The sequence below is a fragment of the Cupressus sempervirens genome, chromosome 7, assembly GCF_028749045.1.
Source record: "Cupressus sempervirens isolate cs-2001-9-10 chromosome 7, ASM2874904v1, whole genome shotgun sequence".
In the NCBI taxonomy this organism is placed as follows: domain Eukaryota; kingdom Viridiplantae; phylum Streptophyta; class Pinopsida; order Cupressales; family Cupressaceae; genus Cupressus; species Cupressus sempervirens.
The window spans coordinates 905,870,631-906,014,809 of NC_143124.1; positions in this window are offsets into that span (position 1 = coordinate 905,870,631).

Genomic DNA, 144,179 nt, shown 5'->3' on the forward strand with positions numbered 1-144,179 from the left:
TTCAAACAATTTTTTTACAAAGAACAAAAAAGGACAACCCATTGCACCACATACCTTTCTCAATAACTTCCATTTGCTCCTCTCTTTGGCTCTCAACTATTAGCTCCCCAACCTATGAAGTAGTGCACATAAGCTTAACTTCTAACCAAAATATGTTGATTGTAATCAAAAGATTAGACATATGTAGTCTAAAGACAAAAGAGATAAAAATTCCTAATTAATGGAAATGGTTAACAAGCACTAGAAGTAGAGGTTTTTTCTCTCCTATTATTCAATTTTGCATAGCCTGCTAACATAATGACCTTATTCATGAGTTCTTGAATTGCAAACATACATCGTAGATGTTCATGATATCTAAATTAATGATACACAACCTATATTTTGTGACACCTAAATAGGAGTGATAGATCCTAATTTAACACGCATTATGTCTATGAGAACTAAAAATATAATTAGCAATACAAAATCTTAGAAGAATATTTCTTGTGTTGCACCACTATTGTCAATCCATGTAATGTATAGATCTAATACTATCTTTGCAACACCTTCCTAGTGAAGGTGTACTTCAAATGGATATTATTAATTCATATATTCAATATTGAAAAATATATATCAAAACTTATTATATGCTCGCCAGTAATTAAAGATCAACATCTTTTGAACTCTAGAAGAATTTGCAGATACATAGCCTCAAATCCCTAGCCACTACTTCCCCTAAAATAAATAGAAAATCCCAAATGTATTTCAAAGAATGATTAAATTAGTGTAAAGAGAGAATTTAAAATGTAGTATCGATATTCATAGATGTGTATTGTATTGTATTCATAAATTTTTATTGAAATTTAATAGTTGATTCTAAAACTTATGTTGATGTACTATATTCATAGATGCCTAAAGCCAAGTATAAATGTCAGTGAAAATGGTGAGCATCAAAGAAAGTTAGTATACATATGAATTAAAGTATAGAAATGTAGTTAACACACAATTACAAAAATGTACTTGATCAAGGTTGATTGTTGTTATAGTTCTTGATAGGGGAGACATAACATGATCTAGATAAGCAACAAGACTAAGCATTGCAACTTTCTTTACAAGGCTTGCAAGATTGCTATTTGTGAATCCAACAAAACCTGTCATGGCTCCCTGCATTATTCAAATAGAAAATTTATCTAGCTATATGAAATTATTTTTTGTATATGTATATGTTTATGTATAAATTAAATGGAAGGGGAGTTCAAAGGTTTCTAATTGCAAGGAGATTTAATAGCAGTTACAATAGTCATCATGGAAGAAAATATGGATGCAAGGTGCATTCAAAAGTCATCCATATTCAGGATATTGGCCTAGTTTTCACATTTTTAAAATTTTGCAAAATTATAGTGAAAAATCTAGTTATCCATTTGAAATTAGGGATTATGTGTCATTTTTTTGGTTATTGCCTAGAAAAAATCCTCAAAATTTTGTTACCCTCATGACTTTTTTACCTAGATTCATAAAAGTGGGTCTACATTGTTTGCATTTTTAAGGATGCACGAGAGTTTTCCTACTTAATTTTTTAAGTCCTAACTTGTTGTTAACCCTTGTGATGATGAAATGGGGACCTCATATGTGCATGGGCCACTAAGACACATGTCAAAAGCTCATATTCCTATATTGGCTAAACTTTGTGCATCTTCAGAAAGTGTGAATATGCCAACCATTGATCTAACAAGATCTGATGGTTAGGAAAATCATGGGCCCACTGAGATTTTCTTAAGGAATAACTTGACCTAAAACCATGTGATGTATGGTTAGTCGTAACTTTGTGACTTGAAACTAGATGCTATCCTTTTAAGCTGCAAAGCTACATGTTGCCCCACTTTTCACCATATACAAATTTTGCAAAGTGGAAAGTGAACTAATGTCATGTTTTGTCAAAGTCTGGTCAATAGTTCTTTCCTCTTTAGATGCTGGGTTTCTACATTGGGTTTCCATCTTTTCCCTTCTCCCGTGTCACATATAGCCCAGGTGGGTATTTCTTGATTATCATGAGTCTTAGGGGTAATTTAGAGCCATACTCGATGGAGATTCTCAAATTGTGCTACATCATTTTAATTTATTGCAGCTGATTTAGTTTGGAGATAGAGAAAATTGAATCGACAAAAAATTAGGTTCCGACTTCTCCTTAGTAGGTTTTTGCACCCCGAAGGTGAATTTTTGCAAAGGCTGGCAAATGCTATTTGTAAGCTTTATTGAAGTAAAGTGAATCATGTTATGAAAATATCGTTCAACTGATGTCATGATTTCATAGCAAGAATCATTTTAAAGTCCAAAAAAAATTGGAATAGTGATTGACGAAAAATCAGGAAAGAGCTTCTCCGTGGCAAATTTCAAATTCAGAAATCAATTTTTTTAAAGAGCTGTATGTAAAGGAATTAAGAGAGCTAATGGGTCCCATCTCTCACTTGCAAAGTTAGTTTTGTGTTTTTCAGAGGTTTAAAGTAAAGTAAATAGGGCAGAAGAAGTAAAACAATGGGCATTGGCGGAAAAAAAAGTTTCTTTTTCTCCATAGTGGGTTTTCGCACCCAGAAGGTGAAACTCCGTGGAAATCCATAAATGCTATCTGTAGGCTGAAACTAGGAAAGGTAAGCCATATTATGGTCAAAACATTCAAAATTATCATGTTTTCATAGTGAAAATTACTTAGAACTCATTAAGGTGATTAGGATAAGTATCATCAAAAAACTCAGAAGTAGTTGCTCCTTTGGTGGACTTCGAACCAAGAGGTAAATTTTCCACAAAGGCCTAAATAGAAAGGTAAAGTTACTAGCGGGCACCATTTTTCACTCGCAAAGCATCTTTTATGTTTCCCGAAGGTTTTTAGTAAAGTGCTTAGGGTAGAAAGGTAAAAGCAGAAGCTTAAGAGGAAAATAAAAAATCTGCTTCTCCGCTGTAGGTTTTCTACCCTCAAAGGCCATTTTTTGCATTTTAGGAAAAATCATTTCTGCAAGCATGAATTGAGTTAAGTAGATTTTTCCCAAGGAAGTACTCCATTCTTATTTTTTTGAAAGATGGGTGAAAATGGAAACTAAACTAGTAATTAATGAAAGTCACCGTTGAGCCAATGGAAATAGTGAAAAGATAAAGATAAATCTATTAGAACCTTTACTTTCACCAATCCAATGGATTAACCCTTAATTCCTCTTGTGTAGTGTGATTTATGAAATTCAATGAGAAAATCTAGGGTTATTCTATAAAGAGGGAAGTAATATATTTTCAAACTACCGTTTAATGTTATACTATTGTATCAGATAACACTTTTAAGTAATTTTCAAAGTTACAGAGTTTGCTTCTTGTGTCAGTTGCAACTGTTTGAGTTTTTACTATCATACATCAAATAAAATGGCAACAAGATTCATGGGTTTCGATGGATTGGGTGGAATTAAGTTGGCATGGTCGACTATCATAGATACTTCACTCCATTTCTATGATATGTAAGATTTTCAAAGGAGATTAAGAGCAGAGCCAGTTCATCCCATAATGGAGAAACTTTAGGGAAGTGGATTAGTGGAAGCAGCTGGGTTCACTATAGCAGTACAAGCCCCAGAGTTGATTTTGGAATGCATCAATCATTACAACTCAGATACAAGGCAGATTGTATTGCCTAACCAAACAATGTTGATTTCAATTGATTGACAAGCAATGGTGAATTGCTTGCAAATTCTAGAATGGGAGGAGTTCTCTGATTTAATGATGAGTGGAGCTATGTCTGAGTTCTCCTTGAAGAAGATGGTTTGGAGGAAGGAGATCATGTAGTCTTGGTTTCAAAAGCTAAGGGGAGCTAAGAGTAAAGTCCCTAAAACCCTTTTCGACACAGACCTCAAACCAAAAATTGTTGACATTTTTGTTCTGTTGCATCAACTCAAAGGTGAAGTAGAAGCTTTTAATTTTGTTGAGTAGTACTTCTTTTTGGTGCAAGTTATTTGCTTAGACACACAATATATTTACTGGGCATATGAGGTCAGTGAGCATCTTTCTAGGGCTCTCAGTGCGGCTAAGTTTTATAATTCATTTTATATATCCTCTTTCTTGATATACATGTTGGCTTCTCTTCAATTGTGGCTGGGACTCCCTAGAATTGAGAATTTTCCTTATAATGTAAAAAGTTATGAGTTTTATCCATGCTTGCAAATACAAAATAGTTATGTAGAATACATCTGGGTAAATGATGCATTCACCATGAGGATTTGTAGGGAGCTCCAAGGGTGTCTAGAGTAGAGATTCAGTCCAAAAGGGATGGCAATTATCAGCCAATTTGGCAGTTATTTCATTCAGTTCTCATCATTTTCTTATTTGTGTCTTGCAACACTTGATGGATTCCCACTGAAGCTGCCTAGGTACCCAGATGATATGGTCGTGCTTGTGGAGATCGTGAGGCAAGCAATAGAAGTGAATGTTTTGAGTGCTAGCTTGAGGAAGAAAGGGTATGAATTCCCTATAAAAGTCAGAGCATACAATTGTGAGACTAGATCAGATGTAAAGAATATACTCAAAGAATTTGAGAGTAAATACAAATTGGAAGAATATGAGGTAGTAAGGCCCATGTTTGATCCAAATGGATATGCCAGAGATGTGCTTCAAATTGGAAGCATAATCAAACATGTGACAACCATGGAGGATTATTGGGAAAACTATAAAAATGAACTAGAGAGTCGAGATTGTGTCTTTGCTAGATTTACAATTGATCAAGTAAAGACATATGGTATAAATTTAAATGTGAAGGGTTGGAAGACCATGGTCAAAATATGTACAATAATACATATTTGACAAAATTGAGGAATACTCCCATTAGCTCTGAACCATATGTTGACATAGAAGAATATTTTGATGTCATGATGGCAAGAATTATCAAAAGGACTAGGAAGTGGGTTGAGTGGACGGCTAAGAAAGGCCGAAGCAAGAGAAAAACTACTCAAGCTTCTCCAACTGCAGCTACTCCTACTTCATCTCAAAGTACCACATCCAGTGCTACTACTACACCTGCTCAAGGTCTAGCTCAATCTGTAAGAGGAGGTGATCAACCCTCAAAGAAGAATGTTCCAATAACCCCAACCTATCAAGGTGGATCACTACTAGTCATTGAAGCTCAAGCCAAAGCTGAAAAAGAAATAGAAGAACAAAAAGATGGATCTCCTACCCCAGTCTCACCTCCACATGCCACTCTACCCCCATCACCTTAAGCATCTCCAGTCTCATCTCCTCATGTTGCCCCTATCTTATCCCCTCATCATAACCCTACACCATCTGTAAGTGCTCATTTTCTAAAGCCCACTGATTCTCCTATTCAAATAGTAGAGATTGGAGATGGTAAAAGTAGTAGTAGTGAATACACTGAGTCTAATGAAGTTGCAAAGAAAACTCAAGAAAAAGAGAAAGCTCCAAGTTCATCTAGGCTTCTTTCTTAAGATCTAGAGACCCCCTTTTCTGCAACTACAATGACAACAACTCCAATGAAGAAGAAAATGTTTAGCATTGAATCACTTGGAACAGCCTCCAAAGTGATTAATATAGAGTCTTGGCTTGAGGATACTTTGGAGAAGAAGTGAAAAAGAAAAGATGAAAGTGTTCTTTCAAAAGATGTTGTATCTCAAGCAGTTCACTCAGGATCTACCATAGTAAAAGCTAAAAAGCAGAAGACCTTGTCAATATTGGGACAAGATTCAGAAACAGGGCACTTAACTATGGAGGTAGCAAACCAAACAAGGTAGGGAGAATTGAAGATATGAAACTAGAGGACTTCATTCTACATTCAATTGATCTGGGAGAGGTGAGACATGATACAAAGGTAGGCCTATGGAAATCAAGTAATGAGGTGATAGAAGAGCAACTGGAGAACCTCAAGTCATTGAAGATCAAAATGAAAGCTGAAATAGAAGAGTTAAGAAGGTTCTTCAAGCAATTAGTTGTTCCATTGGCAACTATTATTGGTGTACCTGCCACTGAAAATCCTTCAGCAGAAGAGGTAGAAGCCTTCATATCATAGCTCCAAAAAGATAGGCATTTTGGTCAGATTGGAAAGGAATGGATTAAGAAACTCAATGTAGATGGAGTTTCCCTAATCGATCAAATTGGGAATATTATCCTCCAACTAGAAATTGAAAAGGATAATATTACCTTGGACAATAATACCTTGGCTGGAGAAAGAGTGAGGTGTATAGAATGTATTCCTCTCCTGATGATGGTTATTCAAATGAAAGCAAAGGATGCAATTAAAGCAAAGATTCTTAAGAAGGGAAATGAACCTTTGAATGAATGGCTCTAGAGTATGCAGTTCAAGTTGGAAATGATTCAAGAGGCTGAGAAAGGACTTAGAGAAATAAGGGACAAAGTGAAGAAGACCCAGGACAGAGCATTTGAGCTTATGTGAGGATTGCACACTGAGTCCCAAACCAGTGGACAAGGGAAATCCTTTATCAATAAGAACTGATGAAGAATAATTTCTCTACATATTCAAGTAACCTATCCAAGATAGCTTCAAGCAGTCAAAACAAGGTAATAGAACTACAAACACTTGGTAGATGCATGCATGTGGCTGTTGAAGAAGTGGCAAGTCAGCTGAATGAAGTAAAAGAACTAGCCCTAGAGCATTCAAGGTGGTTTTTGAGATTCACCAACATGCAAGTACCCAATCATGAAGAGTTGATTCTCATCATGGTGGCTGCTAAAACATATAGGATGAAAATTGAAAAGGGGAAGAAGTCCAAGTGATTCAGATTACCCCCTTTTCATTTTTTGTTGTAATTTTTGAAATCTTTGTTAATATTTTGATATGATAAATTGGCATCTTCCCATTTGTCATCAAGAGAAGATGAATCGATTAATATTCCCATTGTAATGGTCATCTCTCAAATCCTATATGTATGAAATTCAATGATTAATCAAAGGTCAACAAAATTTTGGTGTGAAGTACTGTTTTGTTGCAAAGAGAATTGAATGGTATTTTGTTTCAATGATTTTCCATTCTAGTAGATTTTGTGATTAGTGAGTATTTCCTTTCTGTTGGCACTCAAAATTGCATTCCCATTTTGAGCATCCATTTGAAATTTTGAGAAATTTAAGCCCTATGAATGCCCATAATTGAATGTGCACTCGGCTGTCCTTTTAAGATGCTTAAGATCCTAAATCTGCTTCCTACCACATTTAATATGCAGAACTCTATCAAGAACCTATTACAGTATACAAATCCACCACATCCTTTAAAATCCTTTAGCCCTTTCTCATTTTCTTGCTCAGGGCATGCCTTTTAAGCCTTAGGCAAATTTGAAATAATGTTTAGATTAAATCTACTTTAAGTTTAAGGTAATCAGGGTTTACACCTTTTTTAAATCCAAAAGGTTGTTGTTCAAACTTACCATGCAAGTCTCGGTGATCATAGATCTTGTTCAGATTGATGGACCATGCATTCTTGCATTTTCAAAATGTGAGGAACTTACAAAATGCGGACAAGCGCATAAGCGATGTCTGTCCCTTATGAAGACGCAAGGAGATTTCGTATGAGCAAAGAGGACAAGTTATGAACATCTTCGATCTATGTGAGATCGACGAATGAGGCATACCCACATTTTCAAGATGAGAGGCAGATAAATATTGTGGGCATGCCACTTTGTGACACATGGCACAGTGGGACCAAAGTGCGAAGAAGTAATGATCTCATGGGTGCCGAAGTTTTGAGTGCTGCAATCAATTTTGCCAGAACATGTGCAATAAAAGGTATTTTCTCATTGGTCAGGATCATTGTGATGGGCTGCCTATTATTGAAATTTTGAATCACTGTTGATCTAAGCCAGCATCAATGGCTAGCATTTTCCCGCATTGTTTTATTTCTGTATGATTTTATAATGCGGGTGAAAGGATTGTGGACCGTATCGCATTTAACCAAATCATGCCACTTTTGAAATGTCACGTGTTTTGTGATAAAGAAATAGCACAATGGTTGTTCAGGATTTTCTTCATCAACCGTTCATCTTCTTTAGATCAACAAAGGGCGATGGCCCGCATTTTCAAAATGTGAGGAGCTTACAAAATGTAGGCAAGCACATAAGTGACATGTGGGGCAGACTTAGGTCATTGATTTAATTCAGATCTGCGGTTCTCGCGCGAAGTGCCCACTAAAAGATAAATTGCACACATGGCTAATTTTGATTGGGTTTTTCTAGACCAGCTTGCATAGTGGATTTCGAAGCCATCATGCTCACAGTATCAACTAATACGATTTTCAAGATCGACGGTGCATATTTTACTATTGAAGGTGGTATTATCATGCATATTAATGAGACGTAAAAACCTTCATGTGTGAAAGTAAAGAACAGGGTGTAACAAGTGAGATTTTCCCAATATCAACTTGTGCAAGTAGAAATTCATGAGTCATCTTTGAACGAAAAAAGTTACTACTGAGATTGAGGTAGATTTGGCACGAGTGTCAAGTAGTTGGCTCAAGGATAAAATGCAAAAGTTACAGAGATAAAAGGAAAGGCTTCAGGTAAAATTGTATACCATAGTCTCTACATTTCTCAGTCCTGTTGTTTGTTTTTCAAAAGATGTTTCTAAAGAGTTCACTAAGTCTGAGGGTATGGATAGTGGAAGGATTGTTCATTGGGAGTAGTTGGTTTTGGGACACTGATAATTTGACAAATGAATTATTTATTTTTAGAGGATGGTTCAGAAAAGGAAAATGGTTAGCTTCATATGCCTGTGTATGGTTTTTTGATAGAGGAAAGCCAGTAATCAGGTGTCGTAGTCAAGACACCAAGGTGGTAAGAAGAAAAAGGAATAGACTTTGTAAGCTAACAACCTTTTCAGTATAAACATCATCTTTTAAACAAATTTTCAAAGTATCTTAGTTTGATGCCAGGGTAGCAGAAATATTTGGGACCCTGTGCATATTTTTGGAAGAGGGTGAGGAAGATTTTATACCTTTGGGTATAGTCTTCTTCAATTTTTGTGTGTGTTCCCTCTTTTTGTGTCAGTGGATGGTAGATTTTTGCAAGAAGTTGGTTAGGGAAAAGACGTGGCTAGGGATCAGAGCATCCCTATTTTGTTATTTTTTATAACCACATTGTTTTCCAGCTTCTGTACTGCATGCTAAGCAATGATTCTATTATTTTTGAAGCCTAGCATGATCAGTAAAGAGTGGGAAGTAAAGATGATTCTCATTCAGTAGTCATCTTGACAAAACCCACAGGCCTAGGTTGGTGCATATTCTTCAAAGTTGATTTTGTCATTAATAGGGTGGTCTTAGCATTTGTGCATACAACAAACCAGTGGTAAAGCCAAATTAGCAAAAGGTGGTAACATAAAAGGAGCTTACAAGAGAATATTTGATCTACATAATGTTCTGTTAATCATTTTTTCTTCTTTCTGCTGTTACAAACTTTAGATATCTTTTGTAAGGGACACTTGTTAGTTCTCTAGGCCTGAAGCTTTTTGCATCTCACAGTATTTTAGTGAGATCCCAAGGCTAAAAAAAGGAGGAGGGGGGTTATTGGTTGGCTTTCCAAAAAAATTTAGCTCTTGGAGCTCTGCTTAGGCTGTGAAAACCACGTCCCTAGCATGTCTTGTATGAACAACTTATGGATTTCATAGATAGTTCTGATACACTAGTGTGATCTTGTATCTTGTTTTATGGATTCCTAATGTACTTATTTCAAGGAGATAAATAAAATGTGCAGAAGTTCTTTTGAATTTCAATATAATTCTATTTCCTTTCTTATTGAGTTTGTAATGTTATATGTTCAAGAACAAAGATCTTGAATCTATTTGCAATTGCCCGATTGTATGTTTGACGTTTGCTTGCCTTTGACTCAAGGAGTCATATAAGTGCTTGTGATTTCAGACAAGGTTGCAGATTCAATTAAAAAAAAAGTGAGAAAGTATGGGTTATATTGGATATTGTTGTCTAATTCATAAGGTGAATAGACTGAACATGAATGTCTTAACATATGTTATATGTTGATTGATGTTCAAGGATGCATAATTCTGGAGTATAGGGTTACCCTAATGGATAAGGCACTGGTCTCTTGTAGGATCATTAAAGTTTTGCTACATATTGAACATGCTGTCTTTCCTCAATAATCCAATCAATTTTCCCTTTTATGTTGAAAGATATTCAAAGTATAGCCCACACTTAGCTTTCCAATTTCATTAGTCATGTCCTTAGCTATTTCATGCTTGTGATCTCCTGGTTAAGCATAGAAGAATTAGGGGTTTCATCTGCTTTTATAGATCCTAAATATGGTTATTACACTGGTCAATGGTCAGATCTAAAGAGGTTCACCCGCCTAGGTTTTGCAAAGCCTGAAGAAGAAGAAGGGTCATGCCTTATAGTTGGCCTAGTGTCTGAATGGATGTGTTGACAATGGGAGTTAGCTACCCCTAGATTTATCTTGTTCTCATCAGGGTAATTGGAAATGGGTAACATTTTCAAACACCAACACTTTCTATATTCCAGAGAACTAAGGAAGAACAAAGTTTCATATCCCCTATTTTCCATAATACAAATGAATGTAATAAGTATTATTATAATTCATTTGATGAAAGGATTCCTTTAGTCTTCTCAATTTATCAATCATAGTTTAGATTTGAATTTCAAATTATTGTAGTCATATGCGAATAGATTTATGGATTCATAAGAAGTGTGGATACATGAATCTGTTTCAGTATTTAGAAGTCTTTCATGCTTGAATTAAGTTCTAGTTAGGCTTAATTTGGTTTGTCTCTTATGCTCTCAGGTTAAGAGCATACCCCATATTAGCTTTAGGAATAAAACACAATTCCTTGAACATCATTCACAAAGGGATCTATACCTACCAATTCAGAGAGAAGCCAGTAATCAAAGAATGGCTTTTCAACTATTGTAAATAGATATTGTTCATTATTTAGGCATTAAGAGTCGTATCTTCATAAGAAACACGAGAGAAATTTTTTTTTTACCAACACTACACTAACTATTATGATGACTATGTCATGCCTTCATGACCCCTCTTATAATTAAGTAATGAATTGGGGTAACAAAGTGAAAAGAGGTAATCACATCATCACAACTTCAAAATATTCATTCAATGTGTAGGAAATAAAGGAGTTAAGGATATAAGTAATAAATAAGGTTTATATGTTTCCCTGTCAAGTTTGCATGGCAATAAATGAATAGCCCAAAGGATGTAGAGATGGCTATCACCCTTGATTTCATGAGACTGGATGTAGAAGACAAGACTTGGTCTAAGGGTTAGCTACTCCCTATATTCAACTAAATTCTCTTCAGATCTAGACCAACTTCCATAGAATCATAGGGACTCTCTACACTTTAGGCTTTGTAGGCCCAAGGTGGGTGCACCTTAGGGATGAGAATGACTGGATATTTTCTAATCTTCTTTTTCATAGTTCATTCATTCACACTCTTCTTTCTAGATCTATCCCCTATACTAGATAATGGTCACAATTCTTCTAAGATTTTTAATAACTCCTTGATTACAGTAGCTACCTATAATTTAGAGAAATATTATTACAAATAAGAGAAGAACAATAGTTTGATTATTCATTACAAAAAAGTAAAATTGATTTGATTTATATGTACTTTGTGTAACCAAATAGTTGCATCAATTTTCATCACAGCTTATGATTAGTACCTTATCCACTTGTTGTATAAAGTCACACTAGTAAATACTTGACCTATATAATTGCCTTGCAATTAAAATTATCAGTTGTTAACCTAAAATATTTTTTTATGATATCCCTCTCAAATGCTTTGAAACCCTATCAATTTATGGAAGCAATTACTTAATTCCTTGAATTAAAAGATACTATAAATTGACATACAACCTATCTAAGCTGCATTAAATTGCATGAACTTTTCTCACTCAATCCCAAAGTAACAAGCATATGAAAATGGTGATATAATATAGAGACATAGATATTTATAACTCCCTCCTTGTATTAATAATCTTTGAAACTAATACATTATTGGTATAGACTCAATAACAACTCTAGATATGACAGACTTATTATTCAATATTCTTATACTTGCAAAAATGAATATCTCATTAAATTAACACAAAGAAAATTAGACATACTATAGATAATAGCAGAAACACTAAAAGTTATATAGACTTTGAACCATCCTCTAGCCTTGGGAACTCACTCATATAGTGTGAGATGCAACAAGCTACAAGAACAAAGGGAAAAGGAAAAATTTTGTTGTTCTCACAAAAAGACAAAATTTGGTGCTCGCTTGTAACTTTACAAAAAAAATGTCTTTATAATTGTTCTTCTTATGGTGGGACTAATTTTGTTGTAGCAGCTACTTGTTGATCCCCTACATCTAGTGATTGGCTTTGTTGCATCTATTGCTCTTCCAACTATGGAACCACTTGGCTTATACTTGATGTATCAGATTCAGTGATCTAGATATTTATCAAAATTGGTTGATCCTATACCATATCATCAATTTGAATTGCCATGTCCATAGTTGCAATTGGTTTTTCTTCATCTAATCTCTCTATTTTCACTGTTACATCAATTAACTACACCTTTTCTATAACAATATACTTGTCCATGTTTTCTCCTTCTACTAACTCTTTCAATAACCATGTTAATGTTGGAGCATAATCAATTACCTACTTGTCAAAGAGTGTATCATCGGGCCAGTTGAAAATCAATATTTCGTGTTCCTTTCTCAAGACATTTCTTCTAATTCTCATTATTTCTTCAAAATATTGTTTAAAAGATTCAAAAAATAATTGTACTTATACCACTTCCTCTAGTTTTGGCAAACCAAATATGCTTTTTATCATTTATAACTATATTAAGCTTGATTCTCATTAATTCATTCAATTATTTAGCCCATTCCTCCTTTTTTCTTATTTGGCCTATAGCTTTAAGTACATGTGGAAAAAGATCAAAATTTTCACTGAGGTATTTCAGGAAATAATTATTTATTTTTCTCTATAAAAAATTTCTCTTACTATCAAAATCTACGAGATCAATAGCCTAGTCAAAACTTCTTTTAACTCATTCATTAGAAAAATCAATCACAACAAAGGGTTGTAATGATATCATCCCTACTAATCCATTTGTCCAAAATTATCCTTAAATTTGCCTCATTATTAATTAACTCATTCCATATCTCTACTAATGTTAAAAATTCTAAATAAAATGAAGGCCAACAAACTTTGTCCACTAGATACAAACCTATATCTTTGATTCTATCTTCATGCTTGATGCCCAATTCCACATGTAATGAGTATATTTTTGCCTTCTCCTGATAAAGCTCCTCTTTTGTATACATTTCTAGTTTCTTGAATACTAGGATTCTCTACAATTGGGATGGTATTAAAAGGTGGTACTAGAGGAGGAGGATAATCAATCCTAAGCTAACCAAATTGTGTACCTACCTTTATTTTCCCAAACTATTTATCCATATGTGCAATCATGCTTTCTAGTTGGTTGATCTCCTTTCCTATTTCTTCATAGGTATACAAGACCTTTTCAAATTTATCATTTAACTCCAAGAATTTGTTATCTTTAGCAGCAACCACAACTCCAAAATCAACCATTTTTTAGTCATTCGGGCCACTTTGTCACTATCTAACTCTTATGCCCTATAAACCATGAAACTACCTTGCCTCTCTTTAGAATAGAGCATATGACCAAGGCTTGATGGTCATCACTATATTTCAATCCTTTATGGTCTCGCAAGACTTCCTCCTCAATTTAAACTGGGTTTCTTTTTCCTTTCTAAATGCATCAAAGATCATTGCATCAACAATGTCTCATTTAGGAAGTATAACAATCCCTGAGTCCTTTAGCATTTTCCTCCCCACCTCAGGGTTTACTATCTTAAAATCTTCTATGAGGATAGATTTGAACTCTTCTTCAATTTCAAAGTCCTACCTATCAAGTTATCTTGTTTTAATTTTCTTGCACTTTGCCTCAAAAATTTCTAATATTCCTCCACAAAAATTGAGTAAATGTTGTAGACTTTACAAAGCTTTCATTATTTGAAAACTTCTTAGATGCCTATTCCACCATAGGGTCAATTTCTCTACCTTGAAAATATCTGATAGTAAGAGCTAATGATGGCATGGGAGGCTCTTTAGGCTCTCCTTCCTGTATCTCTATTGTAGTTATAACAATATTCCTTTCATCTCCCATCTATTTCAATTTCTCCCTTAAGATGTCTTCATCATATATTCAAATAGGAGTTTGTGAAGGAGAATATGCTTTGATCTTAGAAGAGGAACCCTATTCTAACTTTTTCTTCTTTGTAGTAGGTACAAGGGGTAGACTCTCTGAGAGTTATCTCTTATAAAGAGGCACAAGCTGAATATTTCTTGCCACAACATAACCAACTCTAGTTTGCAATGTGTACTTGCCCAAGTTTATGACTGCTCTACTAGCCAACCTATTTTCTACCTTAATGGCCTTGTCTAGATAAGTTTGAGTCAAAATTTCTTTCTTTTTTATTTGAGCTTTTCATAAACCTAGCAAAATTTTTCATAAGCTTATCTATTTTGGCACCCCAATATTTCTTATCAGCAAGGGGATTATACTCTGGCTCAATGGTATTAACAAATTCAAGAACCTTACTGTACACTTTCCATTTTTCTTTTCTAACCTCTTGCTCTTGTAGTAAAAAAATATTTCTAATTATATTTGTAGGAAAATAAACAATGTGTGCATGTTATTTAGCTCTTGTTCTCTCCTTAAAAAAAAATAGAAACCTTTAGGATCTATAAAATGAGAATGGTATTGGGCCATCTGGTATTTGTCTAAAATAAATTCTAATTGCCTCCAACCCTTCTTGAAAATTTTTTTTTGTGGACAATAGTAATATGATGGAAGAAAATACCTTTATATTTTCCTAATAGTTCCTTTTCTTCTAGCCCTCCTACTTGCCATACAGTTTTTACAATCCCCACCTTCAAAGGTACTTGATATGGCAACACATGTGGTTTCCCTAGGAAACCAAATATGGGATAATGTCTCCCCAATTATGGCTCACCTTTAGTCCTTTTGCATGATCCTTTGGTCTACTAAATTCTAGCAAGGATAAAGGTATTTAAGTGTTATCCCTAGTCAATAAAATTCTTAGGTTAGAAGAAAATACCTATCAAATGTGACAAAACTAGTATCAATCACCTCCTAGCTCATATCAATGCTCTATAGCTAGACTAGTAATTTCTCTCCATCCTTCTCTTGCTCTAGCTTCATCTCTTTGGAGAAAAAGGTAACACCCTTGTATAAACATATATACATCAACTTTGAGTACCAACAAAATGGTTTTACAACTTTAGCCTTATTTATGCATATTAATTGCTCATGGATTTCTTTTGCTAACTACATAGTGGAATAAAAAATTGAGCTCATGCCATATTGTAATGTCTAAGAAATATTAAAAATAATGGATCCTTGGATGTGATCATAGTCATCCATTCCAAGTATTTTGTAGAGAGAAAGATATAGTTCTTGAGCCCTAGGATTGAAATATTTCCTTAACAATGGCTCTAGGCTATTGGCAATCACCAATGGTAATTGACCTATTTTAACAAAGTGTCCTTGTAGTGGCCTTCTCCTTGGGTACACCCTTTGTGCATCATATCTTGCTTGAAAATCCTCCATGTCAATTTTCTCATGTACTACATGATTAGAGTTTAACCTAAAATTTTCCCTTATCGGCTCTAGTGAAACCCTAAAGAGATTATCTCAACTATGATTCTTGACCATCCTTGACACTAGGTCAATATCTCTTTGCTATCATGGCCAATAAATCATCATCAAAGAAAACACCTGGGACAACTAGCTTACCAATGTCAAACTCCCATACATTTTTAGAGGAGTATCAACTATTCTCTCTGAAAACCATTTGTAAAAAAGCTCTAAACCCCCAAAAAATGTTTAGGCATCTGTTAACCAATTGGCCTTGTCAAGGAAACTTTCACTAACAAATAATCTAGGGTTTTTAGGCACTAGTTCTTTTCCTTTAGAAGACTCATTAGTTGATTGTGGTAATAGTTCCAGAAAATCATCATGAACAACCCTTGACTGGTAATCTAACTTTCCTGAAAAATCCATTCCTAGAGGCATTTTATCTATATTATCTCATTTTCAATTATAAATTCTCTACTAACCAAATATTTTTAGTACTCATGTAGACAAACTTGTTTACTCCACTAAGAATTTTGTTTATGATAATTCATGGCTTCAAGGAAACATAATTTGAAATTATGATATTTATGCACTCTAAAAATTCTTTGTTTCTTGGTACACATCAATAATGAGAGCAATCATAAATTTTATGGCAATTAGCTTCACACGAGCTTGCATTGATCAGAATTAATGTTGTAATAGTCATATTTTAAGCTGTGACACAAAATTTCAAATGTAACCATCAATTTACACCAAATCAAATGATTTCTCTTAAAAATTTAAAAAGTTGCATTACCTTTTTTAGAAGTTGGACATGTGTTAATACATCACTTCCCTACTTTGGTTAAAGTTAGATCATCTTCAAAATCTGGAGAAGTGACAATCATCGATTATCATTTGTTCGATGATCCTGAGTGATTTCAACTATTACTATGTTAACTTCAAAGACATCAAGCCAATTAATCCAACTCAACATCCACCTTTTCTTACACATTATACCTTTGGCAAACCAAAACAAAACATTTGGCATATTATCCAACTCAGTTTTGTCGGGTAACTCATGACACATCTCACCCCACCAAGTCTAGGTGTCACAAACTTGCTTCCCCACTTTGGTTAAATTGTGTGCACTTTCAAAATATGGGGAAGTGACAGCAGTCAATTATCATTTCATTGATGGTTTCACAAAATTGATACTCCATTGTCCTAGTCAACAACCTTCACCAATAGGAAGATATCAATTTGCCACTTTCTTTGATAGTTTTCCTTTGTAGCCCACATACTAAACCTAGTCCCACATTGTCCACATGGAAAATTTGTGTTTCACTGCTTTCATTAAACTCCACACATCTTCAGAATTAAGATCATTTGAAACAATCAAGAACTTGCATGATATACACTACTTTAAAACTAAGGAAAAGTGACTTGTAAATCCATGTGTGACAATCTCATAACCTTGCTTTGCTTAAACCTTGTGAAACTTCAAAATGTGGGGATATGCCCATTATTGATCTTAACATGATCAATGGTCAATGAAATAAACTCTCCAAGTGTTAGGAGTTTTGATCTAATGTCATTAAGGTTTTAAGTGTGTTTCCTAATGATCAAATTAATTGCACAGTCAAATCTTATCAAATAATAGTAGCTTGTTATAGTGAAATCTAGTGAAGCAATGAAGTTTCCTTGGTCACTAAGTCACATCAATTAAACACTCAATTGTATTTTAGCCTGTGACTAAGAAAAATAGTTATTAAAGCCTCAATTACATGGTCACTTCAATGAGAGAAGTATAATGAACCTTTATAATGACTGGGAAAACTATTGTGTTCACATGGTTGGGTCCTCAGAAGACAAATACTAAAAGATTATCATGATTGGGTGAAACTAGCTAGAAGCACATAAACAAATTTATTTGCATAGTTGCAAGGCTGATCGGATCGTTAGGAGATTTGACTACAAAGAAGAGACCAAGTTAAAGCACTTGAAATCATTTTCAATCATACGATCATGGTAGGAAAGTCAGGATATGGAAAATAAACTATGACTTGGTGAAGATAGTTTGGAAGTTCAAAAAGATATGGGTTCACATGGTGTCACATGGTGTCACAAGGGGAAGATTGCACACCATCCCAATCTCCCCTACATGTAGAAAAAGAACAACTCACTAGAGAGAAAATTGAGTAGCTTAGATCTAAGGGTGAAGTGTTCATCACTACTACAGAATTAGAAGAAAGAAATCCAATAGAACCTCCCATGCCTAGCCTAGAATTGACTATGGCTGATTTCAAAGGAAAAGAGATAGATCTTTTAATATAATAAACTAGCCATGAATTCTTATCTTATGTTAGTTTTATAAAGTCGAGGACCTTTTACCAATTTGCATGGAGAATATTCCTTATTGTATCAATTGTTACTAGAAGATGTTGAAGAAATGGATGTGGACTAGGATGAGGTACAAATAATTGATGCACCAATTTGAACAAAAGAAAGAAAAAGGGAGCAAACAACTATAATTTCTAGTATTATGCTATTTTTGTAGTCGGTCCAATTAGTCTTTGTGTCAATTTTGTGATGTTTTCAATTGTGAAATTTTGAGAATACAAATGGATCTTGAATGAATATTTTATCATATCTTGAGTTATTCCTGAGTTTATATCAATAATGTATTATTTTCAAATAATATTAATACAAGGAGGAAATTTTGTAATATATGTGTCTCTAAATTCTACAATATGAGTGAATGTTTAGATTTTGTCTCTAACTAAAATGATTATCTAGGACTCATTTGTCATTTTCTCCTATCTTATTACTACCACTATTTATCACTCCTATACCTTGGACTTCTTGTTAATGTAGATCCTTTTTTCCTTTTGGTAGCATTATGGGTTGGCAATTTACTCATGATATAATGATATTCAGTTCGACAACTTTATATCACTATTCAAGGTAGTTTTCCCCTCACTTTTGGGTCTTAGAGGGCATTCTCTCTATAATTTTCTTGTAATGGACATGACAATTAAACTTTGTAGCAAATATAGGCTCATGGCCTTTGAAAAACCTATCAAGGTAGACAAAATAAACATAATAAAAGTAACAAGGTGGTTATCAAGGTAGTGAAGAGAGTCTTAGGAGATCAATATATTAGATACCCAAATAGGTGGAGATCCAATTGTGATATAGTAGAAATTTTTGCAGCCATAGCCTATCATGTTTATAGTGACAATGATATGATAGTAGAGCTTTGTTCTAAAATTTTCCATCCTGACATTTAACTTGGTTTAGAAGAAGCCACATGGAAAATCAGGGGTGACCTAACAATTCCATCAGTTTCCAACTATGGAATTGTTTATTTCAGAGGGGAAGAAGTTCCAACATATCAAATCATTTTCATAGAAGATAAGGAAGTTTTTTTTGGAAACAAGGCCCATCTTTGTGAGAAATTTGACTTTCTTGGCACATTATCATGGAGTGCTTGATCCAACATATTTCAACTAGCTAGAAGATTACATTATAGAGGATGGGGTACTGGAAGATGTAAGAATGGAGGAAGCAATGCAAGAACTCAAAGAGGAGTCTGATGATTACTCAAAGTAACGTAAGTAGTATTAGATCTTTGTATAGGACTACATTTGGCTAGTCTCTATTTTTAATTTCTTATCTTTTCCTTGGCTACATTGTCCTCCCATTTTGTCTTAGGGAGAAGGCAGCATGTTTTTGTTTTTACAACTCATTTAAACTCATTTTCAAGATTTTAGTAGTAATACATAAACATCAAGATATATTGGTTTCTATTTGAGGGTTGTGGTGGCCTTTTGTTGTCTCCTTTATCCTATGATAGGTTTGATACTAGGATATGCCCAATAGCTTAGAAGTTTAAACTGGTAGCTCTAACCATCTGTTAGATTTGGTAATCATTAATCTAGTTTGGTAAGATCTAATCTATTTATGTAGCAAAGGAGTGGTTCAATCACTATAGGGCATTGATGGGTTAAAACTCTTCATTTATCCTCCTACTCCTTTTATTCTTTACTATTGACACTTTTAGTTCAATTTCCTCAATAAATTCACATATTTAATATGAAATCTATCTATTTTTTATATTACATCAAAGGAAGACCATGATGTTATTTGATATCTAACTTGCTCGAGTAAGAAATCAAAAATTACTGCTTATAGGAGACTAATAGGTTTTTTTTTGTTTTTCCTTTTATCCCCACCTCTCACTTACAAATTTCTCAAGAGTAAGTTGCTCAATTTTTTTTTATCCCTACTATGAATTCTTCACTTTGTAATACCAAAAGAGGAAGGTTGTAATATGTGAAATATAACTAAACAAAATTAAATAGTTTTAAAGCTATGATTTTGTAAACTAGGGTATGCCCCTTTTATTTTTGTAATAATACAAGACTTCAGTCCCAAGCAAGACTAGAGGTTTTCTTCTCTATTCTTTCCTACTAGGTCTTATTTGAATGGAGGATGACTGGGAAATGATCAATAATGGTTTTAAATGATGTAATAAAGCTAGTAAAGCCTCTAAGTAGTGTTAAAGGCACTAAGAGTGCAATAAGTTGTAAAATGCCTATATTGGTCATATGAGCCTTAAAAGGCTTAATTAGAGTAAGTAGGGGTTAGTAGTAAGGGTTTTTGAGTTATTTTGGTTTTAAAGGTTGTCCTTAAACCTTTTAGAATTTTTTTAGATGGCTTGGAAATGTTGTCCCTCTATGCCTGAAGCTTGTTGCAATCATGCTATATAAGTGAGTTCCCAAGGCTAGAGGAAGGTTTAAAGTCTATATAATTTCTAGTGTTATGCTATTTTTGCAGTTGGTCCAGTTAGTCTTTGTCAATTTTGTGATATTTTCAATTGTGCAATTTTATGAATACAAATGGATCTTGAATGACAATTCTATCATATCTTGACTTATTTCTGAGTTTATATTTGTAATGTATTAGGTTTAAAGAATATTAATACAAGAAAGAAATTCTAGAATATTCGTGTCCCTAAATTTTGTCTCCATTTTTCATATGTTGGTTATTTTGGGAATAAATGATCAAGGTTCATGCAATTTAATACAACTAGGATAGGTTGTATATATCAATTTACTACTATTTTTAATTCAAGGAATTAAGTAAATGTCTCAGTAGATTGGTAGGGTTTATAGTGATATGAAAGGGATATCATAAGAATGGAGTTCATGGTTAACTGTTGATATTTTAATTGCAAGGTGATTAAATAGGTCAAGTTTTACTTGTGAGACTCTGTGTAGCAATAGATAAGGAATTAATCATCAATTTAGATGCAAATTGAAAGGTTCATGTCGTTGCACAAAGGACATTTAAAATCAAATCAATTTTACTTTTCTAATGAAGAACCAACAACTGGTCATTACTTATTTATAGTATTTTCCCTCTAATTTATAGATAGCTACTATAACCAAGGAGTCATTACAAATCTAAGAATAATTATTGACCATTTTCTACTATAGGGGATAGATTTGAAGAAAATAGTGTGAGTGAAGGAATTCTAAAGTATAATATAAAAAAACTAGTCATTTCCATTCCTAAGGTGTGATAGCCCTCATTTTGACATTGCTAAATGTCTAAAAAATTTAAGGTGACAATGCCTTGGTTTTTGTTATGTAGTTAGGGTTTGTTATACAATTGTTGTCCTTTTTCCAAAAAAACCCTAGCTTGATATTTTATTTTTAAATTTTCCTAGGAAGCCCTTGGGTTTTAAACCCATGACCTTTTGATTTTAAGAGAAAGTCAAGTGTTTCTTTTATATTTTGGCCCATTTTGCATTTTTAATGCAATCTCTCAAAGTTTTAAGTTTGCAACCTAGTGAAGATAGTTTAAATATGCTTGTTTGCATAGTCACATGGTTAAGATGAGTAAGAAAACTTTTAACCACAACCATGTGAATAGCTAGATTACAAGAAGAATATAGTGAGTCACATAGTTGTGAGGTCAAGATATTAGAAGATTGGAAGAGCTACAACTTTGTGAAGTCCTAAGTAGTTTGTAAAGAAGTGGTAATTGTAGGGTCATAGCAAGAAAAGTTTAGAAGAGAGAAATGTCTATGAAGTCATATCTTCAAGAAGGTTAAAGGTAGTTTCATGGTGGTAGGAAGTAAGTGCTAATGTTAAGAAGAAGTGGAAACCACACGATTACATTTATAAAAGGCTTAAGTTCCTTTGAGCACTCAATCACATAGCTAAGCATCCAAACTACAAAGTAAGTGGTAAATTAGTGATAGAAGGTCCAAAGTTGTGATCACTAGGTCATTGGTTTTAAAGGCCAAGGAAAGAAACTAACCATGAAATGACAATAAAAAGGGGCCGTTGGGTTACAAGCATGTGTTTTAAAGTAGAAAATGATTGTTAAGAGTCTCCTCATGATTGAAAAGTAATATCGTGTCAAAAGGTGCTTTAAAATATTTGAAGAGCTGGTAGTGCAAGTCATTTGACACTTTTACAATTCTTTAGAATTTTTAAATGCATTGACATAAAGCTTGATAAATCCTTCTTTTCTGCTTATTATCTATTTAATGAGTTGATATAACTATTTTCTAGGTCATAGGTATTTGCATAGTCTAGAGATAAGAGTTTAAGTGCTAAGAATTTTTAGAGTTTGCAGAGAGATTTAGTTTTCTCAAAGCTATTATCAATAGTGATTAGTTTGGAGAATTGATTATAGAATCATGGCATAGGAAGAAGTGAAAATAATAGCCCAGGTTGACATGGAAGGGTCTTCATAGGATGGTGGACAAGGAAAACTGAAGTTGGCAAGTTTGTATGCAAAGCAGTACATGTATTTCCTTCCAGGGTCTTCCCATGCTCAAACTATGAATGCCCATATCTTCAAGGATGTATACTCCTTCTATAGAGATGCCAATGTACTTGATACTAATGAAAATGAGTTTTTCTGGTATTTTTATTAGAATAGGTTTGAAAAATCACCAATTTGCAAACTATAGATCAAGAACATGGAAAAATAGATAATGCCAAAAGTAATAATAGATATTGATCTAATGAAGACATTGATCAAATTCTATAATCCTAAAACTAAAGCTTTCCATAAGAAGGATATGAATATCCTATGCAGACTGGATAGGGAGAATTTCATTTAGGTCTTTTACCAAGGAGGACCTATGATGAAGGTAATTGAGAGGGAGGAGATGAATGAAACATTCAAAAGTTCTAAAATTCTCTTTAGTGGAAGAGTCATGAAGTAGCACATTCCCAAATCAAAACCAGAAAATAGTGAAATGCCAAAGAAGATAGGAGACCTTATGCCACTTGATTTCTTCTGCAAGTATTTTAGGTATACCATTTTTGGGATAAAAAAGGTGGTAGGAGTTTATGGCACCATGAATACCCCAAGGTACATATATATCATGGATTTGGACATACAAGATCTAAATAATAATTTTGGATATGATTTTGTAGAATATATCATCAATAGGATACATGATGAAATCATGGCAGCTTAGAATGGAGAATTGGAAAACTTTAGGTTTTTCTGTTATTCACTATTAATGCATATTATTCTTTTATGAATATAGGTAATATTAGTCTAGACCTCAATGAGGCCACTAAGGAGAATGGAGAAACCCTACATGTGTAGATGTGGACTCACTTCTGGAAAAGGTTTTATTCCTATGCTAGTGTCATTACTTTTTAAAATTATTATTTTTTCCTATTACAAACATGTTAGAAAACATAACCAAAAGAGTACCTAGAGGGGTAAGAATTATAACAAGACCATGTACTTTCCTAAATGGGGCTAGGGTACTTAGCCATGATTGGGCTAGTTTGTTTCTTTTTGAAAAAAATTCAATTATAAGGGTATTTGGGTTTCCACAACCCTCTCATGTGTTACCAAAATATATCCATCAAAGGTTAGGCCAATAAAAGTTCTTCTAGCACTACTTATGATGAATAAAGAATGCCTAGGTACTACTATCAAGAAAGCCATAGAAGAGATAGATAAATGCATGGGTGAGTTCAAGTTCCCCTTGGCCCTTGCTAGGACCTATGATCCAAATGATTTGGTTAGGCATGCTCTCAAGAAGATGATAAATTTTACCCCTCCTAACATCAAGCCAAATTGGGAAGAATATTGTATAATGAACCATTTAGATACAAAGGTTTGTAGGGGTAGAACCCTAAAATGGAATAAGATAGTGCAAATAGAAGAATCCATGAAGGCATTTGATCCATCATTCTAGGGTTTCTATTATGAATCAACATACCTAGATAGATATAGTAGGTGCCTTCACAATTTTGATCAAATAAAGGCATGAGTGCCTATTGAAATCAGAGACAAAGTAGAGCTTCAATCCCCTCTACAAGAGGATGTCATAACTATAGAAGTCGATGATGATTAGCTAGAAAGATCTTCATGGGCTCAAGGGAGGAAAAGAAAAAAGATGACTGACATCCCTTATAAATTCAAAAGGAAAGGAACTACAAATTTTTCCTAGGTAGTCCCAATTCTTTGGTACATTAAGATAGAACTTTTTGATAAAATAGGCTAGGAAAATGAGAAAATCTCAAAGAAAAATAAATTGAAGATTTAGATGTTGGATGAGAGAATAATCTAGGTTGAGGAGTTCTTGAAGGATGATCAATTCATAAAACTAGATGAATTCAAGTCATTTCTATACAGGTCAAGCAAAATGAGCTTACTTTACATTTGTAACTAGGAGACTCCCCAAAGAAGACTATTGAACTAGTGCAAAGGTTACAAGAGTATGATCCAAATAGTAAGAGTCTCACTATAGAAGAAGCTAGGGCACTAGTGATGAGAAGTGGGATGTTGCTTTTCCCTAGTTGGGAACTCAATTTAGCTTTTATGTTTGATCAAAAAAGAAGACAAGAAAAGTTAGTCTCTTTTGAAGAGACAAATATTACTAGTGAGCTGCAGGGATCTAGTTTCAACATTGATAGTAAAACAATGGAAATATAGAGCATGAGTCTTAAGTAAAATAAGCCAACCTTAATGGAAATAAAGGAATCCCCCCAAGGAAATATTATATTATGGAATCTCACTATTGTGTCAAATGATCTGATAAATAACCTAGTGAACACAACATTACTCATGGGGAAGAGTAAGATGGATACATTGGAGGAGCAATCATATCAAACATACAACATAACAATTGATGCTATGAAGAAATATAAAAATGAATTAAATAGAACTTATGTTCTAGAACAAAGAGTGGCCACTTTGGATGAGGAAGTAAGAAGCCTAAGGAATGTGACCAGGCCCATTACAATGGTAAAAGATTGAGAAGCCCAAATAGATGCTGATTTAGAAAATATGTGAGAAACTCAAAAAATGGATATTGATGAGTGGGATGGTTCCAAGGAGATTTAAATTAGAGCTATCAAAAATTTGCTGACCCACAAGGTAAATGCACTGAAACTTGTTTCACAAAATGTGTAGAAGCAACATCTTGGTTTTGTAAGGGGAAGAATGTAATGCCCCACCTAGAGATCCTTGGAAACAAGGATGAAATATAAGAAAGATTAAAAGAAATTTAAACCAAGTGTAAGTGCACATGACAACAACATACACAGATCACGAAGATCACAACGAAAGATTGAAAATCATCCAAACACCAACGGATCTCCAAATGCCACTACTAACTAAAACATAAACAAGAAAACATAATAAATCCACCAAGCTGAAAGACAAAAGCCAGCTCTTGAAAATTGGCTAAGTCTAAAATCTCGAAGCCTTGTGTAATGGACACCCCAGAATGGCCAAAAGTTGAACCAAGGCTGAAATTATATTAATGCTGAAAATGCTGCAATCAATTACAAAGAGATGTATTCCAAAGGCCAAACTCTAAGGGAATGACATCTAGAATGTTACAATAGAGAATGAACATCCTCTATTGCCAAAAGAAGGGAGTGTGATTCACACATCGAAGCTCTTATCAAATGCAAGTCATAATCATCCAATGATCAGCAATAAAACTTTCAGCCCTATTTATCCTTTTCTTCATCCTTCTAGAAGGAACTAAACATTAATTAATTGCAAGAGCTAGAAGCTTCCTACTTCTAATAATTAATGCGTACCCTAGAAATTCCTCCCTAGCAATAGTTAATTAAATCATGAGAGGCTTCCATCCTTCCAATAATTAATACATGCTCTAGAAGCTACTCCCTTGTAATATTAAATTAATTAAATACAAAGTCACCTTTTAATCTTTAATTGAATGACTTTATAAGAAATTAATTTGATTTCTTCTTATCCTCCACTTAGACTTTGGAGAACATGAAGGCCAAAAGATGGGATCATTACACCTTGAAATTTGGCTAAGTCTAAATTTTTGAAGCCTTGAAATTTCCTAGAATCTTTATCTTAACCTGTAGAGGTCTGGAACCTATCTCAAATGAATCGTCGCATATATTAAAATATATCTACATCAAATTATACTTAAAAAATATATTTTAAACCCCTTACAAAAATAATTTTGAACTAGGAAGGTGTAAAACCAAAAAGGGTACCCAAAACCAATTTCTAAACTTTTTTTTGACAAGCCTAGATAGCCCCTATTTTTCATGTGAAGTAGAAGAATACCAAATTCTTGTGCAAAGAAGTCCATTTTTGCATGAAAAAGTACATTTCCAATAGTATAAATTGGTTTTGGTTTTCATGTGAAGAAGTGAATTTTTGTGCAAAGAAACCCAACATGCAGCATGAAGACTGGCATGCTTGTGTGAGAAAGTGCAATCTCGCACGACAACTTAAATCAGCACACAAACACAAAAAGCAATAAAAAGCTAAGGAAACTATGAAACAAAGTTCCTCCATACTGGGGAGTACCAGATCCACATTTTGAGGCATGAACACTCAAACTATATTTGAATAGTTGAAAGACAAAAAGCTGGTATCTAACCATCTAACAAATAGTGAAAGAAAATTACAAAAATGAAACATCACAGTGTACTAGAAGCAACATTGCATTTAAACATAATTAACATTGCAAAGAGAAAAATAACCAACTAAGTACATGGTTCCTCCCAACCATCAATGGCATCATAAGACCATTGTGGGCCCTAGCCATCCCCCATGTGTAACATCCCAAGCCATCGATCAAATCATTGGTACTATCATAATAGGGACATCACTACTAAAACATGCTACAACATAAGCATAAGGAAATCTAACATGCTAGTAGTAAAAGATAAGATAGATAGTCCTACAAAGTAGGTAAAATCACCTATTACATTCTAATCATCATAATAAGGAATGTGTCAAGACTAACATCATCCAAACATGATAAAAAAGCATCCCAATGAAAGCATAAATCATAAGAAAGCATACTCTAGAACCCAAAGTACCAAGTGTCAACACCCACCAACGGTCATGCTAGAACAAAAGACCATCTCTATACACCAGTCCCTAGTAGTGGTGTAGGTAGCTACACCTCCCAACCACATGGAACCTGTAGGTCCACACCCACCATGCTGATGGAGATAAAGATCCAACCACAAACACATGAAAAAAAAACATCCATGGCTAACACACACATCAAGTAGTATGATGATTGAATCCAAGACATAGACAATGCATAACTATAGGTTCTAGTTAAACATCTCAAAAGGTCTACTAAGTAGGGGCTAACATCATGGAGAGTCACTTGGAATCAAGAAGCCCAAGCTCGGATCATGCATTTCAACTCCTTAATGGAGGGCCCTACACACACATTTTATTATTTTAAGTTTTATTACCACCTAATGTATTATTTAGTTATCACTTATTTAAAACTTCCTTTGCCAACCCTATGTGACAAGGTCACCAGGTTACAAGGTAGAAGCCCCCTCCATATGCTACCCTACCCTACCCATGCTCATCCAATGATGAGTGCCTGTAGGCATGCGAATTCTCAAACCATCCCAAATGATCACAACTTCTAAAAGTACCACAAAAGATCGAGCCCCATAGGTCACCTGATAGATTGACTCATGTATGTCACACCACCATCACAAAGATCATAACAAAAGGACTAGATGAGAACACAAAATAGAAATTCAATCAATCAAAAACATAATCAGGATGGTGGATGCTACATGCATCCCAATGCAAAACTAAAATGTAATAAAGGTCCAAATGACATTCAAATAGATTTTCCAAGTTTGCGACCTAACTCATGCCAAAAAAACTTGAGAAAATTGCGTGGCACACAAAATGAGGTAAAAACTCCAAATTTTAGAAAAAAATTTAAATTAAAACCCATTTAACCTTTGGGTGCAAAAACACCAAAAAAATAAAAATAAAAGAGTTCAGATGCCATATGCAAAAATGACCAACATAATGGCTCAAAACCCCAAACCCCCATCCCAAAAATAGGGAAAATGTTCTTACTTGACCAATTGGGTAGAACTAGCATATAGAAATGAAGGGGAACACTAGTTCTCAACCTCCTAACATACTATTACAAGAAACAAAAGTTGAAATGGAGCAAAAGTAATAAAACAAAAAGTCCCTACCTGATAAAAAAAGGGCAGAATCTTTAAATAGCCTGATAAAATAAATAGACCCCTGAAACTACTAAAAATGGCAGCAAAGCAAGGTCTCCCCAAGCCAGATCCAACAAGACTAACCTCGCAAAAGTCCCAAGCTCACAGCTCCCAGAACAAACAGAAAACAAATCCTTTGGAAGAGGTTTTCCAAAATAGCTCTCAAATTTCTATTTCTAAAAAGTGAGAAGTGAATAATGAATTCAATTTTCCAATACTTATTCACTTTTTGAGTGAATAGTCAATTATGGAAAATAGCCTGCTAGAGTAGCTAAACTCTGAATCAACCCAAAAAAAAAAAGGTTATTATCCATAATGGAAATTCACCTAAGGCAAAGCTACCAGAAATTAAATTTGAAAATATTTAAAGCCTAAAAACCCAAAAACAAAAAAAATCACTTAACACTTTCATAATAGAGTGAACCTCTAAATGCACGGACATGCTCACAGGTCTAATCACATAATGCAGATGAGTTCGGATTTACTAATCACCAAAAGGTTTTAATTTTAAAAAACTAAATAAGGGTACATCAACCATATGGGGATTCCATTGGTAAAATATGAATGGATAAATCACTTACTCCATAGGCCATTGCTAGGGATATAATTCATGCACACTAAAACACATGATCAAGTGCAATTGCATATAATATAATAGCTGAAGCAATTAATGAATTAAATAACTAATTAATCCATTTACACCACTCACATTTACAGAAAGTGTAAAGATACATGAATGAAGTAGATGACCATAGCATAAAATCCATCACATAACATAATCAACAAATATGTCCAATAAACCATAGAACCAGATATCATCATAGATCTACTATCATCTTAAAATAACATCAACATGTAAATATGATAAACTAAATAGCGTAGTAGTATAGCATCAATGGTCCTGCATCAAAGTATAACATTCAACCCTCAAGTCATCTCAAAGTACAAATAACAATATGAGTAACAGGTATCTCTTGAATCAAAATAGATAAGGTACATATTGCAAATATGAGAGGCACTACATAGAATACAAATGTTTTGAGGTAGTTTTTGTGGTGTCCCCATTTTTTTACCATTTGGGGTCCTTACACCTAGTTCTTTGATAACCTTGTACCTCTTCTTCCACAAAAGAAGGATTTACCAAAGGTAGTGATTATTAATACCAAGAAAATGGTAAATAAGGTAAGAGATCTAAATGCTTTCTTTGCTAGCAAGTTGCAATTAATCCAAAACAAAATGAAAGCAATTGCCATATGAACACCCAATTTCGTGCCCACCATTATAGATAATGACAGAGGAGTTAAGGACTAGATATAATGTTCATCTTCTTTTGTCAACATTTTGAACCATTCTAGATTTCTTGCATACTGCAATGATGAGGCAAGTGTGGTTATAGTTTATGATTGAATTGATATGATATACAAGTTAGAAGCTAGAATATCAAAGATAACTATTGAGGTTAAAGCTATAACTAATGCCAAGTGGAACAAGTGTCTCAAGGAATTAAATGTAGTTAGGGATGCAACCTAGCCTTATGTACACACATATATTGCTATCTGGGAAGTTATAGTAGACATGAAGGCTATACCATCTAGGCAAGATGATTAGAAAGAAGTGACAAAAGGGTTCCAACCCTCTATATAAGGATTACTAGGATTTGGAGTGAGAGTCTAGAGTCTATATAATTTAGTGCTTTTGCTATTCACAGTTGGTCCAAATTTTGTTAATCATATGTTGTATTCGTCTTTGTAAATATAAGAATATAGAAAACATTGCATGATTTAGTTACAGACCCTTATTGGGGGAACCTCTAAATTGAATTTGAGTCTAGATGTACTTCATTTATGCTAATTACTAGTTATAGTCCTACATTCTAAGTATTAGGAATCATGGAACAAATTTTTCAATACAACCCTACTTTTCTCAATGGTTATTTTCTTCTAATAGTTAATTTTTAATAGGAAGATATGGATGCTTACGTAAGGGATATAAAAAGGATTGAGAAATCTTCTTTAGAGAAAATAATCAGAATTATTACAAAGAAACAACAAAACTACTATATTTTTACTTATTTTATGTAGATCTTGTATTTGTACCAACTATAAATAAAAATAAAAAATTGAACAAAGTAAAATTCATACTAATCTTCTCATCAAAACTTAATGTAGTAGTTGAACAATACTATATTTGTACTTTTGATATGGATCTTGTATTTACACCAACTATAAATAAAATGAAATCCTATCAAAACAATCAAACATAGTAAAATCTATACTAATCTACTTACTACTATTATCATTTGATTACTACAAACAACCAAATCTTCCATGTAAAACTATTGTTTTAGTGTCAACCCTAGATCTAGTTGCAAGACCCAAAATGATGCAAGTGGTAAAGTTGTTGAATGAAATTGATTAATTAATGAAGGTATGTTAGTTTGAGCTTAACTTGGTTTCAAGAATTCTTAATATTCTTTATTTAACAAGGCCAACCACATGAAGGTGGAAGCTCATTTGGCATCAACCCCCTCCCCCTAACATCAATTTAAATTCCTTATTATCATCTAATTACATACTTCATTTATTCATTCATCCATTTATGAACAATAACATCCAATCAATACAATCACATAACATTCATTGATATGATATATAATTCATTAATACTTAATACTAATCAAGACTTCATTAACACATAACAATATTCATTAACATCACATAAAAATTAATATTAATATGCAACATTCATGGATTGTACTTTCATTATCCAAAAATTTTTATCAAACAAGGTTTATCAAAGAGCATATTTTAAAAATCATTTCTTCCTTTTATTTTTGTTAACTTTCTTATGGTAAAGGTTGATAGGAGCATCAATATCTTCCTTATTCTCCTCCTCTTGTGGTGCATGTAATGTCAAATTATGATGCCTCCTCCTATTTTGAGGAGAGGAAGGCTGTTGCACTAAAGGAGGCTCTATTGTAATAACAAGTAACTGGGTTCAATTGGCATACTCTTTTTTTTTTCTTAATTGCTACAAGTATTTAATTAACTAGAAGAACATAACATGCACTTTTCTTACCTAACAATAATACATCATGTACAATAACATTTTGATCTACTGCTACCTTGACATGCTGAACACTTGGAACATGCTCCACTCCTTCACCATGATGTTCTACATGCTCTAAAATATTCAAAGAAAGGTTACACATCAAATTACAATTAAAGATGTTAAATTGTATTTGTAATTACATAATTAATTTCTAATAGCAAATTAATACCTCCACCACTATGATGCACATTATGGCCTTCATCATGTGCAAGTTATGTGATAGGATATGAAGGCTCAAGTGAAATGTTATGCACATTGTTATGTAGTCAATTTATGTTCAAAACTAACACCAAAAAAGAAATTTCTCAACTATTCAATTTTACTTACTTTTCATTTGGCCAATTTACCCGTGTCTCATTTGGTGCACTAGATTTTGGTATGGCTTTTAGATTCTTGGCATAGGTGTGCAACCATAACTTTATAGCCTTCCTTCAAGAAAATTTTTTTATCTTCATCTGTGGGATCTACATATAATTTTGTGTCTTGTATTTTTTGCTTTATATTGTCAATTTTGCATTTATGATTTGACTAAACAAATATATATATATATATATATATGAAATTCCAGTGCTTCTACTTACAAGTCGAGACTAAGATTCATATAGCCACAAAAGCCAAGTTTGTGTTGGCCACCCCTTTATAGTCTCACTTTTGTAGCCTACAATCTATGAAAATTTTGAAACATGTTAGATTATATATTTACAAAGATAACTAATTAGTGCATGATTACAATCTACTTAATACTATTATGGCATACCTTCTTTTTCCCTTTTCTAGTTTATTTACTTTATCATGTGGCCATATCTCTTTTGCATCTTCTATTATTTCATTCCACTCCATTGGTCGAATCATAGGAGGATGGTCATACTTTGGTTCATCTCTTAGACCCCTTCTATATTAGTCCCTCACAATCTTTATATGTTTGGATGATCTTTTGAGAAGTAGGGTAGTGTCAAAAATGTTTTTTTTCTTTTTCAAAAATGTCCTCAAAAGATGTAATGAGATGATTTTTTAATTCAGGACCCTATTCATTCCACCTTTGAAAAATAAAATGTTAGATAAATAACTTTAATATAATACAATATATGAAAGAAAATAAAATATTGTAGTAATGATATGAAACTATGTACCTTTTATGTATGGTGGATCCAAATAGCTTCAATGTCATATTAAAAAGATAATCAAAGAATACATCATTTCCTACAAAAATATCATGGGATTATCAACACAAAATGAGTTATATATAAGTAAACTAAAATTACACTATAAATAATAACAATTTAAAGCACTTATAAGATTTTGTAATTCTAACAAAAACATAGTTTTCTTGTTTAGCAGTAATGTCCTTGCAAATGAGCCAATACTAGTCACACATGCTACTTTGGGAAATGGTTCAGCTTTAGTATTATTGTTCTTTATTATTCTATCAACTAAAGGTCTATCTATTAGTGTACCAAATATTTCCATGAGTATAAATCAACCCAAAAAAAAATACATAATTACCACATTAAAAAATATAGCAAAACAAGGTTTTACTAGTTGTACTTGATATAGTCGAAAATGTTTGCAAGCTCCTTGTTGCTAACAATGTACTTGGCAATATCAAATCAACAACCAAAGGAAGCCTCCACACTTCATCATAAGTTGAAGAGTGCATTGTTAGCAAAGATATTTGAAATAGATAAAGATCAAATGATATACTAGCTAGAAGCATTGAAAAATAAAAGTTAAGTGTTATAATGTTGATGAGAGAAAATAATGTTGCACTAGTAGGGCCATAATCTCCTATTATTGCTCATACTATTTCATAATGTGTACAATTTTTTCATTCTTTCTTCTCATAGGAATATGAGAAATTATTAATTAAAGAGAAAGTGTAATAATACTATAATTTTTAACAATTTTGAATACATGTGTACACATAATATTCGCATATTCATGAAACCTTGACGTAGAGGGCAGATAAAATGACAACAAACTAGACTAAATCCAAGAAATCATTGTCAAAATGAAAACTCTACAAACATCCCATGTTTCCCTAACTAAAACCACTAAGAATTCTCTCAAACTAGCATCTCAATGATAATTCTAGAATGAGAAGTATACTTAAAATGCAGATCAACTAGTATGTATGCAAGATCTAAGATGGAAATGCAGATTACATGCGAGTAACAACTCTTAAAATACTATCAAAATAGATATGCAATGAACTAAAGATGTGTTAAGATGATACTAAATAGCATGAAAACAAAGGTAAAATGCTATCAAAATGATATAAATTTTCTAGAATAACAATGCTAATATTCTCAATATGACAACTCTGAATATTCCTATAATGCAGATGCCTAAAACTTGGGTCCTCTTTGCTCTTAAATTCTCCTTCTATTTATAGGATTTTAGAAGGGGCTAGGGTAACAATTTGTGTTTTACTATTAACAGGTGGATAGAGAAGAAATTGAAAATGTCTCATAAGAGGCAAGAGGAGGAGCCTAAAAGTCTTGATTTTGAGGATAAATGTGGATTTCTTTTCAACTAAAATGTCTCATAAGAGACAAGAGTAGGAGTCCAAAAGTCTTGATTTCAGGATAAATGTGAATTTTAATCAAATCTTTATAATATAAAAGGAGGATTCTTATTTTTTGAGGATAAATGGATTTATTGATTTAATAAAAGTTCCATATATTTTCAAAAGTTTATCTTTTTCCCTCTCCCTTTTGATTTTCATTTTTTGAATTGTTTTTCTCCTCTTTTGAAGTTGATTTAGGTCTTATTAATTTGATAGATGATTTAATCAATTAATGACCTAATGTAATCCTTAACTTCAAAGTTTGTTATTTTCCTCTGATTTCCTTCTTATTTTGTGTTGATTGATCAAAATTGCATAATTGAGGTCATTGCCAATTTTTGGTGTCTACAAATGCCCCTCTTTGAGCTAATATTAAAAGCATATTAGTTCAAAGATTGTCTAGTTTTCTAGTTTTAGGTCCAATTATGATAACTGAATGTCTGGTTAATGATGTTTGATTGATTTGTGGTTGATATGATATTAGATTTTTTATGATGATTTAATGTTGCAATGTTTTAAAATCCCTTGTTTAGGGTAACTTGGTAGAATTCCCTAATTTTTTTTTATGTTTAAAATTTTTGGCTAGAGTAGAATGTTTTTAATTTTTCAAAAAATTGTGACACCCCAATTTGGATGCCCTAGTGTGATATGGATATACTTGGAGTAGAACATTTTTTATTTCTCAAAAAATTGTGGTGCCTCAGTTTGGATGCCCCAGTGTGATATGTATATACTGCCCCCTTAGAAATGAAATTGGAAAATAAATGAAAGTGCAAAAATTAAGGAGGTTCCAATTTGGTTTCTAAAATGTTGGATAATTGATAGATAAAGAGGATCAAGTTGCTATAATACAATACCCAATTCATCAAAATGAGCAAAAAGATTACAATGTGGGGTAAATAGAGTAAAAAAGTGGTATAAATGTCCCTAAGGAGGGTTAAATAGGTCAATAGGTCAGTCACTTTGTCATTTTCACACTCTCATTTGATATTTTGCATTTTGGAGCTCTAATCTAATGAGGATGGTGGTCCCTTTACAAGAGCACAGATTTGAGAGGGGTCATAGGTACACGCATCTAGCAGACTATGGTACCCTGATAAGTCATCAAGATCCTCCCTTGTTTTGATTTTTCATGTGCACTTAAGTTTTTTTGGAATTGTGTGTGAATTTTGTGAAAAATGTGATAGTTTAGGTATTGTAGTGCATTTAGGTTTTCTTTTAGTGCATATGCATTATGTTTTAGTGATTTTGGGTATAATAGTGTTTATGTAATGTGAAATAGCACATATGAACATTTTTATAGTGCTTACATGTGGTATAGTGCATCTAATCTAGGAAAAAGTGCATTCCAATGTTATGATACATCATATGAATTTCTTAGTGCATTTGATGGATCTTATAATGCATATGTCCTAGGAAATAGTGCAAATGAATTGCGAAGGGTGGAAATAGATTGCAAAGTCATAATTGATTGTAAGATAATACAAAATCAATTAGGGATGCATCATAGTGAGTAAAAAATAGCAATCATGTAGTCATGAAGTGATGTCTTAGGATCAATTTGATAATAGATAGAAAAATGCCCCAGCTCAAGATACAACATAGGGAAAATAAATAGGTCCAGCTCAAGATAGAGAATGACAAGTAATTGATCCAAGATTAAACCTATAGCTGACTAGCTGGATGTAGATAGTAGACTGATGTATGACGATCACTTGGGATGAAAACTAACTTTGGTACAAGCTCATGGTGCAAGGATTGTATCCATGGCCTCTAGATGCAATAGGTAGATTGTCAATGGAGGAGTGGTAGGTGATTGAAAGATGTGGATTTACTTATTTACTACAAATGCCTCAATTTTGAATGAACAAGAGGCTATTGATAGCTATGTTCAAGTGATGGCACTCAGACCACAACACCTTTCATTTTTTGATGGTAAGATGATAGTGAGGCTAGAGGATGAATATCGAATATTGTAGATCTCAATACTAGGGGATCTAGTGTACTCTAATCAAACTATAGATGACACTACTTTTAAAGATTTGTTCAAAGGTGATAGCATTGGGGATGATAGTGTATAATGGTTCTAGATGCTACAATATGATTCATTGACAACAGTTTTGGCTAGATTGATAGGAGGATTTTTGTTGCTAGACTAACAAGGGTGAGGATGTCTAGTGGGATGGGGTTAGTTAATATAGGATATGATATATATTAGTCATGAATATTTGCATGGGGCAGTTGTATATTGGCCCACTTGTATCGTGATTTACATCAAGTTGTATATTCAGGAGCCTTGTCACTATCAATAGGAGTGATTTTGTTGTAGCTATGGACATGGGACCATTTACCCACTATGCATCTAGTACATGTGTCATAGTGGTCTCAAGGCATGCTATACATGTATACTTACTTTGATGTGATCATGTAGCCCCATTTAGGAAAGATATAGTCCTAGCAACATATGTTGGATGATATTGATGAGGTTGTGTGGAGACCATACAAGCTCACAGAGTCATGGGTTGAGGATGATGATGAGATGGTATATTTCTTTGGTCTGAGATATTTGATTGGTCGAGTATCCACAGTGATAGAGTGATTTTTTTTCTAGTGGGTGGTGAGACAGTTTGGGTGGTAGCAAGGCATGCCACAAGGGTCAACACATTCTGCTTAGGTGTAGTTAGACAGGGTAGTGTGGGGGCTGACCTTGGAGTATGAGGATTGTCTAGAGGCCTTTTTATAGATGATAGACACACCACAGCCATAGGCTTTAGGGGATGGAAAGGAAGATGTAGGGATAGAGAGGGACTATGCATGATGATTTTTGGAGCATGCCTTTTCAAGATAAATGGATATGGAAGAGCCTATTATGGGGGTTGATGAGTTGTTAAGTGGGGGGAAGGATGAGGATGATGAGGGTGGTCTAGGAAGAGGGAGAGTGAGAGGTGTGGTTAGAGAAAATGAGAGATATAGAGGGTTAGGCCAAGTAGCCATGGTATTACTATAGAGCTTTATGGCATGAGGTCCAGTGTAGAGATTAGTAGGTGTTGGGAGAGTTGGAGGGATCTAGGGTTGTGGAGGTGTGAGGGTGAGAGGGGGGATGGGTAGTGGATTGGGAGTTGGTTAGTGAGATAGAGGTGTTGAGTAGGGTAGGGTAGAGTAGGTGAGGACCAAGTTGCCTAATGATATTCAGTTTATTTGGTGATGGAAGCCATGGGTATAAGCTATGATCAAAGATCCACTAGATGTATAGCCACAGGGATAGTAGTAGGTGCCACTAGATGCACATCCACCATTAGAGAGGCTAGGGGGATCTACTAATTTGGAGGCTTAGATGAGTGTTATGGAGGCTTGGATGGGTGAGTTGATGAGTACACTATAGGCATTTATAGCTACGATGACACTGAGGCCACCACTGCCACTGAGGATAGATGGGGCATTGATTAGTTAGATAGTTGTAGCTAGATAGGTCACACTAATGACAGATGCAACTAAGAAGGTTCCACAAGAGAATACGAGTGCCCCTAGCAAGTAGGGACCATTAGGTTAGCTGTCTATGAAGGGATGAGTGTACATTATGTGTTATGGTATCACTAATCATTATGTATGATTATTCTTTTGATGTTTAGTTGATACTCATGTTGATGTACATGGTGATATTTGGATGTTCGTGTGGATAGACATTGTGATCTATTGAGGTTTATGTTATTTGATCATTTTTCATCTATCTTATATTCATGTTGATTCTATCCTTTTGATTTATTGTGCAATCTTTTTCTTTATGAGATATCTAAGCTTGTTGATTTTCATATGTGTATTCTTTTTATATCATGGACTCATGCATACATATGATGGTTTGATTTGATATATACAATAGTAGTAGATAATGATATGGAAATGAATGATTAATGTAGCAGGAAATGTGAATAATGATTGAAATAATTAAATGGCAATAATAATGTGATGAATGAAAATGTGATGGGATGGTATAAATTTAATGAAATGTAATTAAATGTGGTAAAATGAAATGTGATCTAATGCAATTTGATGTAATAGAATACAATGAATTGTGAAATGTGATGTATTAAAATGTAATGAAATAAGCATGAATGAAATGTAAATGTGGTAATATGAAATTTGATGTAATGTGATGTAATGAGATGAATTGTGATGAATGGACTATGATAATTTGGGACGTAATGAAATGAATTTAAATAAAAATGGAGTGAAAGGAATCATATGAAAATGTGATAAAATGTAATGCAATGAAATGAAATGTAGTGCAACATAATGGGATGATATGAAATGTACTGAAATAGATTAAATGTAATGAAATGAAATTGAGAATGTGATGTAATAAAATGAGATTGGATGTAATGGAATGTAATAAATGAAATGTGATAAAGGAAGTATGATAAATGAAAATTAAATGAGATGTGATGCAACATAATGGGATGATATGAAATGTACTAAAACAAGTAAAATGTAATAAAAATGAAATTTAGAATGTGATTTAAGGAAACAAGATTTGATGTAATGGAATGTAATAAATGAAATGTGATAAATGAAAATGAAATGAGATGTGATGTGATGTGATGTAGTGAAATGAAATGAATGTATAAAATAAAAGATAAAAGAATGTAAATGAATGGAAGTGTGACAAAGTATCATGGAATGGACTGTGATAAAATGAGAATGAAATGAAATAAATGTGAAAATGGGAAGTAATGGTATGAAATAATCAATGAAAATGTGAGAAAATGTAATATGATGATAGGTAATGAGAATGTAATGTAATAAAAAATGGTATGAAATGTAACAAATGGAAAGTGAATGAAAGTGAAAAATGGAAGGAAATGACATTGTTTGAGATTTGAAAGACATGGGATGGGATGGGATGCCAACCTTTGAGATAAAAAAGCCACAAAATAAAGAGATGAAATGCATGAACTAAAGGTAATGTGATGAAGAAAATGAAATGTACTTCACAAATGTAGTGAAAGAGGGAAAGATAATAAAATGAAACGAACTGTGATATGCAAGGAAATGAAATGGGAGGTAATGAAATGTAATGTAGTGAATTGTGATAAATGAAAAGGAAATGAAATGGGATGTGATGAAATGAAATTGAAATGAAGTGATCAAATGGAAAGAAATGAAATGAAATGATGATAATAAAAATGGAATGAAATAGGGGAAATGAAATATAATGAAATGAAATGCACTATGGGGTGCAATGAAATGAAATTGAATGTAATGAATTGTGATAAACAAAAGAAAAGGGGAGGAAATGAAATGTAATGAAATGAAATTATTTGAGATTTAAAAGCCATGTAATGTGGTAAATGATGTGGTGTAATGAGGAATGAAATTGTATAAAAGGGAATAGCGAGAATTGTTTGAGATTCAAAAAGCCACATAATGCAATAGGTAGAATAGAAGATAGGTGAGAATGGAGTGTGATGCAAGGTGGCAGTGTTGTGATGAGACTAAGTCCACAATAGTAGAGTGTTAACCATGCACTAGTATGTGGGGTAGTGACTTGTTGTTCAATAACCATACTCATTGATTGTAGCCTTGTTGTTAAGCACTATTGATGAGATCCATGTGTGTGTTATCCTGATTTATGTGCCAACCATGTGTTCACAAGAGACCCAAGACAAAAATGCAAACTAAATGAATGCAACTAACTATCACTTTTATTGTAAAGAGATGCAAATTAATTTTTATCATAGAGCATTTAATAAAAAGTGACCAACTACAACTACCACTAGCTCAGCTATAGTGATATGAATATTGTGTCATGCCATGAAGTACCACTAGTCATAGATAACATACATGAAAAGAATGACAATTTATTGAAAATAAATGTTATAGTCATAGTAAATAAAAATAGGTACACAAACAATCAAATGTCAAATAAATTCTTCACCTAAGATATCATACAAAATTGGCTGAGGTACACATGGCTTTCCAAACAAGAGGAGGTGCCTACAAGTGGACACCAATAATGCATGAAATTAGAGGATCATTGGAATTGAATAGTGAAAGATCAAAGGAAAATAAAGTATCATGAATTCATCCTAGTACCTCTAGTCAAGTACATCATTGAGGTACTAGAAGTGTATAACAATAGAAAAACTAGTAATTGTAGACTAGTAGTGCTGATAGTTTGTGTAGTAGTGTAAAATTTATTCAAACAATGGATAAAGTGGTTTTAATGGTTGGGCAAAAAATTGTGAGATGTGTCAGTTGAAATCAGTAGCAGAATGCATGGAGTGTGTGTTGGCAAAAAAAAATTGGTGGTAATTATGGCACTAGAATGGTAGAAGTGTACCTAGTACAGGTGTGGCAGGAAGCAAACATGTGACAAGGTCAATAAAGAGTGAGTCTAGGCCAGTGATGGTCATAAATAGGTGGATAGCATGGGAATATTAGTGTGGAGATGTAGGAGATATTAGTGTGGGTGAGGGGATAAGTGGAGTAGGTCAGTTGATTAGCCTCAAAAATTCTAGGACAAGGATCAACAAAAGGGGAAGCGAGTAGTGTAAATATGGAGGAATCATGGCTAGAGGTAAGGGGTGGAGATCAATCATCAAGTGACATGGAAGAATTACAAAGAATGTTGGCTATAGAGAGAGTCTAAGTAGAGAACACCAAATAGGAAGTCATGTTTTTACTAGGATTGATAGAGAAGGCACGAGAAGATGGAGCAAAAATGGAAGTAAGACTAGAAGTGGAATTGCATGTGGAGCAATTGCGTGTAGAAGGCAATGATGCAGGAATGTGGGCAAAGTGGTCACAAGTGCAAAGATTGTAGGAATCCCTAAAGATGGAGAAAATGGGATTGGAAAGCACACAAAATGAGCTAGTGTTGTTGCAGTCATAGTTTGAGTCATTTGGGAAGGTAATTGCAAAATCAAACTCCCTGTCATTGAAACTATAGGAGCAGTTAGCATTGAGTGAGTCGAAGGTGAGACACTTGTAGCAATAGTTGGGTGAGACAAAAGTAGACATGGAGCATTGGAAAATGGTGATAGATTAAATGTAGCAGGGGCAAGATGTGATCCAATGAGAAATCATTGTACTAGGAATAAATAAGCTAGTGGAGAATATGTTTGTGGACATGTAATGGATGATGAAGGCACATGGGGAAGTTGCCTATTATATGGGACTTTATCACCAGGGATTCTCAAATGAGAACCAATAGGAGACACAATTTGTGGATAGGGAATTTGTTCAACTATTAAATGCACAATTGCACGATGGTAGATTTCTAATTCCTATGGATGTGGTGTGGATATGTAGAGGATTGATGCCAAGGGCTCCCTTGTCAGGAGCTAGGTCTAAAGAAATGCCATTGATTGGATACCCTGTCTTGCCACCTCCACTAGGGAGGCTAGAATAAATGATCTGCTAGAGGATATTTGAATGTAATGTTGTCATTGTCATCATAATAGAATAAAATTTGTATTTGTTTTTGTGGCAAGCAAAAGGACAACTAGTGGTAATGTTAATGTGTCAGATGAACATTGTTTCTATTCTTTTTGATATTTTTGGAATGAATTTGGATGTTTTTAGAATTTTTAGGAATATTCAAATGTTTTTGGAATTTTTTAGAAATATTCAAATGTTTTTAGAATTTTTAGGAATATCAATTTTTTTTCGGAATGTTCAAATGTTTTTAGAATTTTTGTAAGAAAATGTTAATCTTCAAAAAAGTGGAGACAATATGATCTGTAGGGGAATACAAAACCATCATTTGTATGTGGGGAATTGGATGTCTATGTGGACTTCCAAGGAAAGATGAGTTCAAATTTTTGTAACGGTTGAAGAGTCATGGCATTTAATGGTGGAAAAAGTAGGAAGTACTAAACAACAAATTGTGAGGCACAAAACTGTATATATTGATAGCCTTTACAGACACACATAAGGCTAGGGTTAGTATTTTCGCTAGGTGTGCACTGAGATGGATGCTTACAAGGCCTCTGAAAAGGTGTTGGGACCTATGAGAGGCTTTGATGGCCAAAAGAGGCCAAGAAGGGCCTTGAAAAAGGTACTTAGGTCTCTGTGAAAGGCATTTGGGCCTAAAAAGGCACTTCAATGGCCTAAAAAAGGTGTTTGGGCCTAAAAAGGTATTTTGAGGGTTGAAAAGGCCAAAATAGGGCCTTGAAAAAGACATTTGGGCCTAAAGGGGCACTTTGGGGGCCTGAAAAAGTCATTTCGACTAAAAAAAGCATCTTGGGGGCCTGAAAAAGGCATTTAGGCTTAAAAAGGCATCTTGGGGGCCTCAAAAAGGCTAACAAGGCCTTGAAAAAGGCATTTGGGCCTAAAACGGCGAGAAGACCCCTACAGTCTCTCAAACGTAAATTTACTTATTTTATGACCCTTGTTAGGGGATGATAAAAGAATCTGATGGACATCTGGGCCTTTTGGGATAACATTGATATATTTGTTGGAAGGATCTAGATCAATCATGGCCATTGCAACATAAATAAGACTAAGAATCTATTGGGAATTATTGTTCTTGGCTGGAGGAAAGATAAGGGACTCTACCGAATCCTCTTTCGCTATTCATGTTGTGCTAGATTTTCCAAAGCTTGGCAAGATGTTTCAAGACAACTACTCCACGTCTTAATGTTTTTGAGGCACTTTTTTGTTTTTACTGGTTTCTTCCTAAGGTAATGGAGCCATAAAAATTGCCACAAAATATTTAAATATTTTTCAATATAGTGGGCGTCACCATTGATTTCATATAAAATTGATCGAAGTATGCATACCTGTCTCGAACGAGCAAGAATTATAGATAGACATAGTTTGACATGAAATCAACGGATCATTGGGTTGAAAAATACATCAATAATTTATATATAGTTGAATAGCTCATTTGAGTTGAAATGAGTTGTGTCTAACTAAAATTTTGGGCTGTTGTTAATTTTTTGGATAATTAAACTATTTTTGGCAATTATTGCCCAGTTTAGAATGTTTTTGGCAATTTTAGACAATTTTTGAATTTTTTGATATTTTTTGAAGTTTTTTTGATAATTTTTGGCAATTTTTGAATATTTTTTTGGTAACTTTTGACAATTTTTGAATTTTTTTGATAACTTTTTCCCAATTTTTGAATTTTTTTGAAAATTTTTGGCAATTTTTGAATTTTTTGATAATTTTTGACAATATTTGATTTTTTTGATAACTTCTGGTAATTTTTGAGTTTTTTGATAACTTTTGAAAATTTTTGATGATTTTTGACAATTTTTTATTTTTTTGATAACTTTAAACAATTTTTGAATTTTTTTGATAACTTTTGACAATTTTAAAAATTTTTTGATAACTTTTGACAATTTTTGAATTTTTTGATAATTTTTAGCAATTTTTGAATTTTTTTGCTAACTTTTGACAATTTCTGAATTTTTTTGATAATTTTTGACTATGTTTTTTTAAAAAAATTTTGTTTTGGCAATTTTCTAAGATGTGGGGTGAAGCGAGGATGTGAATGAGATTTGTTGGATTGTGGAGATAGCCAGGACCGTGTGGAGATGCCGAAAGAGTCAAGGAGACCAAAGTGGCCGAAAGGGCTAAGAGTGGGCTTAAGGAGCTCTATTAGAGATGATGAAGGCAAAAAGAATCTTGGGAACAACAAAAGGATCGAATAAAAGGTTAAAACAAATATTGAGAATTATTGACCATGACGGATAGCTAAGAAGTATGGATTCTCCTACAACTCATGTCCATGGCATTGCAATACATAATCATACTCCATGTTTCTCCTAATCAATTGTGCTTCCCTTTGGTATACTAATTGTCTCTGCTACTATAAGCTATGTTTGATGCCAAGAAACCAATGAATTAGAACCCACAAATGTTTCTCAATTGGGTCTGTGTGAAATTAACTCAATTGTGCTAGGTAAGCCACAAAGAAGCAAAAGTTGTCTCTATAGAAGTTTCTTGAGTTCTATCTTGAGTGTCTTTCAGCATTGAAGAACTTCTGTTATTTAGGGAAGTCCAAATGTGCTATCTCTCATGCCTTTTGAAACCAAAATTGGCATTTCTCACCATTTTTTTAAAAAATATTTTTTTATTTTTTTTCATTTTTTTGATATTTTCAGTGATAATATGTCTCCTCAAAGTCTTAGACATAGAATCTTTTGAGATGGATGTTGTTGATGGGTTCTGCTAGGTTTGCACCATCACAATCTGCAAGTCTATAAGTACTAGTCCCAAAAGACTCTATGATAATGTAAGGACCAATCCAATTGACCTCCCATTTTTCTTTCTTTTCCCTAGCAACTTGGTTTTTAGGGTTTTCTTGGAGCACTAGGTCACCAACCTAAAAGACATGAGGTTTGACCTTTTTGTTTTAATGTCTTGATAATCTTTCTGATACACTTTGAGGTGTTCATGTGCTATGCGTTGATGTTCTTCTAATATATTCGACTGTTCTAGATGGGCCACTCTATAGTCATCATCTGATAGGATATCATGAAGAGTAACTCTCAAGGATGGAATCTCAACCTCTAAAGGAAGAATGACTTCACAAACATAAACCAAAGAGAAGGGTGTTGCACCTGTGGGTGTCTGAACACTCATCCTATAGGCTTAGAGGGTGGGATTTAGCTGTAAATGCCAATCTCTACCACTATCATTGACGGTTCTCTTGAGAATGTTGATAATGGTCTTGTTGGTGGCCTTTTTCTTGGCCATTGCCTTGGGGATAAAAAATTAATGAGTGGTGTATAATGTGAAATTTTTCACATAATTTTTCAATTATTTGATTTTAAAGTACAAGGCATTGTCAGTGAGAATGGCATGAGGTATTCCAAACCAACAGACGATAAGGTTTAGGATGAAGGAAGAGATTTTTTTTCCCATAAAGTTAGCAACTAGTGTTGCTTCAATCTAGTTGGTGAAGTATTATATGGTGGTAATAATCCATTTATGTCTACTAGAGAAAGGTAGGTAGATGGCTCCAATTATATCAAAACCCCCCTAATAAAAAAGCCATGGTGTGGTGAAAGGGTTGAGTTCTTGGGCTAGCATATGAACAAATTTACCATGGCTTTAACATTTTTTTCAAGTCTTAACATAGTCGATAGAATCCTTTTCCATGGTTGGCCAAAAATAACTCATCTTAAGAATTATCTTTGTTAAGGTAAAACCACTATAGTGTGACCCACAAATCCCTACATGGACTTCTTGCAAAGAAACTCTCAATTTTTCCTTCTCAAGACATCTAAATGAAGTGTTGTCAAGACCCTTCCTATGTAGCATATTAGCCACCAAAGCATAATGTGAGGTCTATTGAATGAAATTATACTTTTGGTTGTGTGAAAGGTTAGAGGGGATGGTGTTATCATGGAGGTAAGTGATGATGGGGTTATACCAAATGGAATCAAGCACATCTAAATGACAAATGATAAGGGAATCAGGTTGAGTAAACACAAGTTGAACCACCTCTTCTACTAAGAACTTGTACCACTCATGTTGCTCCAATAATTGAAGCAAGGAGGCCATGGTGTCTACTACTCTATTCTCATCTCTAGGAATTTGTTCAAAATTAATATGAACAAAACATGCCTTAAGTGTGTCAACCATATGTTTGTAAGGAAATAACTTTTCATCCTTGGTCTGACATGTGTCAATGACTTGATTGATGATCAACTAGGAATCTCAATAAACCTCTCATGCTATTAGTTTCCATTCTAAAGCTAGCTTGAGGACTAAGACCAAGGCTTCATAATCCTCCATGTTATTGGTGTAGGGGAAAAGTAGTTTGTAGGATTTGGGGATGGTAACACCTAGTGGCATGATGAACAAAATACTAGCACCTAAACCATAGTTTGTGTAAGAACCATCAAAATAGAACTTCTAAGCTATTTGCTCTATTTGAAGAATGTGCATATCTAAAAATTCAGCTAAGATAGGATCTAAGCTCTCTATAGGCACATCTACCAATTGGTTGGTGATGGCCTATCCTTTTATGGCTTTCCTATCGACATACTTGATATCAAATTCGCTTAGGATCTTCACCCACTTGGCATATCTACCTATTAATGATGTTTTGCCAAGAAGATATTTGAGGGGATCAAAATTGGAAATGAGCTTGAGATTATGTGTCAAAAGATAATGGTGTAGCTTTTGGGAAGCAAAAACTATGACTAAACATGCCTTTTCAATAAAAGAGTAATTTAGCTCATAGTTGACTAGGGTGCAACTAATGTAATAAATGACCCTTTCCTTTCCTTGGTCATTTTCTTGTGCTAAGAGGGCTCCAATTGATTTTTTGGTTAGGGAAACATATAGCAGTAATGGTTTGTGTGACATTGGAGGCATCAACACTAGTGGATTCACCAAGTAGGTTTTGAGTAAATCAAAAGCTTTCTGACACTGATTATCCCATTTCAAAATTATGTCTTTATGTAATAAGTGGGTGAAAGGAACACACTTCTCTACTAACTAGGAAATGAAAAAATAGATTAATTGAAGCCTTCCTTGGAGAGAATCTACCTAACTCAGGTTCTTCAGCAATTGCATGGTAACTATGGCCTGTACCTTTTCAGGATCAACTTCTATCCCTTTGCTCCAGATAATGTATCCTAGAAGCTTGCTAGATTTGATGCCAAAAGCAAATTTCTTTGGATTTATACTAACTTTGAATTCTTCTAAGTAGGTAAATATCTTGTCCAAGATGGGGATATTTTCTTCTTGAGTATGGGATTTGGAAAGTATATCATCTACATAGTTTTCCATAAAGATGTGCATCATGTTATGATAGATAGTGGTCATGGCCTGTTGATAGGTGGTCCCTATGTTCTTCAACCCAAAGGGCATCACATTCCAAAAAAACATGCCCCATGCAAAAGTAAAGGCAATTTTCTCTTGGTCTTTTGGAGCTATCTTGATCTAATTATACCCTAAAAATCCATCCATAAGTGAAAACATGGAATGGCCCACTATCAAATCTACAATCATGTCAATGTTGGGAAGGGGAAAATCATCTTTAGGACATGCTTTGTTAACATCCTGAAAATCAATGTAGATGTGTATACGACCATTCTTCTTTGATATAGGCACAATTTTTGGTATCCATGACACATATGCTAGGGGTCGGATGATGTTGGTACTAGTCAATTTCTCCAATTCTACTTTCACTAGTAGAGCTACATGGACATGCATTTTCTTGAGTTTTTTTTTTGACCAACTTGACCTTTAGAGATATGTTGATGTGATGGAGGATTAAAGTTGGGTCTAATCTTAGCATGTCTATGTAAGACCATGCAAATTTTATTTTCCTCTCTTTAAAGAAGTGAATGAATGTTGTTCTTTTCTCTGTGCTTAAAGACTATGCGAGATAAATAATCCTTGGTTCTTACTCTGTACAGATGTTGACTTTTTTGATTTGTTCAATTAAAATGGACAATATTTCCTTGGAGTGCATAGGTAAGGTATCAATCATCTCATCCATGGGTGCCATATTTGGGTTTTCACCATTGGATGCATCACTTCTATTTTTGTCTTAAGATTAACTACAACTTGGTAGTGATCCTTAAGGCTATGAGTTGCTTGGCCTATACTAGTATGACTAAGATGATTGATACCAGGCACAACTATGTTTATTTCTTCAGTTCTTTTGGGACAATATGATTCAACCACACTAAGGTAGATGAAATAATCGTAGTCAGTGTCAAAATGGGGAATATGGTGAGGCTCATATGTATTCTAGCTAATGAGTTTGAGATGGACTAGGGACAGTGATTCATAATATGGAAAGGGTTTTGTAGGGTTCAAAGACATGATCTCATTAGATGGATTATATGCTATATTAGTTAGGTCTATGACACGTGCTTCTTCTAAGGTGTCAGGAAAAGTAGAGCTTGCAAGTGGCTTGTAGTAGTTATCTTTGACTTCTAGTGGAAAGAAGTTAGGAAATAGAGTTTAAAATTAGAACCCATCAATATGTTCATCACCCTCATATGATGCGGTGTGATGTGTGTTAGATTGTGGTGACTGATAAGGAAAGTACTGTACATACTTCATAATTAGTGGGGTTTGGGCCAATTTTTTTTTTTCATACTATTCACTAATTGTTTTGGTACTATTCGCCATTCGTAGATTCACCACTAAAGTTATGGCTAATTATGGCCAACATGTTATAGCCCTAAAGCGGTTTAATACTTGTATAAAAGGGTTTAGGGTTGGGTATTTTTCATTATGTTGTGATGTCAAATTGGTCCTTGTGGTGGTATTGAGCTGTAAGGGATTACAGATTGTAATCAGGTTGTAATCACTGGATTGTAATAAGATCAAACTTGCTATTTGGTGGAATAGCCTAGGGATTGGGTGAACCACATTAAATCTTGGTGCCTTGTGTTCATTTTTGTGTGATCTATTATTTTCTATTATTGGTTATATTTGCATGTAGTTTTTATTTTTGTCCATGGTTTATCCTAACAATGTGTTTGTTCTGTAGTAGCCCCTAAGTTGTTCTATTGTATTTTCACTCTTCATATAGTAAGATCCAAATGAGAGGTTGATCCTTGTGTAGTTAAATCATTGGATATAACAACATAAAATTATTTTTCATGGATGGACTCTTTGGATAATGATTCAAACTCCCACTTAGTGGAGTCATCATCATTTTCATTATTGGAGGTATCAATGAGTGGTTCTCTTATGTGGTGTGAACCAAGGAGAGATAGATTTACATTTATTATATTAGTTGCCTTCTTTCTATTACCACCTCTTTCTTTTAGTACCCATGCTAGAGTAGAAAAGGAAAAATCACTATGCTTGGGAAGAACCTCAGAGGTGCTCTGTGCCTTACCTTGTTCACTATACCCTACCCCTATTTTGGATTTGTTAGATGGGAATTGCACTACAACAGGTTCTACAATGCCTTTCCCTTTCCCTAAGGGACCATCTCTCATATATCCCATCTTTCTCATTAGATCAAAACCTTTTCTATGTAGATGGGAGCAGATATCAATATTTTGTTTATTGATTTCATCTACTATGCTTGGGTGTACTCCACTTGCCTTAAAAAAATGTGCATGATACGGTCTAGTGGGGGATGATGGTTTGCCATGAGATCTTGGAGAGAGTAGGGGATCAAATAAGGAGACTAAGTAGTCACCTACCCCTCTGCGTTGCAATTTACACTTCTTATCAAACTCCTTCATCAACCTATCCATTTCTTCATAATGCATTTCTTAGGGTCCTTTGATGATGATGATGAAGAAGGGGAAGAACTTGAACAACCAAATTTCTCTTTACTCTTAGTCGATGTAGATGAATGGTTGTTATTTTGGCTAGTACAACATGAAGTGACTATCTATGTGGATAGGTTGATGTCATCTATCATGGTGCTAGTGTCTTCTTTGTTATTAGGAATAAGGGAATTACAATGTTGTGCAAAATTTTGGTCCCCCAATATGGTCACCTCTTGACCCATGTATGGAAATTTAAGACATTGATGGTAAGTGGAGGGAATAACTTGTATGTCATTAATCCATGGTCCTCCTAACAGGATGTTATAAGTTAACTAAAAGTCTAAGACTTGGCAAATGGTTTCTTTCATAGCTAGTCCAACCCTAATTGGTAGAATAACCATGTATTTGGAGGATTGCTTCTCGTCATCATAAGCTTTGATGGTGATTTTCTTCCTTGGGTCAACAACATCTTCTATATATCCTAAGGCTTTCACTAAATTTAGTGTACAAATGTTGAGACTTGCCCCACCATCAACCAATGCTCTCTTAACTCTATTTCTATAGATAAAGACTTCAATATGTAGAGGGGAATTTTATGGCTGGATGACAAATATATCATCTTGGGCTAAAAAGGAGATGCAATGAGGAGCTACAAGATTACTGACCATGTTTTGAAACCTACTCACATCAAGGTCATTTGACACTAAGGCTTTCGTGAGGATTTCTTTATGCTCTAGTGAGATTTGCAATAGCTCAAAAATAGAGATATGAGTGGGAGTCTTAAGTAACTAGTTGACTAGATTGTATTTAGGCAAGGAGGAACTTGTAGTTACATGATCAAAAATTGCCACAAGTCCCAGTAAAATGACTTTAGAGGTCTAACCTTAGGTAACAACATTTTATTATTGTTTCTTATTTTTATGCTTAATTACAATGATATTTATGATGTCATCAAATCTAGAGACCATGGCAATGGTGTTATCATATTGATGTGTGTAATTAACCTTATCATGAGGAGGTACCTTCTTATTAGCTCCAGAGCATTCACCCTTTTCATGACTCATGAAAGGGTTCTTGAAGGTCATATGGTCTTCATTGTTTCTTAAAGTTATTTTTACTTTGATAGTTCCATCATTGATTAATATTTTTATGGCCCCTTAAGGGTGAAATAATTGTTTGTTAAGTGCCCCCTATTTTAGTGGTAGGCACAAATGTGCTTGTCATTGCACCACTTTGGTTTGACTTAGGGTTCATAGGGTTTGACCTCGAGTAGCACAATGAGTTCATTGGCTAAGAGAGTTTGTAAAGCACTCTCATAAGACACTCTAATAGGTGTATACTCCTTGGGTATATCAAAAGACTGATATCTTCATGGGGAAGGAGCTTGATTATAAGAAACTTGTTGATTAGACATAGAGGGAGTTGTCATGTTACATTGGTAAAATGGATGAGTATTATCTTGTCAGAGTGTATTTAGATTAGTGTTCTTGATAATATGACCTAGTTGATTTAGAGGAGGTTGAGTTTGAGGTTTGACATGGTTGGCTTTAGCCACCCCATAATTGGCAGTATTTTTTTACTGTTTCTCTACCATAATTTTTGTTTGTCAGTGGAAGAATTAGAGGAATTGTGATTCTATGTGGAATTGTTAGAGAAACACTTACCATCTTTAGATAATTTAATAATGTCATTATTTATCAAAGTTTTTTCTACCTTAGTGGCATTTTCTAAGGTAGTCTTAAAAATTTTAGGCCCTTGGAGTTGGAGCCAATAATTAATAGGTTTTGGGAGACTATTAATGAAGATGTTTGTCTTCTCTTTATCTAGTATGTCTCTATGATACTTAGCAAATGTGTGCCTCCACTATTGTAGGAAGACCTTGAATAATTCATCAAGAAGTTGTTTTGTGTTACAAAAATTGATTATTGTAACTTCCATTTCGATGTTATAGGAATATTGGGTGATAAATGGAAGCTAATTGGTCAAAAATTTTAATGTTGGAGGGTAGCTTGGAGAACCACTCCATGGCTTGCCCCTTGAGGCTCCTTGTAAACAAATGCATTAGGTAAGTTGTGTCATGGACAAGCTCCATATTTAGCACATAGAATTGTTTAAGGTGATCTTGTGGATCTAATGTACCAGAATATTTATCATATTTTGGTATCTATACATTTTTAGGGAAAGGTGTGAAGGTAATGCTTTTATCAAATGGTAAAGGACACACCTTTTCAAGGCTAAACTCTGTGGGTTGTATTTTCCTTTGCTTCATTCTTTCCATTTTTGACTATAAGTCTTGTAATTTTTATGTGACAATATCTAAAGGTCACTCTTCTTCATCTCATTTAAAATTGGTCACATCAAAGTCAGACAACAATTTTGCACCTTGTTGTGTGAATGCTAGTATGTAGTGTTTTTTGTGTTTTTTGTGTTTTTCAAGTATCTTGTCTATGATATCAACAAGTTTGGGATTTTGCTAAAAAAATAATAATTTTAGTTTCAATGCTCTTTTCATCCCATATGTTAGATGAGCCCATTTTGGCAAAGGGTTCTAAACCTTGGTTGAATAGGGGTTACTTGTGAGTAACTGCATTTGGTGAATGACCTTTTGAGGTAATATGCTCCAAAGATTTATGCATTTGATGGTTCTACTAGCATTTTTAGCACTCATCCATATAGGTAATCATTTTGGCTTCATAGTAACACTAGTGTTGCACAGTGGCATGAGAAGTGAATAGGATTCCTTTAACTCTAATACATTTTCACAATACAAGAATTTCTGTTGACCATGATTCATTAGGAGTAACAAGCACAGATAGACAAGGTGTTTTGGAAATGTTGATAGGATAAGTTCACTCTCATGAAGTTAGGTAGGGAATAGATGTGTTTCTCTAGATGTTTCTAACTTGATATGTGAAATGAAGTAATGAGGGCTATTGGATTAATTAGCTTAGCTTGTTTTAAAAATATTTTTGGTTGATTTCAAGATCTCCTAGTTTAGAGAATATCAATGGGAAAAAGGGTATCTAAATCTGTCATTCATTTGCAAATGTTGAGCACGCAGATAGCCTCTATTTTAGGTTCTTTCTTAGATGCATCACATGATTTATCAAATGTGCTATTTTATTGATCATATGCACTATTTAAATTATCAAATATGCTATTTTATCTATCATATGCATTTTTTAAATGTTCAAATGTGTTATTTAAAGCTTAGATGCACTATTTTGTAGTTATATGCATTATAACTAAGTTTAAAAGTGTCACAAGATTATCCAAATGCATTGTTTGGAGTGGTAGATATGCTACTTTAGAGTCTTTCTTTGATGTTGTAGTTTTGAACTTGGTTTCTTGTTATCAATTTATAGTCACATCTTTCAAAAGAACTATGATTCAAACTAGAGTTTGCTATTAAATTTTTAAAACATGTCAAATCATAATACTAGAGGCCACAATAAAATATAAAAATTGTACACACCTAGAAAATAGAAGAAAAATGATTCCTAACAAGGTTGTCTAGAGCTGATGACTAGTGGGTTTTAGTTTTTAACCATCAATGTTTAGATTTACCTCTCCTATAATGAAGAGCTTCCCACCAACACTAAGGAGGTTTGGTGCAATCTCTTACTGGACTACTAGAGGAAGGCTATGTTCCAAACATAGGTGTCTTGCATTTGATTGGGAATACAAGATTGGGAGGTGTTCCCTCTCATCATACCTGCTAAGGCAACTTGGGAGGTGGCCTTTCTGTGGCTGAGTAATCCTACATTGTAAAAAGCAAGAAAATGAAAATCATAAATAGGTCTGGGAATTTGATCACTCTAGGAGAGTGAGAGAATATCCCTACTTTTTTAACCTTCCAAACACAACAAACAAGTTTTGTTCAATTCCAAGCCTTTAACTATAGTAGGAAAAGGGGCTCCTAGTTAAACTATGTGCTTGTTCTTTCTTGTTTTGACTGTTACTAACCCTCACAAAAGGTTTGGAATTTTGATCAACTCTCATGAGTTGAGAGCATAGGAGTACTTCTAATTAGATTAGTGAGGTCAAACATACTACTTAGAGTAGGTTATGGACTTAAAAGGAAATGTCGCAATCTAATTCATGAGGGTTTTGATCTACTTACCTATTTCAGAGCTAGCAAAGGCTAGGCACATTTTTTAGGGTCTTCATTATTGTCATGTATTTCTAGCAGCTTGAGAGTTCTTGTTAGCTTAGATGAGGTCTATAAACAATCAAAATTTTGATTTGAACATTAGATATGAACATTAATAGCTTAGATCAAATGTATAATAGAAAACAACATATGCATCATAGAAAGTGGTATATGCGCTATAAGAATCTTCAAATGTACTATAAAAATGAGGAAATGCACTATAACAATGAGAAAGTGCACTATAAAAATGATCAAATGTATTATAAGAATGATGAAATACATTATAAGAATGATCAAATGTGCTATAAAAATGATCAAATGCATAGCAGAAATAGTCAAATGCATTAAAAGACTGGGCAAAAGTGTTGAAACAATGTGTAAAAGTGTTGTTGCATCAGGGGAGTGGTAGATCTAATCTTTGTGAGCTTGGAAAAATCTTTGAAAGTTTTCTAATCTTGTTATAAAACTTCTCACATGCTATAAAACCTCCAAAAGATAAGATCTACACCAAAAATTAGAGAAAAAATAGATCTAAAAGGAAAAGAAAAACAAATCTAAAAGAAAAATATAAAAAATTAGCAAGAAAACTTGAAGAACAAAGATGCTTTAATACACAGTCCCATGGTGGATGCAATTTTGTACATGAAATATTTTTGTATTCATAGAACCTTAATGCAGAGGGTAGATAAAATGACAACAAACTATACTTAACTCAAGAAATCATTGTCAAAATGAAAACTCTACAAATGTCCCATGTTTCCCTCACTACAACCATTAAGAATGCTCTTACACAAGTATCTCAATGATAATTATAGAATGAGAAGTATGCTTAAAATGTAGGTCAACTAGTATGTATGCAAGATCTAAGATGGAAATGCAAATTATATGCGAGTAACAACTCTTAGAATACTATCAAAATAGACATGAAATGAACTAAACATGTGTTAAGATGATACTAAATAACATGAAAACAAAGCTAAAATGCTATCAAAATGATATAAACTCGCTAGAATAACAATACTAATATTTTTAATGACAAATCTGAATATGCCTATAATGCAGATGTCTAAAACTTGGGTCCCTTTTGCTCTTAAATTCTCCTTCTATTTATAGGATTTTAGAAGAGGCATGGGTAAGAAACTGGGTTTTACCTTTAACTGGTGGATAGAGGTGAAATTGAAAATGTCATGTCCCCTTTTCAAATAATTAAAAAATAATAATCTTTGCTAAGGCAGGCAGGCCCAAGAAAGTGAAGTTTCGAAAAAAGGGGGTTAATCTTTGGAAACCGTTGGACTAATAAATGAAAATTATTAAAATATGTTTCATTAACCTCTTTTGGATGTTAGTTATAGTTATACCCTCTTTTAAGGGGTTTGGAGGCATTTTGGCCAGATTCCAGAACTTGATTTTTACTCATTCTTTGTTATTCTTCAGAGGCTGCCAAACCTGTGGAGAAGGAGACCCAAGAATGGGAGTTTGCAGGTTTCCAGGGAGACCCAAGAATAGGAGTTTGAAGGTTTCCAAGAAGACTAAGGATGGGAGTTTGAATCCATTCCATGTGCATGCTCATACAGAGTTTGCCTTTGTGCTGAACAGTGCAGATTTGTGGGTTTTCGGGTGTGTTTTTTGTATGAGTTTGGTGTTTTCAGTTGAGTATTTCACATCAGTTTGGGTTGCTGCTGTATTTTAGAATTTAAGGTGTTAAAATAGAGCTGAATATATGTATTGGGATGTGATTAAACTTCTAAGATATATTATTAGTGTTTTTGTGGTGTTTCTGGGCATTTTTGTGTTAATTTCGGGAGCCCGATGAGCATAGTTTTTGTCCTACATTTGTGATCTATTGTGTAAAGGCTATACGGATCTAGAAATGTCATTTTTTAGGCTTTTATGCTTCTAAAATTTCTATAAAAATGTCCATTTTCAGATTTATTAATAATTTTTGAAGTTGTGAAGCTTTTGGCACTATTTTTAGCATAACCGATTTGGGGTTTCTTGAGAAATTTGGTGGATCTTTGTGATATTAGTTGTTTGATCTTGAAAATATGACTAGAGGTTGGAAATATCATACAAAATCAGAAAAGGGACATTTCATTGGTATCAAAGCCATGATCTTGCTAGCTTGAGGGTTTGTAGAAGTTGCATGTCAGTTTTGACAACTACTCAGATCTTGGATTTCAGTTTTTAGAACTACCCAAATCTTGCATGTCATAATTTATGGTTGCATGTTGCTTCTAATCAGCTACATGTCAAAATTTATGGTTGCATGCTACTTCTAATCACTTTCATGTTAGTTCTTGGTGAATTTGGTGGTTGTAGAAGTTTGCATGTCAATTTTGACAACTACCCAGATCTTGCATGTCAGTTTTGACAACTACCCAGATCTTACATTTTTGACAACTACCCAGATCTTGCATGTCATAATTGATGATTTAATGTTGCTTCTAATTAGCTACATGAAAAAATTTATGGTTGCATGCTACTTCTAATCATTTGCATGTTAGTTCTTGGTGAATTTGGTGGTTGCATGTTGCTTCTAATCAGTTGCATGTCAAAATCTATGGTTGCATGCTACTTCTAATCATTTGCATGTTAGTTCTTGGTGTTTGAAAAAGTTATATCCTATTGGGGTTACACTCTACTTTATCCAGAATGGACAGGTATAGTAAAGAGTCTCAAAGGACACGATCTTGGACAATTGATATCCAGAGTCAAAACAGTAGAAAAGATGGTTATTTAGACATTCGAGATAAACTTATGAAAATAAGCCATGACATGTCTGAAAAATTGGTTGAGCACCACCGTATAATGAATGACATGTTGTTCGACCCAGCTAAGGTGGATAAGTTGACTGAATTTCTATTTGGCAGATTTTCTCACAAGACAGATGACACAATTCCCAAGAACTTGCATGAGGAGTTTGAGAAACTAGCTGATAGCCAGGTAGAGGTCTCAGATTCTACTCTGCCACAGGAGGTGGTGGGAAAGGATATTACACAGATTGATAGTAATAGTCAACTTGATACTCAAATTGAGACAATTGTTTACAGGTCATCAAAGGGTGATGCCACAGGTATTTAGGATGGTATAGTTACAACAGGCAGTGACTACAGTGTAGTGGGTTCAGATGATGATTATGAGGATGTTGTTGTGCAGGATGGTGAGATACCTGGTAGAGATGAGTAGACATTGAGCATTCATGACTTTACTAAGAAAGAGTACCAAGCACGGTTAGATGGTTCATCACATAAGGTTGAGGCTAGTAGTACTTCACATGATTTGTCCAGCCAACTGAATGTGAACAAAGATAGTATTGTGACTTCATTATCTCATCATGACAGGTATGTGGAGTTAGTTGGTATTGGTCATATTACTCAGGTGAGGAGTTTCCTTGAGTTACCAGTTGATTCTAGTTTACGGATATCCACTCGAGATTGTTATATTGGCATTTGGGATTTAGTTGACTGGAGATCTTTAACACTTTTTGGTAGCAGTGATTGTTTGGGTGCTATCATGGATTTGATTAGCAAATTGTACGGTGTTGTCTTTTCTTGTGCCAAGAGCTTAGCCAATGTTGGTATTAGTTTTTATACACCGGTGTTGGGCTTTGTTCATATATCCAATCGACCATACTTGCTGGAATGTGTTGATGATATTTCATATTTGGTAGTGTGTACAGATGAGTCCCAAGATCATATTGGCATTGATGACATCCAGGAGGATGTAGTGGGTAGTTTTGAAGACTTAGTTTCCTTGGGTACAGAGGAGTTGGACAGCAGTGCTAATGTTTTTGATACTCCGTATGTTGATATGAGCTTTAGATTTGATTCATAGGATATGGATGGTAATACTCTAGAGACTAGTAACTTTGAGGATACTCTGTTAGATAGTGCATCAGAGGAGGTTTGTAGGAGACAGTCAAGCCAGTGCCATCATGTGTTTAATTAGTTGAGAGTTAGTGACCGAGACATTGCTGTCACTTGCTAGCATTTCGATGATGCTCGTCAGTTGTTAATAGTTTATGGATGGGGTTCTCCTACTAGTGATGAGCAAGACGAGAGTTATCTTTCCTTGATAGAGATCCACTCTTTATGGGAGGCTATTCGGATTTTGAGACAGAATTATATGCAGTTGGTAGCTGATAGAGATTATCTTATGGAGTGGGGCAATACAACATATGATGCATTGTTGGCCAAGGAAGATGAGGTGAGTGAGCTTACTGAGTAGCTTGAGGTGACTTCTGAGATTCTTGAGAGTACATAGTTGGCTTTCAAGGAGTCACAGTTTCATTTGGCTAAGGTGACCATGGAATTAGAGCAGCTACAGTCTTTACCTAATTCTATACAGTCACAAGCTGTGGTGTTTAGTGATCCGAGGATGTCCATGGCCGAGATTGTCAAAGGTAGTGGAGATGGGGATGCATCCATCCTTGATACTAACATTGGCATATCAGGTTCATTCCCACTAGAGTCAGGTTCAGTTGAGTTGGGTGTTGTAGCAAATTGTTGTATGCTTGACATGGTGGTGGCCTCTAGTACTGATGGCATAGAGACTAGAGATGTATCAAAGATCATGTGTGATGTTGGTGAGTCGACAGTTGGCATGGTTCTTGCTAGTAATACTACTCCCTTGGTGATATCTTTGGAGGTAGTAGTCAGTTCCAACATGGTTAATGATCAATTGCAGTTAGTTTCATCTGGATTACAGTCTGAGCCACTGACTGAGATTGGCGCATTCTATCGGCATTACACTATGAGGTATGCTCGTCAATTTACCTTTGATGACCATGTTGATGAGATTATGATACAGAGATGTACTTTGGTTCCTAGTGCTTATCATTAGTTATGGAATAGTTTGATGCCTTGGGATGAGAGTTGTGATGGGCATGAGATGGTGATAGGTCCTGCAGTTGATAGCTTGATAATACATGACTTAGAGCAAGAGTTTTGGAGTGATGCTTCAGCAGGTGTTGTTATTGATTCTACTCCTTTGGCTATGACATCTCCTGACTTAGCTAGTGATCAGTCATAGTGGGTTATATCACTTGTTCATGGTGAGTTGTTGACTAAGGTTGGTTTTTTTAATCAACATTATATTGCAGGGTATGTACATCAGTTAGCAGTTGATCCTTGTGTTGAGGAGTTGATGGCAGGAAAATTTGGTTTGGGTTCCATTTCTTGTTGTTTATCTTGTGATGGCTTTTCACCATTAGGAGTGCATGGGAGTTATGGTTATGAGATAGTGGCCGATGATCTACAGAGTTCTATTGACTATAGGAGTTGTACAGTGTGTGGATTCTCCATACTTGGTATAGTTTCATTTGAGAGCATTCACCATTGTTGCAGAGTTGGATTGTACATTCCATATAGGCCAGTGGAATGCATTGATGGTATTTACTATGTTGGTAGTCCACTTTACTTGGGTTTTGATATTCTAAGAGTTTGTGTCTCATGGGTTTCTAACTGTGGAAGTTGTGATTTTGGAGTTTGGTTGAGCTATAATTGTCAGTTTGATTATGGATTCCTCTTGGTCATATTGCAGAGGATATTGCAGGAGCCTGTGTTAATTGGTAGTAGTATAGTTCATGACTACATTTGTGATCCAGGTGGATTGATTGGTTTATTGTTCAGCCATTGCTTGAGGACAAGCAATTTTTGGGAGGGGAGGACTTGTCATGTCCCCTTTTCAAATAATTAAAAAATAATAATCTTTGCTAAGGCAGGCAGGCCCAAGAAAGTGAAGTTTCGAAAAAAGGGGGTTAATATTTGGAAACCGTTGGACTAATAAATGAAAATTATTATTAAAATATGTTTCATTAACCTCTTTTGGACATGAGTTACAGTTATGCCCTCTTTTAAGGGGTTTGGAGGCATTTTGGCCAGATTCCAGAACTTGATTTTTGCTCATTCTTTGTTATTCTTCAGAGGCTACAAAACCTGTGGAGAAGGAGACCCAAGAACGGGAGTTTGCAGGTTTCTAGGGAGACCCAAGAATGGGAGTTTGTAGGTTTCCAAGAAGGCTAAGGATGGGAGTTTGAATCCATTCCATGTGCATGCTCATACAGAGTTTGCCTTCGTGCTGAACAGTGCAGATTTGTGAGTTTTCGAGTGTGTTTTTTGTATGAGTTTGGTGTTTTCAGTTGAGTATTTCATATCAGTTTAGGTTGCTACTATATTTCAGAATTTAAGGTGTTAAAATAGAGCCGAATATATGTATTGGGATGTGATTAAACTTTTGAGATAGATTATTAGTGTGTTTGTGGTGTTTTCGGGCATTTTTGTGTTAATTTTGGGAGCCCGATGAGCATAGTTTTTGTCTTACATTTGTGACCTATTGTGTAAAGGCTATACGGATCTGGAAATTTCATTTTGTAGGCTGTTATGCTGCTGAAATTTCTGTAAAAATGTCCATTTTCAGATTTATTAATGATTTGTGAAGTTGTGAAGCTTTTGGCACTATTTTCAGCATAACCGATTTGGGGTTTCTTGAGAAATTTGGTAGATCTTTGTGATATTAGTTGTTTGATCTTGAAAATCTGATTAGAGGTTGGAAATATCATACAAAATTAGAAAAGGGACATTTCAGAAAATGTCTCATAAGAGACAAAAGGAAGAGCCCAAAAGTTTCGATTTTGATGATAAATGTGGATTTCTTTTCAACTAAAATGTTTCATAAGAGACAAGAGGAGTCCAAAAGTCTTGATTTTGAGAATGAATGTGGATTTTATTTCAACTAAATTTCTCATAAGAGATAAGAGGAGTCCAAAAGTCTTGATTTGAGGATAAATGTGGATTTTTATTAATTTTTTATAATATAAAAGGAGCATTTTCATTTTATGAGGATAAATGGATTTACTGATTTAATAAAAGTTCCATTTATTTTCAAAAATTTGTCTTTTTCCCTCTCCCTTTAGAATTTCATTTTTTGAATTATTTTTCTCCTCTTTTGAAGTTGATTTAATTCTTATTAATTTGATAGATGATTTAATTAATTAATGACCTGATGTAATCCTTAATTTGAAAGTTTTTTATTTTTCTCTAATTTCCTCCTTAGTTTGTGTTAATTTATTGAAATTGCATAATTTAGGTCTTTGCCATTTTTGGGTGTCTACACTATGCATTAAATATATATACCGAGTTGGCATATATATGACTGGTTCAAACAAAAACCCAAGTATTGAATAACACTCAATTAGAACTAAATCTACCATAAATAAACTCAATGGTGTAATAATACTATAATTTTCAGTAATGTTGTAAAGAGATAGCGTTACTTACATGAAGGTTGTGTGCTACAACCCTCACCATGTTGACCACATGGTCTAGCAAATGTCACAAAATATTATAGAAGAACACATAATATTTTAGATCATGATTCATAAGATACTATAAAATATAAACATATATTGAGCTTCTATTATTTCTTAATATTAATTGTTTCTTACCTCCAAAGGATTGAATCTAAGTATCAATTCTTCTTTCAATGGCTCTGTCTCCTTCGTTATGTTTCTCTCAAGGATAATGTTAAGAATTTCATCACTATATTTTTGTATGAGTTGATGGGCTATGAAAATGGGGTCAGAAATACGGGTGATGTTGTCAAGAAATGATGCCTATTTTTCAAATCATATTTGATCTATTGTCCTTTTTACTTTTCTCTATCAATAAGTATCAAGATATGACACCAATATTAGTAAAATTACATCAAAATAACTCCCAATTCTTAAAGAAAAAAACACAATAATGTGACATTTGTTTCTATATAATTTGTAGAATTACAATAATTAAGGTTTACCTTCTTTGAAAATGGTGTGTGAATTGGTACATCCCCTCCTATGCATTGTGGTGTATCCATGTGAACCTATGAAAAAGGTCAGTAATTCTTAGCAATTAGTAGTTAAATGAAAGTAATAGACTTACCAAAAAAATTATTAATAAAATAATAGTTAGTATATTGAAGTCAATATTAATTGGAGGCAATTAGTTTAAATGTTATATGTACTAGGACCCCATGATAGTGAATTTTTTTTGTATCTGCACAATTCAAATTGTAATCTATTAGAAGCTCTTCCCCTGCAGTTATTGATTTTATCAAACATACAAAAAAATGATTTCCCTTGCATGCCTCAAATGTACAATTTAACTATTTATTAGTTGATACAGGTCAAAAAATATTTATAAATCTTGCAATATTCCCTATTGCTTTTGCCCTTCCATCAATATACTATAAATTACATAGAAGACAAAAATTACATGATGCATTCATCAATATCATTATATATTTTTTAATTACTTACCTCTACTTTATGCATGGTAGCTATGTAATATCATTGTATATACTCCATGATAGTAGAGTTCAACACATAATAAATTAATAATTAAAACATACAAGTGACACAAATTTCTATAAATAAATCATGACCCCATCATACTTGACATTGATCATATGTGTATAGATGTGTCATTGATCATCATCTTCATCCATGTCATCATCACCACCACCATCATCATACTTGTGACTTTGATCATTGTTGTCACCACCACCATATTCATCACCATCATCATCATCATTTTCATCACTATTATCATGGCCATCATCTTATTGATCATCACTATCTTCATTAGCATAATCATGATCATGATCATGATCATGATCACCATCATTGTCAGCATCACAAGAACCATCTTCATCATCATTGTGTAATAGTCATTCATGATCATCATTTACTTCATCTCCTAATTCTTCAGTATTTTCTTCTTCCATCATATTATACTTTACCAGCCTTCCTCTTGGATCATGTCTAGCAACAAATGACCAACTTGGTCTATGTGAAATTCTAAAGTAAAACACTTGCACACATTATCTTGGAAGAACATAGGGCTCATCTCCAATTGGCTCAAATAACCTTGCATTAATCATTGTAAATCTACTATCATGTTCAATAATAGTCCTATTAGGATCATTTTGATTTAGTCATAGCCTATACCATTTGATGAAAGATAGAACTAATTTGAATGAATTAAATTTTCATTTAAGTATATCATCCAAAATGTTATAGTATCAATTCTTAAATTGTCGAGGATGTATTTCATTTATAGACAAGATATTTGTGACCTCAAAAAATACACTTATCCCAAAATCACCAGTTTTCTTCATTTTTTCTAACTTTTTAATGCAAAATTTATAGTCATGGTAGTACATATCTTTGTGGTGTTTGATTTACGATTATTCAAATATGTTAAGATTGTTTGCATCGATCACTAAGTTGATATTAAACTTATGGGTCATGATTAGTAATCTTTTTCATACCTTTCTATCTCTTACATTATATGTTATATCAAGTACCATTCGTGTAACATTGGGATCTCCATTATGATGAGCTTCTTTAACCAATGATGCAACACCATCCTATGTTAATAAGAAACCATTTTTTTGAGACTATTGAATCCATACCATCATCCAATCAAGATTGTTTGTAATATACAAAATGTAGTGCATCTCACTCATGACCAACTATAAATAAAAAAAGTAGATTGGTTAAAAATAACTTATATTGATGATGGATAAGAATTAATTAACTAAAATAACATCTTATAATTACCTCTCACTCTCCTTAATCTACCTTTTCTCGTTACGTACTCCTCTTCAAATTTTTTAATAGAGTTGGGATCCTAAATGTGATCTACATGAATATTTCTTACAAACTTTAGAAAATATTCACTAATGTACACCATGGTCTAGTATATTATATATCCCTCTAGGATAGAACCCTTAGGATGTGCTCTTTGTCAAACCAAATCCTTCATAAATTTCAAGTTCCTCTCAACCCTCCATGATGACCTAGTTTTTATAGGTCTACACAATTCAATCTCGTCAACTTGATGTATGAGTTAGTGTTCTTGAGCATTGAAAAAAGTTGAAGGTGGACACTTTTGTATTTCACACATAAGTTGTGGAATTTTTATATTCTAATATTTTATATCTTTTTTATCAATTTCTTTAGATGATAACAACCTAAAAGAGATTTAACATGCAAGAACATATAAATGAGATTTCAGATAAAAATATACAATAGATTACATAAAAAGTAAACAAAATCTTAAATATAATATATGTCCAACAAATCTAAGAAATAACACTTCTAACTTTATGTATTTTTCAAGATCATATGTAACTTTTTTAATACTATTGTATAGCTAGTGTGGGAGGGATAGAGGTAGGATGTATTGTAATCATTAAAAAATAATCTTTTTAATATTTTATAAAATAATACAATAGGTAGTACATGGAATTTTATAAATATATTGTAAATAGAGAACATAACTTACCTTGACGAAGGTATGTCAATCATGTATTTTTAACCCTAACCCAAAATCACTTTTCTTTGACACAAGACTTCTTATATTTATAGAAAATCTTATGAAATTTTTTGTTTTTTATATGACTTATTTTAATGTATCAATTTGCTGCTCCATTAATAACCATGGAAGGACACTTGTATTTATGTAGTCTCCATTGCTATTTGATTCAATAAAATCTTTTAGTGCATGATTGGATTCATGAATGTTATTACAAATTTTGGAGATTTTTTCTCTATCATGTCTTCCATCCAATATTTTCTAGAGTGTCTCTATTGTATTCTTTTCAATATGTATAACATCAAATAAATACATGATTAGGAGATCCTTGTAGTATAGTAACCTACTAAATTGAGTAGGATAACTTTTTATTCCTCTAGGAAGTTGGTCATTGATGCCTCAATGATCTTAATGAGCATCAATTATATCATTACTAAATAAAAGACAATATCAAAATATAAATTTCAAACTTTGGACCACAAACTAGACATTACCTTGGCAATTTTGTCGATCGCATTCCAACTTTCATAGATGAAGTGTCATTCTTTGTGGCTTTGATGTTGTCTCTTCTTTCCCATTTAAAATATATTTTTTCCTAATTCAATAATTATACTTATTATGGAGAAAATGCCTAAACTCACAAACACCTACTTTTCTAAAGTTCTTGAATGATGAGATTTCATCTTTAGACCACAAGCTAGACATTCAAATTTTCCCTTTGTCTAAAGATAAAAAAGATCATGTACAATTATCATGCACAACTTAACCATAAAAAAATAATGTGTAAGCACAATAATAGATAAAAAAAATTGTGACCTTAACAATATGACATACTGCAAAAATGAGTTAGCCCAAGTGCATCATGTATTGTGCATAAAAGCATTGCATGGAATTGAAATTATCTTTGTCCTATTGGTCTAGAGGTGTCATACATAGTGACCCCATTCCATAACTTCAACAAGTAGTCAATAAGGGGCTCAATATACATGTTCATATCTTTAACTTAGTACTTACCTAGTAATTGAATGAACATAAACATTACATAATTATTATGACCATTTTGATGTACTATTTATAAATTAACTTAGATAACTATCAGATAAAAAAAATACTTGGTATAATCATTCACAGCATTTTGTGCTCCCTCTTTATGGACATCCAAGGAGGAATGTTAATGTTAATAACAAAAATAGTTCACATTGAGTATATAAATCTCATATCTCCAAATGGATTGACATCATCTGTTGCCAATATAGGCTTGAGATTATGATGTTCTTCTTTAAAGTGTGGTCATGTTTCTTCTATCTCTTTAAATGTAGAACCATTCATATCTATTCACATAATGTCATATTGGCTTCTATTGCATGCATGGTAATCCACAAATTGTGTCATGCTAGTGCATCAGAATAATCATTTAAGACATAGAGTAATGGAAATATACCAAAGAACCTTGTGAGGCACCTTGCACCTTTTTCGTTATTCGATCTGACCAATATCTACTAATATAAAAATTAGGGCATTTTGTTGAAAATTCATGGTGTTTATGATATAGATTATGATCATTGGAAAATGCATGTATTATTTGATACATCATTCTAATTTGATTCGTAATAGTAGATAATTCGTAGTACAAATGAAGTAGAATATTTGATGGTGGTAATAAAAACTCACCTATCAACCTACAACAACAAATATGAATTGTTAATCTAATGAATAGTAATTGTATGCTAATATTGAAGATGACAAAAATGGCATAGCTTAGCATACATAACATTGCAAGTTTAAATAAACTATTCATAACCTTCAAGTTCACCAATAACACTATATAAGAGAGAAGAGTTTTTTGAGAGCCTTGGTATGGGGGCTCATGTGCCTTCTCAAGTATAGTTATATCAAGACCATCTTCATCATCATTATCAGATGTGCTAGTATCATCATTGTGAGCATCTTCATCAGCTATGCTAATACCATCTTCTTCCATGGGAGTGTTATCCTTAACTTGGATATTCACACCTCCATGTTCATCCAGTTGGAAATCCACATCCACAAATTGAAAAAAGCTGTGGCCCCCTTTAATGTGACCATGTTGCTTATAATGACTCTAGGATATTATGATTATAATTCTTTGATTCTTTAAGCCCTTATACTTTTTGCAAGGACGATTACATTTATCAACTTTTCTTCAGAACTAAGATCACAATCTAGCAATTGTCTCATTATTTTGTTCTAGGTTCATATTGCCAAGCGTGATCTTTCTCATAGGAAAATATATCTACAAAATTATTGGACATGTTTTATTTAATATTTATATCTACACATATGGTTTGAAAGAAAAAATTGGTCACCTCACTCAAATTCACCCATATTATAATTAATGAAAAGTTGTTCACTTACATAAAATTTTATTATTTATGGTTAAATATTTATTATTAAAGAAATTGGAAAGGAAGAAAGGACAAAAGTATAACAAGTATCACTTTAAAAAATCCAATCACACAAATAAAAAGAAAGAATTTGTAGAAATGCAAGATGGAGAAACAGAAGAGTTGGACAAGCTTTCAATAAACTCAAAATTATTAAATCTTCCAAAAAATTAGAATTATTATATGTTTGATGTACAAAAAGCCAAAGTGGGGTAGTGGTTCAGGGGCTCAAGGTTCTAAAAAAGATGGTCAAACATCAAATTTGTATAGATTAGGTGATTAATAAGTGTCCAATTTGACACATGGTAATAATTCAATCTCAAGCATCCTAGAAAATATTTTAGGCAAATTTGTTACATGTAATAAGGTCTATGGGAAAGTTGTAGGTTAGTCAACATTGCTCAATGCTATGAGTGTTGGAATTACAATAGGAAAGGTAAACTTCTATGGGGGGAGGGGTGAATCATTAGTTTAAACTTGGACCCATAAAAATTTCACCACACATGTGTCTCATACATTCAATGACTAAACTAAAATAATATGTAAAGCATGTACATCTAAATCATGTAAATATATAAGCATTCACACACATATAACACCAGATATGACTACCCAAAAACCCTTCAATGAGAAGGTAAAACTAGGGTGGGGATGATACCCACCAATCTTTACTACTATAGTGATAAAGTGTATCCAATTAAGGTTATAGTGTTTTGACCATAAAACATGATCTACCTTGTAAAAGGTCTACCCTATTAAAGGCTTACAAAGACTGTTAGGTCTCACCTTGTTAGAGGATTTCAACATCCTATTAAAAGTGTGCCTAGTTAAATGATTTTAACTTAAAATTAAGTAAGCACCCTATTAAAGGATTTCATATAGCTTGTTAGGACTACTCTATTAAGATATTTTAATTGAAATCACTTATTAGAATGTCTCAACTTTGATGTTGCGGTTAGCACTTAATTTCTTGATAGTAGATCACCTATAAACTAATGTCTTCTTGATCCTCCCTAACCAAATGACTATTTGTTGTATCCTTTTCCTTTCCTTTGTTTAGATCTAATTGGTTTTGCAATGTAATTTCACTTTATAACTCGTTAACCACTATGAATGCACTATTTTCACATGCAAACTTCTCTCTTAGCTCCTTCAATACCTTACTCACTCACTAGAAAGTTTAGGGTTTGTCCTCCTTAAGAAGACTTAGGTGACTTAGGGTTAGGTATGAATCTATGACTGAGATTCATCAATTTTTCTACTTAATCTTCCTTTTTTTATTAGTTACATGTAATTACATAGGGAATCCAACTCAAGATTCTTTCTTTTCTCCAAAATATAAAATATTCAATATCAAGTTAGCTCAAAAAGTAGTTTACATAGATGTTTGTGCCTTTACAAAAAAATATTTTAAAACTATTTCACTTGGCATTTGAAGTTTCTAATGCTCAATATATACTATTCTCTATGCTATGACTTGACATCTATATTACTTGACATGCACTACTTACTTAGATCCTATGTCACTTGGCATATACTATTTGCACAACACCTGTGTGACTCAACACTCATTGTGACTTGACATGCTCTATGATATACATATTGTGCTCACCATGTATTACTTGTTTGACATGAACTAAGTAAATAACTTAAGTGTGTTAACACTCACTTGTCAAAATCAATCTAGGATCAACAATCTCCCCCTTTCACATGAGTGTCAAAAATACTTGAGTATACATTAACATCCTTAATCTCATGAGCATAACACATCTGTAACTCAATTTATATACATAACTTCAAAATTTTGGAATAGCCTAGATACCTCATAATTTGATATCTCCCCCTAACATGATATGTTTTTTTTGTATCCAAAATTTTGTACTCCTATAATCTAATATCTCTCTTTTTTATATCATTTCTTTTATCTTTTGCTCTCCTCTCAAAATATTTTATCTCCCCAAGAATATTCTCCTTTTTTGGACACTTATGTCAAAGGGAAATACACTTATTGTGTGTTTGTCCAAAAAGGATATATGGACATCTAATATTATCTTGAGAGCTATATCCTAGTTTTACATGACACATCCAAAGACTTTATTTGGATATCTAGCTTAGCAACAAGGTGAACTAGACCATCTAAGGTTGAAATATTTGGGTCTTTCTTCATTAGGATTTCAAAATAGCCTAGCTCCTTGTGCAAAATTTACATATGAGGGGTCAAAGTGTCCTAGATGCTAGTTAGTTTGGCCCTTATATTGGCCTCATATGCTGATAATGTAGTTAACTGACTCTGGGTTTGAAGCAATGTCCTAAAATGCTTCTCACTCTGAGATGGATTCATAGGTAGTTGGGTACCTGATGAACTTATTTGAATTTACAAGCTCAAGATGTGAATTTTGGTTTCTTGGGTGAAGATTTTTGTATTACAAAATTTAGTATATAATGATAAGTTATTCTCAAGTACCTTATTCTCATACTTAACCTTAGTTGCCAATGCAACTTGTGTTAATGCTATGTCACCTAATATCTTCTCATTGACTTTTCTTTGAAACTTCTTTTCTAACTATTCTAATAATTTGGCATTTGTGTCTAGGTCAGCATCATTCACTTTATCTACTATTATTTTTAGTTGTTATATTGGTGTCTTGGTCTCATTTGGAGTCAATAGACTTAATGCATCTAAAAAGATGTCTTTGATGTCCTATAGTGCCTACTTCTACATGTGCTCCCTTTTAAGAATTTCTTGATGCTTTTTCCTTGCTAGGGCTTGTTGCAATATGCCCATTTGTTTTATAGTTATTTTATCATAGTCATAATTAGGTAGAACAATTTCTTCATTAAGGATCACATCTCCATATTGGATCACCTCTTCTACCTTTGATGAACTTGAGCTTTGCACTGAGATCTATAAAGGGGTTGCATCTATGGTAAGCTTCTAAAGAGTTTGAGTGCAAGGAATGCTAGATGGTGGTAAGGTTACCAATGCTTGGATGGCTATTTTCTCCTTTAATTGAGGTGCCATCTCACTCTCTTCAAGCTTTCCCTATTCTACCACAATGAACTTACTTGCACCTTGATCTTGTGTTGTAGGTGTAGATAAGATTACCTGTCCTATTCCACTCTATTCTTTTGTAGTGTCTTATGTTTCCATTTATTCTTCTCACTTGTATCAATCTTATCTAAGGAAGCTTTAGAATCTTTGACCAAAGGTTGTATGGTAGTGACTTGATGGATGATAGAAGGTGGTTCTTGTGGATTCACCTTTTCCCTTTTCATATTAGTCACTTAGTTTTACAATTCATCTATACCGACCAAAACAAGATTCTCACAAAGTTTGGCCTACAGTGTAGATTGATCTAATATCTTATTCAAATCACCTTCTATAAGGGGATTTATGTTCTGAGATAATAGGTCTGAAACATCCTTAACAATTATTGTTTTAGCAGTCTCACTTGTGACATGTTGATGAGTAACACTCAATTATTATGTGTCTTCACACTCTACTCTTGCTCAACTCTTGGCTTGTCATATATTTGCATTGGTGTTCCTTCCTTAATAGTATTATCTTTGTCATCATCCTTTACTTCAATGGGTTCTTATTCTCATTCCTTTATTGTAGTCAACCCATAAGTAAGTTTCCACATCTATGTGGACTTTTTCACTACATCCTCAATGTTGTTTTGTAATATGCTAAAGGCTCTATATTTAGGTGTGAACCTAATTGCATATTTCTTCATAGCCTTACCAATTTTTTCCTTAGTTAGTTTAGGCATCATCTGTGCTAGTGAGGTCTCCCCAATTTGTCTCTTTAGGTTCAAACAATAGTGTCATTTCTACTCAACTCGATAATATAAACTTTTGGGAATATAGTTGGCAATCTCTAATGGAGTAATCTTAATTTTTTCCGTCATGGCATATATGGCCTCCTCTATTGGATACAATTGTTCATTTGTGTGTTTTCTTTCATGTTACACAAATTTCATATCAGTTATCAGACAGAGTCTACCAAGTGTTTCTAAAAGTTGCCCTATGAAGATAGTCTCTACTAAGATCACTCAGGTGCTAAAGGCTTCTGTGACAAAAAATAATTTCTACCTAGCTAGCAAGGTCATCAAAAGGAAATTAGTTTCTACTGAGTTAGCAAGGTTAGCAAAGGAAAATCAGTTCTTACCAAGTTCACTCAGTCTCCAAAGGATTTTGTAGAGTATTTAGTGTTTACTGAGCTTCACTTAGTTAACACTGGAAATCATTTCTAGAGCAATGTTTATCAAGCAAGGTTGGCCAATAAAGGATTTCATTATTTTGGGAAATAAAATTTAATTGTTTCATGTAATGTTTGTAGCTGACTAATGTATTATTTATTGGTAAAAGTTACTTGTAAATGAGCTGAGTTGACAATTTGTAATGTATAAATAAGAGGTCAAGTTGTGAATTCAAATGGATGGATGAATGAGAGAATATGCAAGTAAGTTTATTGTGTGAAGAGGAAGGTGTGAGAAAATTTTGAAGAAAGATCTAATATCCTTGAGGAGCAGTAGAGTTGTATCTGATTAGTGAGGATCTATTAAAGTAGAACAAAGATCTGTAATAGAAAATTTCAATTGCATCTCATTCAGGTCACTTCATTGTTACCTTTTTTTATCATTATAGTAGTGATTTGTAAATCTATTAACAGAGTTGGTTTAACAACCATTTTGTAAATCCTTTAACAACGTGGATAGTTCTACTGAATTGTTCTAAAGTCCTCTAGAAAGGCCACTCCTAGTAGGGTGATGAAATTCTCTAACAAGGTCACACCTAACAGTGTGTTTGGTGACTTTTAATAGGGTTGGCTCCTAACAGGGCTCGCTTCAAAAGAGTAAAAATTGGTAGCTAGTTACTTGGTGGTTTTTCCCATATTGAGTTTCCACATTAAATCTGGTGTCTCTTGTAGTCATTTTATTTCCTTTTGCATGCATGTTAATAATTGTGAATTCTTAAAGATTAGTAATAAGTTAATACATAGTTTATCTACTGAGTTACAACATTTTTTTATATGGCTACCGAGTGACAGTAGTAATAGTTATTTACTATATTTCCAACAATTGGTATCAGAGCTTTTGGTGCTTGCAAGAAGGATTTCAAGGATCTAAGCCAAAGATTAGGATGTATTACAAGAGGGAAATTCCAAGGTTTAACAGGGATACCTTTTTAGCATGGCAAGGTCTCATGAGACTCCATCTGGCTTTCATTGGAGTCATAGGATTGCAATATCTTGATGAAGCATATGTAACTCCTTCTGGAACATTATCTACTAATGACATTGTTGAGAAGAAGACTCATAACACCATGATGATAGATATTGCATCTACCCTAAGCTATGAAGAATTTGATGATGTCAAGGACTGCAAAACTACTTTTGAAATGTGGAACAAGCTAAAAGATATCTATGGAGGAGATGATAATGTGAGAAGATCCAAAGCAGCAAGTCTAAGAGAAAAATTTAATTAGATGAGGATGAGAAAGGATGAAAAAATTGCCAAATATGTTGAAAGAGTCAAAGTAGTTGTTAGTGCAATCAAAGCTTCTAGAGGAGACATTGAGGAGGAAATAGTTGTAAGTAAGCTCTTAGAAAATTACTTCCCATTTATGCAATTAGAGTTTCTACAATTCAAGAAAGAAGATGTGAAGCAAATCATAAGATAAATTTAGAGGTCATAGTAGGAAGATTGATTGTATTTGAGATAGATAACTATGATAACTATGTTCTAGCTTCCAAGAACGTTGAATCAGCATTTGAAGCCAAGCTTTAACTCAAAGAAAATGGCAAGAAGATAAAGGATTCTCAATCAGAAAGTGAAGAAGAATTAGGAAAAAGTTCTGATAGTGATCTTGAGGTGGTTGAAGCTCTACTAGCTAGGAAATATTCTAGAGGTAGAGGAAGGTAAGCTTCCTCTAATCTATTTTTCTTGTGAGGAAATTGGTCATATTGCTGCTAGGTGTCCAAATAAGAAAAATAAGGATAAAAAGAAAGATCACAAGTGAAATGGCAAGAAAAAATTCAAATCATTAAAGTATAAAAGTAAGAAAACATGTTTCATGGCTAAAGATTTTAACGATTCTGATGATGAAGAATATGAGATTGTTTGCATTGTTGTGAAAGATGAATCTGATAATGATGAGGAAATGGCACTTATCTCTCATGTGAGAAAAAATGATACAGGATCATAGACAGTGGTTTCTCTCATCATATGACTAGTGATAAAACAAAGTTTTAGTAATTTGAAGACTATGATGGTGGTACTGTAAGATTTGGTAATAATGAAACTTGTTGTATAAAAGGAAGAGGAAGAATCTCTCTAACCAAAGAGCTTGTATGTGATAATGCATATTGGGTAGAAGGACTAAAACACAATTTTTTGAGTGTGGCACATCTACTCAATATTGGATTCAAAGTGGAATTCATACATGGAAAAGCAAGACTACTGGATGACAAAAGAAATCTGATTGGATCAGGCATATAGATAAAAAATAACTTGTTCTATCTTGAACTTGGTGAATATTCATGGTTTATTGCTCAAGTTGAAGAAAGTTGGTTATGGCATAGAAGATTGTGTCATGTGAACTTTGATAACTTGGTGAAAATAAGAAAATTTAGGAAAGTAAGAGGCATTCCTAGTATAAAGAAACCTGAGGTTGGTCTATGCAAGAATTGTCAGATTGGTAAGATGGGAAAGACTAGCTTCAAAAGTAAGAACTATCAATTTGAAGAAGTCTTAGAAATTGTGCATACTAATTTGTGTGGACCCATTGGAATTGAAAGCTATACTAGAGAAAAGTTTTTCATTCTTTTTGTTGATGACTACTCAATAATGATGACTATCATGTATTTGAGAGAGAAATTAGAAGCTTTTGAGAAATTCAAATGGTATTTGGCTAGAGTAGAGAAGGAAATAGGAAAAAGACTTAAATGTTTGAGGTTAGATAGAGGTGGTAAATTCATCTCCCATGAGTTTAATAACTTCTATATTGAAAGGGGAATTAAAAGATAGGTATCAGCTCTTGGAACTCTCATGCAAAATGGAATAGTTGAAAGGAGTAACATATCTATCATGGACTATACAAGAACCTTAATGATTGAAAAGAACATTGCTATCAAATACTAGAAGGAAGCTATCAGCACTATAGTTCATACCTTGAACTAAGTATAGCTGAAGAAGGACTCATTCAAAATCCCCTATGAGTTATGGTATGGCTATAAACCCAATGTAAGTTACCTAAAAGTATTTGGAAGAAAATGTTACATTTTGAAAGAATCTAGAAAAAGTAAATTTGATGTGAAGGGTGATGAAGGAATATTTTTGGGATATTCTTGCAAGAGTAAAGCATATAGATGTTTGAATTTTTCTACTCACAAAGTCATAGAAAGTGCACATGTGAAAGTTGACGAGTTTGCAGAAAGGACTGAAGAAGAAAGGAAAAAGGAACCAGAAGACTACAGAAGATTTGGCTTCATAGAACCTGATATAGTGCCAAACACATCTATCAATCAGAAATCTTTTACTCTCGAGTCTTTATTAACTGAGTTACAAGAAGTTCAAACTGAGCTACAAGAACTTGAGTCACATTCTGATGCTACCAAGCCAATGTCTATCGAGTTTGAAGAACTCGAGCAATAGAGAAAATAGCCAAAACCTAAAGTTGAAGTGCAAGAGGATGAGAATGCAATTCATTTAAAAAGAAAGGAATTTGTATTAGCCAAGTATGTCAAGAGACATCATGCACTAGATCAAATCATTGGAGACATATCTGAAGGCATTATGACAAGAAGTAAGTTGAAAGGTACTTGTTTACTTGCTTATTTTGAACCTAGAAATTTCAAAGATGCATTAGAAAATGAAAGTTGGGTTGAGGCTATGAATTAAGAGATAGAGTAGATAAAGAAGAAAAAAACATGGACTCTTATACCAGGCTTAGAGATAAAAATGTGATTAGAACTAAGTGGGTATTCAGAAATAAGTTGAATGAAGATGGTAAGGTGTCAAGGAACAAAGCTAGACTAGTATGCAAAGGATAGTCTCAAGAAGAAGGAATAGATTATGAAGAGACTTTTGCTCCTATTGCAAGATTGGAAGGTGTCAGGACCCTACTTGCATATATTGCATACAAAGGATTTAAGATTTATCAGATGGATGTCAAGTCAGCATTTCTCAATGGTATACTGGATGAAGAAGTTTACATTGAATAGCCTGAAGGTTTTGTTGTTCTAGACAAGAAGGACATGGTCTGCAAATTACACAAAGCATTGTATGGTCTAAAACAAGCCCCTAGAGCATGGTATGAATGGTTGTATAACTATCTTATTCAAATTGATTTTCAAAGAACTAATGATAACAATAGCCTATATATCAAGGAAGGACTAGATAATAAGATTGTTTTGGTAGAAATATTTTTGGATGATACCTTGTTTACTGGAAATGATGATCTTTGCAAAGAATTTTTAGAGAAAATGAACAAGGAATTTGAGATGTCAATGTTTGGAGAGATCAAATTCTTTATTGGTCTTCAAATTCAGCAAAGTAGGATTGGCATCTACATCACTCAGTCTAAATACATCAAGGAGATATTGAAAATTTTTGGTATGGAAGACTGTAAACTAGTTGGGACTCCTATGTGTACTGGACTAAAGCTTACCAAGGATGATGAATCAAAGGAGGCAGATTATGATGTAGAGCCACACCTTGGAAAACTCAGGAGGAATTAGTCACTCAATTGAGTTGCTTCAAGGGGCATCTACAACCTCCAGGATCACACATTAAAATCAGATTCAATAAACAAAACTTTGAAAGTAAAATCTCCCAAAATATCTTCTTGCTGCCTTCGAATAGACCCACACTCAGACATGAATAACTTTTGAATCAGAAAAGATTTACTCAATCCAACCATTGATATTTTTTGTAACTAAGTTTCAAACAACATATAAAAATTTGAGAGAAATCCAATGGTTCAAACCTGAGATATTGACCCCGCATCAGAGTACATTTTTTCTGAAAATAAATCTCCCAAAATATCTTCTTGCTGCCTTCGGATAGACCCACACTCAGACATGAATAACTTTCAAACCAAAAAAGATTTACTAAATCCAACCATTGATATTTGGCGTAACTAGGTTTCAAAAAACATGTAAAAATTTGAGAGAAATCCAATAGTTCAAACCTGAGATATTGACCCCGCATCAGAGTACATTTTTCTGCAATTGTTATTCCCTAAACTAATTGCCATGAGAAATATATGAAGCATAACAATAGAACCATAATCTTGAAAAAAAAACACAGGAGACCAAAGGAGACATAAAAATTCCCATTTCTTCCCAAGTTCGAATCCTTTTTTACATAAAAGATTGGCTTTTTAATAACCAAAGTTTGACTGGCCTTGCTGTCCAGTAGTAATGAAAACATTTTCTTTTCCACCTAAGAATTGGAATCTGAAAGATGTTTTACCATCAATACCATGCAGCAATCATGGATATTCTTGTAACTGCTAAGAATAGGAATCATCAATACCATGCAACAATCATGGATATTCTTGTAACTGCTAAGAATAGGAATCTGAAAGATGTTTTACCATCAATACCATGCAACAATCATGGATATTCTTGTAACTGCTAAGAATAGGAATCTGAAAGACGTTTTACCATCAATACCATGCAACAATCATGGGTATTCTTGTAACTACCTATTATTTGTCACCAGTATTTGATGGAATTCTCTTTAATTATTTAGCACAACTACGAATTAAAACAACTATTCTAATTTTAAAATCCACACACCTGGTCCTAGGTGGCTATATCTGGAGAGCTCATTGAATTGCTACTCCAGGTATGCCACCACATGTAGGACATTATTGAAAACATTTAAATTTAAAACACACACAAAATGTAAAACATTACTTATCATATTTTTCACTCTGCTACTGCAGCATACTCCCCTGTAGAAAGAATCTCAAGTCCACTTGAGATGAGATCTTGAATGGATGAACCATACTTGTTGATTTGTTTTTCATCCATCCAGATAGCCTCTGTCACTGGTTTGTTCTTCCATTTGACTAAATACTGAGCATATTGTCATCTGCGAGTCTTCTTTATTTTTGTATCTAGGATTTTGTCCAATTGAGGTAGTGTTGGTTTAGGTGCTTGTTGCAGATCTTCTATTACTAAATCTTCATGTACGACTTGTGTTTCAGAACCTTTGTATCATGTGAGATCACAAACATTGAATATGGGTGAAATACCAATGTCTGTAGGTAACTGAATTTTGTATGCATTATGTCCATATTTTTCTAGAATTTGTCAGGGACCAACCTTCTTAGGTAGTAACTTTGTATTCTTCGTTTGGGGTAACCTTTCTTTCTTCAAATATGCCCATACTAAATCACCAACTTTGAATTGTACTTCTCTTCTTTTCTGATCAGCAACTTCTTTGTACTTCTGATTTGAATTCTGTAGCTACAACTTGACTTGATCTTCGACCTCTTTAATAGCTTTAGCAAATTCTTTAGCATGTGAACTACTTGGAAAAGTATTTGGAAGTTCCCTCAACTCGAGAATTCCTCTTGGATGTGTACCATACACAATCTGAAATGGAGATTTCCCTATACTTCTATTCACTGTATCATTGTATGAGAATTCAGCCTGAGCAAGCACGAAATCCCACTTTTCTCCATGTTATTTTGTAAGGCACCTTAATAAGTTTCCCAAAGATCTATTGACAACTTCTGTTTGGTCATCGGTTTGTGGGTGATATGCAGATGAAAAAGACAAATTTGTGCCAAGTTTCTTCCAAAGGGTCCTCCAAAAATGAGCCACAAATCTGCCATCTCTGTCTGAAACAATATTCAGTGGTAATCCATGAATTTGCACTATCTCCTTGAAGAATAAATCTGCAATGTATGATGCATCTTTGGTGGATTTACATGGTAAGAAATTTGACATTTTACTGAACCTATCCAAAACAACAAAAATGCTATCAAACCCCTTCTGAGTTCTTGGGAATCCCATAACAAAATCCATACTAATACTTTCCCATGGTCGTGAAGGAATAGGTAAGGGCTGATACAATCCTGTGTTGGTACTTTTACCTTTACTTTTCTAACAAATGGTGCATTCTTCCACAAATTTCCTAACATCCTTTTGTAACTTTGGCCAAAAATAGTTTCTACGAACCAGCTCTAAGGTCTTATCTAGTCCAAAATGACCAAATAATGCTCCACTATGTTTCTCTTGTATGATATTATCTGTCATTGAACACTTTGGGATGCAAAGTTGTCCTCCCTTGAACAATAATCCTTCTTGAAGTAGAAAATCAGAATATTCACTATTGTACCTCTCATCCAAATTAATACATGCCTGATAGATGTCCTTGAAATCAACATCATCAACATACATACCTTTCAAATTTGAAATGCCTATAGTTTCCAATTGAATTTGTGACGTAGTTAAAGTTCTCCTGCTTAATGCATCAGCAACCTTATTTGTTACTCCCTTCTTGTGCTTAATAGAAAACGTGAATGCTTGCAATGTCTCTACCCATTTCATGTGCCTATGATTCAATTTCTCTTGACTTTTTATGAAACTAAGTGCTTGGTTATCTGTGTATACAATGAATTCCTTGGGTAGCAAATAGTGTCTCCATTTCTTCAGGGTTTGAACAAGGGCATACATTTCCAAATCGTATAATGAATATCTATGTTTGGCTTCATTGAGCTTCTCACTGAAAAAGGCTACAGGTCTGTCCTCTTGACTAAGAACACCTCTTATGGCTATGTTGCTTGCATCACATTCTATCTAAAAGACTTTATTAAAATCAGGAAATGCAAGGACTGGTTGTTGGGCCACTTTTTGCTTAAGAAGTTCAAAGGCTTTATTGGCTTCAGCTATCTAAACAAATTTACACTTTTGCCCTCCTTTTATAGTATTCAAAATAGGTGCACAAATCAAACTGAAATTTTTGATAAACTTTTTGTAGAAAGTGGCTAACCCATGAAAATTTCTAACTGCTACAATAGTTCTAGGAGTTGGCCATGAAAGAATTGCACTTACCTTATCTTGATCCATCTTGAGCATTCCTTTTGAGATCACAAAGCCAAGGTATGTTAGTTCCTCTCATATAAAACTACATTTCTCCATATTGATCATTAACTTTTCCTCTTGTAACCTTCTCAACAACAAATCTATGTGTTTCAGATGCTCCTCTTTTGTTTCGCTGAAAACCAAAATGTCATCTAGATACACTATCACAAACTTTCCTATAAAATCTTTCAAAACTTCATTCATTAGCCTCATAAATGTACTAGGAGCATTAGACAATCCAAATGGCATTACCTTCCATTCATATAATCGCTCATTTGTCTTAAATGTTGTTTTCCATTCATCTCCTGGCCTAATTCTTATCTGATGATACCCACTTTTTAAATCAATCTTTGAAAAATATCTTGCTTTCCCTAAACAATCCAGTAAATCTTCTATTCTAGGCATTGGAAATCTGTACCTTATAGTGATCTTGTTCAGTGCTCTTGAATCTGTGCATAGTCTCCATGTTCCTTCTTTCTTTGGTGCTAGGACTGCAGGTACTGCGTATGGGCTTAAACTTTTACCAATCAAACCAGCCTCGAGAAACTCTTCAATTTGTCTTGCCATTTCTTCATTTTGTTGTGGTGTTAGCTTATATACCACCTTGTTGGGTAATTTTGATCCTGGTATGAGATCAATACAATGACTAATTTCTTGCACTAGTGGGAGACTTCTTGGTATTCCATCAGCTATAATTTCTTTGTACTTGTCCAGAATTGGTTCCACTTCTTTAGGCACCTTTTCCTTCTTCTTTTCTGTCACTTCCACCTTCAAGTTTGAAGACTCCATCTCTACATTTTCTTCCTCATTCTGGTTTTCAGCATCATTCTGTAATTTATTTTTGAGTACAGGAACCAGTGCAAAGAGTGGACACTTCTTTCCTTTCACCTCTTTTAGAAATTCTTTCTTACCCATCACCATAACTTTGGCTTCTGCGGCTTTTGATTCTTCTTGACTTGGCTCAACTAAAGGTATCAATTCAATGAACTTTCCATTTTTTGTAATGGTATACATATTCTTCACTCCATCATGATGTGCCTTGAGATCATATTGCCATGGTCTGCCAAAAAGTAAATGGCATGCATCCATATTAACAATATCAAACAATAATCTATCTTTATAGGCTCCAATCTAAAATTCCACCCAAGCTTTCTCTTCTACTATAGTCCGTTGTCCTTTATTTAACCAAGATACTTTGTAAGGATACGGGTGTTATATTCTTGGTAGCTTTAACTTTTCCACCATTTCAAGAGACACAAAATTTTCTATAGAACCAGAGTCTACCAGTACCTTACAAACTTTTCCTCTAGATTTACAGGTAGTTCTGAAAATGGACTTCCTTTGTGGTGGTTCTTCTTTGACAGGCATTTTCAATAGTGTTCTTCTCATCATAAGTGCTTCCCCCTTTTCTGGATAACCATAACTTTTTGAATCTTCTTGTAAATCCGCTTCTTGTGCCAGGTGTATTCTCTTTTCACCATGAGTACTAGAGCTTGCTTTTGCTGGACATTTGTGTGCCATATGACCTTCTTGATTACAGTTGTAGCATCTTATTGGTCCATTCGTCCTTCCTGGTGATCTTCCTCTAAAATTATCAAACTTGTTAACTTCATTATGCAGCTCTATTTGTGGTTGAAAATTTGGACTTCTTCCTCTAAATGTACCTCGTCCTCTAAATGGCTGCCTTCCTCTGCCTCTGTTGTTATTTTCTTGTCTCCTTTTGATTTTCTCTTCCACCTTCAAAGCTAGCTAATAGCACTTAGCTACGGTGTTAGGACTCAGCAACTGCAACTCTTCTTGTATGTTCATCCTCAAACCATTTAGGTATCTTGCTACCTTGATACTCTCAGGTTCTGTAGATTTTGACCTTAGACTTAACTTCTGAAATTCTTCTGTATAAGTACAGACATCCATATCCCTTTGTCTGAGATTCTGCCTCTTCTAATGCAACTGTACCTCATAGTCTTCAGGGAGATACGTCTCTCTTATCATTGACACCATCTTCGTCCATGAAAAAATCTTCCTTTTATCCTCTTTTACCCTTTCTTCTTGCACAAAATTCCACCATGTAAGGGCTGCTCCCTTCATTCTAAATTTAGCTAATTTAACTTGCTGTGATTCTGAAACTTTCTCACATTCAAAATGATTCTCTAAGGCTTCAATCCATTCCAACACTAATTCAGCATCCATCTTTCCTATAAACATAGGTAACTCAATGGGTTTTCCTCCCAAAGCCTTTAAAGCTTTCAAAAATGGCTTCTCATTCTCAGATATTTCATCTTCCTCATCCTTGGGTACTTCTTCCTCCTCTTCTACTTTTTCTTTCATTTCTTTCTTCTCAACCACAGTCTTCATGTGTTCCAACTTACTAGCTAATTCTGCCAATATCCCCTTCAGTTCATTATTCTCTTTCTAGTAAATTTCTTCTTTCTCCTCAACCTTCTTTGCTAACTCTGCATTGGTCACCATCTTGTTTGACCCTATTGAAGAATCTTGATCAGGGGCATTCAACATATAACTTCACAACTTGCAACTCTCAGGCTCTGATACCAAAAATGATGCAGAGCCACACCTTGGAAAACTCAAGAGGAATCAGTCACTCAACTGAGTTGCTTCAAGGGGCATCTACAACCTTCAGGATCACACACTAAAATTAGATTCAATAAACAAAACTTTGAAAATAAAATCCCCCAAAATATCTTCTTGCTACCTTCGGATAGACCCACACTCATACATGAATAACTTTCAAACCAAAAAAGATTTACTCAATCCAACCATTGATATTTGGCATAACTAGGTTTCAAAAAACATATAAAAATTTGAGAGAAATCCAACAGTTCAAAATTGAGATATTGACCCCGCATCAGAGTACATTTTTTCTGAAAATAAATCTCCCAAAATATCTTCTTGCTGCTTTCGGATAGACCCACACTCAGACATGAATAACTTTTGAACCAGAAAATATTTCCTCAATCCAACCATTGATATTTGGCATAACTAGGTTTCAAACAACATATAAAAATTTGAGAGAAATCCAATGGTTCAAATCGAAGATATTGACCCCGCATTAGAGTACATTTTTCTGAAATTGTTATTCCCTAAGCTGATTGCCATGAGAAATATATGAAGCATAACAGTAGAACCATAATCTTGAAAAAAAAATACAGGAGACCAAAGGAGACATAAAACTTCCCATTCCTTCCCAAGTTCAAATCCTTTTTTACATAAAAGATTGGCTTTTTAATAACCAAAGTCTGACTGGCCTTGCTGTCTAGTAGTAATAAAAATGTTTTCTTTTCCATCTAAGAATAGGAATCTGAAAGATGTTTTACCATCAATACCATGCAGCAATCATGGATATTATTGTAACTGCTAAGAATAGGAATCTGAAAGATGTTTTACCATCAATACCATGCAGCAATCATGGATATTCTTGTAACTACTAAGAATAGGAATCTGAAAGACATTTTACCATCAATACCATGCAACAATCATGGGTATTCTTGTAACTGTCTATTATCTGTCACCAGTATTTGATGGAATTCTCTTTAATTATTTAGCACAACTATGAATTAAAACAACTATTCTAATTTTAAAATCCACACACCTAGTCCTAGGCGGCTATATCTGGAGAGCTCATCGAATTGCTACTCCAGGTATGCCACCACATGTAGGAAATTATTGAAAATATTTAAATTTAAAACACACACAAAACGTAAAATATTACTTATCATATTTTTCACTCTGCTACTGCAGCAGATTAGACATTGTATAGATCTATGATTGGAAAGTTGCAGTATGTAGTTCATATAAGGCCAAATATTTCTCTTGCAGTTAGTATTGTAGCAAGATTTTTAAAAAAACCAAGATAAAATCACATGATGGGAATCAAAAGAATCATGAGATATTTGAAAGGCACTGAAGATTATGGATTATGGTACAAATTTGGAGGTAATATAGATTTGAAAGTGTTTACTGATGCAGATTGGGTAGGGAACATTGATGATAGAAAGAGTACAAGTGGAAGAGTGTTCTTTCTTGGAAAGAGGTTGGTTTCTTGGACAAGTAAAAAGCAAAATTGTACATCCCAATCCACAACAGAAGTAGAGTATTGTGTTGTAGTAGTAAACTATTCTAATATTGTTTGGTTCAAACAACTATTAGAAGGCATGAAAAAGGAAATTAAAGAACCCGTTGTTATGTTTTGTGACAATACAAGTGTAATCAACATATCTAAAAATCTAGTGATGCATTAAAAAACCAAGCACATTGCAATAAAGTCTCACTTTGTTAGAGAATTGGTGCAAGATAAGGAGATTAGATTGGAATATGTCCATACAAAAGAAGAAATTGTTGACATATTCACCAAGCCTTTACTTAAGGATGCATTCTTGTATCTAAGAGGTAAGTTAGGGGTCATTCCCCTATCTAAAGCTCACTAAAATGAAGTTTTAGTGATGCATCAATAGGTATCAAGTTGAAGATATTTTAGTTGATGTATAATTATCATGAGAAAATTGCATATGAATCAATACTCAAGGTACATTACTACTCATTTGGTTTGTATTTTCTTTGGCATGTGTTGTAAAAAAGGGACAATATACTATCATATCTTTTTGAAATTTGAATTTGTTTGTGAAGAGTTTGATGTTTGTAAAGAAGCTATGTAATTCTTTCACAGAGGGAGATTACTATATTTGAGATGTTTTTGGAATGAAATGTAAGAGGGAGAAACATTCTATCAAAAAAAGATTTGTTCTCAAATTTCATTCTTCTATGACATGTTGTGTTGCCATCAGTGCCAAAGAGGGAGATTGTTGGATACAATTGTTCAATTGTGTGTTGTCTTTGATATTACAAAAATGTCATATCACTTATTAGATAGAGTCTACTGAGCTCAGATGGTTAGCAAAGTGAATTACAAAGTCTACCAAGTGTTTTTGGAAGTTGCACTATGAAGACAGTCTCTATGAAGCTCACTTGAGCACTGAAGGCTTCTATGATAGAAATTAGTTTCTACTAAGTGAGCAAGGTCAGTGAAGGGAAATTAGTTTTGACCGAGCTAGCAAGGTTAGCAATGAAAAATTAGTTCTTATCGTGCTCACCTAGTCTCCAAAGGATTTTGTAGAGTTTGCAGTGTTTACCAAGCTTCACTCAGTTAACATTGGAAATCATTTCTGGTGTAGTGTTTACCAAGCAAGGTCAGCTAATGAAGGATTTCATTGTTTTGGAAAATAAATTTTAATTGTTTCATGTAATGTTTGTAGCTAACTAATGTATTGTTTATTAGTAAGTGTTACTTTTAAATGAACCAACTTGACAATTTGTAATGTATAAATAAGAGGTCAAGTTATTAATTCAAATGGATGGATGAATGAGCGACTATGCAAGTGAGTTGATTGTGTGAAGAGGAAGGTGTGAGAAAATTTTGAAGAAGGATCTGATATCCTTGATGAGTAGCAGAGTTGTATCCAATCAGTGAGGATCTATTAAAGCAGAACAAAGATCTGTAACAACAAAGTTTAGTTGCATCTCATTCAGGTCACTTTATTATTACTTTGTCATCATTGTAGTAGTGATTTGTAAATATCTTAACAAAGTTGTTTAACAACCATTTTGTAAATCCTCTAACAAGGTGGACAGTTCTACTAAATTGTTCTAAAGTCCTCTAGCAAGGCCACTATTAAAGCCTCTAACAGGGTCATGCCCAATAGTGTGTTTGGTGACCTTTAACATGGTTGGCTCCTAATAGGGCTCACTTTAGAAGATTGAAAATTAGTAGCTAGTTACTTGGTGGTTTTTTCCATATTGGGTTTCCACATTAAATTTAGTGTCACTTGTATTTATGTTATTTCCTTTTGCATGCATGTTAATAATTGTGAATGCTTAAAGATCGGTAATAAGTTAATACATAGTTCATCTACCGAGTTACAACATTTTTCTGTATGGCTATCGAGTGATACTAGTAACTAATTATTAAGACATCTAAGGGATTTTTGGATTTTTTTTTGTGGTAACTAATTCACCCCTCCTCTCAATTACTCCATCTATGTTTCCAACATCCTCCACTTTGTTCTTCTCTACTTTACCAAGATTGTAAAAATCTATGTGTAAATCCTGATAAATCTACACTATTCTTAACATTTCCACATAAATTTTCTAAATCTAAAAGAGGATTGTGACTCACCACCTTAAATTGGCTAATTTGATCTACCTCAATTTTCTCTTCATTAGACTCAACTTTTACTATCTACTTCCTCCTTGGCCTTTTCTGTAATTGACCTTTGTGCTTTGCTTGTTTGGTCTTTTCTTTAGCCTTTTGTGTAGTTGCATGTGTACTAGCTATTGTATTAGGTGCACTAGGGTTGGCTTGGCTTGGTTTATAGTTTTCTTATCCCTTGCCACTAGTTGTGCCTTTTCCTTCCTCTTCTTTGTATCAGTGGGTGTAGGTGGTTAGTCGACTTCTTCTTCCCTAGCACCTTTAGATACTTTAGTCTCCTCCTCTTCTAGCTAATCTTCACCCATTCCTTGAGTTAATGCAAGAGGTTCTTGTGCTTGAATGTCTTCTTCCTCTTCATCCTCTTCATTCTCTTCTTCCTCCTACTTGACACCCTCTCAAAACTTAGCTTTCACTTTCTTCACTATCTTCTCCTTTTTCTTCATGGAAGAGGTAGTCTCAAGTTCAATTGTGATTTTGAATTTAGCTATTTTATAATTTCCAAATGTCTTTGCACTTTTATCTACCTCTTCTGTAAGTAATGCAATAATAGTTGTAGAGTCTTTATCCACATTGATTTCATAACCTAAGGGTCTCAACTATCTCACCCTTGGTGTATCAGCTTGTACAAAAGTGTAGTTGACATCCAATAGAAAACATACATCATTATAATGTTGTTCTACAAGTGATACTAGTATTCTCAACCTTTTCTTCATTGACTATTTGAAATCCTCAAAGTAGCTAGTCATCATAGATTCAAAGTTCTCTCCTAACTACTCAATGTATTCACTAATCTGAACTACTGCTAACTTGTTGGTTTTCCAATATACTATTCCAAATGTTGAAAAGGTATTTTTCACATAAAAAAATATGCATATCAATATAGAACCAAATTTTCATTATGCATTCTCTATCTTTCTGATGGCTCCAAGGTTCTCAACTAGTTGCTATAGTTGGAGTTCTACTAGATCATATGTATGATATTTCTTGACAATTTTGTATCCCACATCCATAGCTATGCAAGGGACACTATTTAATCTACTAGATCAGTAAAACTTGTGTGAAATCACCTTGACAACAAAATCAATCAATGGATTAGTAATTGTATTAATTGTCATGCCTCTGTTATTCCAAACAACTCCAGTGTTCTTCTCAATCACTTCTTTAGCATCACTTCTTAATGTCTTAGGCTGATCTAGGGTTGGGTAACTAGTAACCCTATGGATTATCCTCTTAGTAATTTTTATAGGTCCATTATCCATCCACAATGAAATATCATGTATTTGGCTAAGAACTATCCCGATCCACTAAGTTTTAAACATAAATCTAGTGCTTGTGCCAATCCATTTTTCTCTATGATTTTGAATTATTTCTTCAATACACCATTATCATAGAGTCTATTGTATGCCTCCCTGATCTCCATATCCCTAATGCTACCATTTTAAAAATTATAACATTTCATTACATCTTGCACCATTAACACATTTAGTGGAGTCATCAACAATGCACCAGAAGGGTCTTGCTTATATGTAATGTTAGGAATAGCTTTGAAAATGGGTGGCTTAACTTCATTACTCACTAATTGAACATTCAAAATTTCCTTACCCTCTACATTATTCAAACGAGATGCCATCATGTGAAACTAGGGTTTATGAAAATGTAAGCTGCATAGCTCAGCTCTTGATAAATACCTTATGAAATCTGATGAACTGGTGATGAATTATTGCTCAAACCTTCTTCAATCACTTTGGATGGTTTTCTAGATTTCCTTGTACTCTACTTACTCTTTCTCAATTTTGAAATGATGAAAAATGAGTCAAAAATTGATCAAATACCCTTTGAAACCCTACAATTAATGTTGAGTTCTTACATAGTTGTAAGCTCAGCATAAACTAGTTGCAGGCTCATTCAAAATCTATTATCATTTCAATCACTTAGCAACCACTATAAGCTTAGCATCTTCTAGTATTCCACTCAGCACATATAGGAAATTTTTCATACTCAATAGAGACATGAAAAATTTAAAGATTTATCTTGGATTTCTAACAATATCTTGCATCTTTGTTCATGCTAATGTAATCTTTTCAATACTAAAACCTCTTAGAACTGATTTATGATATAACTTTTAAATATCAGTCCCACATACCTCTTTATTGCCTAGTTTGATGAGGTGTGACCACCTAACTAATTGGGTGAAGTGATCCCTTCTCCATTTGATGTGTTGCAATCATCCTTTTTCTTCCATGTTATATTCATTTCATCTCTAATGTGTTCAAAATCTACCTTATCTTTATCTTTATCAAACTCATAACTTGGTCCCTTTGACCTTGTTGGACAATATCTATTGATGTCACCAATCTTCAAGTAGCTAAAACATGTGGTTTGACTCAACCATTTTTGATAGTTACCTCTAAAGTTTGTCCTAATACAATTTTTAGGAACATGTCAATATTCTTGATAGTAATGAAAACTACATCTTGTATTATAATCCCAATTATAAGATTTCCCATTATTCCTTACCTTTTTTTTCCTATTTGATGACCAAATGGGTTTGGATCTGCACTCAAAAACTCTATGTCCATATTTTTGATAGTTGTAGCAATATCCTTAAAATATTTTTGTATTCATGGTCTTAGTTCTCCATTCATGTTCTTTATGACTTTTTTTTTTGCACTTATGATAGTAACCCATGTGCTTAGGCTCAATATTATAATTTGTAGTCTTGCTCCTACACACATTAACAATATGTCCTTTCTTACCACAATTATGAAAAGTAGGTTTGGATTTCTTACTTTTGTTGTTCCTTTCTTTAGCACTTTTGGATGACTCTTCCTTTTTAGTGCTTGTATATCCCAGTCTAGATGTATCAATATTAGATTTAGGGGTATCTAATGACTACATTTGGCTTGTTGAAGGTCTCAACAAATTCCTTTTCCTTTTTTAGATCATTTTGCAATTGCTCATTTTGTAATTTTAGTGTGGTTATCTCAATGTCCTTGACATTTAGTTCATAACTGGCATTCATCATTTGACATAGAGTATCCAATTGCATGTTGGAAATCCTTGTTAGCTTTGTTGACTTCTCTTCTAGTCTATTGCTTAAAATTCTTTTGTCTTCTTCAATCATCGCTTTTTCTTCCATAGCTTTCTTCTTCTATTTAGTCACCTCACATAGCAGTATAGCTTGTGATTCTTGTTCTAACTTGAGATTTTTGATTTCCTCGTCTTGGGCTCTATTCTTTTCCATTAGATTTGTAATTGCTACATCAAATTCATTGGACTCTCCACTTACAAATATCTTAGTAGTATACATCTCTTTGTATTGTGTTTTATTCTCTGCAATAGTAATTTATTTCCTTCTCTTCAAAGATTTATTTAGTTCTTCCCTTGCTTCATCCAATTGATGCAGAATGAGTTGTATTTCAATTCCCTGGTTATTAATATCTTTCCCAACTTTTAGACTTCTATTTCAAGATCTTTTCTCAAAGCTACAAAGCTTTTCTTTTAGAGGACAAGGCTCTAATACCAATTGTTGGAATCACAATAGGAAAGATAAACTTCACTTGGACCCACAAAAATTTCACCACACATTCATCTCATAAATTCAATGAGTAAACTGAAATAACATGTAAAGCATGTACATCTAAATCATGTAAACATATAAGCATTCACACACATATAACACCAGATATGATTACCCATAAACCCTTCAATGAGAAGGTAAAACTAAGGTGGGGATGACACCCACAAATCTTTGCTACTTCAGCAATAAAATGTATCCAATGAAGGTTGAAAATTTTTGACCATGAAACATGATCTACTCTATGAAAGTTTCACCCTATTAAAGTGAAATGTCCCTTTTCTGAATTTACATGATATTTCCAACCTTTAATCAGATCTTTAAGATCAAACAACTGATATCACAAAGATCCTCCAAATTTCTCAAGAAACCCCCAAATCGGGTATGCCAGAAATTGTGCCAAAAGCTTCACAGCTTCACCAATTATTAATAAATCTGAAAATGGAAATTTTTACAGAAATTTCAGCAGCATAACAGCCTACAAATTGACATTTCCATATCCATATAGCCTTTACACAACAGCTCAAAAATGTAGGACCAAAACTATGCTCATCGGGCTCCCGAAATAGCACAAAATATGCCCGGAAACACCACAAGAACACTAATAATCTATCTCAAAAGTTTAATCACGTCCCAATATATATATTCAGATCTATTTTAACAGCTTAAAGTATAAAATACAGCAGCAACCAAAACTGATATGAAATACTCAACCGAAAACACCAAACTCTCACAAAAATACACCCGGAAACTCACAAATTTGCACTGTTCAGCACAAAGGCAAACTCTGTATGAGCATGCACATGGAATGGCTTCAAACTCCCGTCCTTAGCCTTCCTGGAAACCTGCAAACTCCCGTTCTTGGGTCTCCCTGGAAACCTGCAAACTCCCGTTCTTGGGTCTCCTTCTCCACAGGTTTGGCAGCCTCTGAAGAATAACAAGGAATGAGCAAAATCAAGTTCTGGAATCCCCCCAAAATGCCTCCAAACCTCTTTAAAAAGGGAATAACTGTAACTCACGTCCAAGAGAGGTTAATGAAACATATTTTAATAATAATTATCATTTATTAGTCCAACGGTTTCCAAAGATTAACTCTCTTTTTCCGAAACATCACTTTCTTGGGCCTGCCTGTCTTAGCAAAGATTATTATTTTTTAATTATTTGAAAAGGGGACATGACAAGTCCTCCCCTCCCAAACATTGCTTGTCCTCAAGAAATGGTTGAACAATAAACCAATCAATCCTCCTGGATCCCAAATGTAGTCATGAACTATACTACTACCAATTAACACAGACTCCTGCAAGATCCTCTGCAATATGACCAAGAGGAATCCATAATCAAACTGGCAATTATAGCTCAACCAAACTCCAAAATCACCATTACCACAATCAAAAACCCATGAGGCATAAACTCTTAGAACATCAGAACCCAAGTAAAGTGGACAAATCAAACTACCAACATAGTAAATACCATCAACGCATCCCACTGGCCTATATGGAATGTACAATCCAACTCTGCAACAATGGTGAACCCTCTCGAATGAAACTATACCAAGTATGGAGAATCCACACACTGTACAACTCCTACAGTCAACACAACTCTGCAAATCATCGGCCACTATCTCATAACCATAACTCCCATACACTGCTGATGGTGAAAAGACATTACAAGATAACGAGTAAGAAATGGAATCCAAACCAAATTTGTCTGCCATCAACTCCTCAGCACAGGGATCAAATGCTAACTGATGTACATACCCTGCTAAAGAATCACTCCAAAAATCTTGCTCTAAGTCATGTATTATCAACCTGTCAATTGCAGGACCTATCACCATGTCATGCCCATCACAAATCTCATCCCGAGGCATCAAACTATCCCATAACTGATGATAAGCACTAGGAACCAAAGTACATCTCTGTACCACCATCTCATCAACATGGTCATCAAAGGTAGATAGATGAGCATACCTCACAGTGTAATGCCGATAGAATGCACCAATCTCAGTTAGTGGCTTAGACTGCAATCCAGATGTAACTAACTATAATCGATCATTAACCAAGTTGGAACTGACTACTACCTCTGAAGACATTGTGAAGGGAGTAGTATTACTAGTAGGAACCATGCCAACTATTAGCTGACCAACATCACACATGGTCTTTGATACAACATCTCTAGTCTTCGTGCCATTAGTACTAGAGGTCACCACCATGTCAGGCACACCACAAAAATCTACTACAGCACCCAACTCAATTGAACCTGACTCTAGTGGGAATGAACCTGATATGCCAATGTTAGTATCAAGGATGGATGCATCCCCATCTCCACTGTCTCTAACAATCTCGGCCATGGACATCCTCGGATCACCAAACACCATAGCTTGTGACTGTATAGAATCAGGTAAAGACTGTAGTCGCTCTAACTCCATGGTCACCTTAGCCAAATGAAACTGTGACTCCTTGAGAGCCAATTGTGTACTCTCAAGAATCTCAGAAGTCACCTCAAGCTGCTCAGTAAGATCACTCACGTCATCTTCCTTGGCCAACAATGCATCACATGCTGTACTGCCCCACTCCATAAGATAATCTCTGTCGGCTACCAACTGCATATAATTCTGTCTCAAAATCCGAATAGCCTCCCATAAAGAGTGGATCTCTGTCAAGGAAAGATAACTTCCTCCCTGCTCATCACTAGTAGGAGAACCCCATCCATAAACTGCTAACAACTGACGAGCAGCATCAAAATGTTGGCAAGTGATAGAAATGTCTTGGTCACTAACTCTCAACTGATTAGACAAATGATGGCACTGGCTTGACTGTCTCCTACAAACCTCCTCTGATGCACTGTCTGAAGGAGTGTCCTCAAAGTTACTAGTCTCTAGAGTATTACCATCCATATCCTGTGAATCAAATCTAAAGCTCATATCAACATACGGAGTATCAAAAACATTAGCATTGCTGTCCAACTCCTCTATACCCAAGGAAACTAAGTCTTCAAAACTGCCCATTGCATCCTTCTGGATGTCATCAATGCCAATGTGATCCTGGGACTCATCTATACACACTGCCAAATATGAAATATCATCAACACATTCCAGCAAGTATGGCCGACTGGATATATGAACAAAGCCCAACATTGGTGTATAAAAACTAATACCAACATCAGACAAGATACTGGCACAAGAAAAGACAACACCATGTAATCTGCTAATCAAATCCATGATAGCACCCAAACAAACACTGCTACCAAAAAGTGTTAAAGATCTCCAGCCAACTGAATCCCAAATGCCAATATAACAATCTCGAGTCCATATCCGTAAACTAGAATTGGCTGGTAACTCAAGCAAAATCCTGACTTGAGTAATATGACCAATACCAACTAACTCCACATACCTGTCATGATGAGATAATGTAGTGACAATACTGTCTTCACACACCTTCAGCTGGCGGGATAAATCATGTGAAGTACTACTAGCCTCAACCTCATGTGACGAAGCATCTAACTGTGCCTGGTACTCTCTCTCAAAAAAGTCATGAATGCTCAATGTCTGCTCATCTACACCAGGTATCTCACCATCATGCACAACAACATCCTCATAATCATCATCCTTGAGGTCAAATCTATCTATCACTCTTTGACTAAAATCATCAAATGTAGTTACCTGATCATGACCTTGAGTAGTCATTCCATGATACCACCAATCATAGGCTGCATCTTCCAAGTGTAGACTTGCAATTTGAACAACATCACTCTCCTTCATGGGGTTAAGTGTGAAGAAGGTCTGTAATTTTTATAGCCATGCTCTAGCTGAAATTTTATTTGTTCCATCAAAAGTAGGTGCTATAAACTTGCTTATTTTATTTTTGAGCTCTCTTCCACTTATGTCATGCTCCCTTCTGTACTCTTTCTTGGGCATCAAAGTGTTCATCATATCCACATATTCTCTAAAAGGAACCGAACTACGAAAGTCATCATCTAAGCCATTATAAGTAGCTCTTAATGTAATCAAGTTACCTGTAACCTCTTCCATAGGATTAATGGCTGGATTTGGTACTGGTGGCTCATCTGCAGGCAAGAAAATAGTTTTGGTTGATTTAGATGTTGTGGATTTCAGATTTCTTGGCTCCTCTGAAGTGCTCCCTTTCTCATTAATAGATGCAACTCCTTGTAGTTTTTCTGTCAATATTTGCAAAGCCTCTCTAGTTTTTGCCAAACTATCCACTGTTTGCTTCTGAGTATTTTGGATGTATTGGAAGAATTTCTTTGCCATCTTATCTGGATCAGCCATACTTTTCCCTTCCTTGGATTTTGTACTTTTACTTTCAACTGGAGGTTTGATCAAAATTTCTTTATTCTTTTCTCGCTGCAAATATCTTTTTTCTCTTTCACTTAGTTGCATGCAACCATAAATTTTGACATGCAACTGATTAGAAGCAACATGCAACCACAAAATTCACCAAGAACTAACATGCATATGATTAGAAGTATAATGCAACCATAAATTTTGACATGCAAGATTTGGGTAGTTATCAAAACTGACATGCAAGATCTGGGTAGTTGTCAAAACTAACATGCAAGATCTGGGTAGTTGTCAAAACTGACCTGCAACTTCTACAAACCCTCAGGCTGGCAAGATCATGGCTCTGATACCACTGAAATGTCCCTTTTCTGAATTTACATGATATTTCCAACCTTTAATCAGATCTTTAAGATCAAACAACTGATATCACAAAGATCCTCCAAATTTCTCAAGAAACCCCCAAATCGGGTATGCCAGAAATTGTGCCAAAAGCTTCACAGCTTCACCAATTATTAATAAATCTGAAAATGGAAATTTTTACAGAAATTTCAGCAGCATAAAAGCCTACAAATTGACATTTCCATATCCATATAGCCTTTACACAACAGCTCAAAAATGTAGGACCAAAACTATGCTCATCGGGCTCCCGAAATAGCACAAAATATGCCCGGAAACACCACAAGAACACTAATAATCTATCTCAGAAGTTTAATCACGTCCCAATATATATATTCAGATCTATTTTAACAGCTTAAAGTATAAAATACAGCAGCAACCAAAACTGATATGAAATACTCAACCGGAAACACCAAACTCTCACAAAAATACACCCGGAAACTCACAAATCTGCACTGTTCAGCACAAAGGCAAACTCTGTATGAGCATGCACATGGAATGGCTTCAAACTCCCGTCCTTAGCCTTCCTGGAAACCTACAAACTCCCGTTCTTGGGTCTCCCTGGAAACCTGCAAACTCCCGTTCTTGGGTCTCCTTCTCCACAGGTTTGGCAGCCTCTGAAGAATAACAAGGAATGAGCAAAATCAAGTTCTGGAATCCCCCCAAAATGCCTCCAAACCTCTTTAAAAAGGGAATAACTGTAACTCACATCCAAGAGAGGTTAATGAAACATATTTTAATAATAATTATCATTTATTAGTCCAACGGTTTCCAAAGATTAACTCTCTTTTTCCGAAACATCACTTTCTTGGGCCTGCCTGTCTTAGCAAAGATTATTATTTTTTAATTATTTGAAAAGGGGACATGACATAAAGGCTTACAAAGATTTTTATGTCTCACCTTGTTAGAGGATTTCAACACCTTATTAAAAGTGTGACTGGTTAAAGGATTTTAACATACAATTAAGTAAGTACCCTGTTAAAGAATTTCATACAACTTGTTAGAACTTCTCTATGAAGAGATTTTGATTCAAATCACCTATTAGAATGTCTTAGCTTTGATCCTATAGTTAGAAATTAATTTCTTGATAATAGATCACCTCTAAACTGATTTCCTCTTGATCCTCCCTGATTAGATGTCTCTTTGCTATATCCTTTTCCTTTCCTCTATTTTACTCTAACTAATTCTACAATGTAATCCCACTTCATTACTCCTTAGCCACTATGAATGCACTATTTTCACATGTAAAATTCTCTCTTAGCTCCTTCAATACCTTATTTACTCATTAGAGAGTTTAGGGTTTATCCTCCTTAAGAGGACTTAGGTGACTTAGGGTTAGGTATAAATCTATGACAAAGATTCATCTATTTTGCTGCTTAATCCTTCACATTTTCTAATTGGCTACATGTAATTACATAGGGAATCCAACTCAAGATTCATCCTTATCTCCAAAATATTGAAATTCAATCTTAGGTTGGCTCAAAATTAGTTTACATAGTTGTTCGTGCCATTATAAAAAAATATGTCAAAAGAGTTTCACTTAGCATTGGAACTATCTGATGCTTAGCATATACTGTTCTCTATGTTGTTACTGAGCATTTGTGTTACTCAACATGCACTGCTTACTCAACTCCTATGTCACTTAGCATACACTATCTACTCAGCACCTATGTGACTTAGCACATGAGTGACTTGACACTCACTATGACTTAGCATGATCTATAATATACATGTTGTGCTCATCATGTACTACTTGTTCAACATGAACTAAGTAAATAACTTAAGTATGTTGACACTCACTTGTCAAAACCAATCTGAGATCAACAATGAGTTGACCAAAAATCTTCAATTTTATGTTTTTTTATAGTTCTTGTATGATTTATCAAGTTTTGGGTGGCATTTGAAGTCATTTGTTTGGAAATATTGAAAAGTTGCAAAAATTATCAAAAAGTTGTCATTTAACTTTTCTTGCAACTTTTCTTGCAAATTTGGAAGGTCAACAATCATAGTTGTATTTGATTGAACAAGTAGAGGTGAATATGTAAGGTCAAGAGGCTTGGCCTATAATTTAATGTTCATTGCAAGGTAGATAGATTAAATATTTTTACTTGTTATCCTCACAAGTATTTCATTAGGCATGTGTGCAAAATAAAATAGCATTAAAATTTTTATAAATGTTAATAGATTTTTTATATGTTCATGAAATTGAATGATTTCAAATGAACCCACTAAAAATAAAATCCTTTTGCTTATTATGTTCTCAAATATTTTATTAAGCATGTGTGCAAAATAGAATAACATTAAAATTTTCTATAAATGTTAATAGATTTTTTATGTGCTCATGAAATTGAATGATTTCAAATAAACCCACTAACAATCAAACTTTATTGAATGTGAAGACTTGTAACTACACAAATCTTTTGCATGATCCCTTTACATTCAAAGTGGGAGCTTTAAGAAAATCAAGTATGTGTGATTCTTTTTTCTAGATAATAATTTGATGAAAGGTGGAGAAATTAGAAGAAGCCTAAATGTAGTTGGATTGAAAGCCATAAAATGGTGAATTTTTTTCTTTTATATGGATCACCTTGACATCCATAGACACAAGATATCTATTGAAAGATGGAGAATTCGCTTGGAAGATGAAGGTAGTTAGGTATTTCTAGATTCAATTGATACATTGCATCTAAATTCATCTCCAATTATGTACCAAGAGAAATTGTTCTTAGAGATATGACCTAGGTATTAGAGGTTACTAATGATGCTAAATGGACCAAACTAAAAGATAGTCTTACACTCTCATTATTACATAATTGGTGGGAAAATTAGTATTGGATGTTCCTCAACATTGGGTGATTATGTTGTTGTTATGAGAAATCAACAATTGATCTTTACAACTGGATGTACTATAACAAGACTCAATAGAAGTAAAAAGATTAGGAAAGAGGAAGCATCTAGATCAATGCTTCTAGATCAATTGCTGAAACAAACAAACAATTACTTCTATAAATAGCAACTAGAAGAATTCCCTAGTTATGTCTATCATTCAATACAAGATCCCTTCAAAACCTCACCTCCAATAGCTCTCGTAGTGTGTGATGAAATAACAAATAAACACCTTTTTGCCAAATCTCAAGTTGGGGGTTTGTGTGGACAGCAAGAAAATCAAATTACCATGAAATAGCTCTTGAGAAAATCAAATAGCCATCAAATACCTCATGTGTCCATGTAGAGCTTTGCCAAAAAGAATTTTGCAAAATAAGTGATAATGAATCATGATTTGCATTTTATGATTATGAATCCAAGTTGGTCAAAAAATTTCCCAACTTGGGCATAAAAACCAAAAAAAGGTATTGAACAACTCTTTGCCCAAGTTTTTGAAAATTTATGTCAAAATTTGACCTATAATGTGTCTAAGGGATGATTTAATATGTTCTTTTTGTTATTTTCAGCATTGGGAGCCTAGGAAAAGATGGGGAAGAAGAAATAGTGGAAAAAATTGATGTTCTTAACATTCTATTTACTAGTACCAAAAATGGATAGGGAATCAAGACTTGGAAGGTTGCTCAAATTTAAAACATCAAATATTATATTTATTTCATGATTCAAATCTTAAGCTTCACACACTAAAGCTTTATTCCTAAACTAAAATTGTTAAATAGTCAAAATTGACTTATCCTTTTTAAGCATAATTTTTCACTATCATAATCCTTAGCAATATTGCATTTATCTATATTTCTTGAAAACATCTCTTATTTATACAAGTGTAAGAATATCTTAGTGTATTTAAACCATTACATTTATTCAACTTCTCTCCTACCAATTGGTGAGTGTAGTCATTCATTGAGTGATAGAAAATTGTAGAGTTTAGAATTTTTTTATATCCAACATTTCATTCCTCATCATTATCCTAATGGAATCTGTATATTCAATGGTAACACCATGCTTCAAATCAACATTATGTCTAGACTCTAGAGTCTAGACCTTCATGATGCTTAGATTTCCAATATTTAGCATGGGAAGTGATCTACACTAAGTTTTAGTGGGAGGATTTTATCCTATCTTGCCTAGGTTCACCATGCTCCAAAGACTAAAGAGGTTGGAAATTTTTTTATTCTCTTCAAAAATTCTAGAATTTATGTTAAATATCACACTAATAATTAGATACCTTATAAACTATAAAACATGATATTATTATATAATATAGGCATTTGAAATCTACCAAAAGCATATACACAATACAATGATACATTGACAAAGAGCCATGCACACCTAAAGATCATAATTTATGATGCATAAGCCTAGATCTATGTCAAGTTTCAATGGAAGGATTTAATCATGCAATACCTAAGTTCACCATGTTCCAAAGAATGAAGAGGAGGGCATTCTTCTTATTCTTTTAAGTGATTATGAAATATATGTTAGATATCATAGTTACAAGTAGATACCTACTACACTCAAAAACATGATAATATCATACATTATAGGCATTTTGAATCTACCAAAAGCATATACTCAATACACAAACAAATGAGCCCTACATACCTAAAGAGCACAAGTTACAATGCATAAGCCTACACAAAAGTTTAGCAAGTACAAATACATGATTGGTTACATGGACAAAACATAGACGATATGGAGACTCCCTTGGTTGTAGAAGTTGTACCAAATATTCCAATCCACAAAAATCTCTAATTTAAATCTCATACTCACCATGGGGAAAAATAATTTCTTTAACCCTAAATATTTTTGCATAGATTTTTTCTATACAAAACTTATGTACTTTTGCAAAATGAAAATGCTACATATCATTCCAAACTATAAACATTCATAAGCTTTGACAAAAAGGAATTTACCTTAGGGTCTTGTTATGCCGAGAGGTGTTCCTATATAGTCCAAGCATAGACCAAAAAATAAACTCCCGCCACTAAACAAACTTGCTAAAAAAAATCACTAAATAACAAAATGATGAATATGATTTTATTTATTTTTCATTATGAACATGATTTGGTCTAAATTTTGACCAACTTACACATAAAAATCCTAAATTAATAAAAAATTAAACCAATTGGGTTTAAATTTTTTTTAAAAGATCATAGCCCAATATGGCCTTTGGTCTAAAAATTTGGTCAAAAAACAAGGGGAAATGTACTACTGTAACTTGCTCCCAATTATGTCCATACTCCTTGGTAAGATACCTTAAGAGATTTCCTTAGACCATGTTGATGAAGTCCATCTACCCATCTATTTGGGGATGATAGGTAGAACTATGAGCTAGGTTTTTTCCCAACCTCTTCCATAGGGTCTTGCAAAAGTGCCCCAAAAATTTGATATCTCTATCAGCCACTATGCTCCTTGGTAACCCATGTATTCTGACCACCTCCTTGAAGAATAGATTGGCTATATTGCTTGCATCATGTGTTGTCTTGCATGGGATGAAATGGCTCATCTTTTTGAACCTATCTACCACTAGATACACACTATCTAACCATGTCCTAGTCCTTGGAAATCCCACTATGAAATTCATGTTGATGTATTCCCAATTCCTATTAGGAATGGATAGGGGTTGGTAAAGTCCTACATTAGATGAATTACACTTTTCCTTCTAACATATACCACGCTATTCTACATACCTCCTTACATCCCTTTGCATCTTCATCCAGAACTATAATATTTTCACTAGGTCTAGGGTCTTGCTAAGGCCAAAGTGCCCACTCATGCTCCCATTGTGATTCTCTTGTATGAGATTCTCCCTCATAGATCCCATTGGGATGCATAACTGCTAACCCTTAAATAATAGCCCATTTTGCAAAGTATATTAAAAAAACTCACTATGGAAATGATTTTCAAATTTAGTACATATCTTATAGGCCTCTGAAAAATTAGTGTCTTCCTCATAGAAGTCCTTGAATCCATCTAGTCTTATGCTCTACAACTTGACCTCTTGAACTATCAGAAACCTCTTGCTCAAAGAATCGTCCACCTTGTTATTGGTGCCCTTCTTATGTTTACTAGTGAAAGTGTAGGACTACAAGAACTCCATCCATTTGATGTGCCTCAAACTTAGTTTCTCCTATGAGTTGATAAAGCTTAGGGCTTGGTTGTTTGTGAAAACAAGAAACTCCTTAGGCAATAGGTAATGTCTCCACTTCTTTTGGGCTTGCACAAGGGCAAAGAGCTCCAAGTCATATGTTGAATACCTTGTCTTAGCTTCTTTAAGGTTATCACTAAAAAAAGAAAATGGCCTACCCTCTTGGCTCAAAACTACCCCAAATACTATATTACTAGCATTACACTGCACTACAAATGACTTCTCAAAACTAGAAAAAACCAATATTGGTTTAGTCTCCACTTCCTTCTTCAACCTTTCAAAATTTTCATATGTTGCCTTGGCCCATGTGAACTTGGTCTTCATGCCTCCTTTGATGGTGTCATTCATTGGTGCAAAAATATCACTAAACCTCCTCACACACTTCCTATAGAACTATATTAGGCCATGAAAACTACTAACCTAAGTAGCAGATCTAGAAGTAGTCCAACTTAAGATTTCCTTGACCTCTCTTTTGTCCATTTTTAGAGCTGCTTAGGATAAAACAAAACCAAAATGCACTATCTCCTCCTTCATAAAATCACTCTTCTCAATGTTTACTATCAAATTTTCATGTTAAAGCTTCCTCAACACCATTTCTAGGTGCTTCATATGATCCATCTTTGTCTTATTGAAGATGAGGATGTCATCTAAATACACAACAACAAACACTCCTCTATAGTCTTTCAAGACCTCATTCATGACTCTCATGACGGTACTTGGTGCATTGGTAAGGCCAAATGGAATTAACGACCACTCATAGAGACCCTCATTATTCTTAAATGTAGACTTCCATTCATCACTGATGGGGACACAACCCAACAACCAGAATAGACACAATAGAAAGGGGAAATTATATTAATTGAGAAAATAAGCTGGTACAAACAGTGCAGAGAAAATAAACTCAAAACATGCCCTACGGGCTTACAATAGCATAAATCTGGAGAATATTTCTCCTTTTAGCACCTCCTCTCAAGCTCCAATCCGAACTACCTTTTACAATGCCATAAATCTCCTTAAATAGACCCCGGAGGGTTAAGGACTAGGAATACATTCTAGAAAGTGCTAGTAGGCATCCACCGACAAAATAGAAGGTTCTGGAAGCTGCGTTAGAAGTCGGTGCAATTCTAGAAGAATCCAGAAACGGTAGCCGAACTTTCGGGAGGCATAACTTTTGAACCGTAACTCCGATTGATGAACCGTTTACATTTTCGGAAAGCTCTCAAAGCGCTCTATAGCCCTATGAACCAACTTTGCTTGTCCCCCATTTTTTGACCCTTTTCAAGGTATTTTAATGCCCCAAACCTGACTTTGAAGCATTGTTAGGGGGTCTCCAAAACCCGAAAAACTACAATAACTTTCAAACCGTCGGGCCCTTTGACCTGATTCTTTTTCTAGAATGCTCTAAATCTCAATTACATTCATCTGGCCAATTCACACCTTCTAGGTCACCAAAATGATTGTCAAATTGCATGCTCCTATTTTTTTAAGATTTTCAAATGCACTGATAGTTGAACTATGAGAGTTGGAACCTTTATTTGAGCCAAATGGGTATCCAAAAATGTAAAGACATAAAAGAGAAACTAAGTCTAAGTACATTTTTTTGGGTGACACAAGATTGCCCTTATACCTCTGGATGCTCCTGCATCAGACACCCAGGGTAGATTGAAAAGTGACCCTGTCACTTTATGGATGGTAGAGGAAATCCCAAATGGGAAACCTCAGATGCTAAAATCCAAGTTGAGTCCTCGATTGGCCGTCCTTTCCATTTGACCAAATACTCTTCATACTGTCTGTTTCTGGTACTCCTACCCACACGATGATCTAGAATGTCTTCTATCTCCTCCTTCTTAGAAGCAGGAATTGGACACGGCTCTAAAACTAGCTCCTCATCTACACCATCATCATGATAATCTGTCAAATCTGCAATGTTTAAAATGGGAGAAATGTGAATACCATCTGGCAGTTCCACCTCATATGCATTTCCTGAGTTATGTTTCTTCAAAATTTTGCAGGGGCCAAATTTCTTCATTTTTAGCTTGTTGTAGGTACCAACTGGAAATCTTTCTTTTCGTAAGTGCACCATGACAAGATCCCCTACTTGGAATTCCTTATGTCTTCTCCTTGCATCAGCCCTAGCTTTATACTCTTGATTCATCTTGATAATGTGTGCTTGAACCTCCTCATGTAGACGCTTGATGTGTTCAGCAAATTCCTCAGCTTCAACACTTGTTCTCTCCCCTTGTTCTATCTTCCTCAATTCTGGTGCAGTCCTTGGGCTATTCCCATATACAATTTGAAATGGTGATTTTCCAGTGCTCCTATTTACAGAGTTATTATAAGCAAACTCTGCCTGTGGCAGAATCAAATCCCATCCCTTGGGCTTATCCCCAACTAAACATCTCAGCAAATTGCCCAAACTTCTATTTACCACTTCTGTTTGGCCATCAGTCTGTGGGTGATGCGTGGAACTGAATTTCAAGTCTGTTCTCAACTTCTTCCACAATGTCTTCCAGAAATACCCCACAAATTTAGTATCTCGGTCAGAAACTATACTCCTTGGAAGACCATGTAGTCTTACCACCTCTTTGAAAAACAAGTCTGCAATATGGACAGCATCATGAGTTTTGTGACATGGAATGAAATGTGCCATTTTGAAGAAACTATCAACCACCACGAATACTGAGTCATTACCCTTTTGTGTCCTTGGCAATCCAAGAACAAAATCCATACTTATGTCCTCAAATGGCCTTGATGGAACAGGCAATGGCTGATATAGGCCAGTATTTTGACTAAACCCCTTGGCAACTTGACAAACTTGGCAACTCTGTACAAACTTCTTCACATCCTATGTAATTTGAGGCCAAAAATAATGTTCTCTAAGAAGGGCAATGGTCTTATCCCGACCAAAATGTCCTGCCATCCCTCCACTGTGTTTCTCCTTAATCAGATTTTCCCTCATGGAACTCCTTGGAATGCATAATTGACTACCTTTGAACAACATGCCATCTTGAATCAAATAGTCTAACCACTTGGTTCTATCTACAGCAACATGTTCTTTACAAGCTTTCCATGCTTCAGCAAAATCAGGATCCTCGGGGTACAAATTCTTGAGTTCATCAAACCCAACTACTTCAACCTGCATTGTTGTAAGCAATAGTTGTCTCCTACTTAATGCATCTGCAACCCTGTTAGATTTTCCACTTCTATGCTTCAACACAAATGTATAACTCTGCAAGAATTCTACCCACTTCATATGCCTCTGATTCAATTTACCTTGGCTATTTAGGTACTGTAATGCTTGATGATTAGTATACAAAACAAATTCCTTTGGCAATAAATAATGCCTCCATTTCTTTAAGGCTTGAACTATTGCATAGAACTCTTGATCATAAATAGAATACTTCTTCTTTGCATCATTCAATTTTTCACTAAAATATGCAATAGGCTTACCTTCTTGGCTTAATACAGCCCCAATAGCGCTACCACTAGCATCACAGTCCACCTGGAATACTTTTCTGAAATCTGGAAGTGCCAACACAGGCTGTTCAGTCACCTTCTTCTTCAGCAATTCAAAACTTCTCGCAGCTGCTGCAGTCCATTTGAACTCTTTTCTATCCCCTCTTATTGTATTAGTTAGGGGTGCACATATGCCACTGAAATTCTTAATAAACTTCCTGTAAAAACTAACCAGACCATGAAATGATCTTACCTCAGTAGAAGACCTTGGAGTAGGCCATTCCAAGATGGCTTTTACCTTCTCTGGATCCATTTTGAGACCTTTAGGTGATATAACAAATCCCAAATAGACTAACTCCCTCTTTGCAAAGACACACTTCTTTAGATTAATTAACAATTTTTCTTCCCTTAGCCTTTCAAGGACACTACGAATATGTAGTAAATGTTCTTCCAAAGTCTTGCTGAAAATTAAAATATCATCCAAATAGACAATAACAAATTTTCCCAAGAACTTCTTAAGTACCTCATTCATGAGCCGCATGAAGGTGCTTGGGGCGTTCGTCAATCCAAAGGGCATGACTAACCACTCAAAAAGACCCTCCTTGGTCTTGAAGGCTATTTTCCACTCATCTCCTTCTCGAATCTGTATCTGATGATAGCCACTCTTCAAATCTATCTTTGTGAAGTACTGAGCTCCACTCAAGCAGTCCATAAGATCATCCATCCTTGGTAAAGGAAACCAGTACTTGATGGTTATCCTATTTATAGCTCGAGAATCTGTACACATCCTCCACTCTCCATCCTTGTTTGGTGCAAGTACTGTAGGTACTGCACATGGACTCAGGCTCTCTCGAATCAAGCCCTTCCTCAACAGCTCCTAAACCTGTCTATTTAGCTCCTCTGTTTCAGTAGGAGTCATCCTGTGAGCAGCCTTGTTAGGCAAACTAGCTCCTGGAATCAGATCTATCTGATGACTGATTTGCCTTACTGGTGGCAATCCATTTGGAACATTATCAGAGATAATATCTCCAAATTCCCCTAGTAAATCTGAAACTTCAAATGGTATTTCACTACTACCTTCTTTATCTTTCCTAGGAATCAAAGCATAGCACATACGCTGATGTTTCATGCCATCTAAAAACTTCCTTCCATCAACAAGACAAATCCTAGCACTGCTACATACCTTTTCACCTTCCTTTTTCATGGGCTTCAATTTGTGGCGAACTCCATCCTTTGTCAGAGAGTATGTGTTTGCATGTCCATCATGTATTGTATATCTATTAAACTGCCATGGTCTACCCAACAATAGATGGCAAACATCCATCGAAATAACATCACAGAGAACTTCATCATGGTAACTCCCAATTTTGAATTTTACTAAACATTGTTCACTTACCAGGACCTTATGATCATCTTTTACCCAAGAAATCCGATAGGGTTGGGGATGTTTCTCCCTCTTGAGCTTCAGCTTAGAGACCATCTCTTCTGATACCAGGTTATTAGTGCTACCACCATCAATGATCACATCAAAACATTTATCCTCACACTTGCATCTGGTACAGAACAAACTCCTCCGTTGCCCTAGTTCATTTTCACCACTTAGTAGGACTCTTTCATTTACTAAGGTCTCTCTTCTTTCTGCATCCTCTGAATGTGATGATTGTGCATCTTCATCCACATGAGCAACCCTAGCTTGGCCCTCAGCTCTCCTATCTGTCCTTCCTTGTCGTTGAGAGCATTCAAAGGCACGATGACCTTCTTCATTGCAATGGAAACAGGTACCACGGAAGCCTCCTCTTCCTTGCCCACGTCCTCTACCTCTTCCTCTTTGATTTCCAAAGTCTTGATCACGAGAGCGGTTGAAACCCTCATTCCTCTGGTTCCTGCTAGTACCCTCATCTTCATTTTTCTTTTGAGTTTCATTGCAGCCTCTAGATGATCTACCGCTTCCCCTTCCTCCTTGACCGCGCCCTCTTTGTCTTCCTTCAAACCTTTTACTCAGCTTCTCTTCAACTCGTAGGGCAAACTGGTATGCTTCTTCAACGCTGGTCATTCTTACCAGACTTAATTCCTCCTGGATGCTAGGTCGTAACCCACTGATATAACGAGCAACCTTCTCCTTATTTTCTTCTGCATGCCCCACTCTAATAAGGAGTCGGTAAAACTCCTCTATATATTCTTTGACTGATCTTCCTGCTTGCTTTAACCCATGCATCTTCTTAAATAGATCAAGCTCGTAGTCCACAAGAATGAACTGCTTCTTCAATTTTTCCACCATGCGATCCCATCTTGTGATCTTCTCCTTTCCTCTTCTAAGTCTTTCCAGTTGAACCTCTTGCCACCAGATTTTGGCATGGCCTTTTAGTTTGGCCTTTGCAAACTTAACCCTATCTGGGTCCCTTATATCTTCATACTCAAAGTATTCATCCAGTTCATTGATCCAATCGATCAACTCATCTGGTTTCAAATTTCCCAAAAATATACCCACTTCAATTGTAGGTCTTTTCCCAAACCTAGAAATGGCCCTAAAAAGCTTTTCCTCTACAGGATTCAGAACTTCCCCGTTAACTTCCATTACTTCCTCTTCATTATCATCCTCACTATTGTCGTCTGCGGCAATATTTGCTCCTCTACGAAGCTCCTCTTGCAATGCTAGTACCTGTCTTTGGAGGGCTCTAACCTCCTCAGGATCAATAGCTCTAGCCCTTCCACCATGCTCTCTTCATGGAGGCATCTTCTAACTCAAACCCACAACCACACAGTCCTGGTGCAAACTGCCTCACAGTCGGCGCTCTGTCTACACACTCAGGAAAACCCGCTCTGATACCACTTGATGGGGACACAACCCAACAACCAGAATAGACACAATAGAAAGGGGAAATTATATTAACTGAGAAAATAAGCTGGTACAAACAGTGCAGAGAAAATAAACTCAAAACATGCCCTGCGGGCTTACAATAGCATAAATCTGGAGAATATTTCTCCTTTTAGCACCTCCTCTCAAGCTCCAATCCGAACTGCCTTTTACAATGCCATAAATCTCCTTAAATAGACCCCGGAGGGTTAAGGACTAGGAGTACATTCTAGAAAGTGCTAGTAGGCATCCACCGACAAAATAGAAGGTTCCGGAAGCTGCGTTAGAAGTCGGTGCAATTCTAGAAGAATCCAGAAACGGTAGCCGAACTTCTGGGAGGCATAACTTTTGAACCGTAACTCCGATTGACGAACCGTTTACATTTTCGGAAAGCTCTTGAAGCGCTCGATAGCCCTATGGACCAGATTTGCTCGTCCCCCATTTTTTGACCCTTTTCGAGGTCATTTAATGCCCCAAACCTGACTTTGAAGCATTCTTAGGGGGTCTCCAAAACCCGAAAAACTACAATAACTTTCAAACCGTGGGGCCCTTTGACCTGATTCTTTTTCTGGAATGCTCTAAATCTCAATTACATTCATCTGGCCAATTCGCACCTTCTAGGTCACCAAAATGATGGTCAAATTGCATGCTCCTATTTTTTCAGGATTTTCAAATGCACTGATAGTTGAACTATGAGAGTTGGAACCTTTATTTGAGCCAAATGGGTATCCAAAAATGTAAAGACATAAAAGAGAAACTAAGTCTAAGTACATTTTTTTGGGTGACACAGGATTGCCCTTATACCTCTGGATGCTCCTGCATCAGACACCCAGGGTAGATTGAAAAGTGACCCTGTCACTTTATGGATGGTAGAGGAAATCCCAAATGGGAAACCTCAGATGTTGAAATCCAAGTTGAGTCCTCGATTGGCTGTCCTTTCCATTTGACCAAATATTCTTCATACTGTCTTTTTCTGGTACTCCTACCCACACGATGATCTAGAATGTCTTCTATCTCCTCCTTCTTAGAAGCAGGAATTAGACATGGCTCTAAAACCAGCTCCTCATCTGCACCATCATCATGATACTCTGTCAAATCTGCAATGTTGAAAATGGGAGAAATGTGAATACCATCTGGCAGCTCCACCTCATATGCATTTCCTGAGTTATCTTTCTTCAAAATTTTGTAGGGGCCAAATTTCTTCATTTTTAGCTTGTTGTAGGCACCAACTGGAAATTTTTCTTTTCGTAAGTGCACCATGACAAGATCCCCTACTTGGAATTCCTTATGTCTTCTCCTTGCATCAGCCCTAGCTTTATACTCTTGATTCATCTTGTTAATGTGTGCTTGAACCTCCTCATGTAGACGCTTAATGTGTTCAGATAATTCCTAAGCTTCAACACTTGTTCTCTCCCCTTGTTCTATCTTCCTCAATTCTGGTGCAGTCCTTGGGCTATTCCCATATACAATTTGAAATGGTGATTTTCCAGTACTCCTATTTACAGAATTATTATAAGCAAACTCTGCCTGTGGCAGAATCAAATCCCATCCCTTGGGCTTATCCCCAACTAAACATCTTAGCAAATTGCCCAAACTTATATTTACCACTTCTGTTTGGCCATCAGTCTATGGGTGATGCGTGGAACTGAATTTCAAGTCTGTTCTCAACTTCTTCCACAATGTCTTCCAGAAATACCCCACAAATTTAGTATCTCGGTCAGAAACTATACTCCTTGGAAGACCATGTAGTCTTACCACCTCTTTGAAAAACAAGTCTGCAATATGGACAGCATCATGAGTTTTGTGACATGGAATGAAATGTGCCATTTTGGAGAACCTATCAACCACCACGAATACTGAGTCATTACCCTTTTGTGTCCTTGGCAATCCAAGAACAAAATCCATCATTATGTCCTCCCATGGCCTTGATGGAACAGGCAATGGCTGATATAGGCCAGTATTTTGACTAAAACCCTTGGCAACTTGACAAACTTGGCAACTCTGTACAAACTTCTTCACATCCTGTGTAATTTGAGGCCAAAAATAATGTTCTCTAAGAATGGCAATGGTCTTATCCCGACCAAAATGTCCTGCCATCCCTCCACTGTGTTTCTCCTTAATCAGATTTTCCCTCATGGAACTCCTTGGAATGCACAATTGACTACCTTTGAACAACATGCCATCCTGAATCAAATAGTCTAACCACTTGGTTCTATCTACAGCAACAGGTTCTTTACAAGCTTTCCATGCTTCAGCAAAATCAGGATCCTCGGGGTACAAATTCTTGAGTTCATCAAACCCAACTACTTCAACCTGCATTGTTGTAAGCAATAGCTGTCTCCTACTTAATGCATCTGCAACCCTATTAGATTTTCCACTTCTATGCTTCAACACAAATGTATAACTCTGCAAGAATTCTACCCACTTCATATGCCTCTGATTCAATTTACCTTGGCTATTTAGGTACTGTAATGCCTGATGATCAGTATACAAAACAAATTCCTTTGGCAATAAATAATGCCTCCATTTCTTTAAGGCTTGAACTATTGCATAGAACTCTTGATCATAAATAGAATACTTCTTCTTTGCATCATTCAATTTTTCACTAAAATATGCAATAGGCTTACCTTCTTGGCTTAATACAGCCCCAATAGCGCTACCACTAGCATCACAGTCCACCTGGAATTATTTTCTAAAATCTAGAAGTGCCAACACAGGCTGTTCAATCACCTTCTTCTTCAGCAATTCAAAACTTCTCGCAGCTGTTGCAGTCCATTTGAACTCTTTTCTATCCCCTCTTATTGTATCAGTTAGGGGTGCACATATGCCACTGAAATTCTTAATAAACTTCCTGTAAAAACTAACCAGACCATGAAATGATCTTACCTCAGTAGCAGACCTTGGAGTAGGCCATTCCAAGATGGCTTTTACCTTCTCTGGATCCATTTTGAGACCTTCAGGTGATATAACAAATCCCAAATAGACTAACTCCCTTTTTGCAAAGACACACTTCTTTAGATTAATTAACAATTTTTCTTCCCTTAGCCTTTCAAGGACACTACGAATATGCAGTAAATGTTCTTCCAAAGTCTTGCTGAAAATTAAAATATCATCCAGATAGACAATAACAAATTTTCCCAAGAACTTCTTAAGTACCTCATTCATGAGCCGCATGAAGGTGCTTGGTGCGTTCGTCAATCCAAAGGGCATGACTAACCACTCATAAAGACCCTCCTTGGTCTTGAAGGCTATTTTCCACTCATCTCCTTCTCGAATCCGTATCTGATGATAGCCACTCTTCAGATCTATCTTTGTGAAGTACTGAGCTCCACTCAAGCAGTCCATAAGATCATCCATCCTTGGTAAAGGAAACCGGTACTTGATGGTTATCCTATTTATAGCTCGAGAATCTGTACACATCCTCCACTCTCCATCCTTGTTTGGTACAAGTACTGCAGGTACTGCACATGGACTCAGGCTCTCTCGAATCAAGCCCTTCCTCAACATCTCCTGAACCTGTCTATTTAGCTCCTCTATTTCAGTAGGAGTCATCCTGTGAGCAGCCTTATTAGGCAAACTAGCTCCTGGAATCAGATCTATCTGATGAGTGATTTGCCTTACTGGTGGCAATGCATCTGGAACATTATCAGAGATAATATCTCCAAATTCCCCTAGTAAATCTGAAACTTCAAATGGTATTTCACTACTACCTTCTTTATCTTTCCTAGGAATCAAAGCATAGCACATACGCTGATGTTTCATGCCACCTAAAAACTTCCTTCCATCAACAAGACAAATCCTAGCACTGCTACATACCTTTTCACCTTCCTTTTTCATGGGCTTCAATTTGTGGCGAACTCCATCCTTTGTCAGAGAGTATGTGTTTGCATGTCCATCATGTATTGCATGTCTATCAAACTGCCATGGTCTACCCAACAATAGATGGCAAACATCCATCGAAATAACATCACAGAGAACTTCATCATGGTAACTCCCAATTTTGAATTTTACTAAACATTGTTCACTTACCAGGACCTTATGATCATCTTTTAGCCAAGAAATTCGATAGGGCTGGGGATGTTTCTCCCTCTTGAGCTTCAGCTTAGAGACCATCTCTTCTGATACCAGGTTATCAGTGCTACCACCATAAATGATCACATCACAACATTTAGCCTCACACTTGCATCTGGTACAGAAAAAACTCCTCCGTTGCCCTGGTTCATTTTCACCACTTAGTAGGACTCTTTCATTTACTAAGGTCTCTCCTCTTTCTGCATCCTCTAAATGTGATGATTGTGCATCTTCATCCACATGAGCAACCCTAGCTTGGTCCTGAGCTCTCCTATTTGTCCTTTCTTATTGTTGAGGGCATTCAAAGGCACGATGACCTTCTTCATTGCAATGGAAATAGGTACCACGGAAGCCTCCTCTTCCTTGCCCACGTCCTCTACCTCTTCCTCTTTGATTTCCAAAGTCTTGATCACGGGAGCGGTTGAAACCCTCATTCCTCTGGTTCTTGCTAGTACCCTCATCTTCATTTTTCTTTTGAGTTTCATTGCAGCCTCCAGATGATCTACCGCTTCCCCTTCCTCCTTGACCTCGCCCTCTTTTTCTTCCTTCAAACCTTTTACTCAGCTTCTCTTCAACTCGTAGGGCAAACTGGTATGCTTCTTCAACGCTGGTCATTCTTACCAGACTTAATTCCTCCTAGATGCTAGGTCGTAACCCACTGATATAACGAGCAACCTTCTCCTTATTTTCTTTTGCATGCCCCGCTCTAATAAGGAGTCGGTAAAACTCCTCTGTATATTCTTGGACTGATCTTCCTGCTTGCTTTAACCCATGCATCTTCTTAAATAGATCAAGCTCATAGTCCATAGGAATGAACTGCTTCTTCAATTTGTCCACCATGCGATGCCATCTTGTGATCTTCTCCTTTCCTCTTCTAAGTATTTCCAGTTGAACCTCTTGCCACCAGATTTTGGCATGGCCTTTTAGTTTGGCCTTTGCAAACTTAACCCTATCTGGGTCCCTTATATCTTCATACTCAAAGTATTCGTCCAGTTCATTGATCCAATCGATCAACTCATCTGGTTTCAAATTTCCCGAAAATATACCCACTTCAATTGTAGGTCTTTTCCCAAACCTAGAAATGGCCCTAAAAAGCCTTTCCTCTACAGGATTCAGAACTTCCCCGTCAACTTCCATTACTTCCTCTTCATTGTCATCCTCACTATTGTCGTCTGCGGCAATATTTGCTCCTCTACGAAGCTCCTCTTGCAATGCTAGTACCTGTCTCTGGAGGGCTCTAACCTCCTCAGGATCAATAGCTCTGGCCCTTCCACCATGCTCTCTTTGTGGAGGCATCTTCTAACTCAAACCCACAACCACACAGTCCTGGTGCAAACTGCCTCACAGTCGGCGCTCTGTCTACACACTCAGGAAAACCCGCTCTGATACCACTTGATGGGGACACAACCCAACAACTAGAATAGACACAATAGAAAGGGGAAATTATATTAACTGAGAAAATAAGATGGTACAAACAGTGTAGAGAAAATAAACTCAAAACATGCCCTGCGGGCTTACAATAGCATAAATCTGGAGAATATTTCTCCTTTTAGCACCTCCTCTCAAGCTCCAATCTGAACTGCCTTTTACAATGCCATAAATCTCCTTAAATAGACCCCGAAGGGTTAAGGACTAGGAGTACATTCTAGAAAGTGCTAGTAGGCATCCACCGACAAAATAGAAGGTTCTGAAACCTACGTTAGAAGTCGGTGCAATTCTAGAAGAATCCAGAAACGGTAGCTGAACTTCCGGGAGGCATAACTTTTGAACCGTAACTCCGATTGACGAACCGTTTACATTTTTGGAAAGCTCTCGGAGCGCTCTACAGCCCTATGGACCAGCTTTGCTCGTTCCCCATTTTTTGACCCTTTTCGAGGTCATTTAGTGCCCCAAACCTGACTTTGAAGCATTCTTAGGGGGTCTCCAAAACCCGAAAAACTACAATAACTTTCAAACCCTTGGGCCCTTTGACCTAATTCTTTTTCTGGAATGCTCTAAATCTCAATTACATTCATCTGGCCAATTCGCACCTTCTAGGGCACCAAAATGATGGTCAAATTGCATGCTCCTATTTTTTCAGGATTTTCAAATGCACTGATAGTTGAACTATGAGAGTTGGAACCTTTATTTGGGCCAAATGGGTATCCAAAAATGTAAAGACATAAAAGAGAAACTAAGTCTAAGTACATTTTTTTGGGTGACACAGGATTGCCCTTATACCTCTGGATGCTCCTGCATCAGACACCCAGGGTAGATTGAAAAGTGACCCTGTCACTTTATGGATGGTAGAGGAAATCCCAAATGGGAAACCTCAGATGCTGAAATCCAAGTTGAGTCCTCGATTGGCCGTCCTTTCCATTTGACCAAATACTCTTCATACTGTCTATTTCTGGTACTCCTACCCACACGATGATCTAGAATGTCTTCTATCTCCTCCTTCTTAGAAGCAGGAATTGGACACGGCTCTAAAACTAGCTCCTCATGTGCACCATCATCATGATACTCTATCAAATCTGCAATGTTGAAAATGGGAGAAATGTGAATACCATCTGGCAGCTCCACCTCATATGCATTTCCTGAGTTATGTTTCTTCAAAATTTTGCAGGGGCCAAATTTCTTCATTTTTAGCTTGTTGTAGGTACCAACTGGAAATCTTTCTTTTCGTAAGTGCACCATGACAAGATCCCCTACTTGGAATTCCTTATGTCTTCTCCTTGCATCAACCCTAGCTTTATACTCTTGATTCATCTTGATAATGTGTGCTTGAACCTCCTCATGTAGACGCTTGATGTGTTCAGCAAATTCCTCAGCTTCAGCACTTGTTCTCTCCCCTTGTTCTATCTTCCTCAATTCTGGTGCAATCCTTGGGCTATTCTCATATACAATTTGAAATGGTGATTTTCCAGTACTCCTATTTACAGAGTTATTATAAGCAAACTCTGCCTGTGGCAGAATCAAATCCCATCCCTTGGGCTTATCCCTAACTAAACATCTCAGCAAATTGCCCAAACTTCTATTTACCACTTTTGTTTGGCCATCAGTCTGTGGGTGATGCGTGGAACTAAATTTCAAGTCTGTTCTCAACTTCTTCCACAATGTCTTCCAGAAATACCCCACAAATTTAGTATCTCGGTCAGAAACTATACTCCTTGGAAGACCATGTAGTCTTACCACCTCTTTGAAAAACAAGTCTGCAATATGGACAGCATCATGAGTTTTGTGACATGGAATGAAATGTGCCATTTTGGAGAACCTATCAACCACCACGAATACTGAGTCATTACCCTTTTGTGTCCTTGGCAATCCAAGAACAAAATCCATACTTATGTCCTCCCATGGCCTTGATGGAATAGGCAATGGCTGATATAGGCCAGTATTTTGACTAAACCCCTTGGCAACTTGACAAACTTGGCAACTCTGTACAAACTTCTTCACATCCTGTGTAATTTGAGGCCAAAAATAATGTTCTCTAAGAATGGAAATGGTCTTATCCCAACCAAAATGTCCTGCCATCCCTCCACTGTGTTTCTCCTTAATCAGATTTTCCCTCATGGAACTCCTTGGAATGCACAATTGACTACCTTTGAACAACATGCCATCCTGAATCAAATAGTCTAACCACTTGGTTCTATCTACAGCAACAGGTTCTTTAAAAGCTTTCCATGCTTCAGCAAAATCAGGATCCTCGGGGTACAAATTCTTGAGTTCATCAAACCCAACTACTTCAACCTGCATTGTTGTAAGCAATAGCTGTCTCCTACTTAATGCATCTGCAACCCTGTTAAATTTTCCACTTCTATGCTTCAACACAAATGTATAACTCTGCAAGAATTCTACCCACTTCATATGCCTCTGATTCAATTTACCTTGGCTATTTAGGTACTGTAATGCCTGATGATCAGTATACAAAACAAATTCCTTTGGCAATAAATAATGCCTCCATTTCTTTAAGGCTTGAACTATTGCATAGAACTCTTGATCATAAATAGAATACTTCTTCTTTGCATCATTCAATTTTTCACTAAAATATGCAATAGGCTTACCTTCTTGGCTTAATACAGCCCCAATAGCACTACCACTAGCATCACAGTCCACTTAGAATACTTTTCTAAAATCTGGAAGTGCCAACAAAGGCTGTTCAGTCACCTTCTTCTTCAGCAATTCAAAACTTCTCGCAGCTGTTGCAGTCCATTTGAACTCTTTTCTATCCCCTCTTATTGTATCAGTTAGGGGTGCACATATGCCACTGAAATTCTTAATAAACTTCCTGTAAAAACTAACCAGACCATGAAATGATCTTACCTCAGTAGCAGACCTTGGAGTAGGCCATTCCAAGATGGCTTTTACCTTCTCTGGATCCATTTTGAGACCTTCAGGTGATATAACAAATCCCAAATAGACTAACTCCCTTTTTGCAAAGACACACTTCTTTAGATTAATTAACAATTTTTCTTCCCTTAGCCTTTCAAGGACACTACGAATATGCAGCAAATGTTCTTCCAAAGTCTTGCTGAAAATTAAAATATCATCCAAATAGACAATAACAAATTTTCCCAAGAACTTCTTAAGTACCTCATTCATGAGCCGCATGAAGGTGCTTGGGGCGTTCGTCAATCCAAAGGGCATGACTAACCACTCATAAAGACCCTCCTTGGTCTTGAAGGCTGTTTTCCACTCATCTCCTTCTTGAATCTGTATCTGATGATAGCCACTCTTCAGATCTACCTTTGTGAAGTACTGAGCTCCACTCAAGCAGTCCATAAGATCATCCATCCTTGGTAAAGGAAACCGGTACTTGATGGTTATCCTATTTATAGCTCAAGAATCTGTACACATCCTCCACTCTCCATCCTTCTTTGGTGCAAGTACTACAGGTACTACACATGCACTCAGGCTCTCTCGAATCAAGTCATTCCTCAACAGCTCCTGAACCTGTCTATTTAGCTCCTCTATTTCAGTAGGAGTCATGCTGTGAGCAGCCTTGTTAGGCAAACTAGCTCCTGGAATCAGATCTATCTGATGACTAATTTTCCTTACTGGTGGAAATCCATCTGGAACATTATCAGAGATAATATCTCCAAAGTCCCATAGTAAATATGAAACTTCAAATGGTATTTCACTACTACCTTCTTTATCTTTCCTAGGAATCAAAGCATAGCACATACGCTGATGTTTCATGCCATCTAAAAACTTCCTTCCATCAACAAGACAAATCCTAGCACTGCTACATACCTTTTCATCTTCCTTTTTCATGGGCTTCAATTTGTGGCGAACTCCATCCTTTGTCAGAGAGTATGTGTTTGCATGTCCATCATGTATTGCATGTCTATCAAACTGCCATGGTCTACCCAACAATAGATGGCAAACATCCATCGAAATAACATCACAGAGAACTTCATCATGGTAACTCCCAATTTTGAATTTTACTAAACATTGTTCACTTACCAGGACCTTATGATCATCTTTTACCCAAGAAATCCGATAGGGCTGGGGATGTTTCTCCCTCTTGAGCTTCAGCTTAGAGACCATCTCTTCTGATACCAGGTTATCAGTGCTACTACCATCAATGATCACATCACAACATTTATCCTCACACTTGCATCTGGTACGAAACAAACTCCTCCGTTGCCCTAGTTCATTTTCACCACTTAGTAGGACTCTTTCATTTACTAAGGTCTCTCCTCTTTCTGCATCCTCTGAATGTGATGATTGTGCATCTTCATCCACATGAGCAACCCTAGCTTGGCCCTCAGCTCTCCTATCTGTCCTTCCTTGTCATTGAGGGCATTCAAAGGCACGATGACCTTCTTCATTGCAATGGAAATAGGTACCATGGAAGCCTCCTCTTCCTTGCCCACGTCCTCTACCTCTTCCTCTTTGATTTCCAAAGTCTTGATCACGGGAGCGGTTGAAACCCTCATTCCTCTGGTTCCTGCTAGTACCCACATCTTCATTTTTCTTTTGAGTTTCATTGTGGCCTCCAGATGATCTACCGCTTCCCCTTCCTCCTTGACCGCGCCCTCTTTGCCCTTCTTCAAACCTTTTACTTAGCTTCTCTTCAACTCGTAGGGCAAACTGGTATGCTTCTTGAATGCTGGTCATTCTTACCAGACTTAATTCCTCTTGGATGCTAGGTCGTAACCCACTGATATAACGAGCAACCTTCTCCTTATTTTCTTCTACATGCCCTGCTCTAATCAGGAGTCGGTAAAACTCCTCTGTATATTCTTGGACTGATCTTCCTGCTTGCTTTAACCCATGCATCTTCTTAAATAGATCAAGCTCGTAGTCCATAGGAATGAACTGCTTCTTCAATTTTTCCACCATGCGATCCCATCTTGTGATCTTCTCCTTTCCTCTTCTAAGTCTTTCCAGTTGAACCTCTTGCCTCCAGATTTTGGCATGGCCTTTTAGTTTGGCCTTTGCAAACTTAACCCTATCTGGGTCCCTTATATCTTCATACTCAAAGTATTCGTCCAGTTCATTGATCCAATCGATCAACTCATCTGGTTTCAAATTTCCCAAAAATATACCCACTTCAATTGTAGGTCTTTTCCCAAACCTAGAAATGGCCCTAAAAAGCCTTTCCTCTACAGGATTCAGAACTTCCCCATCAACTTCCATTACTTCCTCTTCATTGTCATCCTCACTATTGTCATCTGCGGCAATATTTGCTCCTCTATGAAGCTCCTCTTGCAATGCTAGTACCTGTCTCTGGAGGGCTCTAACCTCCTCAGGATCAATAGCTCTGGCCCTTCCACCACATTCTCTTCGTGGAGGCATCTTCTAACTCAAACCCACAACCACACAGTCCTGGTGCAAATTGCCTCACAGTCGGCGCTCTGTCTACACACTCAGGAAAACCCGCTCTGATACCACTTGATGGGGACACAACCCAACAACCAGAATAGACACAATAGAAAGGGGAAATTATATTAACTGAGAAAATAAGCTGGTACAAACAGTGCAGAGAAAATAAACTCAAAACATGCCCTGTGGGCTTACAATAGCATAAATCTGGAGAATATTTCTCCTTTTAGCACCTCCTCTCAAGCTCCAATCTGAACTGCCTTTTACAATGCCATAAATCTCCTTAAATAGACCCCGAAGGGTTAAGGACTAGGAGTACATTCTAGAAAGTTCTAGTAGGCATCCACCAACAAAATAGAAGGTTCCGGAAGCTGCGTTAGAAGTCGGTGCAATTCTAGAAGAATCCAGAAACGGTAGCCGAACTTCCGGGAGGCATAACTTTTGAACCGTAACTCTGATTGATGAACCGTTTACATTTTCGGAAAGCTCTCGAAGCACTCTATAGCCCTATGAACCAGCTTCGCTCGTCCCCCATTTTTTGACCCTTTTTGAGGTCATTTAATGCCCCAAACCTGACTTTGAAGCATTCTTAGCGGGTCTCCAAAACCCAAAAAACTGCAATAAATTTCAAATCGTGGGGCCCTTTGACCTGATTCCTTTTTTGGAATGCTCTAAATCTCAATTACATTCATCTGGCCAATTCGCACCTTCTAGGTCACCAAAATGATGGTCAAATTGCATGCTCCTATTTTTTTAGGATTTTCAAATGCACTGATAGTTGAACTATGAGAGTTGAAACCTTTATTTGGGCCAAATGGGTATCCAAAAATGTAAAGACATAAAAGAGAAACTAAGTCTAAGTACATTTTTTTGGGTGACACAGGATTGCCCTTATACCTCTGGATGCTCCTGCATCAGACACCTAGGGTAGATTGAAAAGTGACCTTGTCACTTTATGGATGGTAGAGGAAATCCCAAATGGGAAACCTCAGATGCTAAAATCCAAGTTGAGTCCTCGATTGGCCGTCCTTTCCATTTGACCAAATACTCTTCATACTGTCTATTTTTGGTACTCCTACCCACACGATGATCTAGAATTTCTTCTATCTCCTCCTTCTTAGAAGCAGGAATTGGACACGGCTCTAAAACCAGCTCCTCATCTGCACCATCATCATGATACTCTGTCAAATCTGCAATGTTGAAAATGGGAGAAATGTGAATACCATCTGGCAGCTCCACCTCATATGCATTTCCTGAGTTATGTTTCTTCAAACTTTTGCAGGGGCCAAATTTCTTCATTTTTAGCTTGTTGTAGGTACCAACTGGAAATCTTTCTTTTCGTAAGTGCACCATGACAAGATCCCCTACTTGGAATTCCTTATGTCTTCTCCTTGCATCAGCCCTAGCTTTATACTCTTGATTCATCTTGATAATGTGTGCTTGAACCTACTCATGTAGATGCTTGATGTGTTCAGCAAATTCCTCAGCTTCAGCACTTGTTCTCTGCCCTTGTTCTATCTTCCTCAATTCTGGTGCAATCCTTGGGCTATTCCCATATACAATTTGAAATGGTGATTTTCCAGTACTCCTATTTACAGAGTTATTATAAGCAAACTCTGCCTGTGACAGAATCAAATCCCATCCCTTGGACTTATCCCCAACTAAACATCTCAGCAAATTGCCCAAACTTCTATTTACCACTTCTGTTTGGCCATCAGTCTGTGGGTGATGCGTGGAACTGAATTTCAAGTCTGTTCTCAACTTCTTCCACAATGTCTTCCAGAAATACCCCACAAATTTAGTATCTCGGTCAGAAACTATACTCCTTGGAAGACCATGTAGTCTTACCACCTCTTTGAAAAACAAGTCTGCAATATGGACAACATCATGAGTTTTGTGACATGGAATGAAATGTGCCATTTTGGAGAACCTATCAACCACCACGAATACTGAGTCATTACCCTTTTGTGTCCTTGGCAATCCAAGAACAAAATCCATACTTATGTCCTCCCATGGCCTTGATGGAACAGGCAATGGCTAATATAGGCCAGTATTTTGACTAAACCCCTTGGCAACTTGACAAACTTGGCAACTCTGTACAAACTTCTTCACATCCTGTGTAATTTGAGGCCAAAAATAATGTTCTCTAAGAATGGCAATGGTCTTATCCCGACCAAAATGTCCTGCCATCTCTCCACTGTGTTTCTCCTTAATCAAATTTTCCCTCATGGAACTCCTTGGAATGCACAATTGACTACCTTTGAACAACATGCCATCCTGAATCAAATAGTCTAACCACTTGGTTCTATCTACAGCAACAGGTTCTTTAAAAGCTTTCCATGCTGCAGCAAAATTAGGATCCTTGGGGTACAAATTCTTGAGTTCATCAAACCCAACTACTTCAACCTGCATTGTTGTAAGCAATAGCTGTCTCCTACTTAATGCATCTGCAACCCTGTTAAATTTTCCACTTCTATGCTTCAACACAAATGTATAATTCTACAAGAATTCTACCCACTTCATATGCCTCTGATTCAATTTACCTTGGCTATTTAGGTACTGTAATGCCTGATGATCAGTATACAAAACAAATTCCTTTGGCAATAAATAATGCCTCCATTTCTTTAAGGCTTGAACTATTGCATAGAACTCTTGATCATAAATAGAATACTTCTTCTTTGCATCATTCAATTTTTCACTAAAATATGCAATAGGCTTACCTTCTTGGCTTAATACAGCCCCAATAGCACTACCACTAGCATCACAGTCCACCTGGAATACTTTTCTAAAATTTGGAAGTGCCAACACAGGCTGTTCAGTCACCTTCTTCTTCAGTAATTCAAAACTTCTCGCAGCTGCTGCAGTCCATTTGAACTCTTTTCTATCCCCTCTTATTGTATCAGTTAGGGGTGCACATATGCCACTGAAATTCTTAATAAACTTCCTGTAAAAACTAACCAGACCATGAAATGATCTTACCTCAATAGCAGACCTTGGAGTAGGCCATTCCAAGATGGCTTTTACCTTCTCTGGATCCATTTTGAGACCTTCAGGTGATATAACAAATCCCAAATAGACTAACTCCCTTTTTGCAAAGACACACTTCTTTAGATTAATTAACAATTTTTCTTCCCTTAGCCTTTCAAGGACACTACAAATATGCAGTAAATGTTCTTCCAAAGTCTTGCTGAAAATTAAAATATCATCCAAATAGACAATAACAAATTTTCCCAAGAACTTCTTAAGTACCTCATTCATGAGCCGCATGAAGGTGCTTGGGGCGTTCGTCAATCCAAAGGGCATGACTAACCACTCATAAAGACCCTCCTTGGTCTTGAAGGCTGTTTTCCACTCATCTCCTTCTCGAATCCGTATCTGATGATAGCCACTCTTCAGATCTATCTTTGTGAAGTACTGAGCTCCACTCAAGTAGTCCATAAGATCATCCATCCTTGGTAAAGGAAACTGGTACTTGATGGTTATCCTATTTATAGCTCGAGAATCTGTACACATCCTCCACTCTCCATCCTTCTTTGGTGCAAGTACTGCAGGTACTACACATGGACTCAGGCTCTCTCGAATCAAGCCCTTCCTCAACAGCTCCTGAACTTGTCTATTTAGCTCCTCTATTTCAGTAGGAGTCATCCTGTGAGCAGCCTTGTTAGGCAAACTAGCTCCTGGAATCAGATCTATCTGATGACTGATTTTCCTTACTGGTGGAAATCCATCTGGAACATTATCAGAGATAATATCTCCAAATTCCCCTAGTAAATCTGAAACTTCAAATGGTATTTCACTACTACCTTCTTTATCTTTCCTAGGAATCAAAGCATAGCACATACGCTGATGTTTCATGCCATCTAAAAACTTCCTTCCATCAACAAGACAAATCCTAGCACTACTACATACCTTTTCATCTTCCTTTTTCATGGGCTTCAATTTGTGGCGAACTCCATCCTTTGTCAGAGAGTATGTGTTTGCATGTCCATCATGTATTGCATGTCTATCAAACTGCCATGGTCTACCCAACAATAGATGGCAAACATCCATCGAAATAACATCACAGAGAACTTCATCATGGTAACTCCCAATTTTGAATTTTACTAAACATTGTTCACTTACCAGGACCTTATGATCATCTTTTACCCAAGGAATTCGATAGGGCTGGGGATGTTTCTCCCTCTTGAGCTTCAGCTTAGAGACCATCTCTTCTGATACCAGGTTATCAGTGCTACCACCATCAATGATCACATCACAACATTTATCCTCACACTTGCATCTGGTACGAAACAAACTCCTCCATTGCCCTAGTTCATTTTCACCACTTAGTAGGACTCTTTCATTTACTAAGGTCTCTCCTCTTTCTACATCCTCTAAATGTGATGATTGTGCATCTTCATCCACATGAGCAACCCTAGCTTGGCCCTCAGCTCTCCTATCTGTCCTTCCTTGTCGTTGAGGGCATTCAAAGGCACGATGACCTTCTTCATTGCAATGGAAATAGGTACCATGGAAGCCTCCTCTTCCTTGCCCATGTCCTCTACCTCTTCCTCTTTGATTTCCAAAGTCTTGATCACGGGAGAGGTTGAAACCCTCATTCCTCTGGTTCCTGCTAGTACCCTCATCTTCATTTTTCTTTTGAGTTTCATTGTGGCCTCCAGATGATCTACCGCTTCCCCTTCCTCCTTGATCGCGCCCTCTTTGTCCTTCTTCAAACCTTTTACTCAGCTTCTCTTCAACTCGTAGGGCAAACTGGTATGCTTCTTCAACGCTGGTCATTCTTACCAGACTTAATTCCTCCTGGATGCTAGGTCGTAACCCACTGATATAACGAGCAACCTTCTCCTTATTTGCTTCTGCATGCCCCGCTCTAATCAGGAGTTGGCAAAACTCCTCTGTATATTCTTGGACTGATCTTCCTGCTTGCTTTAACCCATGCATCTTCTTAAATAGATCAAGCTCGTAGTCCACAGGAATGAACTTCTTCTTCAATTTGTCCACCATGCAATCCCATCTTGTGATCTTCTCCTTTCCTCTTCTAAGTCTTTCCAGTTGAACCTCTTGCCACCAAATTTTGGCATGGCCTTTTAGTTTGGCCTTTGCAAACTTAACCCTATCTGGGTCCCTTATATCTTCATACTTAAAGTATTCGTCCAGTTCATTGATCCAATCGATCAACTCATCTGGTTTCAAATTTCCCGAAAATATACCCACTTCAATTGTAGGTCTTTTCCCAAACCTAGAAATGGCCCTAAAAAGCCTTTCCTCTACAGGATTCAGAACTTCCCCGTCAACTTCCATTACTTCCTCTTCATTGTCATCCTCACTATTGTCATCTGCGGCAATATTTGCTCCTCTACGAAGCTCCTCTTGCAATGCTAGTACCTGTCTCTAGAGGGCTCTAACCTCCTCAGGATCAATAGCTCTGGCCCTTCCACCACACTCTCTTCATGGAGGCATCTTCTAACTCAAACCCACAACCACACAGTCCTGGTGCAAACTGCCTCACAGGCGGCGCTCTGTCTACACACTCAGGAAAACCCGCTCTGATACCACTTGATGGGGACACAACCCAACAACCAGAATAGACACAATAGAAAGGGGAAATTATATTAACTGAGAAAATAAGCTGGTACAAACAGTGCAGAGAAAATAAACTCAAAACATGCCCTGTGGGCTTACAATAGCATAAATCTGGAGAATATTTCTCCTTTTAGCACCTCCTCTCAAGCTCCAATCCGAACTGCCTTTTACAATGCCATAAATCTCCTTAAATAGACCCCGGAGGGTTAAGGACTAGGAGTACATTCTAGAAAGTGCTAGTAGGCATCCACCGACAAAATAGAAGGTTCCGGAAGTTGCGTTAGAAGTCGGTGCAATTCTAGAAGAATCCAGAAACGGTAGCCGAACTTACGGGAGGCATAACTTTTGAACCGTAACTCTGATTGACGAACCGTTTACATTTTCGGAAAGCTCTCGAAGTGCTCTATAGCCCTATGGACCAGCTTTGCTCTTCCCCCATTTTTTGACCCTTTTCGAGGTCATTTAATGACCCAAACCTGACTTTGAAGCATTCTTAGGGGGTCTCCAAAACCTGAAAAACTGCAATAACTTTCAAACCGTGGGGCCCTTTGACCTGATTCTTTTTCTGGAATGCTCTAAATCTCAATTACATTCATCTGGCCAATTCGCACCTTCTAGGTCACCAAAATGATGGTCAAATTGCATGCTCCTATTTTTTTGGGATTTTCAAATGCACTGATAGTTGAACTATGAGAGTTGGAACCTTTATTTGAGCCAAATGGGTATCCAAAAATGTAAAGACATAAAAGAGAAACTAAGTCTAAGTACATTTTTTTGGGTGACACAGGATTGCCCTTATACCTCTAGATGCTCCTGCATCAATCACCCTCCTCATCCAAATCTAATATTAGTCACTCTTAAGATCAATTTTGGAAAAGTACCTAGCCCACCTAGATAGTCCATTAGATCCTCTATCATAGGAATAGAAAATCTATACCTAATTTTTATCTTATTGATCACTCTAGAATTAGTACACATTCTCCACTTACCTCCCTTTTTATGTGCTAGGAAAATTGGTACTACACATGGATTGATTCTCTTCCTAATCAACCCCTAATCATGCAACTCTTGGACTTGTCTTGCAATCTCTTTATTTTTCTTTGGAGTAATCTTGTATGCAACTTTGTTTAGTAGTGGTGCTCCTAGTATGAAGTCAATTTGATGAATTATGGATCTCTTTGGAGGTAGGGTTGGTGATGATCCATCACAAATTATGTCCTTGAACTGATCTAGTAGTTCTTCCACTTCTGTAGGAATAGGTGCTTGTGAAGATGACTTCTTCTCCTTGGGCTTCACCATGATATCCTACTCCTTCACATTCCTTCAAGTCCTTAAGAATCTTTTTCCCACTCATCAAAAATCTCTTAGCAATAGCTTTCTCTACCTTATCTTCTTCCACTATTGATAGAATCCTATAGGTGACTCCATCCTTCTTGAAAGACTATGTTTTTTCCTTTCCATGATGTAGTGCCTCCATTTCATACTACCAAGGCCTTCCTAATAGAATATGAAAAGCATCCATGGGAAGCACATCACATAGGATCTTATCCTAATACTTACCAATGGTGATGTCTACCCATACTAATTTATTCACTAGTATAGTCTGCCCCTTGTTCAACCAAGTCACCCTATAAGGACATACATGGGGAATCTTTGTTAAGCCAAGCTTTTCTACTTCCTCCTCTAATAAGATATTATCACTAGACCTTGAGTCTATGGTCACTTTTCATACCTTACCTAGTATCTTACATGTATCTCTAAATAGTTCTCTTCTCTGCTTGGGTTCCTCCTTTACTGGCTCCTTAACCAAGACTCTCCTCAACATGAAATTTTCACCCTTCTCTAAGTCAAGGTCCACTTCTCCTATTTTTTGATTATCTTCCTCTTAGATATAGATGATCTTCTTCTCTCCATAAGATGATGATGCCTTGTCTGGAAATTTGTAGGTAGGATACCCCAAATTACCATAGTTGTAACACTTCATCTTTTTGAAGTGTGAGCTACTCTTGCTACTCCCATATCTTCCTCTACCTCTATTATTGGATCATATTCCTATGTTAGAGCCTCCCCTTTGACTAGAATCAATAGCCTTCTCATTCTATTTGGAATCTTGATAGCTCCTCTGTTCATTGGTCCTCCTACTAGAACTACCTCTTGAGCCACTGATGAAGGGTGCTCCCCTTAATACCATAAACACATAACATAAATAAAAAAACAACAAAAAATGGGATGATAAAATATGGACTTTTTATTTGTGCCACAAATGAAAAATTGTAGTATACATAAGTACAATATACTAACCCACATGGGTGCCTTCATTACAATAATTTGCAAGACAAGCTATGAACTATTACCTAAAGCTATTCTAGATAATGTTTGGGCCTTTCTTAAATAGGCAATTTTATGCCACCCTGGAAGGTTCTAGACATTAAAACTTAATACCTAGGGCTAAAAAACCCTAATAATACATCTAGAGTCATCCAAATACATCTTTGACTTTGATTTTAGGAATTTTGAGTAGCCCAGCTTTGAAATTCCATAACTCTTGAATCGTTGCTATGATTGGCTATTATAACCACTTTTCAAAAATGCCAACTCTAATCTATAGGCTTGGAACAATGAGATTTTTATGGTAGGTTTATAACTCTAAAATGAAACTTCTTGTAGAAAATGAGAACATTTTGAGCTCATATAAAAAAAATTCTAAAAATAGCAACCTCCCAGAAATAGCAACCTCTTGCTTACTAGTCCTTATTAAAATGGAAAAGACTAAAAAATAAAATTTTAAAAATTGGATGATGAAATATCACTCTTACACCCAAGATGCTCCTACATTAGATACCTAGGGTAATTTGAGAAGTGACTCTATCATGTCTCAGGTGTTTAGAGGAAAATCAAGATAGTTAACCTCCTCCCTTGCTAACAATGATCAATCCTCTATTGGACTTCCTTTCCATTTGACCAAGTATTATTCATAATTTTTTTTCCTTCTACATTTTCCAATATGACTGTCCAAGAAGTTTGGACCACAAAAGATAGTGAAAAGGCATGATTCTGAAAATGCTTATGAAGTGGAGTTGCCTATTGAATTGAATATTTTACTAGGATTTAATATTTTAGATTTGGCATAGTATTATGAAAGAGGTGATGGAGATGAAGTTACATAAGCATAGATTATTCTAGTAGTTAGTTCAGCTATAAAGAAGATTGAGGAGATACTGGATAGTCATATTGGAAAAAGTAGAAGGAATAAGAATTATGAAGAATTCCTGGTCAAATTTTCACCCTTCTCTAAGTTAAGGTCCACTTCTCCTATTTTTTGATTGTCTTCCTCTTGGATATAGGTGATCTTCTTCTCTCCATAAGATGGTGATGCCTTGGCTGGACATTAGTGGGAAGATACCCAAAATTTCCATAGTTGTAACACTTCATCTTGTTGAAGTGTGAGCCACTACTGCTACTCCAATATCTTCCTCTACCTCTATTATCAGATCATCTTGCTATGCTAGAGCCTCCCCTTTGACTAGACTCACTAGCCTTCTCATTCTATTTGGAATCTTGATAGCTCCTCTATTCATTGGTCCTCCCACTAGAACCACCTCTTGAGCCACTAATGAAGGATGCTCCCCTTAATACCATAAACACATAACAAAAATTAAGAAACAATAAAAAATGCAACAACAAAATATGGACTTCTTATTTGTGTCACAAATGTAGAATTGTAGTATACAAAAGTACAATATACTAACCCACATGGGTGCCTTCATTACAATAATCTACAAGAAAAACTATGAACTATTACCCAAAGCTATTCTAGATAATGTTTGGGCCTTTCATAAGTAGGCAATTTTATGCCATCCTAAAAGGTTCTAGAAATTGAAACTTAATACCTAGGGCTAACAAACCCTAACAATACATCTAGAGCCATCCGTATAAGTCTTTGACTTTTACTTTAGGAATTTTGAGTAGCCCAGCTTTGAAATTCCATAACTCTTGAACTGTTGCTCTAATTGGCCATTATAACCACTTTTCAAAAATGCTAGCTACTAATCTATAGGTTTGGAACAATGAGATTTTTATGGTAGGTTTATAACTCTAAAATGAAACTTCTTGTAGAAAATGAGAACATTCTAAGCTCATATGAAAAACTTACTAAAAATGGCAAGCTACTAGTCCTTACTAAAATAGAAAAGACTAAAAAATAAAATAAAATAATTGAGTGAAAAAAGATCACTCTTACACCCAAGATGCTCCTACATTAGAAACCTAGGGTAATTTGAGAAGTGGCTCTATCATGTCTCAAGTGTTTAGAGGAAATTCATGATGGTTAACCTCCTCCCTTGCTAGTAATGATGAATCCTCTATTGGCCTCCCTTTCTATTTGACTAGGTATTCTTCATAGTTTTTTTGCCTTCTACTTTTTCCAATATGACTGTCCAATATCTCCTCAATCTCCTTTATAGTTTAACTAACTATTAGAATACTCTACACTTATGTAACTTCATCTCCATCACCTCTTTCATAATACTATGTCAAATTTGAAATATTAAATACTAGTAAAATATTCGATTCAATAGGCAACTCCAAGCATTTCTAGAATCATGCCTTTTCACTATCTTGTGTGGTCTAAACTTCTTCATCTTTAGCTTATTATATGTGCTCACTGGAAAATACTCCTTTCTCAAGAGAACCATGACTTCATATCCAATCTGATATTCCTTATCCCTCCTTTTCACATCTACCTTAGCCATGTACTACACATTCATCTTTATGATGTGCTTCCTCAACTCCTCATGGATGTTCTTCAAATGTTTAGCAAATTCTTTTTCTTCAGCACTACTTATCTCTCCTTTATTCAATTGCCTCTATTCAAAAGCATTTCTTGGACTACTCCCATATACAATCTGGAACGGTGATTTACCAATACTCCTATTGAAAAAATTATTATATGCAAATTTTTCTTGTAGTAAAATCATATCACATCCTTTTGGCTTATCTCCAACCAAGCATCTCAACAAGTTTACCAATCTATAATTCATAACGTTTGTCTATCCATCAGTTTGTAGATGACATGATGAAGTAAACTTCAACTTTGTCTTTTATTTCTTCTATAATGTATGCCAAAAATATCAAACAAATTTGGTATCTTGGTCTAAAACTATACTCTTTGGTAGACCATGTAGTCTCACCACTTCTCTAAAACACAACTCTACTACATGAACAACATCACTAGTCTTCTTACAAGGAATAAAATGTGTCATATTTTAAAACATATCAACCACCACAAAATAGAATCATGCCCTCACTGAGTGCTTGGTAATCCAAGGAAAAAATCCATGATAACATCCTCCCATAGATTCTCTAGTATAGGTAATGGCTAATACAATCTTGTATTTTATTTCACTCCTTTCACCATCTGACATACTCTGCAACTCTATACAAACTTCTTCACATCTTGTTGTAACTATGCCTAGTGATAATTATCAAAAACCAAACCAATGGTCTTATCTCTGCTTAAATGTCTAGTCCATCCTCCATTATTCTTTTCCTTCACAAGATTCTCTTGCATTAAACTTCTAGAAATGCACAATTAGCTTCCTTTGAACAACATACTATCCTAGATCATGAAATCCAATCACCTTGTCCTCTCAAGTGTAACATGTTATGTAAAAGCCTTCCACACTTCACCAAAATCAAAATCATCAATATACAAAGTACTAAGTTCCTTGAACCCAACCACCTCTATCTACATTTCTATCAGCAAAATTTGTCTTCTACTAATAGAATCTACAACTTTTTGGGCTTTCCCACTCCTGTGTTTCAAAAAAAATGTATAGCTCTTCAAAAACTCAACCCACTTCAAATGTCTTTCATTTAATTTTCCTTTACTATTCAAATATTGCAAACCTCTATGATTAGTATACAAAACTAACTCCTTAGGAAGAAGATAGTGTCTCCCCTTCTTCAATGCTTGAACTATAGCATAAAATTCCTAATCATAAACAAAATATTTAAATAAGCAACAAGTCTACCTTCTTGGCTCATAACAACTCCTATTGTAGTATCACTAGCATCACCATCTACTTGAAACACGTTATTAAACACATAAAGTGCTAAATAGGTTGCTCAGTAACTTTTTGTTTCAGAAAATTGAAACTCTTATCTACTCCTATAGTCCACTTAAATTCTTTCCTATCCCCCCTCATTGTTTCAGTTAAGGGTCAACAAATACTGCTAAAACCTCTTATAAACTTTCTATAAAAACTAGCTAGACCATGAAAATGTCTTACCTCAATCACACTCCTTGGAGTAGGCCATTCAAGGATAGCCTCCACTTTCTCTAGGTCCATTTTAAGCCCTTCTACTGAGACTAAAAATCCCAAGTACACCAACTCTTTCTTTACAAAATTGCACTTCTTCTAGTTTATTAGCAACTTTTCTTCCCTCAACTTATCAAACACCTTTAAAATATGAATCAAATTCTCCTCTAATGTCTTACTAAAGATCAAAATATCATCTAGGTAAACAATAAAAAACTTACCTAGAAACTCCTTATGTACCTCATTCATGGGCCTCATGAAAGTTCTTGTTGTATTGGTTAGTACAAAAGACATAACTAACCACTCATACACTCCTTTTATCTTGAAAGAAATCTTCCAATCATCACCATCTCTGATATGAATTTGATGGTACCTTCTCTTTATATTTATCTTTGTGAAATACTTAGCTTCACTCAAATAGTCCATAATATCATCCATCCATGGCAATGGAAATCTATACTTGATTGTTTTCTTGTTGATAGTGAGAGAATCTATGCACATCCTCCATTCTCCATTCTTCTTTGGTGCTAGTATAACTGGTACAACACATGGACTCAGACTCTCTCAAATCAACCCCTTCTACAACAACTCATGAACTTTTTTTTTCAACTCCACACTTTCTTCTAGTGTTATTCTATGCACTACCTCATTTGGAAAACTGGCTCTTGGAACCAAATCCATTTGGTGATTGATCTTCTTTATTAGGGGCAATCCACTAGGTACATTATTAGATATAATGTTAGAAAAATCTTCCAACATATCTCTAACTTCTATAGGTACATCCTCTACTTCTTCTTTATTATCTTTTGGAATTATAGGAAAACACATATTCTCATGCTTTATACCTTTGAGAAACTCTTTTCCATCAACAAAATATATTTTGATAGCACTACATACATTTTTTTCTTTATCCTTCAATGACTTAAACTAATTCTTTAGTCCATCCTTGTTCAAAGTATAGGTATTTTCTCACCCATTGTGTACAACATGCCTATCAAACTACCACAACCTACCCAAAAACATATGACATATGTCCATAGGTATGATATTACAAAGTACCTCATCCTAGTAGCTTCCAATCTTGAACTTCACTGAGCACTTCTCATTGACCATGACATTGTTTTCATCTTGTAGCCAACAAATATAGTATGAATTTAGGTGTTTCTATCTCTTTATCTTCAACTTGGCAACCATCATTTCTAACACCAAATTGTCAGTGCTTACACCATCAATGATAAAATCACAACACTTATCTTCACATCTACACCTTCTGTGAAACAAGATTATTCTTTGATCAGGTTCATTCTCTCCACTTAGTAGGACTCTTCTATTAACTAGGACTTCTCATGTTTCAAAATATTCAAAATGTAAGGATATGACATTTTTATCAACATGTGCAACTTTGGCCTTGCCTTTTATTCTTTGATCTGTCCTTCCTTGGTGTTGGTAAATAGATTGTTCTTTCAATTTAACTCTAAAATTCCCAAATTTTGTGAATAATATCAAATTAAAATAGTTGAGAAGTTGTTATTAAATGACTAACTTCCCTCTAAATTATTGGGTACAACTCCCTATCGTATTTGTGATGTGCAATGAATTATGTTTTCTTCTAATTCTGAGATGGGGTGTTTCTTAGCCTGAGAATATAAAAGGTAAACCAAACTAGGCCTAAATAGGAACTAAATTAGGCAAGAGTTGGAATTTTAAGATTAGTTAAGTCTATGGATTCACACATCTTATGAACTTACAAAGCTTAATGATTCAACAATGTATGCTATCTAAAACTTAATTGATATGAGAAAGAAACTAACTCTAGAGATGAAAAAAACTAATTTGAAAAAAGCATGGAAAGGGATTTCTCTTGAACTTATGGTACCAATACTATTATCTTCATTTTAATATTTGAAAATAGGAGAATAAATCTCCATTCATTCCTTGATTCAATTTAGATGAAAGAGAAAACATAAAACTAACATAGAAAGAATGGAATAGAAAATAATTGACACAAAATACCATTCAATTGTCATTGTAACATCAAGTGTTTCACACCAAAAATTAGTTAACCTTTTATTAATATTTCGATTTAGTACATATAGGATTCCAAGATGACCATTACCAAAATGGACTCAAATCAGTTCATCTTCCCAAAATTGATAAATTCCAAGGAGACAATTTGTCTATTACAATCATTACATCAAAATATGAAAGGGTGGCCTATGAATCACTTTGCCTTCTTTCCCTTTTCTGACCTTTCTTTATAGGCCTTGGTGGTGATAATGATTGAAATAAATCCTTAATGTCTATCAACATGGACATTAATGTATCTCAAGAGCTACTTGGAATGCTCTCTGGCCAAATATTTGAAAAAATTTTAACCACTCAAATATCTCCTCCATAGCCACATGTATACACTCACCAAGTTTTTGGAACTCAGAAACTCTATTCTAGTGATTGGAAGATATCTCCATCAAGCCATCTATATAGATGGAGAAGTTCTTTTGCATGACAACCACTCTGATGATCCTCTTTCCCTGTCCACTACTCTAGGAATTTTTATATAGACCTTTTAAGAGTCCATATTCTATGATTTGATCCTTTTTCACTTTGGCTTCTATTTCTTTAAGTCTTTCCTCTACTTCTAGGATCATTTTAGACTTGAATTGCATGCTTTAAAGCCACTCAAATAAAGGCTTATCTCCCCTAGGAAGAATCTTTACTTCCACATCCTTCCTACCCTTCATATGGATAACCATCTTCAATAAATAAATAAAATCCTTACTCTTAACTTTCTCTATTTCTAGGGTGGCCTGATTGGCTGAAATATTGTCCTTCTCTATTTCAATCCTAAGTATTGCATTGTCAATCTGCTCTATAATGAAAAGTTCCTATAACTTGATTTTTCCACTCCACTCTCTACCAATCTGCCTAAAATATTTGTCTTCCTATAGTTGGGAGATGAGTGCTTGAGCATTAGTGGTAGTAGGATCACTAGTAATTGATATTCTAGAGATGTTTGCCAAGGGGATGACTAACTACCTGATAAATCCATTGAGTTCATCAATATCTACCTTCATTTTGACTTTTGATAATTTAAGGCTTTTAGGTTTTCCCTCTATCACATATTTTTTGATTTCTATAAGCCAACCTTGGTGTCATGTCTAACTTCCCTGAGATCCATAGAATGTAGGGAAAAAAAATTTGTAGACATATCTTCAATTCTTCCTTGTTTAGTGGGTTTGGAAATTTTCATCATCAGATGCTTTATGTCAGGATCTTGTCTAAGAAATGACAAGGTCTTCTAGTTTTCAACTTTTCTTAGTGCTGATCCAGAGTGGACAGCCAGAGATAAAGTCTCTTTATTAGGAACTTCTTCCTCTTTCCTCTTCCTTTTTCTATCTAAGGTGTCCTCCAAACATGACTTTGTGCCAATCACCTTGGATGTAGTCCCAAGTGTGTCTATACTAAACATCTTCTCTTGAATAGGGTTAGTGTTTTTGTGGTTGAAGAGAAAGGATTATTTGGAGCCTTTGAGATGAGCTTTAAAGACCTAGGTCTTTCTCTACTTCTATAGTCTTCTCTGTTGCTTCATTGGACTTAGCAGACTCATTCTCACTATTTCCACCACCTCTAAGATATACTACTTGTACTTGAGGACTACTTGGAAGGAGCAGTGCTACACTCATAGATGGGATTAAACTACTATGGGGTGAGAGAGAAAGTGTGACTGCACCATCTTTTAATTCCTTTGCCTTCTTCTTCTTAGTTTTTGTTGGAGTTTTGATTATAGGAAAAGAGTTGTCCTAACAAGTTTTCGCTAGGGGAATGATTTTTTTGGGAGCTTGATCACCTCCATCTAATGGTGGTACTTTCCCTTGGGTAATAGATAAGGTTGTACCTAGTATACCATCTTGGGAAGAGGAAGCCACTACAACTTTTAGGGAAGCTTGACCAAATGTGCCTTTGCTTTGACTCCTTCTAGCTATGGTTTAATCAACCCATTTTCTAGTCCTCTTGTAGATTCAAACCATCATTATATCTGGCTCTTCCCCAGTGTCTTCATAAGGTTTTGAGCTTATTGGAGTGCCTCTAAGCTTGTTCAAGGAATTGTTTCTATACATGTTATGGCCATCATCCTCTACTCCTTCTACATCCATGTTGACTTTGTACATTTTTACTTGATTAACTATTAATCTGGTGAAGTCTTGATAATGGATCTTAAACTCATTCTTTCAATCAGCCCAGTAATCCTCAATGATGGTCATATGCTTAATTACACTTCTAATTTGAAAAACATTCATTGCATACCCATTTTGGTCAAATATGGTCTTGGGGCTTCATACGTGTCCAACTTATACTTCATCTTGAACACCTTCAACATGTTCTTAGCATTAGAGTGGGTGTCATAGTTGAAAGCCCCCACCTTCATTGGGAATTGATGCCCTTTCTTCTTCAAGCTCCCACTCAACATGTTCACTTGAATGGCCTATCACACAATCTTGATCAACACAAGCATGTCACTATGATATCTTGGTAGCTTCAAGGGAAAACCATCAAAAGTGGCAAGATGTAAATAATAAAAGGATGAGAATTAGATGAAATAACTCCCAAACTGGCTAATCATTTCCATGGCTTTAGGATTGAATCTTCTTTTTGGACATCCCTATATTTCCATCCAAATCCCCATAGTGAATGCATCATTAACTATCACATACTCTGCATAGCTATTCTTCAACTATAAGCATGGATAAAACTCATAAGATTTCACATCATCAAGAAAATTCTCCACTCTTGGGAGGCTTGGCCATAGTTTTAATGAGGCCAACATATAGATGAGGAAAGAGGATATATAGAATCTATTACAAAATTTTGTTGCACAGAGATCATTTGACAAAAAATTTCTTACCTCATGGGCCCAATCAATATATTGGTTGTTAGAGAAAATGACTTATAAAAAAATGAAATACTACTCAATGAAATTCAAAGCTTCTACCTCACCTTTCAATCTATGTAGGAGGACCAGAATATTATTAATCTCTAGTTTGAGGTTGGTCCCAAACAAGGTCTTAGGAAGCTTACTCTTAGCACTCCATGGTTTTTGGAACCATGTCTACATGCTTTCTTTCCTCTAGTTCATGTTGGAATATTCAAATATGGAAAGAGTACTTATGAGAGGGGGGGGGGGGGGGGGGGGGTTGAATCAAAAGTATCACACTTTAGCCAATAAAACTTTTAGGTGGAAGTAAATTGCATACATGTAAATACATCAAGTAAACATGAAACTAAACACATGCATCAAAAACACATAACACTGGAATTTGGAAACCCAAAAACCCTCTAGGAATAAGAAGGTAAAACTAGGGTGCGGATGATACCCACAAAAATTACTGCAGCAATATTGTTCAACCACTTCTGATGGTCTACCCTATTAAAGGCCTACCCTATTAAAGGCTTTACACTATGTCAATAGTGACCTAGTTAAAGGATTTCAAACACTTAACATGAAGTGTCACCCTATTAAAGGATTTAATCACCTTTTGATAAGGATCTATAGATAGCTGTTAAGCCAACCTATCTACATAGGGTTTTTTTTCTAATACAATGGTAAGAGAATATTAGGTATTATAAACTTGATTGTTTGAAATCCTTGATTACTGAATGTAGGAACTTGTTTTGGCTCTTTCTCTGATTTCAATCCTCTGAGATCTGATTTTTGTTTGTCTACCTTGCTTTGCTCTGATCAACTGATTAATGAATTTTTGCTCTTACTTTCTAAGTCTCCTCTCATTTTTTTCAATGAACCTTTCATCTTCCTTAAAAAGACTTTGAAGACTTAGGGTTAGATATGGATCTATGATCCACATTGAATCTCAATTTCTTGCTCAATACTTGTCTTTTGCTGATTGGTTGCATGCCTTTCCAAGTTTTTCAATTGGCTACATGCAAATTGCATAGGAAATGTAAAAGATTCATTCTTATCTCTATATCTTTCAAGATTTATCTTATGTCGGCTACAAAAACAATTTATATCATAGTTTGTGCAATCACAAACTCTTATGCTGATATCCTGAGTTACTCAGCTCCTGAAGCATTGCTGATGCTCGACACATGCTATTTCCTAGATAGCTTGGCACCTAAACAAAATTGTATCACTTGGCACCTACTATTACTTGACACTTGTTAACACTCGACACCTACTATTACTTGGCACTTGTTAAAACTCGACACCTACTATTATAGCTCGGCACTTCATATTACTCAGCACCTACTCTTTGTTCGGCATTGTTTAGTGGAAAAATGGTTAAGTGTATTGACACTCAGTTGTCAAAATTATTCTTTAAACTAATAGTTCATCTACTTTGTAGAAATCTCAAAAATGGCTCCTTCAAAGGTCAAGTTTGAGAATTCTTCCCATTTTGGTACTTGAAGGAAATTCACCGTAATTTTTCTATTAATTGAAATCAATACTATGTCATCAGGTGGCATAATCTACCTTGTATCTTAGTTGTAATGATGTATACATTTGTAGATTAACTCTAAGGTCTAAACTATAATAAAAAAATTAGATATCTCAACCAATGCACATCTTCAGAGTTTCTCAATGATGGGGTGAATCTTCTCAAACTTCACTCTCCTTTGAAAGTCCTCCATGTTGTAGAAATGAAGAGAGGTTTTTGTGAAGTTCTACAATTAAGATTTGATCCCAGTCAATCCATTGAAATCTAAAAACCTAGTTTCCATGACTTTGACAGCAAGATTTGAAATGAGAAAGTGAAACAAATGTTGAATACAATAATTACTGGCTTTTTCAAAAGTTATGCACATTAGCAGAATAACAGTTCAAAGAAAGAGTGGTAGTTAAACTATTTATATTTTCATATATATGGGAGTTTTTATTTATCTATGGATCTTAAAAATTCACACCACATGAATTAATTAGAGGAGATACCCATTAAATAGTAGATGCAAGGGTTTAATAGGCATCTAGAGGTCTTTTCACTATTTCATTCAGTTTAATAGTAACTTTATATATCTCCATAACTTACTTTCCCATTTTTCTTTAAGTGTTGGGAACTTACCATTAGAATACTCTATAGGAGAATGTCCACTAAGTCAGATCCTGATCATTAGGTTGATTTTCTTTGGAGTTCAAGAAACTATCTTCATAGGTTGAAAACCTATCAAGGAGAAGATAGTTTCTATTTCTACACCAAGGTTTCCTTTCTTAGTTGAACTTTAGAAAAATTACCCTCTTGGAATTAGAAATGTCTAAATAAGGTATGAAGAGCTTGTCAAAGAATACTTATTGCCCCTTTTCATTCTAAGCCATCTTTTTGGAAAACCAACTTCATGGGTAGAAAACCAGTCAAGGAGAAGACAGTTTCCAAATTTCCACAAATGCTGATTTTTCAAATAGTGATAGGCCATAAATGGGTATAACTTATAGTTGATCATTGAATGAGTAACATGAATCTCCATTAGATTAATCACTAACCTACCCATAAGATCACTTGAAAAAATGAAAAATCACCCTGCTAGGAATGAGGAGAGGGAGAAAAGGGAAAATCTAATGGAGACTTGTCTAACCTAAGAGGGCTTAGAGCTAAACTCAAACAAAACTAAGAATTTTCTCCTCTCATTAAAACACAAGTATTCATTTTTTGTAATTAGTTAAAGAATGAAAAGTGGTGAAACAACTGGCTCTATCTAGGGACTTGGGAAATCTATGTCCAAGCAACGAATCCAAAATCTCTAGTTTTGTCAAATTAAAAAGGTGGCTACACAAGAAAACTAAAGTGAGAAGAATGAGGGAAACCTAGCTAGGGAAATAAAAATATGAAATAAACATAACTATAGAAAAATGTAGGGGTTACCTATTTTCAATTTGAAATTTGATAGAGCTTCAAATCCTAAACATTATATGTCAGGGGTAGTACTTCACCATCTGGATATGCCAACTTAAATTAGTTGTTTTTGAAGGTGTGATGAATTTTGAATTGGCCTTCCCATAGTGTATCAAATTTCTTGTGCATGTCCCTTGGTGCTCTTTTCTTATCCCACAACAATACACTATCTCCTACCATGAATTTCTATGGCCTTTCCCTTTTATTGAATAGGTTATTCACACACATTTGATGTTGTGTAATGTGACCTACAATTTGTTCTCTTTATTCTTTGAGTTTGCTCAAGTACATGATTCTCTTCTCTAGCCCATATTTTTAGATTTCATCTTTGATTACTATCCTCAGTCTATTTGTAGCCAATTCTAGTGGTAAAGGGAAACTAGCTTCTATTCCATAGACCAATTCAGATGCCAATCTCCCTCTATGGGGTCACTCTATCTACCCAAAGCACCTCATGAATCTTCTTGTGCCAAGTTTTTTGATTGTTTAATACTAATATTTTAACAATATTCATCAAATTATTATTACTAGAATCAACTTGACCATTCCCTTGCAGAAAATAGTTAGATGAGTGACTAACTATGTTTCCATACTCAAAAAAAACCTCAGTAATTTCAACTAAAGAGAAGTATGTTGCATTATCCATTACTAGTTTTATGGGTACACCAAATCTAACCAGTACATTCTCCTTGATGAATTTGCAAACTATCTCAAAAGTAGTTTTCTTGGTTGCTTTTGTCTCCACCCATTTGGTGAAGTAGTCAGTTGTACTTATAACATACATGTGAAAAGCATTAGATGTTGGACTGATAGGGCCAATGAAATTGAGACCCCATTTCTAGAAAGGACCTTCAATAATGATAGGTTTGAGAGGCAGAGTGGCTAATTGGGTTCTACTTGTGAACATTTTATACTTTTTGCATTTTGACACTTTATATTAGGCATCTTTAGACATGTCAGGCTAATAGTAATACTATCACAGTATTTTGAAAGTTGTGACTAAGGTTGAGAAATTTATGTCACATGCTTCATCATGGAATGTTTTCAATAGTCCTTCCTATTGTCATTTATCTACACACCTAGGAAAAGTACCATCTATAGCTCTCTTGAATAATTTATTGTCCCAAATCATGTAGTTGGCAACTTTTAGCTTGATATCTCTTCATTGTTTTACTATCATCCCTTTGAGACATTCTCCATATGTCAGTAGATAAGTGATATTCTTGAACCAAGGGTCTTGTAGGCCCATCACCAAGACTAATGACTTCTCTTCTAGCTCTTAGGGCAATACCACTTACTAGCTTAGTAGGCTTGATTTCAATGTTATATTCCTATGTTTTTGCTACCCATGTTCCTCTGGTATTATACCCTACATCTTGTTTAGTCAACATGCTCTTTACTACTACTTCAGGTACATGAACTACAAAATGCAAATGCAAGATATAAAATCTAAATTTTTTTAGTGCTTTGACCATGGCAAAGGCATTATTTTTGATTTGAGTGTATTTCAACTCATGAATTTTCAAAGGTATATGCATGAAGGCAATAGGGGCTTATATTCCTATTTTGTTATCCTACATAAGGATGGATGATAATTTTTTTTCAAAGGTGTAATAGTAGATAATGAAATCCAACTTATAGTCTAGATGGCATAATACTGGAGCATTAACAATAGCAATTTTAATATTCTAGAGGGTTTTTTTTCCTACTTCATCCCATTTAAAGCTTGAATTTCCCTTCATCATATCCATAATACACTTAATGGTTTTTGCAAAGTCAAGTACAAACCTTCTAAGGAAATTCACTTGTTCGAAGAATGATTTAACTCCTATTTTTCTTACTGGTAGGATTAACCTTCGAATGCCTTCAATTTATTTAGTATTGATTCTAATACCTTCTTGAGAAACTATATGACCAATTAGCTTTCCCTCTATTATGTAGGACATAGATTTCTTTGGTGATATTCTATATTCTCAACACCTTTGTAACACCTTCTCCAAATTTTCTATGTAGTTTTTTGTCTTCTTTGAAAATATGGTGAGATCATCTAGGTATATAACAATAATCTAGTCTTTTAAGTTGGCAAAAGATTTACTCATACACCTCTAAAACATGGCACTAACATTGATGAGGCTAAAAGGAATTCTATGCTATGCAAACATACCCCAATGGGTGGTGAAAGCCATCTTGTGTTGATCTTTCTCTTCCACTTCTAGCTAATTGTATCATGAAAATCTATCAAGCATGTACATTATTTTAGCTCTAGCCATTATTTGTAGTAGGTAATCGATGTTAGGGAGAGAAAAAATATCCCTCAAAGATACCTGGTTCAAATTTTTGAAATCTACATAGATCCTTATTTCTTTGATCTTCTTCATAACTAGTACTATATTTGCTACCTAGGTAGAGTGATGAATGGGATAAATGATTCTTCCCTTCATCATCTTGTCAACTTCCTGAAATATACCATCTACTACTTTTGGATTATAATTCATTTGCTTCTGTCAAAAAGGAATTGCATCAAGTTTTAAGGGAATCTAATGTCTCATTTTCCCACCTCTATAGCTTTTGAAATCATCATAACTCTAGGAAAAAACATCTTGATATTCTATGAAAATTTATTCGGCTACTTCCTTCTCTTTAGATGAGAAAAATTTTCAAATATTGATCATTTTTGGACTTTGCATGTCTCTAATATTCACCCCTTCATATTTACCAATAGTAGGCCACTTTTCTATCCTCTTTTTCTTTATGTAGTTATCATGCGTATTAATTTTTTTTTCCAATGATAGAATGTATGAGGGAATTATATTACCTCGTAGTTGGACTTCATTAGTTTTATCTTCTTGTTGCTTTTGGTTAGCATCTTCTTGATTTGCTTAATTGATTTGGTCTTTGTAGGTAGGTTTTTCATTCTCTAAAAATAGTTGTAGACACTTGTCATCTTCAAACACTTACCAAAATTCTCTATTATCAGGAATTGAGGCTCGGTACACAATTTCCACTTGATACTTCTTATCTTTGAATTATGAGTGATGGAGAAATAAAGAGGTAGAAAGAACTAGTGAATCTACTTTAGCATTCACCTCCCTTGGAACTGATTCAATTCTGAATGCATCAAGCCCCTCTATTTCATCCCACACCCTATTTTGCTAATTTTTTAACTTATGGTTCTTCATAGAGTACTGTCCCTTGATTTATCACATTATGACTTCTTCATCACCTCAAGCTTTTAGGGTATTTATCCCCTTTTCCTTTTTAGCTATTATCCTAAGTAATAGAGATTCATATTATTTCATGTTGTTTGTCTTCCCAAATTTCAACTTGAAAGCCATTGGTTAAGGCTCTCCTTTAGGAGATATCAACACTACCCTAGACACTAATGACGAGAAATTATGCAGGAGCATCCAACGGTGTAAGGGCAATCCTATATCACCCAAAAAAATATGCTTAGTTATAGTTTGTGTTTAATGTGTTTTCATTTCTAAATACCCATTTGGGTCAAATAAAGGTTTCGAGAGTTGGTCGAAGATTTTTTTTCGCTCTGCTAGGGTTTTCTTGCTTCATGTGAACTTGCAATTTTTTAAGCGTATGGCCTTTTGCTTGCACTCCTCGTCTGTCGGCACTTGTCATACCGCATTTACTATGGGAGCTTTAGGTTAGGATATAATGGCTCTAGCCAGCGGTAAACCAGTTGTTCCTGGTGTTCACACTGCTGCTTCGGACTGCCATGGCACCACCACCAAACAAACACCCGCGCAAATTTGTCCCGAATGTTTTCCATGAGGTAAGCCTGATATTGTCCTTCCTTTGCAAGAATTTGATGCCGCATGTGATTGGTTAGAACAACATACCTTGATTGGGTATTTTGTTGGTAGGACCCCACCTGAAGCTATGCTCAGAGAATAGGTTAACAAAAGCTAGACCCTGCATGGCATCTGCCTTGACGCTATGCAAAACCTTACCAAAGATTTTTTTTATTTCACTACACTAACCCGTCGCAAGCTGACGCAATTTTTACCAATGGCCCTTGGTCTATGCGTTCCTCTCTGCTTGTTTTTCAAAAATGGTCCCAAGACTTCTCTATCTCAAACGATAAAAAGCTTAGGGTTCCTATTTGGGTTGAATTCCTAGGTCTACCCTTGCCCTACTGGCCTTTTATTGAGTCTATTGCCCAAGCCCTTGGCAAAGTTGTTACCAAGGAGCTAGAAATTCTTTTTAATGCTCACCCTTAGCGGCGTGTTTGCATTGAAGTTGATCTTTCTAAAGATCTCAAGGAGTCAATGGAAATCCAGATTGGCGCTCAAACCTTTGCACAGAAGGTGCTTTACTTGAACCTACCTAACACCTATTATAGGTGCCAGTCTACAAAACACAAGATCAGGGACTGCCCTTTGGCCATGCCTAGGGTCAAACCCCAGCCTAAAGTGATGCCTGTCAAGCAGGTCGAAGGAAACGAAGAAGAATGGGTTATTGTTGGGTGCAAAGGCAAGCCTGCCTTGAATCCTTTGGCCCCCAAGCTATCCTATTCAGTCATAACTATGATTCCTCCTACTTCCATCAAAGTATCAGCACCTGCTAGCATGGAGACGCCAGCGGCTTCTATTGCGCCAATTTCGATTCCGCAGGTTTCAAACCCTGCTGGCTCGCAGGGGATTAAGGTAGCTGCCAGGACCTCATCCTTGGCTAGGGCTCGTTCTCCTCTTGTAGTCTCTTCCATAGTACCACTAGAAACAAGTCATTCTCACAGTCCTCCTAGACATGCAGAGATATCAAGGGTCAAACAATAGGCTGTAAGTCTAGAGGATTTCCTGTCTGACTTTCACTCGATTTCTACCTTTTTGTAGAATAGTTACTCCTCTCTCGAGGACGAGGATGATATGGAAGAGTCTTCATGAACTTCCTCTCCTAGAATGTTTGAGGTCTTACAAACCTCCCCAGAAAATTCTATGTCTAAGATACCTATCATAGACTTGGGAATTTAGATTTTGTTTGCCTGCAAGAAGTTAAGATTTCTAGTTTCATGCTTTCTGCTGCATGTCACGTCATTTGGTAGGATAGTGTCATGTTTTCTTCTTAGCATGAAGCTGGTCGATGTGGTGTAGTTACTCTCTTGTCACCTCGCCTTCATTCTGCTATTATTTCACATGATTTTGACCCCACACACCATATTATTTGGCTTTTGCTTTCCATCAACAATCATTCTTTTGGAGCCATTAATGTTTATGCCTCTAATGATGCTATGGAAAGGGCAAAAATGTGGGTTTGTCTTGCTGACAACCTATCACCAGCTACTTGGGTCCTGTGTGGGGACTTCAATATGGTTGAAGTGGCCTCTGACAAAGATGGCATTCTACCTTTCCATTGGATAGCTGGGGAAAGACAAGCCTGGTTTCACATGCATCATAAATTGGGCATCTTTAATCCCAATACTAGTTGTCATCATGATAATGGGGCTTGGCACACTTGGTCTAATTTTTGAGCTAGTCCTGATCACATATTGAAATGTCTTGGTCATGTTATGATCTCAGTGTAATCCTTTTTTTATTTTTCTAAAGATCATGATCTACCTGTCATTCCCCTGACAGATGTGACATTGTCAGACCACTATCCCATTTATTTTGGCATTTCTTGGCAAAAAACTGTCCCCAAAGTGGTTAAGTCTCAATTCTTCCTCAACACGTCTGTGCTATTGCATGCTTCCACTATCTCCCACATACAACATGTTTGGAATTTGGAACCACGTCCACATTCCCATTGAGGTTGGATTCAATGGTGGAATCATGCCATTACCAGAACAGCTCATTTTTTGTTCATCTATGGGCATCAGCTGGCAATTTTTAGAAAATGATCTTATGAAGCCAACACCCTAGCCCTCAAAAAAGCCTCTGAAGTGATCACCTTCAACCCTTTTGATGTGGATCTGCAACTTCAGCTTTCCAATCTTTGCCATGAAAAGAAAATTGTTGATAACTATGTTGCCTGAGGAGCTCAAATCAAAGCTCGTCTCCACTGGTTGGAGGTTGGCAACAAAGCCTCAAAGGAGTTCTTCCAGGCTCTACGAGCCTGTCATACCAATATTGAGATTAAAAGGATAAAGCAAGAAACTGAGGTTCTTTCCAATCTACCAGACATCTTGCAAGATTTTTTTCTTCACTATGAGAACGTTTTTGCTTCAGAGGGCCATTCAGTTGCTCAGGAGGAGGCTCTCAGAAAGTGTATTTCTATTACTCCAAATCGCCTCGCGGTTGAGCAACGCACTTTCTGTGAGCAACTTCTTTCCCTCTGAGACCTTAAAGAGGCAACTTACTCCATGGCAGATGAAAAATCCCTTGGGTGTGATGGATTTCCCTATGAATTTTACAAACATCTTTGGGAGCAAATTGGTCCTGATCTGCACAAAGTCTATCTTGAAGCATACCATTCTAAAAGCTTAGAAGCGATCATAAATAAAGGCAATATTAAATTCATACCTAAAGCTGGTGATCCTGAGGACATCTGCAACTGGAGGCCCATCACCCTCCTCAATGTGTCTCATAAGATCATTGCTAAGGCACTCTCTCTCAAAATCTGTCATATGCTTCCTCTAATTGTGTGGCCTGAACAAACCGGCTTCATCAAATCCAGATATATTCTTGACAACATCATTGCTATCTGGGAAGGTATGGAATGGGCCCGTAAGTCCAAGAAGCAGGCTATCTTTTTAAAGATAGATTTTGCTAAATCCTATGATCGCATTGAATGGCCTTTCATTTTGGCTATGCTTCAAGCTTTGGGTTTTGGCCCCAATTTCCTTCAGTCCATGGAGATGCTCTTTGGTGATGCTAATGCTTGCATCACCATCAATAATTCACAATCTGAAGCTTTTGGAATTTTTTGTTCCATCAGACAAGGTTGTCCATTAGCTCCTGTGCTTTATGTCCTTGCTGCCAAAGGCTTTCATTATTTACTTGCTCATTCTGTGTCTTCTAGGCTGGTCGATGGCATTTCCTTGCCTAATTCTTCCTCCCTGTTAGTCAATGGTCATTTTTCTGATCATTCTTTTTTCACTCTTCTTGAAGCTGAAGAAAACATCAAAAATGCGTTAGATTTTCTTTGACACTTTTTGTCAAGCCTCTGGCTCTGCCATTCAATGGCATAAAATGCTCTTTTACTGACTGTCTTTTTTGCCAGCTCCACCTTGGATTAGCCAATTCCAATGGAAATGGGTTACTCATGGAGAAATTTTTCACTTTTTTGGCATTTCCTTTGCTTTCCAGGCTTCCTTTGTGGAACTTTGGAATGTTGTGCTTACAAAGATTACCAAAAAGCTTGATTATTTGATCACTAAGCCGCTTTCTCTTGCTGGTAAATTCTAGATTTGTTCTAAGATTTTGGCTGCCACCCATGTGTTTTATTCTTCTTGTTGGGCTCCCTCCAAAGCTTCATACCTCAAATTAGAATGTTTACTCAGAGATTTCTTTGGGCCTCTGGTTCTGACCATCATGGTTTTCACAGAGTTGCTTGGGATTTTTGTTGTCTCTCGAGGGAATCTGGGGGTCTTGGCCTGCTTTCCACTCGGAAGCAGGGCCTTGCCCTCTATGCTAAATGGATTATCAGAGCTATTTCTGGAGATGAAGCCTAGAAAATTCTTGTCAAACATTGCATTTCTTCAGGCTTCTCGACTAATAGACCGGCCTGGAAGGGAATTGGTTTTCAGACCCTTCTCACTATGTGAGAACCAGTGGTCATACAGGGCTCCTTCATTATAAAGAGCATCTGGAAAGCCTGGGAAGCTATTAAACCTTGGCTTTGTTGGGCTGGTAATAAGTTTTGCAATGGGTTGTCTTTAAATCAATAGAACATTTGGTGGTCTCCCCTATTTGCCTTCCAAGGTATTCCTCTTGCCAAGACTCAAGGTGTCAGTGCTCTGTGTTTCTATAAATGTGGCATTCGCACTACTAAGGATATGTTTTCAAGAGTCATCATGAATTTCAGGTCTTGGGAGGATATGCAAGTTCAATACTGCCTTGTTCGTGCCGATCGTCAGACTTATGAGCTTTTTTTGTCTTCCATCCCTGTGCACTTACTCCATAAAGTGGGGATTCAGTCTGTTCGACCTTGGTGGTATGATTGGAAGTGGTTTCCTGCCACTCCATTTACCAATTATAAGTCCAATATGGGATATAGATGGCTTTCGCCCCACCTTTTGATGGTAGACACACTTAATCAATGGTGGCATTTGCATTCTTTGCTTTCTCAATGGAGAAAATGGTTCGACACCATTTGGAGTGCCATTACAGAACCTAAGATTGCTCACTTTTCTTGGTGCCTTGCTTTCCAAGGTCTTCCCCTAGGGCCTCGATTCAAGCACATTGGGGTTCCTGACCCCAGATATCCCTTCTGTGGCCAACTTGAGTCCTTTTTGCATATTTTTTGATTTTGCAAACATGCTCAGAATTATTGGCATTGGATTCATAACTTTTT